The sequence below is a fragment of the Ixodes scapularis genome, unplaced genomic scaffold, assembly GCF_016920785.2.
Source record: "Ixodes scapularis isolate PalLabHiFi unplaced genomic scaffold, ASM1692078v2 PGA_scaffold6__148_contigs__length_123643588, whole genome shotgun sequence".
In the NCBI taxonomy this organism is placed as follows: Eukaryota; Metazoa; Arthropoda; class Arachnida; order Ixodida; family Ixodidae; genus Ixodes; species Ixodes scapularis.
The window spans coordinates 91,669,718-91,813,896 of NW_024609881.1; the positions used below are offsets into that span (position 1 = coordinate 91,669,718).

At 43.2% G+C, this 144,179-nt stretch overlaps 1 protein-coding gene across 1 annotated transcript; it reads left to right on the forward strand.

The window, feature by feature from the left end:
- Positions 1-20,516: 20,516 nt before the first annotated feature.
- LOC8041902 (arylsulfatase B-like) lies at positions 20,517-66,676 on the forward strand. Its single transcript, XM_029970610.2, has 10 exons — positions 20,517-20,545; positions 23,626-23,716; positions 34,227-34,386; positions 45,137-45,249; positions 47,708-47,818; positions 52,633-52,770; positions 57,260-57,386; positions 59,707-60,000; positions 63,818-64,260; positions 66,551-66,676. Exons 1-10 carry the CDS (start codon positions 20,517-20,519, stop codon positions 66,674-66,676), a joined length of 1,632 nt encoding a protein of 543 aa, XP_029826470.2.
- Positions 66,677-144,179: the final 77,503 nt, after the last annotated feature.

Genomic DNA, 144,179 nt, shown 5'->3' on the forward strand with positions numbered 1-144,179 from the left:
CGTTAGGTTTTCGGACGATATGAACTAAAAGAAGTGTTCAGCCAGCTGTGGGGAATAAAAAGATAACAACATGAAAGAATTCGGTTAACTGTGTCGATTCACTGGCGTAAGGGCTTTTATTTATTAACTTCGAAGTTGAATGTAGAATCTCTAGCCAGGGTCTAGCAAAGGTCTTGCACATGCTCCAGAGGGAAAGGTGGGGATGACTATTTTCTCAGTCGTGTTTAAATAGGTTACATAAAATCCGCGGGCGAGTAGCTCTGTCCGTTCATACAACAACGTGATACATAAGCATCACGTTGTTCATGCGCACCTTTGTGTGTTGGGACACACACTGTCCTTCGGAAGGGCTTGCAAGCACTGCTGCCTTCGTGGTTTATCCATCGGGAAAGCAAAAACCGGTATTGCGCTAGGAGACATATGCCCAATTGCTTTGCAGCCCTTTGCACGGCAGTAGGGCCTTTTCACTCATACATTCGAAGCTCCACTTGAGCGTCTAACTTCGTCGTCTGCTATAGTAATCTGTTTCATTATCTGATACAAAAACTGCTGAAGCAGGCTATGTCACAAACGATGTAACAGGCGATGTAGCAGACGGTGTAGCAGACGATGGTGCTCATCCTGGCTATCAAGGGGGCGCTGAGGAGATCCACTAGTGATGACGTTTAGAGGAGGAAACGCGCAGGCCTTGTCTTCTGGGTGGTATTGTCTTAGCAGCATAATAATATGAGCTCGTTTTGGGAATGACCACTGGAGCAGGCCATGGAGCAGATGATGGCGAAAATGATGTAGCAGAAGATGGTGCTCATCCGTTCTACCAAAGGGGCGCTGAAGGGATCTACTAGTGATGACGTTTAGAGGAGAAAACGCTCAAGCCTTGTCTTCTAGGTGGTATTGATTTTAAAACATCAAGATTGGCGGCCTTAGCAGGCTATTAATGTGAGCTCGTTCTGAGCATTACCACTCAAGCAGGAGGTGGAGCAGATGATGTAGCAGAGCATGTAGCTCATTCGGGCTATCTAGGGGGTGCTAACGGGATCTGCTAGTCATGACGTTTAGAGGAAAAAATGCATAGGCCTTGTGTTCTAGGTAATATTGGTTCAATCACCACCCCTGTACGTTTCGATCTGGATGAGCATCCTAGCGGCGTTAGGTCGTGCATCACTACTGCGTGGTGCACGTTAAAGACCCCAGGCTAGCGATTGTCCTACAGTGGCTAAATTGCTCATCAACAGCTGAGAGACAAGTCGCCCGTTGAGGCAGACTAAATTTAGGCTCTATAAATATGCACGCACCAATTTTGTTTTCTTGTTGTTCAACATAAAATTTTATTTACATATGTGCACATTTACACATTGGTGTTGTGACACGCAGGCCACCTCAAGAGGCTCTTTATACTTCCATTATCTAAATACGTTGTGGGACGCAAGAATAAGCTATTGTCAATCACAATAATAGATCGGGAGTGCCACCTTCGGAGGAACTCCCGTTCGCCCAGTGTCCGAACTTCATTTGCAAGGTGGTCTGCAGCTCGCTCTCACACTTCGGGAGCAGCACGCTCCCGAAGTGACCCAAGAGGGTCACTTCGGGGCAGCGTGCAGTGCAGCGCGCTTGCACGAAGAGCTGTCGCCCTTGGCGCCGGGGCCGAAGACGACACCACGGTTGCATCGTAGCGTACGGCATTCCGCCCCGAAGTGACCCTCTTGGCCGCAGCGAGAACGCACTCACATTATCCCTCCGTACTCGCACATTACGCGGTGGCCCGCGACATAGAAAAGTTGGGTAGCGCCTTCTACATATCCATGCAAACGACTCTTGTGCCGGTGAACAGGTGGGGACGGTCCTTGTAGGTCGGGTGAGAAATGCTGAGGATCTTTCCGCATACTGTCGGAGTACCGCCTGGAGGGCGTCGTCCGGGACATACGGTCGAAGTCGGAATACAGACACACAGATGATACTCGGTCCGACCTGTTCCAGCGGGACCGCGACGTTGCTTAGTAGCAGGCTGCCCTGCGCTACGAGCTCAGCCACTGAGTAAGTAGAACTTGCGGCGGCCAGGAAGTTGTTGACTCCATGGTGCTGGAAATGAGACAGACCTTTTCGCCGACAACAGCGTACAGTGCGGTGATGATCTAGGATGCAGGTACCTCGGACAGAAACGAGAACGTAAAGGACTGGGAATTCATCGGAGTGGGTGCCATCCTGACGGACGGTGGGGTTGTGGGCCCTGTTGACATGCGCGACCGTTGAAGACGCGGGCCACAGGGAGAGAGTGCTCATTATGCAGACGGGAACCACTAAGAAAGCCGCGGCCACGACGGAGTGGACCATAAAAACTACAGATTCGGCTCCGAGGGAGTTTTGACCCAAACCCCGAACGCGCACCCTACATTAGCAATTGCGCCTCATGTTTCTGGAAAATTTTCTCGTCAGTGTCACATATCTTGGCTCAGTAAACACACTACGCATCTTGAAAGTCTCCTTTTCAACGAATTTTTCGGAATTAATTCGTCTACATACTTTCAGACTCATCCAAAAACAAAAACAACAAAAAAAAAAAATACCTGCGCCGCGCTACACGAATCCATCAAGAACATCCCAGCTCATTCTTAATTCGCAAGTTCACCACGGGAGGAATATGCGGCGCTTGCGGCGGCGACGCTTTTGCCGCTCCACCCCGGCTTTCGCCGGCTGCTCCCATTCATCAAATTCTCTTAACATACGGCGCTGCGGTCGCACTCCTCGTACATCATGCAAATGACACAGCTGTTTGCAGAAGACATGACAACAGAATCATTTGCGATCACGGGTCACGCATGTTGAAATCATAGGTTTGCTTTATACACATGTATGCTTTGAACATTTTTGCAGACCGTTTTTTGTGTAAGCGACGTGAGATAACGTCGTACAAAAGAGAAACACTTCCGAGTCAGTATCTGCCGACTGTTTTTTGTATGATGCATTAATGTGCGTGACCGAGTCTAAGGTCATTTCGAGAGCGCGCAAGGCTGAGAAAACATCGTAGTAGTACAATAAGAGGTCATTCGCACTTTCGTCGTTGTCGCCGCAGGATATACAGCACTTGTTTTGTTTGCTCCTGGAACAAGTTCGCCAGTTCATACACGTGATTCCGGTTTCTACGTCCGCCTACTTAATTTTGTTTGTGAGAGTATGAATACACGTGCCATCTTCATTAATGGCTTCTTCGTCCGCCTTTGATGGTTTGACAAAGATAATTTGTGTGAGTATTTTTATACAGCCTTAGATTAGTCCGCATAAAGTGCCTCAATGTCCTTCTGTTTATGGTGATGCCGCCCCTTGTAGTACCCGATGAGGACAGCACGCGCTCACGGGGACAATACAAAACAAAAAAAGATTAAAAGAAAAATGACACCATAGCAAGTCAGCGCCACAAATGCGTGCAGGGACGCGCTCTTTCACGCGCTTCTGGACAAAAAAGAAAAATAAACGTGTGGAACAAAATGGCCAGATGCCACTACCCTACGCAAAGCGCAAATGAAGGCACCCTAAGTCTGCCTAAGCGGGCGAATTGTCTCTCTGCTGTAGATGAGCAATCTAGCCGGTGCAGTACAACCGCTAGCCTGCAGACTTTAACGTTCAACCCTCAGTAGCGATACACGATCGCACGGCGGTACGATGCTCATACAGATCGAAACGGTCAAGGGTATACGCACAAAATACTTCCAGAAATGCCTGCACGCAACACTTCCAGCGTTGCATCATGGGATCTTTCACCGACAATGCAAAAAATCTGTGGCGTATCGAATCTCTACAATCTAGTTATTGCCCTTTGACCAGTGGGAGAGCAGTATTAGCCGATAAGGACGTCTGAGAAACAATCACGGAGCAAGGAGCATGAACGCTGTGAGCCACGGAGTAATCTCAACCCGTCTGCTTTATTAGGACTTTCAGATTTATATTCTTTAACATTTTAGCGTTAAACATAACAAGGTTTAAATACATCTTTTAAAAAAAATATATTGGCAGTTTGTGTGCCAATATATTAAACTCAAGCAGACTTAACGCAACATCGCCTCCTTGAGTTTCCGTAATATACCATTACGGGCTGAATTTATTGCAGTTTTTAATATAAAACTTGTGGCAGCGATATACCAGTTCTTTGTTTCGTACAATAGGCACTTTTCAAAAGTCCGCGCGATATGGTAGCTGCTGCGCCAATTATTAGAGTCCTCTAAATGTTTGACCATGTACTCTGCGCGTGTACTTGACACGAGGCCCGAGTCAGTGTTTGGCCATAACTCGGTTGAGCTCGTTGCGAGAACAAGCTTGCATCAGCGTTCGGATCGGACTCAGATCTTATAAGCTTGTTTTAATGCTATCGCATTTACAAATATATGCCGTAGGCTAGTTCGCATTAACTGTGTTTTTTTATCTGCAGTCGGTATTAACAGTTGCGACAAAAAATTAACGTATTATTTCATTGAATTCGTTACAGTTCGTTTCTTAGGAACGATCCTCAACGAACCTAACCGATCCGGCTAAACACGCATTAAAAATCAGCGTTGTAGAATCTTTTTTTTAAAACTTATGATAGTTATAATAACTTGATATGACGTTGTGGAGGCGTCATTTATTCATGGTGTTGCGAAAAAAGAGGAAAAAAGGGAACAGAAATGTAAATGAAAGGGCCACTTTATTAAGAAAAATGCCCATTCACACTAAATCACAGTGAAGGGTTTTCTTGCGTTTTTTACGTTACGTATAAATCACCGGAACATCAATGTCTCGAATGTTGCCTACAAGTCTATTCCTTGCTAAGCACTGTGTCTCTCCAAGTAAGCCAGCGTAGGCTTTCGAAATATAACACAACGTAAAGAAACCATGCTGTGAGAACCGGCGTTAACCTTAGTTTTAAATTGTCTTCTATGAAGGTTTCCACCTTTATTCTGATTTAAGGCTGGCCGTTGAGCTGGTTCACACCTTTGCGTTTGAGGGTTGGCGAATTTGTTGCAACCATTTGTGAGAGCGTATGTCAGAAACGTTAAAAACAATGGTGTGTATATATGGCATTTCCCAGAGGCGCTCCAAATGCACAGTATTAAGACGCCTTTCTGCGCTCCTCCTTTGGCGGGCGCAATGAGGAAGCCACTGAGGGGACCACTTCGAGGGATTTGCGAATATATACAAAGCCGTCAGTGCCACATGATAGTACGACGTCACGTCACGTCATTTTGACGCATGACTTCATGGTCTCATGGGGTGTTACGATGCCACTTATGTTGTCACCAAGCGTCACACTGTCACTTGACGTCACGTAGCCACATCACGTCAGGTCGCGACACTTAATGAGATAACGCAATGTCACATGACACTATGGCTTCACGAAACGTTTTAAAGTCACGTGACCCTGTGACGCACGTGACGTCATATGACGCACGTCACGTGTCGCAATGCGGCCATGGTGTTACTTTAGACCATGGTGTGTTGTACACTACAACGTCACGTAGCACCATGATCTCTCGTGACACTGTGATGCTGTGTGACAGCGTTACGTCACGGGGCTTTACTCTGTGTGACCACATGACAACATTATGTCACGTGACAACACAAATGATGTCCCGAGCCCACTGGAAACGTACATGGGACCCGCGGCGGCAGCTGGTCAATAACGGCTCTCGTCGTAAAAGCGTTCCATGGTATAGAAGATGGCACTTTAGGTGCTGCCTACGAAATGGACCAATCCATCGCAATGGGGATGGAGTCGCTTCACAAAAGAGGAATGCTTGAGAATAGCATCGTCTTGTTTAGCACCGACAACAAAGCACGTTCCTTGGGTTCAGCAGCTAACGCTGGTTTCAACTGGCCGCTGCGAGGGGGCAATTCTACCCTGTGGGAAGGAGGTGCGAGGGGCGCGGCGTTTATATGGAGCCCACTGCAGTCGAGAGTAGGTCGCCTCCTAGACGAAATGGTGCGCATCAGCGACTGGTTGCCAACTCTCTACTCTGCGGCCGGTAAGTTTGTTAAATTGTTTTTAAACCCTATATGGGCCCGAGGTAGGCAAGTAGCGTGACAAATGGTGGATATTCAACGGCGGTCCTATAGCTGTGTGTGCGACTGCTCAGAGCGTGCTAATTGCGAGCTTCCACAGTTCTTTTTGAACGTGCATTCCACGCCATTAAAATTTGCGGTCTTAGCAGCTTATTAATCTGAGCTGATTCTATTAATATGAGCTCGCCATATTTAAGGGCGCTAAACAGTGGCCTCAAATATGGCACCCAGGGATTATCTCTGTCCCCAGCCATCGTTCACAACCACTTTCACAGTAGAGCGCACTGCCAGAGCGATGTTGGTTATGCGCACAGAAACAGAACACAAGGCGATCATCGGTCGAAATACTCAGTAAAAATGTAGTACGGTAAACCCACGGACTGCCAACAGGCAGAGTCGCTGCAACGGTGGATTTCGCGGTCACCATAGTCACGGGCTCACCGCCGTGACGCTCAAATTGGCTCAAGCGGACTCGGGAGACCCTTGCACATCCATCACGACTGGTGTACGTAGCATAATTTTGGAACTTCGCGGTTCATGACGGCTTCGTTTACTTATTTGACGAAATTAAGGGTAGAAACTAGCATTTTGGGCTGCGTTTTTGGGAGAATATACTATAGACGCCTTGTGGTTGACATAAAATGTGTACGATTATGGGTAACTTATAGTGGAGCGCGTGGGCATGCGTGGGCGCACAAATACTGCTTATCAAACTTCGCGTGCAGCATGTCGGAAAGAAAATAATAGACACGTCACAAAACTTAAGCAGTGAAATGGAGGAAACCACACTGCTGCTATTTTTCTCCTTCTTTTCGTCTTAGAGTGTGCAGTCACAACCTGTGACACGGAGGGCTCGACGCTGTTCGCAGTATACGTAGTGGGGCGAAGACCTCGAGGTCTCTAGAAAACAAGTTGGCAGTGGCGAGGCACTTGCCAGTAACATACTGCACCGTGAACTGGTAGCGCAGCAACCGGATGCGGAAACACTGGACGCGACGAGGCATAAGGTCGAGGTCGGAAGAGCCCAGCAACCGGACCAGAGGCTGGTTGTCGGTTTCGGCAAAAAAGCTCAGACTGTGCAGAATCGTTTTAAACCACTGGGTGGCCCATAGTACTCCAAGCGCTTACTTCTCGATGTGTCTGTACCGCTGTTCGACAGTAGTCAGTGACCGCGACGCAAAGGCAACCGCTCGTCGCTTACCAAATGTTGCTCCTGTAGGAGGACGGCGGCGCCCGTACAAGCTGGTGCCTGTAGGAACGATTGCTGGATACTCTGGGTTCTATCGGGCCACGCAGGAGCTGGATGCCACCATCCTGTTTAGGGAGTCGAAGGCTGAAGCTTAACCTGTCCCCCAGGTCTAGACTGCGTCCTTGTGTATGCCGAGTCTGATTGGCGCAGTGGCGGCGGACAAGCTCAGCAAGAAATGTCCGGTGTGGCTCAGCGATTTCCGGAGGCACCGCACGCTTTTCACGTCTGTCGGAAATTGCTTACCCGTGATGGCGAGGGACCTTGTCGGGGTCTGGTGGTAGCCGTTGGTACTCAACCCCACACCAAGGAACTTGAAGGACGACACCCCTAGGCGGCACTTGGAGGAATTCAGCGTGATGCCTGCTTGCCGCAGTCTCTCGAGGGCAACTTAGAGTCTGCTGTCGGGATTAGACCCTTCTCTGCCATACACCAGGATGCCGTCTACCATGTTGAAGAATCCTTTAATTTCCTGTAACACGACTTTTGTTTGGGCTAGTTGGTTCTTACTAGACATGATTAAAATAGCGCGAACTTGACAAGCACAACAAAGAAGGCACACGTACAACAGGACTGGCGCTTAATTTCCTCAAGAATCAGTGACACGGGCTCTGGAACACCTCTGGGCTTTAAGTAATTCCAAAGGGCAGACAGCGATGATAGAATTGCCCGAAGGGTGTAATGAACGTCATGTACTTCTGGCAGCTTTCAGGGAGGCGTACTAGGTGAAACCCAGACATTGCGCCCAGTTTCAAGAAGACGGTAGCGCTTCCCATCAACCCGAACGCCTCGACGACGGTCGGAGGACGACCTGGTTCAGCTTGGTAAAATCGACGCCCAGTCGATAGCCTCTTGCTGCTTCGGGAGCCCCGACAAGGCCGGCGCATCATGCCGCAGGAGTCTCGACCCCCGACCACTAATAAACGCCACTGTTTGATCGAAGATAAAGGCATGGTTTCCTGTCCGCAATATTTCAATGTTGTTCAGCCTTCTTTTGCGAGAGCAGCCAAAGTTTGGCTAGCATGGCACCGCACGGAGGCGATTGCGATATGGGCCATAGTACGATAGAAGTTACGGCCTAGATCAGCGTCACAACATGACTGTCCGCAGGTTGATCGATTGCACAATTGTCGCAAAAACGGTTCCCCAAAACACTGAAATTTGAAATAGAATAGCAACTAGGCAGCATATGAGATCTTGCTGTGAAACAGAGAGAGACCTGAGCAACCAGTCACGTCTTCATTCACAACCACTTCCAGGATAGACAGCACTGTTTTAGTGATACTGGTGATTCACTAAGACACTAACCAAGATGATCGTCACATGATCGTGGGTTGACACTCGGACACATGAAAACATCGGCGACTGTTCGCGTACTCGTTCATGACCACATTCACAACAGACAGCAGTGCCTGACCATGTTGGTTATGTGCGGAGAAACGTAAACATGGCGATCAACGGTTGGCGCACTCGGCAGGAATGTTGTACATAAGGCGTGCAAAGAAATAATTGGCATAGGAGTTCCAGCTACGCAGATTTCGCAGTTTCATTTGTCATGGGCAGGCAGCGGCTTTCGACTCTTGGATGTACTCGTATCATTGAGCCTATAACTGCCCGAGCCACTCGCATGCTATAGCATGCGAGCTAATGACTAATGACTCTGAACAAAAACCGCCTTCGATCTGCCAGGACGAACATGACATTGCGAGATGTGCTAAAGACGGAAACGAGTGCGATGACACCTGATATCGGCCTGACCGCAGCCGAAATGTGCAACACGTCGCTTAGAGTCCCTAAATAAGAGCTTCCTACAAGTAGCAAAATTCTTTGAAGCGCCGACTGCGTGACGGTACAGGTTTTAGGAAGCGAATGGGCGGCGCACAGCAGAGGTTTGAACTGAATGCCACCATTTTGTTTCAGCGGAATATGCTTTGTCATTTATATTGGTTGTCGTTACTTTCAAAATAAGTATCAAGGGGCTTTAGTCGCACTAGGTGCGGCCTGTACAGTTTTAATAAACATATTATTTTTATCCCGCCTAATGTTTTAGCTGTGCAACCCTGGTATCGCACTTCCCAGTAGATAATGGGGTTGGTAGGAGTCGTACCCTCGATGCTAATGTACATTTCCATGAGTTCCCAGAGCGCTGCCAGGTGGCGCAGTGTGTATTGTAAACCCCATATTCCGCTGTTCGCATTTCCTTATTCTTCCGATAGTACCTAGGACTTGGACATGCAATGGGAACAAACTAACATTGAGGGCGAAAAATCTAGAGCAAGAAATGACAGTAATAAGGCGGTTCCTCTTAAATCCTCTGAAGCCTACTAAACAAATTAGTCTTCAACGAGTTGGGAACTTCAAATTGACCTATGACGGAGTGGCCTATTTTACAAGTTGTCTATCGGCAAATTGGCGTTTGACCAACTGGCTTTCAGCAAGTTGGCCGGATACCATGACACACGCCTCAGTGCTCGCAAAAATATTCCCGGAAGAAGGAGAGGAGAAGGAGGAAAAAGAAAACCCTCTTGGTTTTTTTGCGACTTTTCCAGAACTAATACGCTGCAACTTGTTCCCACCCCTCCTTGCACCGACAATTCTGGGCGCCCTTACAAGCATAGGACGTCGGCGACCGTTCGCGCCTTTGTTCACATAGGCAGCACGGCCATCTGCGGCTTCGTAAACATATATTAAAAGGGATGGTCGTTTGGCAAACGGTAAGGGGTGACAACGCCGAACGTTGTACAGAAGACGCACAGATAAACCGCACATCACAGTCGCTGCACAGCGGTCGCGAGAACAAGGGACCTCAAAGAGCGACAACTTGCTCGCAGTCCTTGTAACATAAGAGCGTTGTAGTCTTCGCACCGTTGGCTGCAGTGGCCGCAGCCAGGGTCAGGGCCCGGCAGTCGAGGCAGCCGAGGCACGATATGTGACCGAAGTGGCCAAGGCCCGAAGCCCGTCGCTATCGCAGCTGATCGCAGCCGCCATCTAAGCCCAGTGTGCGTACTAGTGTAGGCATTGTTTTGACGCTTAGCTGTTTATGACGGATGTGTTTATTTTTTTTTTCTTTATAAATGTCGAAAACGCTACGGCAGAAGAAACGACTGAAGGACCGACCTCATCATCTTGGTTCCTGCGTAAACGTATAGGTCTAACCTGGGTTCCCAAATTCTGTCTATTAAACAGCGTGCTGATGAGGTTTGTAGAAATGATATTTTTATAGTTTTCCTTGTCGTCAGAAGATAATAGGGAATTTAATTTTCCGTTCACCGGTTTGGGCTCTGTTTATTTTTGTTTTATTAAATAAAAACAAAATTTAATAAAAAAAACACATCGTTCCTCCCAGGGATCAAGCCTTCGACCACTTCGTCAGCAGTGTGATGTTCTGCATCTGCGCCAACTGAACAAGGAAAAACATCCCTTCCTTCTCTGGGGAGCGCGTCCACGGGTGGTCACGTTGCGGGCTGGGTGCTTTCCTGTGAAGGTAGACACGTTCGGCGATGCCAGGAGTCGAACCCACCCGTCTGGTCGCCGCTGTATGACTGGCTGCGCTGCGGTCTGGGTAGCGCCGATCATAAAAGCGGCAAAAAGAAGCTTCATAGTACCGAGACCCGAGATGCATGAAGTACCCAGCCATCGACGCTGCGTCTCGTCTCATCTAAGACCTCCTGTTTCATTGCGCCCCATCGACCGAATCAAAATCAACATGGCGGTCGACGTGTCGGTGGCGAACAAAATAAAAATGATGCGGAAATCGCTGTTGTCGCTACGCTGAATCTCGACGAAATGCATTGACATTTAGCGCAGGGGTTTCGACTCGGCAAATGATGGGAATTCCAGCCTCGCACACGGTTGTGTTGAGACCCCCAGTCTTCTCTCACGGTCGTCGGCGGTTTCCAATGCAGCCACCACAGCTTCCTCCCTCTCACGCTCTCGGGGCGCGTCATTGAAATCCTGCCGAAAGACTCTTTTCTTTTAAAGTAAGAGGGAGAGTAGACTTAACGAAGCGAACGGACGAAGCGAAATAGAACGGGGAACAGCGCACCGCGTGGCGGCTTTACGGAACCACACATACTCCACTGCACTCCAGTTCAAACCAACCCATACTAAACCACGACCGTCCGAACGAAAGACGGCTGTATGCACCAGGGCAATATATCTTAATGCATCTAAAATGGAAGGAAAAAATAAAACCCAGAAACCGAAGCAACGGAGAGAGAAAACCTAATTAGCGAAAGAGACCTTTCCTTGCCGTAATACGGTCCCTAATGTGAACTCAATGCAGCTGGATTCCTGCTGAATGCACTCGGCCGTGATTACAAGCTTATTGTTTCTCAGACGACCTTCCTTGTCCGCCTTTTCTTGCTCCCAAGCCCATCCCTTCGTACAAAAGGCATACTTCCGGTAGTGACCTTCGACGCCAAACAATAGGCTCCACTGCAAGGACGGAAAAACACAATGCCCCAAAACATGTGTTGCTTTTTTTTTTTTGTTAGGCTTAATGCTTACAAACTGGACACGACGTTTTCTGGCTGGGACTCACTCCATTCCTTCCATCCGCCGAAAGCGGTCTAAATAAACGTTTTCTACTACAACTTCTGGCAGGGCCTATTCCTTCAAAGTTCAAAAGATTGCTTCATATGCAATGGCGGAAAGGACATTGAGGGTACGTACACATGCATTCATACATGCATATGCATGCACACATACCCACATGCATACATACATTAATACACACATAAACGTACATTCATAAATATACATACATGCAACCACGCGCATACCCACATATATTCACATACACATACGCATACATACATACACGCAGTTTCACACATACATGCATGCATACATACGTATGCATACATGCTACGTGCGTGCGTGCGTGCGTGCTTGCATACATACGTGACTACGTACGTACATACATAGATACATACATACATGCGTACATACATACGTACGTACGTACATACATACATACATACGTACGTACATACATACATACATACATACGTACATGCATGCATGTATGCATGATAAATAAATAAATAAATAAATAAATAAATAAATACATATATATATAGGCAACACGCGGGAAAAGCACTGCGGCTAAAGGGCAACATCCTCTTGTGGCTGGACCAACTTTGCTTTTGTAGGGGACCGGAGAGTTTAAAAGAGAGGTTGCGCAATGACTTTGCTGTGCAGCACGCCACCATATACGAGAGGCGATTGGTGTTATTTTTTTTGTATGCTTCTGCTTACTCCGTCGGTAACATGCTCGATTATCGTCTGAAACGAGTCAGGTCGTCTGCAACGCAATTTTCGAGTCGCCTGCCGATCAATGTGTAGTCGTCTGCTAGACAGCATTTCGACGTTTGCAGTCGTCTCCTTTGCCCTTGTACAAATATTGAGCGACCTGAAGGAAAACGCTTACGGGCATCGTCCTCTAAATATATCTGTTTATTTTGATTTTTTTTGTTTTTTTTTTGCGATGGCTCAAAAAATCTTAGAATGTTTTAAAATAAAAAAAAAAAACATAACTACGCTCGGTTCAAAACAACTATCGGAAAACACGTTGCACGCCTAATTTTCTTAGTCAAATAAAAGGAACGAAAAACTCATAGTGAAAAGCTTTACAAAGACTGGTTTCGCGAAAACAAATACACGAATCAAGGTAAGGCAGGCGCGAGTCACGCATCTTAGATCGTCAGAACGTGTCACACGGAAGAAACGCCGCCAGCCGTTGTCCCGAACTGCAGGCTTAAGATACTTCGTCGAAACAAACTAGATCCCTTGAAGGCGGCAGTGGAAGCTTTTGTATCTGCTTATTTTAATCTTTTTCTTTTCACCATTTTTAAAAGTCTCAGGTCGATTTTTTTGAGCTGCGTTGCACTCAGACTAGAATAAAAAAAAAAAGTATCACTATGTAAACCTCCAATGCCTTGGGTCCCCACGAGCAGTTAGGATGCGACGCACTGCGCAAGTGCAGACCTGGTGCGCACGCGCAGTGCAACACCCCAAGGTGCTCGGAGGACCCTAATCCTTGGCGTCCCTTATCCTACAACTAGCCAATTTTTATTCTTGTAAGTCCAAGGGTATCGTGCAATTAAAAAGATAAACAACCACAGCAACAAAAAAATGCAGAGAAAATTGCCCTGATTGTGTCGCCACGGGAAACGTTTCTTGGTTTAGCGCTGGTAATCTCCAGGCATTTCTTTTTGAAAAGTTCCTTCAGGCGTCTCTACTCCTATCCACCCCAATGACTCCTCTCCACCCCATTGACTTTTCCCGTCGGTTTCCCCGCTACATTTAGTGGGCAAACTGAATTGCTGCATAAGTCACGTGACATGAAGTCATGTGACATCATTTTCACCGCTAAATTTAGCGGGGAAGCTGAATTGGCGCTGAGGTCATATGACATCGATTTTTGTGCTAAATCTAGCAGGAAAACTGAATTTCTGTATACGTCACGTAGCCCGAAGTCATGTGACGTCATTTTATCAGCTAGATTTAGCGGGAAAACTGAATTGGTGTTGCTCTCACGCGACATTAATTATGCCGCTAAATTTAGTGGGGAAACTGTTTTGGTGCTGAGGTCACGCGACGCCAATTTTCCCGCTAAATCTAGCGGAGGAACTGAATTTGTTCATAGGCGGCGTGACACCAAGTCAAGCGACGTCATTTTCCCTGCTAAATGTAGCGGGGAAACTGAATTGGTCTTCAGGTCACGCGAAGTCAACTTTCCCGCTAAATCTAGCGGAGAAACTGAAGTCATGCGACGTCACAGGCCACGGCTGCACGAAATACAGCTTCATCAAATCCGGAGCAACTAGCCAAAGCAAGTTTCACGTTAAAACAAATATTTGTCCACGAGTGTCGACTGAAATAAAACTGTGGACGACAGTGGCGTTTGCACTGAAAACATTGCAGACACCACCTTGGATAACGCCCACAACCGTGGCTGTTACTTACCATGGTTATACTTACTGACAACTTAAGAATGCGCGCGGCGTGTCCAGTCTCAACCGTTCTATCGCTCCGCATTCAATTTGGTTGCAAAGTGTCCCGATATGAACACTCAAGAGCCAATCACACAGCAAGAAACGCGAACATACTATGCAATGCCCTGTGTTTCTTCAGCTCTCACTAAATATAGTAAGGCAATTACAAACCCTATCACACATTAATGAGGTTAAACAAAACATAAGCTAGAAACTTTTATTGCCTTTCAATGAGTGGTTGGTCAAAACAAGACCACGTCAGCAGTGCCGATAATTAATGTCCCCAGCAACCTAGAGGTGGCGCTAGTTTCAGCCAAAATGGCGGACGAAAAAGGTCGGCTTCATATATGGTGTGCTTGGAAAAGGATTTGTTCCGATCGCTCACTTTACAGTGGATAAGAATTTTCTCACGCCTTATGCCTCATGTGTAACTGTCGCAATGGTACCCTCAGTAAGCTGGAGGCGGCGCCAGAAAGGCAAATACGGTTTAACCCGCTTGAAGGATATTCACTTGCTGGGTTGAAAACCCCGATATCCTAGACGCCCTAATTGAGCAAGGGTAGCAACATTTAATAAAATGAGATGGCGTAGTATAGGGCATCGGTACCCAATCCTGCCCACAGCGTCGTCAGTTGGGTACGAAGTGAAAGCTCAATTTGAATTAACATGTTAAAAAAAAACTCTTAGTTTAATAAAGACGAGATACGTGTAAATCCATTATTTTGTTTTTTTCCTTTTTGAGTTAATCGTTTTGTTTGTTGTCTTTTTGGCAAAGATTTAGATTTAGCATTTTGGCGAAATTTGAGCACTCGGCGCTAACGCCTCTTCGTTAATGATTTTGCATGGCTCGTGAGTTATGCCGTGAAGTACCGTCGTCTGCTATTGTGTGATTAGCAGCTCATTAAGACGGACTAATCAAGGAATAGGATTTCGCTACGTTGAACAACTATTAACACTGCGCGTGAGAAAAACAAAGGTAACTACAAAATTAGGTTTAAAAAATTGTCAAAAGCTGGATTCAAAACCAACAAGGAAGCGACAAAAGGGTGGACGACATGCGCGTTGTCTGCTCGGCGGAAAAACAAAAACGAGATTCCAAACAAACTGAAAAGCAAATCATCGTCTAGAAAGCAAAATACGAGAACTGCAGTAGACTGTAGTGTTACAAAATCTTACGCCGCCCTTTCACTACAGCGAAGGGGCGGGCGTCTGAGCTCTGCAAACGACCGGAGTTCATTGGAAATCGAAACTTAGGAAGAGACGGACTGCGTAAATGACGGCTGCTGCCTCGCAGAATGCCGTATCTTCCGATAGACCGATCTCACCACGAGTTGCGGGACGCCAACGCTGCCACTGTGCATATTGTATGCCCGACTTTAGGAAGTTTCGGGGTAAGCATCAGACTTCTAATCGGTTGTTTACCCACGCTGTTCAATGGGTGACTTTACCATTTGTTAAGGCAGGGTGCTACAACAATAAAAACACCAGGCAAAAGAACATCGGATTTTGTATCTCCCCGAAAGAAAGCAGCCTCCGACAAGAGTGGCTAAGAAAGGTAAACAGAGTCGGACGAAACGGCCGGTAAGAGCGTTTTTTTTCGGTTTCTTTCGCGATTTGCTTTATGACTAATATCTACCTCATTGCATGTTAGGGAAGGGGACAGAGTAGGGAGTGCCGAAGTGTTTCGTGCGTCGGAACGTCCCTAAGCACCCGCCCCATAACGGTCCATCTCAATCTGGACCTTCGCGCTGTTTTTCGACGTCCGTTTTTAATACACATATATCTCAATGTATCTTGGTATCGATAAATGTTATTAGAGTGACCTGTTTTATGCACAAATGTGCTCCAAAAGATCAAAACAATCACTAAAAAAGCATTGATTCCAGATATGCATCGCATGAAATGAAGCAAATTTTTTCAAGAACAATATATATACATATATATATATATATATAACGTTAACACACCGCATAATGCAACTGAGAAGTGCAACACTTACTTTCAAGGAAGAAGAGAACATAACCAGCCGTGTGGTGGTCTCCTATGCCGCAACTTTATTTTTTATTTTTTTTTGTGGCGTCAATGATTCGTTCTGCGTTAACAACCCTAAATAAACGCACAAAAAGAAAAAAGGTTATCCTTTTGGGCGACTGTTACCAGCTTGTCAAAACAAAATATTATTGCATTGAAGTTGCACACGCGATGTAATGTCCATCCAATGTTTTTAGGTATTTGGCATGTGTTGACCGTTTGTTTTATTTTTTTTTTGTACTGGCTTAGGCCGTCACATAGGCTGGCCGCCAGAATGAAACAACTTTTAGGAAATTATCACTCCAAGAGAAACAATATTTAGCTCTTAATACTTCATTATCAATAAAGCGCTATGCACAAGCCCGAGCACTCTCCGTGTCCCATAGGCCCACTGGATGCTGTTCCGCTTTGCTACTCCGATCCAATGGTCCCTCAAATTTTCTTCTTCTTTGCCATTGAACTAAATGTTCACTTGTTTTCAAGCTCATTGCGACGTTCGAGCAGCCGGAGTAGCTCGAATAATGGCGTCGTTGTCTTTGCCACAGGCACAGTGGGACCACCGCGTGAACGACTTCAACATGGGAGCACACGACTAAGCGATTGAAAAAGCGATATGACGACGGCAACTGCTTTCCCCCCTGCGCTTGCTGACATACTTATTCATCAAAAACAACACAATCTAATGACGTACACGTATGCCAAGAGAATGAGGGCCAATACCGGAGCTTCTCAAACGATGATGTGGTATAATGTGCACGCATCGGTGCCCAATGCAGCCGGGAAAGCCGGAAAGCGAAGCCTACAAGGCGCCACTATTTCCGGAATGCGCCCTGCCGGTCGTAAAGGGTATTTTCCACACCTGACGCGTCCTGGAGGTTGACTTCTTGTGACACGTATATTGACCAGTTCCTACGCAAACAATGAGCGCGTGGACGGCTTAGTGACCGCGGAGTTTGTCTAATTACTCTAATACAAAGACGTTTCTTTTTGTTCACATGACGAGCTTGGTTTTGCTGGCTCTGTCAAGATATATACGCGACTAGTGGGCCGTTTTATTTCGAACGACGTTGTTTGTCCTTCTTTTTGTTAACCCACATAGGTTGCAGTGCCCGTACACCATGTTGGACTGTTGCAAAGAAAAAAGTTGTTGATTATAAGTGGCGCTTTAACATTTTGGAACCTACATATAAACCCTAACGGAAAACATGCAACGACCTGTGCCGGCGCCGAAAGGAGTTGGTGTAGAACCGGCAGCAGTAGACGATATGCCTCAATCGAGGAGCTGAGGAAATATGCTATCATTTGTTTTTCGTTTTTTTTTCAGTATCACGTGGCACATTCTGACAGAGAGGAGGGGACAATATCATAATTAATTTGCGCGCTTCACACTGCGGCATTTGGAATTTTAGCAAACAGTTCAGTGACGAGGGCACGCGAGGTTTGGAGTTTACCCGCATTAAGTTAATCGTTTCGTTCTGTACGAAACCCTATTTAATGCCACGATGAGAGTACCTGAAATGACACCAAATAAAATGTAATATTTCACAGTTGAGTGGAAGCAATTTGTCGATGTATAAAAAAAAGATGCTGAAAGAAAAACTTAGCATCAGTAGTTGCACTAACGCAAGTTCTTCTTTCGGCGGTTTTTGTTCTATGCGTAAACCAGGAGCTGCTGCAGCTATATTTAAGAGATTTTACGTGTGCGCTTTATACCCCTGAAATATTTTATTTTGCTCCCGAGCAGTTGAAAAACCACAATTATAAAATATAAATGGGTTTCTCTATTTTCGCTCACGTAAGCAGCAAGAATTGTTGGTAATAACACTGCTCTTCAAAGCAATCGATTTTTGCGGGCCTATCTTGTCTAATACAAAAGTTCTACGGCCATTTCTTGCCATCCTCTGCACCTACACCTGAAATAAGGGTAAATAAAATGAACGAATTCCGAGTGATTCGCGGCGCTCAAACTGTTTATTTCAAAAATTTGAACGCTGCATTTTCTCCTGAGTTGCACCTGCAAAGTTGTTATCACCGAATTGTGTGAGCCATAAGAAACTAACAAAGCAATTTACGTCGCATTGTCTTGTTGGCGGTCCCTTGAGCTAACGCTGGGGTTCGGTAGAATTTATGGGGCCTCAAAATGTAGCCCGAAGTTCGTGTATGCGACACGTTTCATGTTTTCCTCCTTGAAGTTGTGTGATGCACAGAGATGGCAGCGGCTGGTACAAAACAAAGAAACCAATTCAGAATATTTACGAGCTTTACAAGGTCGCTTATAACGACTTGAAGTTGAGTCGAAACTTGTACACTGGTCGTCACGAGCCTGAACTCTTTTCGAGCGACTGGGGCTCCAATCCATCAGGAGCATCGACCAACACAATGTTTATACACAAGCCCGCGTTTACCCACACCGGCTTCGGGCACTGTACCTGCGCAGAAACCAGAATCGCTTGAGGAGAAGGATCCGCGCATGCGCAGTGCCGACAACAGCGCCACCGCAGCGCCGTGACGTCAGAGAGTTTAGTTGGTCTATATCAGGGGTGGCCAGGCTGACCCGGCCTTAGCGCCGCAAACAAAACCACGAAACTGCTAAGAGCCGCGGGGGGGGGGGGGGGGGGGGGGGGAGCCACGAGCCGTACTTTAACACGTGAAGAGCCGCAGCTTGGCCACCCCTGATATATATATATATATATATATATACATTTTGTGTGCAGCCATAGTAATATTGTGACCGAAGAGGGGAGAAGGTGAGTATTGGGCATTTACTGCGTTAAAGTTAGGGAAACTGCACTTGTCAGTCTTCGCTCATTCCCATTATATACACGGTGCAGCCTGTCCCTACGGGGAGGAGTGGCTCCCTAGATATCTTGGAAGACGGGCCCTTTCCGACATTTGCAAGCTGAAATGACGTGCCACGTCACTGCCGCAACTCGGAACTAGCATGGGCCTTCAATCAGAAACGGCTGTCGTCTACCCTGTTAAGCGAATTCGAAACTAACAGTACACAGAGAGCTGGTCGAAAACTGAGTCCACCAAAACCAGTGGCCGGGATGGTCTAATCCAGAAGTGGACAAGCTGCGGCTCGCGAGCCGCAGCTTGGCCACTTCTTCGCGCGTTAACGTGCGGCTCGCGGCTCCCTCCCCTATCCCCCCCCCCCCTTCCCCCTTTCCGCCTCCCTCCCGGTTACACGAGCACTTTCCCAAAAAAGAGAAGTGGAACATCGTTTTAAATCGAAAGATAGGTTGCGGTTTGCTAGTTAGTATTGTGTAACTGCTACCTTGCATACAGTTGGACTGCTTCTGACCAGGGTAGCCTAGCCTCCCTCGAAGAAAGAACGTGCTTTGGGCGTCTCGGCTACCAGGAAGCGGGACTGCCGGCGCTGAGATAAGGTTACATAAGAAACTGAAACCAAGAAACGTGTCCAAATGTAACGTTTTTTTCTTTTTTTGAACTCCGTAAAATATTTCCGCTACTCGCGGTCTTTCTAAAATGAGTTGATTTAGTGGTTTTCGATGATGCTTAGCAAGTTTCTCATTAGAACCATATGTTTATGTTCAAGAATGAGTAAGATAATTGTAAACTTTTGTACATTATTTTGCTAATTGGTGTGTTTATTTTTCTACACTTCTTGACGTCCGACGTCGCTGACAGTTTGTTCGGAAAGAAATGCTTCGTTCTCAACAGCACTACATTTGGGGATTCTTGAAAGCCTTCGGTGAAGCTGTTGGTACATCTAAACCCTCGCAAAATGATCAAGGTTATTAGGCGGACATGATGAAGGGGTTGATACTCTTTCCTGCATTGCATTTTTACCTTGTGCTGTGCTACGAGGCCACGCTGATTAATGAATCTGTCCATAAATCGTTAATGCCCCTAATGCACGATGCAATAAAGAATAGGCCGTAAAACGTAGCACAGTTAAATAGGAAATACTTAGAAAACGACCTTTTATTTACTCTAACCCAAACTAACGGTGAAAACATGGAGAGGCATAAAGCGAATAGCATAAACGCATCCTACGTAGCCCTTGTGCAGCTACATGGACGCACAGCTGAAACTAAACTCCGAAACCGAACACATGATCGACGATGCAAATTTATACCGCATCCTGTACACCGAAGCAGCTTATGTTACGTGCTAGAAACGTTTCAGTTCTTCTTAAAGAGTGACCTGGTTGAGTAGCCCACGGAATTGACACGGAACCCGACATGAGGGACTCGAAGGGTTGTTTCTGGTGGTAAGCTTCATGTTTCTGTTTCTTGCGGCATGACTTGATTCATTGTAATACACAGGGTGTTTGATTCCAATTCAAACAGATTTTGAACATATCAACAAACAGATCCTCGTGATAAGTTGAATCATTAACTCAAATGACCAGACGGGTTAATTAACTATTTTAACTAGGGAACATAAACACGAGGGCCCTACTAGAACCTTCACGAGCGTAATCGAAAACCATAAGTTCAGTAAAATTTAGAAATATTTGAAGCGCGGGGGAGCGCTAAAGTGTAACTCGTGTAACAGGCACAACGTTAGCGGGACGTAAAGGCCGATGAGACGATTATCATCCACTTCTTTGGACCTCCCTGAATGTAAATTTCAGGACGACCCGTAACTTACCACGTGCTTCGTATTTTTCTAAAATTGATTGAGTAGGCGGTTTTCAATTAAGCTCTGCACGTTTCTAATGGAAACCATATATTTATTTTCCTTAATTAGAAAGTAAATTAACATACGTTAGTTAATCATGCGAGTTATAGTGAGGAGTAGCACCTTATATTATGTCCCCCTCGCCATATAACTCACCTGCACACACAACATGTAAACCTTTCAAGGTTGTTTTTTTTTTTTTTTTTTTAAGAATTTTGTTTAAAATCAAAATTATCCACCCCGTATATATGCACGGGTGTGTGTTGCATGATTTATACGAAATTGTTTCAAGAATATATTTGGAACGTATTCTCACCATCTTCCTATGTTTGATTTGAGCTCGAACAAATTAAAAGCAATAAAAGAAGGCAAAAGACGGGTGTCGTCTTCACCAATGTATTTATCAGGCTTGGTGGAAATTAAATGAGGGAATAATCGTCATAATAATAAATAATTAAATAAAATGTGCCAATTAACTTTTTATTGATTTGCTTTAGGAACCATGTTGAAACACAGTATTAACGGAAACCATAATAAGAGGCCCGACCAGATGAAAAAAATTGAAAAATAAATGTAACTTTTTTAGGTATTTATTGATTAATTTTTTCGTATTTTAGCCCGATATTCCAATTGCGCTAAGAAAGCGTTCCGGAAGTCCTACCCACAGTGACGCTTAGAAGAGTTACGTAGTCGTTTCTGTTCCCTCGTCACTTGAGTCGTTTGCTTACCCACCGAGAGACACGCTGCCACGATAGTGACATAATTGGAACCGCTACGTCACTCTTTTAAGCGTGATTGTAATCGGAGCTTGCGGCGTCATTTTTGTGAGGAATTTTGAAATCGCGTTAAAAAACATCAACATTTATCAATAAGTATCTAAAAATCAATTTCCTCTTTATTTATCAATACGAGTCGAAGAAACAATTACCTCTTTGCGAACTCTTTTGAGCGGTCTGGCCTCTAATTGTAATTGCCATCAGTGACTCAAGTGCGACATGACCCCCTGAAACCAATATTTAAAAAAAAAGTTTATTAACGAATTTGAGTTAATAAGCCTATTACGAAGATGATTATAGCCTCATCTAATGACCCAGATAAATGCATGGTGAAAACGGCACTCGTGTACTGCATGGTAGGATATTTATTTCGGCTCAAGAGAGCCGCGAAGCCACAGAAAGGCAAGTCGATGATTAAAAGTGTAACTCTCAACCCCCTTTCTGTTCATAACAAAAATCTGTTCGAATTAAAATTAAACACTAACATCGTCGTTTAATTAAACATTAAACGACTTCCGGACACTTCGTCTTTGCAAGCCTATTGAGCTTGCTTATGTCACCAGAGCTAGAAAGCAATATTTACCGAGGGCCTTGGGCAGGAGGATCTATCGTTTTGGAGGAGACAAGTTGGTTTAAAAGAATATTCGAAATATTTGAACATATATATCGCGCGTCTTGGTTCTTTTGGCATTCGCCGGGAGAATTGGTGGTTACATGTTCCATCGTCGTTTCAGGCAGCGGTGTAAAGGTGGTTCCTTATTTTGATAAAGACTTGAACACCGCCTGGTGGCGTTTCCGAAGAAAAGAGTCTATACTACAAAAAGCAAACGTAGCTGTGTTATTTTGTATTTAAATTTTGTTTCTAAATATCTAAGTTATACCAACATTTTATAGATCATATTTTATTCAGTATAGTTTACAAGTAATAGGTTTTACAATTTGATACCAAAATACTCTCACCGTATTAGGAAGTTAATTTTAGAAGGACATCGACAGTATTCCGGTTTACTTTAAAGGACCACTCAAGTCAAAACTGAGATTACCTATGTATGGCGATAACTCAATCTACTGGCTTTAAGCCAGCTAATAAACTCGAAATTGCAGTCACGGGTGGCCGATTTCCCTATTAACCAATATACTCAAAGATCATGACACGCCCCTCCTTCTGCGTCTTACAATGTACACCTCGGGGCGCCGTCGGGCGGAGGTTTCGAAAAAAAATAACGTCTGTGTTACCCCTCCTAAACTTAAATATATGACTTTTTGTATTGTAAACATATTACGCACAACGCGTCTGAGAAGAGCAATAAAAGTAACGTTCAAAATCTACACGCCATTAAGTATTTTATTTGATCCAATTTCGTGGATGTAAAGGGAAACCTATGTTGCCGACAGTGTCCCTTCCGCGAGATGCGCCAGTAACGCGAGTACAATTTTGCCCCCCCCCCCCTTCTATTCTCTTTCGGACACCTCTATTTGGTCTTACCATAGCCTATGCAGAGCATAACTTTGTCTGGTTCTTTTGCAGTGGTTGTGGGGACGTCAAAAAGCCGAGCCCTGATTGGCTCAGAGTTCTGACGTCACCAGAACCCCCGAAAAAAAAAAAAAGCAGACGAACGTGCGCTTTAAATACTAACCAACAACTTAAAAAAAGAAAAAGATATTCAGCGTCCTTATTGAAAACTGCCACTTTTTGATTGGTAGTGGAGCAATAATAGGATGCCAAGGATTCTGCTGGCCCTGAGTTCCTTTAGCCTCTCAGTGACGGCATAGAAAGATTTCAATTGCCCTTTGTTCTATTGAGTGCGTTTTCGAGTTGGATAGGCGAGCACATTTTAGGGCAACATTCACTTCTTGTCAATGATAACGCCGTCGGGTGCGTCTCTTGCAGGCTGCTCACCGCCATTTCTTTGCAAGCATCTATGGTCGTGGTGCGCGCCCCTAAACCGCCAAACATCATCTTCTTTCTGGCCGATGACCTGGTTCGTGCTGCTCGTAGATTCTCCCCGCACTTTGGGTGTAGTTTTGGTTGTAACGTAACATATGATCCAGACATTTTGAGGTTTAATTGGTAAACTAATTATGAATCGCAAGGCTTCAGCATGCTGTACCATCCGCCCTTAACGAACTCATTAAACAAAATAGTCACTTAGAAAATATTTAAAAAATCTAATAAAACAAATATATTCTCCAGAACTAGAGTGAAAAGTCTTGATTCTATAAAAGCTGCATATTTAGGGTATGTATCTATCTAATATTTTTGAGTTCTTTATCTTTTACGTTGCATAATGTTGGCTTGTGAACGTGCTGACAATTTTGTCAAAGTATGTGTGGGATGCAGGAACGTTCCAAGCTACGTTGAGTAGCTCTTTGTCCTGTCTCCCTTTCTATGAATTGGAGTAAATCAAAATTCATTTGAAACGAATTGATTACGACTAACCGGGTTACGACCGCTTGAGATTGATTACAACTCAGGCGGCGCTTCGCGTCGAAATGTAAGCCAGGGCTACGCAGTGCGTCTAAGCGAAACGCAACGCAGTCAACGCAAATGCTTTGAATGAGCCATAACGTTCAAGTTTCGAATTTCACATCTTGTGTTGTAGAGCTGGAACGATGTCATCAAGGAACCCATTTTGGGAAGGCATTTTTTTTCGTACATTTTGTCCCTAACTTGCGCGAAGGATGAATATAATTTGGGAAGCTTCTGTTTAGTTTAAAATTCATATTCACAAAACCTTTTTTTTTTTGGCAAAAAATAAAAAATAAAAGCGGGGGGGGGGGGGGGGGTGGGTTGGAGACTTGGAGGGTTGCATGCTAACTTTATTTCTCGGTATGTTGACTAGTACCATATGCTAAGATCAATATATTATTCGGCAAAGAGGAGGGGACAATCGAGGATTTCTTGAATAATTGAACAACTCGGACTCTTTTCATCATGCAGTAAAATAAACATTGGCTTGGTTTCCCAACCAAATTTTAGTTAAATAGCCACATGCATGACCTGTCCTTAGTGTACACATCTTTATTTGCGCTTACAAGTTCAGCACTTGTGTGAATGCAATTAGAAAGTATATCACTGTGACCGAAGGGATGAAAATCACAGGAAGGAGGTTTTTCGGGCCTCGTCTTTTTGTTTAAAATTCGGCTCACAACCTTTTGTTCCTTTATCCGCACGTGACACTGCTTTGTCTGATATACAGGTTCTATGAAACTTACCACAAATAAAAATCATAAAATCAAGTAAAGGCAAAATGATAAAAATTATGAAATGCATGAATCCGATTAATCTGCAAGCGTACTATATCGTACACACGTGGCGTTATTTTAATGAAAGGGCGCGCGAGCGTCCACCTGGGGTCCGTGAAAAAACGGGGGGGGGGGGGGGGGGGGGGGGACTTTGCGGCACATGGCTTGCGTTGCGGGAGTGACCCTCTTTTATTGATTTAACCAAGTGTATAAATAAAAGCTAATAACAAGGAGAAGAAACAAAAGAAATAGTTGAATCGTTTTTGTCAACTCTGTAATAGCTTTCGTATCGGAAGTGGTGGCTGTTGCCTCGGGAGTGCTTTCGCATGTGCGCTATGCGAGAGTCTGTTTGATTGTCTAAATGACGTTAGCGCTCGCTCATGTTTTATGTGTTCCTTCTATGTCTGCTTTTTTCGCTTCTGATACTTTCGAACGAACATAAACTGACTAGCTCACACCAAAGTATTAATTAAGTGAACAAGTAGCCAGTTATTTCGGCTGGAAAGGCATCTGAAGAGCAAAATGTGGCGAAATATTTTTTCTGTAATTTTCCCGTTCTTTGTGACTTTTATATTTCACAAAAATCAAACAAATACTCTATTTTATCCTGTGCTATTTTCGCAAAATTGTAGCGGTTTAACGTCTCCACAGTGCTCAATAGGCGATTTTAAAAGACAACAACATAAGGCCCGATTCTCCCGGCAAATTGCTGATGAAATCCAAACGGGTGGGGCTAAGCTCACTTGAGAGCAAGGGGAGCATCTCGTTTTGTTTCGACTGTTTCTGCAGCAGCTTACTAGCTTCTATTAGTTTTGGGTGAGAAAGTTTAGCTCGGCAGCCAGCGTTTCTGCGTATATCGGGTTACGCCATGTTGTTCTCACTCTGTCCCTCACCATACATAGCTCGCGCTGTCGTCCCACCTGCCGCCCTTGTGGTGATCTCGCTGCTGAGCACGAACCTTCTGAAGCGTACATTTAATACCACTAAATTTATTTCTCTCGGCTATAACAAATGTTGAATACAATCATGGTGTGATTACGTCAAGTAAAAGCTATGTCTCGTAGTATGGTTTTTCAGCATAGGCGTGGAGTTTTAAATTTTCCGGGGGAAAAGGGGGGGGGGGGGGGGGGCGAGGGATATGCTGCCACTTTCTTTCTTCGCACTCCCCTCCTTCTCAAATTTCCCTCTTTCACCTCTATATCTCCAGTTTTACCTCCTTCTCCCCCTCTCCCATCCCGTGTTGTAGCGCTCCTTGCAAGCAGTTTCACAAACGTGCTCTTGCAAGCAGTTTCACATTATAACTGGTAAACATGTCATCATTGCTTCCAATTTCCATCTGACATTTTTGTCCAGATACTATTTAATTTCTATTTATTTACCAATGGAAACATACTATTTAGTATGTTTCCATTGGTAAATATTCATCTGATATCAAACCAGTTAAGTCTGGCGTCCCACAGGGGAGTATACTTGGACCATTTCTTTTTAACATCTATATAAATGATATTGTCAATATAAATCCATCGGCAAAATTTGTAATATATGCTGACGACAGCCGCATATTTTTTTCCGGCACAAGCAGCGATGAACTTATCGATGTCGCCAATTTAACATTGTCTAAATTGTACGCCTGGTCACGAGATAATGGTCTGAACATTAATACCAAGAAAACAAAAGCCATAATTTTTCGGCCAAAAAACAAGAGTGTAATAATAATGCGAGACATCGTATTGAACTCCGTCCCCATAGAAATCGTCAGCACTTTTAAAACTCTCGGAGTATTTTTTTCAGAATGAATGTCATGGGATAACCACATTTAAAACTTAGCCACAAAACTGTCACGTGTTATAGGACTAATATACCGTCACGGTTCTTTCTACCCGTTAACGTGAAACTATTAATATACAATGCCCTGTTTCAGTCCCATTTAAATTACTGTAGCCTCATTTGGAGTAACACGACGTTCACAAACTTGCAGAAACTACATTTATTGCAAAAACGAATATTGAGAATTATTTGTAATGTGCCTTATGATTACCATAGTGAGGGTTTGTTTCAAAAGTTCAGAATGCTAAAAATATTTAACCTCTATGACTATAGATTATGCATCAGCTTAAAACTCGAGAACAAAAAAAATACGCGTTTCTTGTCAGACTTATCCGAGTTAGTGCCGAACGATCACGTCTATTTAACCCGACACATGGAATATTGGAAGGTTACCGGCTGTAAGACAAACTATGGTACACGAACTCTACGTTACACTATACCTAAATTGCTCAACTACCTCGCCAGCAACGAAATTTGTTTAGACTCCATATCAACTGAAGATTTGCGTTCATTCTATTTGCGCTTGTGATTCTTCATCGATGCCTACTATGTTACCTATTATCTACTGGTTTGTTTGAACTGTATAATATTATTTTTAGGGCTACAACAGTGTCTACTCTGTAGTGTTTATAATAATTCTGATGAAGTTTTTTTTTTTTGTCTTTCTTATGTATATGCGTGTGTGCGCTTATTTTTTTATTTTTTCTTCTTCTTGTGCTGCTGCCTGTCACCGTATGGGGCTTCGGGCTCGTCAAGCCTCCTTTGGAGGCTTTTTCCCTTCTGCCCCTCCTATTCATTTGGAAAATAAAGTTATTATTATTATTATTATAAGTACAGCAAATGAGCCCAAAATGCTATATTTATAAAATGCAAGAGAAAACAAAACGTCACTGCAGGTCACCTTTGTGGAGATAATAACTTGACGAATTAGCCTAACGCAAGCATGACACAATTAATTAAACACTATTTGATATTATCGACAAAATCAAGAGAAAATGTGGAAGTATACACAATTTAAGAAACAACCAACATATTTTCAAAAGTTATATAATATAAAAAAAACGAACTCAGCGGGAGACAAACAACTGCAGACACTCTTATATGAAAGGCCACATTAATAGATGGACAAGCGACTCACGGAGCAATGGAACAAAACTAAAAGACGAGCGTGTAAGCCTCCATGTTATATAAACAAAAAAAAAAAAAACGAAACGGACAGAAAGGAAGACACAGACACAGCACTGTTTCTTCCATTCTGTCCGTTGTTCTGTTGCGGTTTTTAACCATTATAAATCACCAACTCGCCCAACACTCCACCCTCGTAAAAAAATACGGACACTAATTTTTCACAAAGCTCAGCCCTCAACGAAAAAAGTGTTCTGTGGTACAGCTGATCGCTTAACATGCCATCTGCAATGCCATTAAGCTTTATTCTGCGGGTGAGATTTTTGTGGCAATGCAGAAGTACAACATAATTTAAGCGGGATTGTCCCACGGTTGACCTCATATACGTTTCTATGCGACGGAGACAGGAAAGCGATCTTACTAACGTGCATGATGTAACAGGAATGATAATTGCAATTTTAACCAGCGTAGCCATTTCTGACAAGAGCGCCCTTAACTCTTTGCAGTTTGCGCCCGATAATACCCTTAGAACATCTTGAAATCCGCTGATTGTTATATTCCGTTGCTTCGCAATTTTTAATGAGCATATCGCGGCACAGCTCAAGGCGTCCAGGTTCAAGATATGTTCCGCAAAACTCGCATAGGTTTCTGCCGTCTTCTTTACCTGTTACAAACCGGTCAATGTGAGCCATGTGCTGTCACGTCGAAGGCGGATACCTTTCGTCTAGCGAGGCGTGTACCGCGTCAACTATCTCATGGAAGCGCTGTTGATACATGCCGTCAAAGGACGGGTGTACATGACCTACAGATCCATTATCATATCGGCGCGTCATATTTCTTTATTTTCTGCATTGGAGCAGATGGTTCGTCAACATCAACCTGAGCTGCCCCTGCAGATGTCTCGTTTCAAAGCGGAGAAAATCTTTTTTTTTTTAATTTTTGTTTTGTTAAACTCTTCCTAACGGCTGTTATTATTTTCTCTGGTCGGTTAAATCTCAGGTTCACCTTCTGCTATACGGTATTTACAGTTTACAAAGAAGAACATATTAAGAAGAGCAGTTTTAGCGTGAAATATGTGCCAAATTTCGACAGTACAATCAGGAATCCGCTCGCCTTGACCCCAGCGTCATACCTCTCGTCAGATGCTAAGTAGTTGAAAAATACCATAAGCCCTCTCTAATTAAGAAGGACTAACAAGAAAGAAGCAGCCCTGAGGGTCCACTTTGTGGGACAAAATGTTATCAAATTTATATTTTCGTCTTCCTATACAGCGCTTGAAACAGACCGACACGATTTGTGGAGGACGTTACAAAGCTTATGAGATCAGTTATCATGCTCAAGAAGTCACGACACATGTTCACATTGTGGCTCAAGTCCTGTAACACGAGATTAAGAACATGCGCCATACAGTGCAAGTACAGCGCTCGTGGTTCTTCGTCTTTCATGAGCGCTTGAAACCCATTGTGCTGGCCCCTCATGTTTGCGGCACCATCGTAACACTGCCCACGGCACATGTCAATCGGCAAACTAAAACAGCAGAGTGTGTCCTTGAGAATGGCAAAGAGTGAGGTCGCTTTCGTGTCTGCTGCGTTATAAATACCATAAAATAACTCCTGCAACTTGAAGTTATTTGTAACGATTCTAAAGCAAATAGATACCTGCTCTTTGACCGACACATCGTTTGTCTCATCCCCTATCACGGAAAAATGTCCTGCTTCGTGAACCTCGTTTGTCAATGAGCAAGGAACACCGTGAACCATCATTTCTAACAGTTTGCTAAACATTTCAGGAGAAAGGCATTTGTACCCAGATCGGCATAGCCAAGATTGCAGGTCTGGTATGTCATTTCCGCGTAGTTTCAGAAGCTACCTTACGTTGCTTTCTGCATCATTATGACCACGTACTGCTAGGCTTTGACATATCAAGTAGTGCAACGAAGATACTATGGCTAAAAGTGCCTTTTAGAGGCCTTTATTTTCTCTTGCTGTGCTTTAAAGCAACAAGGAGCAACAATTACACCCTTACTTACAGCAAATTTAAAGGCTAAGGCTGCCTAATGAAAACTGGAGACCTCGTGGCTTTGAAATCTCTGCAAAACGTTCTTCCAGTTCGAAAAGCCATTTTGTACCAAAAGAAAGGTAAGAGTCCTTGTCCCTCGATGTGTTTGGTAAAGGTACCCGCCTCTCGTAAGCAGCACGACAGGTTTCACTCAACGCTTTGTTCAATGAAGCATCATAATGAAGACATTTGTAGGTGAGCATCCAGGTTGGTTTGTATCGTCGTCCCTGCACTCCTTGAGGGCTAGAAACCGAGGCGCTGCTAATCATTTGCAAGGTTGCGGATGCAGTAGTTACGGCGGCTGCCGAGATGCTTGAAGTACTCGCGATTTTTTCAATGGACGAGGTTTCGCAAGTGATGGATCCACAGGGTGATGACCTCGCGCCCGATGAAGAGCAGCTCGGCCACGCATCGTTTTCGTTTGGAGCCTTCAGCTTCCTCACGAGGCATTTCTCTATAATTTTTTTGTACACCCTAAAAGTGAAAAAAAAAACACAGGGCAAGACTGGCATTGATGGTTTACATAATAAGTATCAATCATTAAACAAAAAAAAAAACAAAAAAAAATCTAAGCGTGACCTTTGTTTTGATGCCGCAACGATCGCATTGTGCAGCGTGGACTCAGAAAAATTCAAAGTAGAATAGGAAATGAAAACAAAATTGCTCTAGGCGTGGTATGGATGTCTAGGCGAGGTACGGATATTTTTACAACAAAGCATGTGCTAAACTCGGAACGTATCCTAAATCAAGGGCCAAAACAAAGTGAGATAGCAATTCTTAAAGAGACGATGTTTTAACTTCTAGCTACAACAGTACGTAAACAATGTCAAACGTTCAACGGGCATCCGAACAATCCGTTGACTATGGGCGCAGTCCTCAACACCTGCAAAGAAACGTTATTCCGGTTGTAAAGACCGAGGAGTTCTCTTTCTCCATCAAGGCAGCACCAATCAGAGCCAAACAATGGTATTGCACCCCTGTAGCGCGGAGGGATGAACCATGGTCTCGCCCCTCCACAAGAACCCGCCAGAACACGGTGTAGCCAGCGTGCACGCAGCCGTCGACTCCATGTCAAAAGTCCACGCCGGGAGCCAGACGCCAGACAGCAAGTTGATTCTTGTTCAGTGGGACGGCATTACGCACTCAACTCAAACGGGCAACTGACCAACACCACGCCAAGAGAGAGAGAGAGAGAGAAAGAGCTTAAGGAAGAAAATCAATTAAGTCAACAAGGGAGAGGGAAAGAGTTTGAAAAAAGGAAGAAGCGTCATTGCGACTCTTTCGTTTGAAAAGGCGAAAAACAGATGAACAAAACTACACCTTCCTCTCCTCTCTAGCAATCCGTCTGCTTTCTCCTCTCCTACCTTCGTTTTCCGTGCCTTTCGCAAGTCGTTTTTGAACTGTTGTGTTTCCTCGAGAAAGCATGTAGAGAAAGTTTCATGCGAGCAGGGAGTCCTTGTCACAACGCTTGCTAGGGCGGTGCTTGCAGGAATGAAAAATAAAAACGGCGCCATGGAAAGACTCGCTCGATGTCCGAGTATAGGCGGAATTTCGAGAAGGGAGATAGACAACCTGCCCCCCCCCCCTTCTCTCCCCTTTTTCCGGAAACTTCGGAGAGCCCCCAGTCCCCCCGCAGTCGACGCCTACGCTTTGGAAAGGGGGGGGGGGGGGGGGGTCATATCCCCACCCCCGGGAAACTTCAAGAGAGACATTCTGCTCCTCCTCCTCCTCCCCCCTTCCCCCCCCCCCCCCCCCCCCACTCCCCGAAGCATAGGCGTCGACTGCGGGGGGGGGGGGGGGGGGGGCGCTGGGTACTCTCCGAAGTTTCCGGGAAGGAAGGTCAGGTTGGGGCCTATCTCCCTCTCAAAAATCAAGCGTATTTAGCCGATATGCGCGTGGGATCGGAAAACTTGTGCGAGGACCATTCTAATACGCCGATATTGTCGTCGTATAGGGAACATTGTGCCGGCACCATTTTGATACTCTCGATTTCGGCAGAACATGTGGAAGGTCGAGCCGGCGCTTAACAAAGGCGATGGTCTAAGGATGCAGAATGCAGCTAAGCTCCCTCTGTTTGGTGGTTGCACAAACCGTTTTGCTGTGAATACCATTTCTGAACCGGCAATGACTGCGCGGTATTGAGCATTTACGGCCGATGTGAAAATGACGTTGAAGAAAAGTGGCCTTAATTTTCGGCTCTAATTTTAGTGATCTGTTTGATTTCAGCGATCGGCGATTGATTTACGGCGGATGTTATAAAATCAAATAACCGGCCTTTTGTAGAAAAATAACTATAATTCATTGATTTTTTTTTTTTTTTAGTTTGTAGCTATACAGGTCACGTTGAAGGTGCAATTTTGTAAAGTACCACCGTGGAAGGCTAAATCAATTTACGTAAGGTAAACAGAAGCCACCGGATCGGAGATACTCGCCGACAAACTTTGCACTGTATCGGCTGTGAAATAAAACAAAACAAAATATCACTGCACACAACTATCAAATCGTAGCCGAATAGGGTGAAATGATTGTTAGCGAATATCTCCAAGCCGATAACCTTTTTTTACCTTCCGTAAATTGACTTAGCCTTCCACAGTGGTAGCCTTCAAAACTGAAATATGAGCATGACCAGGAAGGCGACTAATTAAAAAAGTTCATTAACAAATTTAAGTTCGCTACCCTACAAAACGCAACGATTTTCTGCTCGTATACTACCTGCCGCCCCTGAAAAATTCAGGATGAAGTCCGCATTCACGTAGCAATGAGCTCTTTGTTTTAATAAATATGTTAAAAATACACACCCATAAAGCAGTAAAAGAACATCCGCCAGCTTGGAGACAGGTGAAAAGTGGTGGGCGCGTAAGACAATAATGTGACCAATTCGCTGCTTAAGATTAAAAAAAAAAATCGCTACACACCTTCGTGATTACGATAACAAATGGGGGACATTAGAAGACAAACATCCATATATCTGTTTAACTTCAGCGTGCTGTTTTAGTTTTGATTAGTTGGACCTTTCAAATCTTTACGCCGCCCCAGCAAAAAAAATCTGGTTAATCTCAGATCAAGTTAAATCAAATCAGATCATATAGTTTCATAGCACCAACGGCCGAAATAGAAAAAGAAAGAAACTGGAGCGAGACGATGCTCCTGACGCCTCCTGGGAGATCGGCAAACAGGGAAATTTGTCAATTACAAACAGGATCATCCACTATCCGTTTTGAAAGCATGTTTTTGCCTAAATACAAATTAAAAAAGCTATTATCGTAGGCATTTTTATTGGAGATTAGTATAGAATGTCAGACGCGTGATGTTTTTATCAAATTTGAGTTTACAAGGTATTGTGGAAAAATTAATATTGTTTTTATAAAACCATGTCTCACCCGTGAATTCATATAGCACGTCCCGACTTGGTCGTGTTCAATTCCTTGATAACAGTGTAGGCTAATTCATAGAGAAATATAGTACTACGTAACGAGAGGCCACTCAAACCGTTTCGCGGCCCAGGAGTTAGGGGCTCTACTGGCCGTTTGTAGGCGCAACAGCGCCTACTAACGGCCAGTAGAGCCATTTCCCTTCAAAGGACTGCGTGGTTCTCGAAATCATCCTGTGGAGTCGTGCGCCGCAAGCTCGGAGTGCTGTAAAAGATACAGTAACTTTGCCAGCGTAGTACAAGCTTGTTAGCTCAGTTTGTAGAGCTCCACTGGAAATGGATAGGTCTCGGGTTCGATACCCGGACCAGGCGGATTTTTTCGGTCGCGCACCAGTCATTTATAACTGTGTTTGGAGATTTGTGTTTGTCCTTTGTCTCCTTTGTTCCTCTTCTCCAGGGATTATTATTGCCAGTAGAATAACGTGTAACGCTGAATGAGAAAGCATAAAACGCGAAAACTGGCATTTCGCCGATACTGGACAGACATACGCAATGCCCGGCAGATGCTCAGCCGTAGCTATCACTACTCGATCGATATACGCGATGTCCGGCGGGTACTGAGCCGACGCTGCCACTAGTCGACGGATATTGTGCCAGTACTGCCCGAGTTTTTAAACGATATTCGCGAGATAGTGGGACGATGGAAAGGACGGGATGCTCGGCATATATTGCGAACAATATTGTGCCGACATAAGCGAATATTGTTGTGCGGCTCGAGGTAGGTCGCTTCACACGGGTGAGGAACTTATACATTCACTATATACGGATGACCCTAATTGAATAACGCCTAATACTTAACCTCGCAGGGTTGGGCGGACACAAGCTTCCGCGGAAATCCCCAAATACCGACCCCAAACCTGGACGTTTTGGCGGCTTCTGGAATCATTCTCAACAACTACTACATCCAGTATCTGTGCTCGCCATCCAGGGGAGCGCTCTTGACTGGCCTATACCCTATCCACACAGGTAGGACAAAGACGTCCGAACTACGAAAAAATGGCTACTCTCGGAGGCGCTTCTAAACCTGGAATACGTAGGAAGACTTGACATTTTATAGCAGTGTTGTAGGAGTCACCGAAGAAAGAGTAACGAAATCCGTTAGTGGTCACGTGCACATAAAATGAACGCTTTACCGAATTTGTTACCTCAACACAAATGGAATGCGTTACCATTACCGGTAAAAATAACGCGTGTTACTTTTGCGCTAATCTTAAATGGCGACTGTCTATCCTGCCGGCCATTGACGGTTAGATCGTTTTTGCACAGCGAGACAAAGGTTGTGCAAGAATTCATAACTTCGCCCTCAAACAAGACGAAAAAGTTTGAAGTGTACTTTTCTTTAAAAGTCTTGACTAAAAGAAGTAACAATAAGAAAGATTCCATAACCTGTCATTCCAAATAGTTAACCTAAGTACGTATATCCGTTACTGTTTAAAAAAGGAAGTAACGTGTAATGCGTTACGGAAAAAGTGACGCGTAACCAGTAACGCCGTTACATGCACTGCGTTACCGCCAACACTGCACTATAGCGTTACCAGAGAAGGGTTACAAAAAAGAAAAAAGTGCGGCTATAGTCGATGTACCCAGCAAGTATCCTTTAAGCGCAATTTGCTAGCGGTATGTACACAAGTATGGGCTCGTGGTTTGACCGTCTCGTGACCACATGACGTGGCCTGAGGTCACGTCACATCCCTATGTCACGTTGGAGAGTGGACCTTGGTGTAAAAAGACCATCGCAAGGTTCTCCCCCTCTCTCCGTGAGCAAAATAAACTGAACGGAACTGAATTGACGAAACCGCGGCCGTTGCGTAGCCGTACTGGCCGTATACCGTGTCGACGACAGCGAAGCTAAAGTGAAGTCAACAGGCTCAGCGAGATGACACCATAGGTTATGCCGTCACGTGGTTAGACCCGCTATGGCCAATGTTACCAAATTACCTCAGTCAGTTGTAAAACTCTCGAAAAACAAAGGGACCCCCTCCCCTTCTCCCTTCTCCCCTCAGTCCGCCTCCCGTCGTTTGAAGCGCCATCTAGATTTTCGGTTCAAAACTATGTGTTCCACAAAGTTCATTAGAACTCCGCCTAGACGCTGTGCTTTGAAATATACGTGTTCTATAAAATACGCTGAAGTTACCATATTAGCCGTCCCCCCAAAACGGTAGCGCGTCGATCGACGAGAGTCAAGCCGTGAAGTCAGAGGGGGGCGGGGGTTGTATTGCTCGAGCAGTCAGCGTCTATGGGCAGCTCAGTAACTGAGCTAAATCTAGCAACGTTGACTACGGCCGACGCGGTAACCTAGCTCGTGTGACTACGTTTGACGTGGAAACGTGACGCGCGTCAGGCCACGTCAGGTCCCGTGACGTCAAAGCGCTACGTGACTGACGGTGCGAATTCGTTTCGTCACGTGGCTTTACAATGTCAACAACGCTTTTAAACAGAGTAATGTTGGGTGCACGAATCCGAACCTCGCCTCCGTTAAGGCCCGTTCAGCATTCAGAATTACGAGAAAGCGTTGCGCAAATAAACAACAATTAGGCGGAGCTCCCGCCAAATTTAGCGGATATCGTTGACGTTTACATCTCGAACCCTGGTGGCCATTATAGTGTCACCACCGCAGCAGGGCCCTCTCGCGCGTGATGTCTCAATACCACTGGCTGTCATAAATAATCTCGTCACCATGGCGACGACAACCAATGGCGTTTCCCTTGGAAGTCGATGTATCGAATCTCGGTGCATAAACGAGGGCACCAAGATTTACCTAATATGAAAACGTGTTCTCATGTTGCGATTTTCTCAGCTATACACTAAAAAAAATGCCGAGGCTCCAATCCACGCTGTGAAGATGGTGGGTCAGCGAGCTCTGGTATCACCTGCAATGATCGCCAACTGCACTATGCCAAATTATTGACGAAGGAACAGTAAATGCAATGTACCAAAACTTTTTATATATAGAAGACTAGTGATGTCAATCCTCACGTCGCAAGCTGCCGTCGCCGCGGCAGCTTGCGCAACAGCAATCTTTACGGTAAAACGTATGCGGTTAGCGCTACGTGCTTCACATCGTTATCAGGAGCACGTTATCATCAATTATGTTGTTCGGATGCTTTTTTTTGTGCTTGTTTTTAAGGGTCATTTCATATCAAACGTCACAGATGTTGCGCTCGACCACCTTCAATTTCTAAAAAAAAAAAAAATTCATGGTTTTTCGCCGCAACGTCCATAGCCATACCCTGAAATATTTTTGACGAAAATTTTTTTGATAACGTGAGCGCGGTTTTAAGATTTAAAAAGAGCGTGAAACTAGGCCTCACTCAATAATTGATGCAAAATTAGCTTTTTTATGAAACACCCGACAACAATGTTTTCTTAAATTTGCACGGCTTTCGACTTACAATGTGGTTGCACTTGTGCAGTTTTGTTTAATTTAAATACTTTTTAGAAAACACAATTTTACTGAAATTTTTAGCATTTTTGTTATTTTATTAAAAGTATCTTATTTCTTCCGGGACTTAATAGGACTTTTTACCGGCTGCCTTGCAGCTATATAATCTATAAAAAAATGTTTAACCCCGCTCAAATAAATATCTTGCAGTAAAAAGTAAAAAAAAATATATCCTTAAATTGGAAAAAAAGTGCTTTTGACGCATAAACAACCGTTTATTTCATTCTAAAGTGGTCTCAGTAAAAATACAAAATATAGTTGGTTTCGAAGAAAATTCGATTGTCTTTTGATTCTGAAAGTTTAATAAAAATTTTTTTGTTTAAAGCGAGCAAACAATTCTTGAAGTTGAACTCTAGCTCGCATCACAACCCGGCGTCGCTTCTTAACGCCTCTTCGCCGCACAGCGCGCCACCTGTGACGATAGCTGACACGATTAGACCCAAAGAAAGGGCGGAGTTTGCTGGCCATTCCCCTTGTCCGTCTTTCCGGCTGCAAGGGAAGAAACGGTGGGTATCGTGCAATAATCGGAGGCGCCGCCAGTCCGTAGCCATTGCAGGCCAGTCGTGCCCTTTCTACCCGAGGGCGGCTCCTCACACTCCGAAACGCGATGCCTAATCGACGGGCGGCATCAGCCGACATGGACTTCTCCTAAAAGGGAAACGCGATAATATCGCCGCGAAATATAGCCGTCACGCATACTGCAATGAAAAGCGGAACTATTCAGCGACGCAAGAATTTGCTGTTTCAAGGCTGATTTAAACACAAACGAGGCGTGAGCCTCCAACGGCGCCGCACATTCGTTAACACCACATCACCTCGTCGTTTGAGATTTCCCGTTCACGGGGCTTTTGTGTTCACGTTTACATCTGTCCTGACCTTGACAAGGGAGAGTGATTTCGATGTGTATGTAAGAAACAGCTAGCTTACTAGTGGATGCTCTGACCCGGCAGCGCTAAGCATCCGCTGATATCAAGACGGTGGAAGACCACAGGAGGACACCGCCACGCAAAACGGTCGAAATAGGAAAAACCATAATGCAACAAAAGTGAAAAAAGCCTCTTCTCACCAAGATGTACCCTACAACTCGAGGTCCTGCTGTCTACCTGCTGCGTGCGCACATCGTGACACCATCGCACGCTTTGCCGGGCTCGACAGTGGCGTGCTGTGAAGAGAAGAGGCGCAAGAAACGACGCCAGCTTGCGGCGCGACAGCTCAACTTTAAAATGTCTTTTTTTTCCTCTTTAGAACAAAATTATTTTAATTAAACTTTCGAGGACAAAAGTAAATAAACTGTTCTGTAAAAGTCACGATGATTCGTATTTTTCTTTTGGCCACCACAAGGCAGAATTGACGGCTCTTTAAAAGGCAATACGCAATTTCGCAATAATTTAGTTTCTTTTTCTGCAAAATATTTAGTTGTACGGACGGAAACGATTTTTGTGTATAGTATACCTACAGGTCTGTCAATAAGAATTTTTACAGTCGCTTGCAGGAAAGAGAGAGTTTGTAGCAAAACTAAAATAGGCTAAAATGCTCATATATTCCTTTTTTTTTTATTGCTTCGAGCTTACCAAATTTTATGATCCTTATCACATAGCAATTCAAATACCGTATGGTTTTTAGGTAAAATATTCCAGTGTCCCATAAAAAAATCTTACTTCTCATCAATTATTAAATGACTCCTAGTTTCGCTCCCTTTTTACGAGTTCAAACCGCCATTGTTTAGGAATCAGGCCGTAGACGTGGCAGCTGGAACGAGACTGATCTCTTTTTTTAATGCCCGCGAGCCTAGCTCGGCTCGGGCCAACAGTGTTGCCAGCCTTAATACCGATACATCTTTCCTTCTCTCGTAAAATAAAACAACAAAAGTCACACAAAACAAACACTCAAACAAGTTGTCCGCAATCTTAGTCATAGGCTCATAGCCTAACCGGGCCGGTTTACTCTTGATCCTCGTGCTTCGGCGAAGCCAGGGACTCGGGACGTCAGCTCTATGTCGACGTTCGTCACACGAGGTATCCAATTCCGTTGGCGAGACGTTCTGGTTGGTACGCTGCGGTACCTTTGGAATGACCTGAGCGGACGTCTGGGTTGAAAGTTGCATACTGTACTGCTCACTTCTGCTGTCTATCTCACCGTTCCTTCGTCCGGGCTGTAATCCTTCTGAGGTCTTTAGAAGATGCTGTTGGTTTCTCCGAAGTGACCTTCCGTCGTCCGTGCTAACTCGATAGGAATGACGAGCATCACATCCTTCGACCTGTGCCTTCATGCTCCAGCATTGGTCGTCGAGGATCCTCACAGCGTTGCCCTTTTGTAGGGCCTCTAGATGACTCGCGGTCCTAAAGTTCTGACTCTGCTTACGTACTTGAGGAGCCGGAAGTACCCCGAAATCTGGAAGTCGTCCATGGAGTCTCTTTCCCGTCAGCAGTTCGCAGGGAGCCCGACCGTCCTCCAACGGTGCACACCGGTAGTTTAGTAGGCCCACCCAGAAGTCCTCGTTCATATACCTCGTCTTTTTCATAAGCCTTTTCATTACCTGGAGTCCCTTTTTCGGAAGGCCGTTGGACCTTGGAAACCTCGGGCTGGAAATAATGGGAAGAAAATCACATTTAGCTGCAAAAATTTTGAAGTCACTCGATACAAACTGGCTCGCAGAGCCCTACTCCGATACGTGCCCATGGTTGACGTGGGACGTTTTTTTGTAGAAGTGGTTCGGCAGGTTGTCGGTATGTGAAACGCTGACACGATGCACATTTGCTGATTTTATCGAAAATGTCTGCGCTCATGCCAGGCCAATACATCAAAAGTCGCGCTCGTGCTTTGCATTTGTTCACGCCCAGGTGTCCCTCGTGCAACCGTTGAAGCATTTCCTTTCTCATTGAACTCGAAATAACTACTTTGGATCCCCGCATTAGTATTCCATTAACGCAAAAGAGTTCTGGCGCAAATGGATCCAGCGCTCCAGCGACGCTGCGGTTGTTTTCAATAGCGTCAAGTACTTGCCGTAAGTCGAAGTTTTGTGCCGTCGCTTCCGCTATCGTGGACACCATTGCGTCACAGACAAGTCTGGTGAGGACGCTTGTCGCATGAATAGCAGCATCCTCTGGTTCGCTTGTGCGGCAGTTGTCCCTGGAGGCCCATATCCGAAAGAGTGCGTCGTCCAGGGGCAGCTCTTTCCCGGGAAGAAACTGCAGAACGATATCAAACTCCATGAGCGTTAGAAAAAAATTTTGTATTCTGGGAGGCATATCCCTCAGGTTCTTTTGGGATATGCCGGTAATGTTTGCTGATCTGCCTCTACGACCACTTGTTAGCCCGTGATAAAGTCTCGGAAAAGTTCGCAGCCGGAAGTTATACCCAGAGCCTCTTTTTCTATTTGAGCATACCGCGTTTCACTGTCTGCCAGTACGCGCGATGCATAAGCAACGAGGCGCCAGTCTTTGCCGTGAAGCTACAACAGCGCTGCACCAACTGCAAAACTTGATGCGTCTGTCGATATCTTTGTTTTCTCTGAGGGGTCAAAGATAGCTAGTACAGGGGCTGTCGCGAGCAGTTTGCACAGGTTCCTCCATTTTTGTCGTAGACGCTGGTTCACTCAAAAACGCTTTCACGCTTGACTAGACTACGCAAAGCTTGTGTTTTCTCTGACACATTAGGCAAATGCTTTCCGAAGTAATTTACGGCTCCCAACATTCGTTGTAATTCTTGCTAGCATGCCGGGGCCGGCAATCTGTAATGCACTTGATCAAGTTTTCGTCTGATTTTATGCCTTCATTGCTGAGTAAATCTCCAAAAAATCGTATACTTTCAACCCCAAAAAGACATTTTCCAAGGTTCAGTGTAAGACCTGCGGTTTGTGCTGCCTGTAGTGCTGCACGTAGGCGCTTGTCGTGCTCTTTCTGTGAAGCACCAAAAATCAGCACATCATCAATGTAGACACGCGTCCCCTCAAGCTCATTGAATATACGGCTCATAGTTTTCTGAAACACTTCCGGGGCGGAAGAAATTCCAAATGGTAGTCTTAAGAAGCCATATCTGCCAAACGGCGTGCTGAAGGTGGAAATTTCGGAAGTTGCATCATCCAATGGAATTTGGTGAAATCCGCGCAGTTAGCATCTAATTTGCTAAAGACCTTGCCACCCAAAAGTTCGGCTTCCATTTCTTCTCGACGGGCAGTTCATAGTGCTCGCGCCTTAAGCTCTGATTCACGTGCCGTGGGTCCATGCATACGCGGAGGCGTCCGCTTTTTTTTTTTTTTTTGAGAATATTAAGAGGACTCACCAATCTCACCCAATTTGGTGATGATGCCCTCGGCCTCCATGCGGTCGTACTTAGTGCGTAGAAGGGCCCGAAGAGTGTGTGGCACCCTTCTCGGCGGCAGAGCCACTGGTCGCGATCCCTCTTTGAGAGATAAAGCGTAATCTTCTTTAGTATACCCAAGTCGTTTAAAAAGTGAAGGAAATTCGCTCACGACGTTCTGCTTGAGTTAATCGGATGCAGATAGTGAAAGAACGCGTGACACCAGTCCAAAGTGCTCACATGCCTGTAGGCCTGATAAGGCAATCTTTCTTTTCTTCACGACGAAAAACGTGACAGGCTCTTTCTTTTCACCAACCTGCAGGGGAATGTGATTGTTCCGAAATCTTGGATCGCTCCTCTACCGTAGTTCGCAAGGAGTGTCTTTCAAGGGCTTGGCGCCGTTTTGTTACTAACCTTGCGGAAGGAAGAATAGGGCAACAAATTCGCCTGGGCTTCGGTGTCAACTTTCACATGCACCGCAGGGCCTGCGAGATGCGCCGTGATTCTCCAGTCGTCTCGACCAGTTCACACACCGCCGATGTTGACAGACAAGATTTGAAAGTCGTCGTCGGATGCATCGGATGATTGCTGCTGGTTGTGTTCTTCGAATGGTCGGAGCTGACACTTTACTTCTTGAATCGCTGGCTCTCGCCTGCAGCATGCAGCAAAGTAGTTCGTTTTCTTGCATAATCCGCATGTCTGTCCCCAGGCTGAGCACTTTCCCGGCTCATGGCTTATATTGCAGTAACTGCAGTGAGCTTGTCTGGTCCCAGTATTACGCTGCTCCCTTGAATGCTTCTGCACAGCGGTGAGCTTCACGTCCTTCTTCTCCCATGTTCGGTTTTGGTGTGCTGCCAACTCTGCCGCTTTGCAGAATTCAATCGCTTTGTCACGCGTGAGGTCTTCCTCCTGCAGGAGCCTCGTTCTTAATTTCGTAACTGCTGTACCGCACACCAGCTGATCTCGCACCAAGGAATCTTTGAGCTCACCAAAATTGCAGGTTTGCGCCTTCAGCTGTACGTCTCGCAGAAATTGCTCGAAAGGTTCGTCCTCTTGCTGTTGCCTTGAGCGGAACACATAGCGTTTGAACGTTTCATTCCGCCTTGAAGTGCAGTAGTCTTCGAACTTCAGCACGATGGCGTCGTAGTCTTCCTGCTCCCGCCAGGTGTAGAAGCAGCGCTGCCTCTTGCGCCTTGGTTCGTGGCTTTCCGGTAGGCATGGCCTTGAAATACAGCTCGATGCGTTGCCAAAATTTCTTCCAGTTTTCGGCGGCATTCTCCGACAGCACGAGGTGTTCTGGTGGCGGTAGTATGCTTTCCATTCTGCAGGAAGGTTCAAGCTAGCAGGGGCGAATTAATGTTCACCTGAAGGCAGAGTAGGAAATATCGGCTTAGCAGGACCGAACGTTCCACCACACTTCTGACACCATGTTTAGGAATCAGGCCGTAGACGTGGCAGCTCGAACGAGACTTATCTGTTTTTTTAATGCCCGCGAGCCCACCTCAGCTCGGGCCATCAGTGTTACCAGCCTTAATACCGATACAGCCATCACCCCATAAACTTTGTTTATTGTCAAAAATATTTGAGAGAGGCACCACAAACATTACGGTGAAGAGCCGTTAATTTTATTTTAGGAATCGGAGGTGGCCGTGGGACCTTTGTCATGACATGGAGAAGTCCACGTCGCTTGATGTCACCGGTCGTTTAGGCATCGCGTTTCGCGCCGCCCTCGGGTACAAAGGGCACAACGGGCCTGCTATGGCTACTCACTAGCGGCACCTCCGATTATAGACAACCTGCAGTGCTGTTTGGTTTGGCGCCATCTAGCGACTGAAACAAGAAATATTGGGTACCCTGGGAGTGGCGGCTACATTGTTCAAACGTGAGCTTTTACTCTGGTGGCGCCGCTTAGCATAGTGTCTGAAGCAAGAAATACTGGGTATCCCAGGAAGCCGTGTCGCGTAACGCGCCAGTAGAGCGGAAGCTACGGCCCTGGTGGGCCAATCGGAACGTGACTGCCTATCACGGGAGCGCGCCTGAACTCCGGAGGAGTATCAGGCTTTTCGCTGCCTCATGCTCCAATATGTGTGCGTTGCGCTCGTATATGTCGCGCATTTTAAAGCCTTCGGCACGAAATGTGGGGCTTATCGTTTACCCTTTGCCAAGTTACAACGAGACAGGGTATGACCGTGCGCTCTCACCCTACTGGCGCCGCCTGGCCGTTGCCGGTTGGCTATTGCACGATACCCGCCGTTTCGTCACTTGCACCGGGAAAGACGGACAAGGGGAAGCGGCAGCAAACTCCGTTCTTTCTTTGGACCTAATCGTGTCAGCTATCTTCGCAGGTGGCCTGCTGCGCGGCGTGTTCAACTTCAAAATTTTTTTTCTCGCCTTAAACACAAATTACTCCAATTAAACTTTCAAAATCAAACGACATCGATTGTTCTTTCAAACCCACCATATTTTGCATTTCTTTTTGGACCACCTCAGGGTGAAATAAACGGCTGTTATGCGTCAAAACGCACTTTTATTTCAAATTCAGGATTCTTTTTTACTGCAAGATGTTTATTTGAGCGGTTTTAAATTTATTTTATAGATTATATACCTACAGGACAGACGGTAGAAAGTTATTTTAAGTCCCGGGAGCAGTTATATATTTTTTAATAAAATACCAAAAATGTTAAATTTTTTAAGAATTTATTTTTTAAATATTTTAATTAAACAAAACTGTACAAGCCCAACCACATTGTAGGTCAAGAGCCGTGCAAAGCCATGGATTTCTTTTTTTAGAAATCGGAGGTGGTCGAGTGCAACGTCTGGGACGCTTGACATGGAATGACCCTTATCGAAACGAATGCTGTCCTGCCTACTGTATGCGTGATTCCAAGGAATGTGTGCACTTTTCCCTCCAATCGCTGAAGTTTTTTTTTTAAAAATTGTTTTATGTGGTTGCCGACACGAAGGTATTTGACCAACGAGTCATGTACAGCTTTTCTGTAGAAGACTTAGACACTTAAGGTTGCAAATCCTTTTAGTGTGTATGCAAGTGTATCTGGTGCGTGTTGCTTTTGAACGCGTTGCTCGTAAAAAAATATAAATATATTGCGTTTTACATGAGGTTCGATCGCAGCCAATGCTACGATCCGATCGACCCAATTCAGTTGTTCCAAAAAATGTATTGTCACGATGCTCGTCGTCTCTGTGCGTGTTCTATCACTGGTTGAGCAAAACACGCTCACAAAACAATAACGCCGAATGAGGCCACCATAAACTGTCCGTGATTGGTTTAGCAGGTGAAAATAGGCAGGTGACGAGCGCCATGACGGTACGGTTTCGTACTGACCTGATTAGTTGCATCGGATCATAGCTTTGGCCGCGTTCGCAATATGATTGCTATGATCGCCAGGATGCTACCTTCAGGGTGTGCGCCAGCATTCAGGGTTTGTTCTCTCTTTTTTGTTACTTCAATCTCGGGGTTTCTGGTGGGGATGATTATTTACACCAGCTTGTTTGCGCAGTTACTTTGCGTTCATTGATATAAAGTGTGTTGCGGTAACATCTGTTTTTTGTGTTATGCCCCAGTAGCACCCTGGTTTACACCCTGAAGGGTGTAAAATATATCGTGTGTACGACCAAAAGGCCCTCCTTTACTACGCGCCTCTTTAACTTCGTAACGGAAATTTTTACTTTCGGAAATTCGCGTTTAATACGGTGTCATAGGGTGCATTTGTTTTTCTCGCTGTGGTCGCACTACTGGTGCATTAACGCTGCTCAGATTTAAGAGTTGTCACCAGCGTAAGTGCCTTTTTGCGTGATTCTGGGAAAGCTAACTTTGCTGTGTCTTGTTCTGTTACTCATTCCCAAGCCTAACTTTTGAATAAAAAGGCGGTTGGCGTTGCCGTAATACAAAATTTGACGATGGCCGACTGATGCGCAGCGATAACGGAACATAACCAGTGATCTCGTTGCACACAGGGCTTCAGCATAACATGGTGTATCAAGCGGAACCTTGGGGCTTGTCTCCCAATTTCACGATAATGCCCGAGTACCTGAAGGAACTCGGCTACGCCAGTCACATTATCGGAAAGGTAATTTTATATAGTGTGTGTGCGCGCTTTAAGAACGATTGCAAAAATAGCAACATACAATTCGTTTTTTTTTTGTTTTGTTTTGTTTTGTTTTACAGCTACGCTGTATATGATTTGTAGATCGGGTTTTTTTGTGTCTGTCGACAGAAAATCATCGTACTCGCCTGGTCACCGTTCGCTCAAGCCTTATCATTTGTCATGTGGTTTCCACGTTTGTTTCAATAAGGAAACAAAACAAAACAAAAAAAAAAAACACGTGTAAAAACACGCGATAGATGATAAGGCGCTCTCGAACGATGATAATCACGTAGCGCTCCCTGCTACTCGGTAAAGATTGCAGTTGCATAAGCTGCCGCGGCAACGGCAACTTACGAAGTCTTTTGATTTCGAAGAAAATTTGGTACAGTGCATTCACCTTTCTTTCGTCGATCGTTTGGTACAGACCCTTTTGCTGTTTAGAAATATGAACTGCCGCTTGGGCGTCCCAAACGACTTCCGGTCGCACGGTCTTTGCAAGCCTATCGAGCTTGCTTATATCATCAGTGCTAGAAAGCATAAATGCTACAGGGATACCAAAGTTGAAGATTTAACGAGGGCCTTCGGCTGTACAATATTACATTTTGGAGGAGGAAAGTTGGTTTACAAGAATATTCAATACATTTTAACAGATCTCGCACTCCTTCGTTCTTTTGGCGTTCGCCTGAAGAATTGGTGGTTAAACGTTTAATCTACACTTCAAGTAGAGGTGTTAAGGAGGCTTCTGTTCATTCTTTTTATAAACCGGAAGTTCCCTGGAACGCGAAAGGAGCTGTGCAACGGTTAAATAATTTGGGAGTCGCTGGCTCGACCTTTGTGAAGTAAAGAGCAAAAAACCGCTTTTGTCCGCATGTCCTAGTTTTTATTTTAAAAATGGACAAATATTGAGGTGTTCGTCACCTCTCAACTCCTTTATTATCTTCCGAGTCACGTGCGCAGTGACGTGAAAGGGGGACGCGCGGGGTTCCGGTGAAGCTCTCTCTCCAGAGCCACCAGTGAGCAGCCAGAACTCACCCGCTCGCGACCACGTATACCACGTGCTTGCGCAGCGCGATCAACATGGTGAAAGGTGGAAAGTTTCATCCGGGTCCGGCCTATATCGTCCGGCCCTGTCCCCCTTCCCCTCCGGATTCTGGCGGCTGTTCGCGGTAGCAGGTAGAGACGACGGTTTTGTTGACCTCAGGTAGATGGCGCCACTAAAACACCGTATAATAAACGTTTTGTGGATGATACCAGGTTTTTGGTGCATTTATATTTAGGCTGGAACGACAAGATTTATAGAATAATTTCCTTTTCTGGAGTAGCTATTTGTACAATTTCCTATATTTTTACACGTACCCTACTGATGTCATGCCGCGTGGTTCCCATGGCCGCCGCTCGCGGCTGCACGTCGGGAAATATTCTAACTTTTGCTTTGCGATTACGTGGCGGAATCGAAACATTTTGAAGGGAGCAGATGTGTTTTCTGTCCTTTGTTACATTATAAACAATGTCAAAAGTAGAAGATGCAAGTACTTTCAGCGTTAAAATCGTTGCACAGCTGCTTTAAAGGCTGGAGCACCGACTAGTGGCGTTTAACATCAAAAGAGTCTATACAGGGTGAAACAAGGAGACGCCAGACTCTTTAAATCGACCGGAAAATTCGGTTTCTTAACCTATCGCGCTACGACTTTGTGCAGCGTTGCCCACAGATGGTGCATTTTTTCTCTAAAATTTGCAAAGAGCGAACTTACCTCAGGAAAAAGTAAAGAAAGAAAAAGGCTTAGCTCCTATGGAAACGCAGCGACGCCACCGGTCTGCAAACAACACGGCGCCGTTTCGCACGGGAGACAAGAGATGGCGCAAACGGTCGCGACGCCAACTGCCGCCAACGAACGAGCAGACGACGCCGAGAGGCGGCCCTTTAGCAGACAAGGAACTGCAGTTCCTTGCTGTTACCGCGCCTGTCTTTTTTGTTTCTGCGACTGTCGCCGCCTGCGGAACGCGCGCCGCTTTTGAGTCGAAAAGATCGTCTGCTAAAAAGGCCTGCTTTCGGCGCCGTATATATGCTCGTTCGTTGGCGGCGTTTGTTGCGCCATCTCTTGTCTCCCGTGCGAAACGACGCCGTGTTGTTTGCAGACCGGTGGCGTCGCTGCGTTTCCATAGGAGCTAAGCCTTTTTCTTTCTTTACTTTTTCCCCAGGTAAGTTCGGTGTTTGCAAATTTTAGAGAAACAATGCACCATCTGTGGGCAACGCTGCACAAAGTTGTAGCACGATAGGTTAAGAAACCGAATTTTCTGGTCGATTTAAGGAGCCCGGCGTCTCCTTGTTTCACCCTGTAGTGCAGTGGGGAATCGTTGCAGGTGATACCACAGCTTCGCTGTCTAACCACCTTCACAGCTTGGATTGGAGCCTTAATTTATTTTTCTTCTTGCTTTGCAGTGGGGCATAGGTTATTACAAGGAAAGTTACACGCCGACTTACCGGGGATTTGATTCTTTCTATGGCTACTACAACGGTGGTGAAGACTATTACAGCCACAAATTTTCTATGGTGAGCACACTCACTAGAACTTGATGCAAAACCTGCCTTACAATAAATGTAAAAAAGACAAGAACGAAAAACTGATTGAAAAATATGGGATAAACGTCTCAAAGTCAAAACACAACGTGTGGGACCAGGACTAGCTTTACACCATTTGCTATTCCTATATTAAAGCGACGCTAAACTTAAACGAAAACGTTATTTTCAAAGTGCCTCAATAGAGCCCGTATGTCACAAAATACAATTTTGCAAGAAATGATATATTGTATGTAATATACTTTGGTCGCGAAACTTATTTTTAGTATCGCGATGTGTTTTTATTTGCTGCGTCTATTTGAGGAGTATGTGGAAATATAAAATCGCGTTTCAGAACCACTTCTTACTTCAATCGAGTTCTACGGCCTAAATATTGCGAGATTCTTTTTATCGGGGAAAGAATATATTTTACGTACGTCTGCGATTCAGGCGCTTCAAAGATACACTTTGGGAGCTTCTGTGTCGGTAGAAGCAATCCCGAAACATATTGTTATTAATGGTTGACGCGCCACAATATTAAAATTGTTTGTAACTCGAAATGTGTCAAGCGACGAAAATATTGCACTAAACAGCTTGTTTAAAAAAAAAAAAAAGACGACGATTTTATTACTTTACACATGTCTCCTGTCCAAACCTAAAAAAAAAGAAAATGTTTTGGGACGTTGCCCTTTTAAAATTTGTTGTACCTTGGCACTGTCAAAAAAAAATATTAATAGCGCAACAGCGTCAGGGTGAGAACAATATAATTTCAATCCGACATATTGAACAATAAATTATGCAGAATTTGTTTTTCACGCAGTCCTTACATAAAAACCTTTGCGAGCATAAATACACGGTCAGTGACCCTTCAAGGACATGCACACATACACACAGACATATATAATTTATTACGACGTTTTGAGCGGGGACCGCTCATTACGATATATATATATATATATATATATATATATATATAGAGAGAGAGAGAGAGGGAGAGAGAGTTCAAAGATGCGTACTGGCGGAGTTACTAATACGAAGTTTATTACGACATTTCGAGCGGTACCCGTTCGAAATGTCTGCGGTTTGTGCAGGTGAGTTATTCGGCCAGGGGGCCATAGTATAGGGAGATAGTTGCCACTATCAGTAGGCTAATTAAGTAAAATATGTCAATTAACTTTTTAATTATTGCAACCAGACATATCGTTCCAATTAGAAACTTGTTGAGCATCATCGCAAACCACTAAATTAACTCTTTCTAGAAAGACATACTGCCGGGGCAGCATTTTACGGCGTTCTGTAAAAACGCTAGATTTGGACGCGTTTCTAGATTTCGGTTTCTTATCGGAGCGCATCACCGCGCCCGCGGTCCTGCTCCCAAGTGGCTGAGACGCGCTTGTCACACCTGCGACCATTTTCCCTGCATTCTTCGAGGGAGGCGAGGGGTGGCTTCACGCCGCGACCACCGGGGAGCAGGACCGCGGGCGCGAAGGTGCGCTCCGATAAGAAACCGAAATCTAGAAACTTGTCCAAGTGAAGCGTTTTTACCGAACGCCGTAAAATGCTGACTCGTCATCATATTCTTCTAATAATATTCGATTTAGTGGTTTTCGATGATGCTCAGCAAGTTTCTAATTGGAACTAGTATATGTCTATTTACACTAATTAAATATTTTACATAATTAGCCGACTAATTGTGGCGACTATCGCCCTATACTAGGTCCTGTAGGCCGTATAACTCACCTGCTATTATCGCATTAGTGTAGCTTTCATGGCTTTCTTGAAAAAAATCTGAAAGGTTTAAAATATTAAGAAAAGACTGTATATATATACCTATGTGCAGGTTCTTAAGAGGTCACTGACAGGGAATTATTTTTGCTCGCAAACGTTTTTATTTGTATATGACACATGAGAGCAGAACTACCCAGAACACACGGCTCAAAGTTCGTTTTTTTTTTTTTTTTTTTTTTTTTTCGCCTAAATATCGGTCGATCGAGAACTGGCCGGTTTAACTCGCGCTCACTCTCTTCTCCGTGGTTCCGTGCCGTTCTCACCAAATATACACACTAAATATAATCAAAGTCGAAGGTCATCGAAGTCGCAGACTCAATTAAAAAGAAAATAAAAAAAATAGGAAATGATTTTGTTTTGGCTTCTAAAAAAAATGCAAATGAGTAAACTAAAAAAAAAAAAAACAAAAAAAAAAAACGTAACTTGGAGAACGGGCAGCTCTGTGTGCATTCTCTGCGTAATTCTCAACATGGCGTCGTATCGCGGGAGCTGCGGGCTGGGCGGCTGCACAAATCCCACTAGGCGATAGCGGAGGACTAAGGGCGTGGAACCTCTAGTTCAGAACTGCTGTTCGCGGTCCCGGCAAATTTGTCTAGCTTCGAAAGAGAAATATTTCACCAATCAAAACAATTAGGATTTATTCCGTACGACAAGCTCGACCACCCAGCCGATTAGCACGAAGACATCGCCGAGTCGTCGCCCCTTCTCCTGGCTGAAGACATCGCTCGTTTTACGAACACGAATTGGTAGGAGTTCGAAAAAAGCGCAAACGTCAAGCACTAAGTGCTTGCGTTTTGCGTTTTTCGTACAACGTGCGCGTGTTGCGTTTGCTTCGCCCTTCCGAAAAAAACGAAGGAAAAAAAAGAAAGTTAAGGCGGTGGGGTGTAGCCACCTGACTTCTAGCAACTCTCTCCTCCTCTTTATTTCTTTTTACTCCCCAGTCCAGTTTCGGCTTTGGTTTGGAGCGGTTGCGTTTTCTTTTTTCTTCTTTTACCTCACTTGTAATATACGTTATGCTGTAGCGAAATTTTCATTGGGTAGTCTTCTGACAACCATACCAAACCACCCGGCAAAGGAAAAAAAAATTGGGGTGTAGTCAGTGTCTTTTTGAAGTTTGTTTCGGAATGTTCGTGCATACACTCGCACATATATGATACAACTCCACGGGCAACGGACAAGGGCAGTTTCCGAACGGCGCTCTTCTTGGTCGATCATTTGCGCAAACGTTGTTAATCGTAAAAGCCAGGATAAAATCACTTCCCACCGCAGGCAATGTGCACCCAACGCTCTACCGGATCCGGTGCTTCTGTCCGTAAAGCGGGCCGATGTCATTGGAGGCTCACCGATCGAGCGGATGCGCCACGTTAATGCACCAGGCCTTTTTGGAAGCTGCAGGCAACTGATTTACTTCTTGTAACGTTAGGTGTGACCAACTTTGAGCTTAGGTAAACACATTCTGCATAATGCTGCGTCCTCGGGCTAGTGTCAACGTGCAACATCGCTGTGCTTTATCGGTGGCGGCAGTCTGATAAACCGTTACAAATATAAAAAAAAGGTGCCAGAGTAAATGTTCCGCAACATCTGTTTGAAAAGATACATTATTTCCTGAGCACGCCTGTGCACTCTTAAGAGAAGAGTTCGTCAGTACATTTTCTTGTAAGACACGGAGGCAGCCAGTTCCGACGAACGATAGGATCCCTGTGAACGACGACGTTAAAGGCCGACGACCAGATTCGAGATTCTGCAAGGCAGAAGATCCTCCTTACCGTGGGGGAGGAGGAAACAGGCAATGGTGGACAGGGTAGAAGGGGGAGAGGAGGAACCCAGGGAAAAGCGGAAAGCGCGAACTGGTCGTCGGTCTTTAAGAGTACGATTTGACACGGCAGGACTGGGTACCCGCTCGGTGTATTGTGGCCTGTCCGGTGAGGTACGACACCATCTATGGTTACGATGTGGCACTGGCAGATAGTTGGCTGGAAGCTCCACTGAGTGGCCGGGAGCTGCGCCACAGCGCGGCCGTAGGAGGTGTCACTACCATACCCGAGGACTACTTTGTGTGGCAATGCAGTGAAAGGTACGGGAGCGCTGCTCGAGAGCTGTTCACTTTCTTGTGAGTGCGGAGTGAATATAGTTTTCACGTTTAAATATTCTAAGCTTAAATGGTAAAACAAAATGGCTAGGTGGTGCGAGCTACCGCCCGATCCAAAGGGCTCAGCCGGACTCATTCATCCATCCATTTATCGATCGATATTTCTCGGTCTGCTCACAATCCTCATGGGGAGCCAACACATTTACATTTCGCTTTCTGCTCGTCGGCGCAGATGCACTGGTTCTCTTCTGGCCTTCTTGAATGCAGGCATTAGGTCTTTCGAAGAACCATTGAACACCGTGAGCACGTCTTTAGGGACTAGCTTCTTTATGCGGTATATCCCGGTACCTTATCCTCCTGTTCAGAGTGCCTGCTTCACAGAATCGTAGATGGTGATTTATCGTCACAAGGATCTCCCTTGGTATCATCTTCTCTCCCGCGGTTCTTAGCGATTCATCACTGGGCAGCTGGCGGACAGGCACGCAAGAAGCCTTACACAATGTCGAATTTGCAATACGGGAACAGAACGGGAAACCCTTGAGCCACGCGGTACATAACCCATTGGGCAGCAGGATGAAACAGCGAAAATAGCTAAATCCAAACCCAACCCCCCCTCCCCCCCCCTCATGCTACAAATCAGACTGTATAAAAGAAGAATGCGCGAATCTAGTTTTGTCGTGGATTAAACCTGCAAACGCCAATATGCACAGGGAAAATGAGAACGTTTAATGTAATGTTCATTGGTCCTGCGTGCTTCGCATAACTTTGCTTTAGTCTTATTTTTTGCTTCGCCATTCGCTAGGACACCTGCAGTGTTCGTAGCAATTAGCTGCCTCCATGTTCAGCAGAAAAGCGAACTCCCAAACCCCTTTTTACAATGCAGATTGGTTTGGCACTTTGGTTTGGCTTTGGTTAACTGTTTTTATTTCAGGTGGTTGATAATGATACCGAGCTGGGACTGGACTTTTGGAATGACACAACGCCTGTTCGAGACCAAGGGGGCCACTACTCTACGAGGTTATTCACAGAAAGAGCTCTTTCTCTTATCAAGGATCACGATGTAAACAAGGTGATCAATCTACATTTTTTATGAGAACTTTTTAGAAGGAGAGGGACCAAATCGCGAAGCAAACGTTGCGCCTTCGTTTTTATTTTCAGTGCGAGCTCCTCATTGGCGGAGAATGGCTCAGGAAGTACTAACGCGCTTAGGGGAAGCAGCAGTGTAGAGCGCCAAATACGGGGGCGGAACATATGTTTCGCTTTGTACGTCCGCGAAATCAACAAGGTCCGACTGAAATAGTGATGCCCTTTTGTGCCCTCTCATCTACAAAAAAAAAAAATGTGCAACGAAAAGCTCGAACTTTGATCGAATTCGACGCTAATGGTTAGGATACACACCAAATGTTTGAGAACATGACATTCCCATGATCAAGAGATGAAACAGACAAATGACGTGTTTCCATTCGCCGACGTCCCTCCTCAGCCTAAAATTTGTCAAACGAGATATTGCATCTTGGCCGTCTGAAAATCTACATCTGTTAAAAAAAAAAAAAAAGACAAAAATCTTGGCGCGAGAAAGACAATTTTGTATTTCTTGTGCCACAGCCGTCCACGATGCCATTAACTGGTTTGACAGATATTCATCCCAGGTGGGCGTCGGCACATGCAAAAAAATCGGTTTACTGTTTTATCGTTTGATCAAGATGACGGTATGTCTTCAAACTTCCGCATTCTGTATTCGCCGCGGACGTTGCATCCACAGCTTTCTGCGATTCGAAGTTTTCTTAAGCGGGTAAAACAAATAAATTAGGTATTACTTTCTTTATCGTACCCGGTAGATCTTAAAGTGATGTATGATAAACACGAGGTATCGCGCTGATTAACAAGCAGGGGAAGACTACTCAGTGCACGTGCGCATTACTGAAGGAGAAGGGCGCTATGCGGTTGTGACGGTAAGAATTTAAAAAAAAAAAGGAACTCGGGATTCCGGATTGATTGATGTAGGTGAAACGTCGTATTTATAAAACGACTTAATAAATAAGCGTTGAAAAGCGCACGTTATATGAATTCAAATGTCAGGTTTAGTCATGAGAGACCTTCTCACGAGTTGCTGCACTGGTGATGCTACCGACCGCAGCCTTGAGGATGGTGGGCGCGAAGATGCTCGAACAAAGGGCTCGGTGTGTGTTGTGTCTCTGCGGCAGCTTAGTTGTTGCCTTCACGGGCCTTCAGACGTTCGCCCGGGCCATTAATTGGCTGGTGGGGACGCAGGTATCGAATTGTTCTTTTTCACCGAGTCGTGTTTGGTCCCATGCCAAGGGTTCCCAGCAGGGCTGGGCAGAGACACTCTAAAAAGTATTCGGTAGTGCAAATACTGAAATACGTGTATTTTAACGCCCAAAATACAAATACTGAGATAGATTTGTGTTTTGTGTAACGGGAAATCTCTGAGATACTTCTGCGAAACCAGCGAAAAAGTATTCCGGAATACAGATACAGATACTTATAGAAATACATTTGTTTCCGAACGGTCCTAGGTGGGAACGGTGTAGTTCGTGGCGAATATGAATGGTAATTTATGCTTGTGCTCCTTTTTTGTATAATTTTATGCTGTTCCCCTTACCTCGAACTCTCTATTTATCGTTAATGCCGCTAAAAAAAAGAACAAAAAAACATGTGATATCCGTTGAACTGAATACTATAAACAACTTAATTTTCGCCAATCGCCTACAATTCGCGATAAATAGGTCCCGCTAACAATTCCGGTAACATCTAAACACATTGGAATCTATATTGAGATCCCACAGCGTCGCGAAAATTAGAGCCCTCGAATAATTCTAGAACTTCAGGCTTGACCTAAATCGCGAAATATTGAGCCCGTGAAAAATAACTCTTTTACAGAAAGGTAAAGACTGCGTACCATGCTTGAAAAAGGCGTCTGTCCGAAATGACCCCGGTTTTGTTGTGAGGGCGCAACACAAACTGTCGTATTATACGCTTCTGAGTCGCCCATTGTGCAGGAAGATTGTACAACAGGACCGTGATTTTTCTTCACTCAACTCTTTTAGGGAGTTATTTGTAAAACTGGAAAGACTGGAGGGCTTTGTGAGTGGAGCTTTTTTTGTTATTCTTGCCCGTAATTTTTTAAACCACAGTTTTTTTATGTTGGTGATTGAGATGGATTATGTTATAAGGCGGGTTTATATTATAAATTAAGAAACAACTTGCATCCAATTAATGTTTTTATACTTTGAATTTATCTTAAAAAGGACAGCAAATGTAACGAGATACCTAAGTATGGCAGGGTATCGCAATACAAGCGATACACCTTAAATGTAATTTAATACTCAGATGCAAATACATTTTTCGAATGTATCTTGATATAGAGATAGAGATATTTGAAAGTATCTCTAAGATACTATCGCGATACATTTGTATCGCGATACTGCCCAGCCCTGGTGCGTGCATGTGCCCTCGCGTCGGCTGCTGTGGCTTCTTTTTTTTTTTTCTTCTTTTTTTTTCTCGAACAATCTACACCTTCATGGCGGTGCTCAATTCAGCCATTACAAGTAGCGAATTACTGGTCAATAATTACTTCTTTAAAAAATGGCGTAGTTGTCAATTTGCAATTTGGCGAGAATAATTTGTAACATGTAAATATTTTGCCATGAATTACTTTCTAACTACTCCCTACTTTTATGAATCTGTAAACAAGTTGCGGAAACTAAGACCGTATGTTCAGTCCGTTCAACCGTGTAAGACCCAACTCCCTGATACGACATACAGGACTGCCACATATACAATGAGGAGCGCAATAAAAAGGTAATCAGATAAAAGAAAGAGAAACGCGCTCCATTCGGTCCCAATTTAGATTTTTTTTTTATTTAAAATTTATTTGCACATTTGGAAGGACCAGTCAGAATCACGTACGAAGCAGCCGAACAACATACCGTCGTCATTGAATACGTGCGCCAGCTGAATCCATCTCAATTCCTGAAGTAGTCGGATCTCAATTGTTTCGTCGAAACACGCTTCATGCGAACACGTTTTTTGGACAACGTTTCGTCGACACACGTTTTATGGACACACGTTTTGTCGACACTTCGATTTTTAGTTTAAACTCGTTCGTTGGACACATGCTTCTACAACGTTGCGCTGACAAGCTACCTTTTTTTTTACTAAGGGGATTGTATTGGTTACTGAATTAATTTCGTTCGCTGGAAGCATACCGGAAATAAATCGAGTTCACCCAGACGGCTCCTTTAGGGCACAAACAAATTTACCGGCCCTAATCCTCAACTCAAGTTTATAATATATTATGTTATCCCTCGCTCTGCTCAGGTGCCATTAATATAATGTCATGGCCGAGCTAGCACCAGGCATCGTCGGAACCGCCGAGGCCTCGGCAAGCTCGGGTACCACCCAGATATCGTCGACCGAGGCGACGCGCGCGGAAAGACATTTTCGACAAAGCGTCGCAAGGCGTGTCTACGAAACCGACGCGGAAACCTTTCCGTGAAACGAATTGTCGATGAAACGTCGCAGTGACAAAAAAACGATCTGTTACGGGAACGTCGTTTGAGAAACTCACTGTCACCGGTAGTAATTGGCATTGGAATGCGTCACACGTTGGATAACTACGCGGGACTTGGCATACATGAAGAGAGCCAAGCTTGGAAACTGATGCATCCTATGAATGTGGTTTGCGTCCCAAATATACCATAATAAACCTCGCCCATCGCTTTTTAAACTGCCAGTGACAAAAGCCAACACCACCGCGTGCGTCGAAATAGAGAAACCTATCTTTCCGTTCTATTAGATCTTATTCAACTCAGGCCTGTAAAATCTTGCTCTGCAAGTTGTTGTTTCTGTGAAATTTTGTAGATATTCCGCCAGAGAAGGACTGATCATATCGGGGACCGGTATAAACGCAAACCTATAATTTTCAAGAAACAAAAAAGAATGAAAGTGCATTAGCGCTATATCAGTTAAATATCTGCCTGTTACCATACATGTTTTTACAACGATCGCTGTAATGTGAATATGCATGATATTGAAGAAAATATTGCGATACAATTTGTGCATGCATAATGTTTAGTCGTGTTTCGGAAATACAACATCAAATTAGTCTGAAACACAGCAAGAGAAGGCAATAATATACATATTTACAGAAGTTATTATTAATAATATTTAATTACACTTAGATAAGAGTAACTTTAAACGCAATTGACTACATTTACGAAGTAAGAATCACAAGTATGGTGTTTACTAAGTCGTACGCCGTCCAACACAGCGTCTGCTGCAATAGCGACGGTCGCTTCTTGCAATACCCGGACCAAAAACGAGGGGCAGATGTGGTGCTCTGCTACGAAAGCAAAAGGTATCCAGACCCCAAAATATACTCGGCACCTTAACTAACCTTTATGCTTCTTAACGTCTCAAATAAAAAGCAGAACGCAGCAGTGTCACGCAACGTATAAAAAATGGGACTGTGAATAACCTCTCGGAGATATTGTCCTGGAGGGCAGATCATGAGATTTGTTTTCTTCATTTCACAGCCTCTATTCTTGTTCATGGCACATCAGGCTGTCCACTGCGGTGACTGCTTGGTAGGAATGAAAGCTCCGGCTTCCTCGGCTGCGCATTTCCCCTACATACACGACTCGAACAGGTCGATACATGCCGGTAAGAGTTCTGTTTAAATATAGAACGAGTAAAATCAGATTCATGACTGTGCTTTTTTTTTTTTGCAGTGGAGTTACTAGCAACAACATTGTTTTGATAATAAAATAACCCGTTTCATTGCTTGGCTTGAGCGGCGTTGGCGTCGCCGTCGCCGTCGGCCTTACCGCGCAGTGCATTAAGGGAAGCGTCCCATAATTCACTGCCGTGACGCTTCGGCAAAGTGACGTTTTGGGCACCGTTCCGAAACGGCGCGTGACGACGTTCGTTTTCGCGCGTGAAAGAAGCAGGAGGGGACGAGGAGAGGGTACTGATGAGGAAGGGGGGCATACCCTCCCCTCAGTGCCCTCACCTCATCCTCCTCAAGAGCTGCGCTCTAAATCGGCGTTACAGGAAGTTGTGAACATTTTTAATTTTTCTGTCTAGTGGTTATGAATGCCTGTAGTGCAGTGTTCAATAAGTGATAATCAACATTTGATTAGAAGACAACAAACGGTCGTTTCGGGGTGTGTACGGAAGAACCTATTGTTTATTAATTTTCCCGCTAAGTTCAGCGAACAAGTTGACGTCAAGAGTGAGGTCATAGTGTCATATGACCTGAGAACACATGACGTGGTCATGTGACGTCAAGTTATGTGGCAATTGTTTCCCAGCGGGAAAATAACGTCTTGGGGTCATGTCGCGGTCCGAAGCGAAGCCATGATGCCACATGGCGTTGCATTATGACGTTATAGTGCCTTTAATCGCAAATTTGATTTCAAACGGTTGTGAGCCCTTTCTGATATAGAGTATATTCCCATATAACGTAATTTTATTTTTAAAGCGCAGCTCTTAGGCGCCCGTTTCCGGCTTGAGCGGCGTCGGCGTAACCGTGAGGTTACGTGAACCCCCCCCCCCCCCAAGGTCTCGTGACCCCCCAAGGTCCCGTGCGCCCCCCCCCCCCCCCCCCATGGCCACGCGGCCCCTTCCCCGGTCACGCGACCCCCCCCAAGGTCACGTGACCCCCCCCCCCCCCCCAAGAACACGTGAGCCTCAGTACCCTTCCCTCCTCCTCCAGAAGAGCTGCGCTCTTATTCGGCGTTACAGGGAGTTGTACACGTCGTTCATTGTTTGGCTATACGTTGATATCAACGTTGAACGAACTTGCCAAATGCACCGAGTGCAGAATGATGCTGTCGCCGTCATTGTTGTGGTAAAAGTACCGACCTAAACCACCTCGACCGAAACTATGGTGCCTTTCTGCTCGAATTGATGATGAATTGATGGGTGAGATTGCGAGTGCAGTCACTGCCAATTTTTATCTATAGGCGTTGGTCGCTGCAACGTGTGATTTATATTTGCGATGACTTCAAGCCTTTCGGCCCCCGCAGAGATATTTACAGACGGAGTAATTTTTCGGAGCCAGCTGACCCCAAAACAGTTGGTTGCGATCTTTCAATTAATATAACCATTTACTCTGGAGAAAACGGATGATATTGAGACGGCGGGTGTATCGCTGGGGTACGTGGTAACCTACCCGGCCCACCCATTCACGCCTCTTCCCAGCGACAGTCTTCGGCGGGTTACAATAAAACTATTAACCCACCTGGCCCACCCGTAAACGATGCTTCGCGGCGGCTCTCAAAGGATACGACTAAAAACTAGTTCGTTGGAATAACCAGCAATACGTTTTGTGGGACTTTTAATTTTGGTCATCGCATACAGGTGGATCAAATTTTAACCCTGATGAGTGAGATCGTTGAGACCCGAGAGCTTTCCCAAACGAATACGACGGGGACGATTTTTTTCAATCCTCTGGTAAAGTCACCATGTTTATCTCTCCCGGATGCTGACTGGACGCTTCAACCTTTCACCCGCACACAGATTATGAAATGGCTGCGAGTGTGTACAAGTGTGAACGAGTCCAGTGACGACTCGTTCCAGTGACTGACGACACGGACGACCCAGTCAAGTGACTGACGACATGCGACACCGCAAAGTCATGTGACACTGTTACACCACACAACAACCCGATGAAACGTGACGAGACGTCATGCAACGTCACAATGAGTACTACACGTGACATTGTAACGTCACGTGACGTCACGGCCCTACACGAAACACATACGGGATCCACTGCGATACCTCGCCAAGAGAGTGTTTTAGTGGACCGTTTCGAGGACTCTAAAAACGATATCCGCGATAAACTGCCGACGCCGTTACGTATGCATCCTATCATTGTCGGGTAATCTTATCGGAAGAATCGGAATTATCTACTAAATCTCTGTTTAACGGCTGTCGCCGTGAAAGCATTCGATGCTGTGAAAGATGGCGGTTATTTTAGGTGCTGTCTACGAGCTGGACCAGTCGGTCGGAATGGTGATGGAGTCGCTTCACAGAAGAGGAATGCTCGAGAACAGCGTCGTCGTCTTCAGCTCCGACAACGGAGCCCGCCCCTTGGGTCCAGGAGCGAACGCTGGTTCCAACTGGCCCCTGCGCGGGGGCAAGTCTACCTTGTGGGAAGGAGGTGTGAGGGGGGCGGCCTTTGTCTGGAGCCCGCTGCTGTCGAGAGTCGGTCGCCTCTCTGACCAAATGATGCACATCAGCGACTGGTTGCCAACTTTCTACACTGCGGCGGGTAAGTTCATCATATACATGGATTTCACCTGACGTCACTCCGTACCTTTTCTGGCGGGCGGAAGTGTCTCGATAACGCGACGGAAGTCCCCCTCTCACACGCCTTTTCCCCCATTATATCTCACCAAATGACGTCAGTACAAGTCATGTATAAATTTGAGTACCTTTTCTCACCATGTGCATGAGATCACCAAGCAACTTCACTAATAGACCCTTCTGGAATATCCCAGGAGATCTCGCGGTGAGGGGAATTGTGGGACTGTTCCGATATATGTCGTGCCTGACTCGAACATTTCGCGTACCCTGGGAGCGGCACGATTGATCCTTTATTATCAATAGGAACTCAAAGCGCACGAAAAAAAAAAAAAAAACACAATAAAACAAGCACAAAAAAAGTCAATACTGTGTTTTCTTTTTCCTCTGCCTTCTCTGCCTTCTCATATCACGGAATGATAAACGGACGTCAACTTCGTCTTCGATTCCTGGATTATCTCATATGCCATACATGGTAATGTTAAAATGCGTCTAGCCGACGATGAATCGCACCAGCTATTTTTCGGAAAAATCTCTCCGGGCAAAATAGCGCAAAAAAAGGGGCAAATATACACCAGCAGCACGACAAATGAACATTTAATGTTGGATCAAAATCGGAAACCGTTTGGGTTTAACTTGGACCTAATAGGGTTTTACTTCAAGGCCAATAGTTAGGGTGAAATTGCTTTGCCTTGGTCTTGTGCTAGATAAAAGAATGCCAGTCTGGCTTTTCTTCTGTTCATCACCGAAGACGCAAAATACACTAAACGTCCAGGCAGTGAAAGCTAAGTCTGGAAAGTGTTTGTCAATTTAGGACCAAGACATCCAGACTGGGGGCAAAAATATACGAAGTTTATTACACATCGTTCTGTATTTGCGGGCTTTGACCGCCCTAATTAATAAGACAAAAATTACTTTTTTTCTCGAAGAATTGTGCTAGTTTGTCTTGCAAGTAGACTGAATTTGCTCCTTTAACCACACTGTCCTTATATGCAAAGTTTTTGTTATATGCACTTCTCCACTTCTATTGAACATTTACTTTATTTATTCTTAGGTGTGAAAACCTCCTCAAAATTCTAATATAATTGTTTTCTTTCATGTAGATAGTTAAGTTACGCTAAGTATCAGCACTCAAAACTCCACTTGATTGTCCCCGCTGAAGCGGGGTTTTGCGCCTTTCTCTTGAGATGTTCTTTTCGCACAGTCACAACATGAGCATCAAATGGAGGTAGGTGTGCAACAAAGGTAATTAAGAACAGAAAATTATAGACTTACACTTATCGCCACCATCAACATATGTATTGAGACACTTTGTCCATTGTATTGTTTATCGCTATGTTTACTGGGAACACAAACAGCCGTGGGCCTTAGTAGTAGGCACACAACATAAAAGTAAAATTCGGAAAGAATAGAACTAAACTTTTATAGATAAAGCTCAAGTACAACGGACTAAACACACGCTATGTTTGAAACAATGTTTGTTGATTCGCGTTTTGTTGCTAACTGCATAACTATTTCTTTTGTAAAGGGCCCTTTGGCGGTCTTGCTTTGCTTACGAAGGGGAAAGATAATAATAAATACACAAATAATTATAATAAAGAATTTATTACGATACAGCATTAAAGACCTAAAGAAGCATTCAGCTCCACAAAAAATAGTTCTCGGACCCCAAAAAAAGGTAAGAAAAAAGAAGTGCTTTAGGTGTTCGAGGAGCGGTTCTACAACGAACAAGTTTGCTTAAAGGCCGACGACCAGTTCGCGCTTTCCACTTTTCCCCCGCTTCCTCCTCTCCCCCTTCTACCCTGTCTACCGTTGGCTCTTTCCTCCTCCCCTATGGTGAGGAGGATCTTCTGCCTTGCAGAGTATCGAGTCTGGTGTCGGCCTTTAAGTTCGCTTTTCATACAACTTGTGTTTAACGCGACATCGTGAAGAAGCTCGTGTCGCAGAAAAGCCAATGTCGGTGGCCTGACGGGAAAATTCTGATTGGTCGGTCGGCTCATGACGTCACAATCATATGACCTTGCGCGGGAATTTCAAACAACCCTGAACGCTCGCGTGAAACGTAGCGTCACGCGTGGAATGAAAGTGATTAAACCACATAACATGTAATGCGAATTGAAGGTCGCCGCACGTCTCAAAGGATTTCACTTCGTCAAATAATTCACTAGCCTTAAAAAAAAAAAAAAAATCGTATCGTAGGCGGGATTTGAACCTACGACCCTTCAGTTATGCGTTTGCACTTCCTCCTCACTGTCAGGAAGAGCATGAGAAGCGAATGAGAAGGCGATGCGAATGGGACCCTATGATGCTATCGCGCTATCGGGTCCCGTTCGCTTAAGCATAACCGTCCTGCAGAATTAAAAAAAAAAAAAAAGATTATATCATAGTTTCTACGCTTGGATTGCATTTTGTTAGCACGAAACCGAAACTTAATTTTCTCGGATGCGCCTTTTTTTGTTCGTGAAAATTAAAGGGACAAATGATATATATATATATACATATAGTCCTGCAAAAAAAAATGTTTATGTGCTCGGGCACCCCGGAAGCAGCTTGTGGACTAAGTGAGCAGTACAACTTCGACACTTTGACTGGCACCCTTCCATGAACAGCACATTCCCTGGTTTACCATGGGAGGGGAAGGCTTAGGGAAACACGCTTGAGTGATTCACGCGGTAACAGCTTTTCCATTCTCGACGTTTCTTACGTTTATCGCTTAAGAAAATCTATGGGCCGCCAAAAGGCTAGCTTGTGACTTACTGAAATGTGGGACCCGAACCTCTCCACCCCCCCCCCCCCCCCCCCCTCCCTGCCATCTCTCGCTTCGTAAACCAGGCGAGGGGACGTCCATGAAAACGCTCCAATCAGGGTACCGAAATAGGCCTGTTGGCATAATTACTCCACCAATATTTTCTAAAACGTCCCCCCCCCCCCAAAAAAAAAAAGAAAATCATCTTTTATACAGGGTGTTTCACGTAAACTTCGCCAAGGTTTAAAAGTATTTTGGGTAATTTCAGGAAGACACAACGAAAGAAATTAATTTATTCATTCTTTGGAGCAAGTCAAGATATTTTTTGTAGTTTTCACATTTAAGTTATTAATTAAGATCAATTTATAAACTTTCGATATATTGAATTTAGAGCAAAAGTTTCAACGACAAAGTTGTAAGGCGTCCTCAGAAACATCCAATTCAGTGAATTTTATCAAGAAACCTCTAACACGGTTCGTTTTTCACGGCTTTAAAAAAAGCGAGCAAATTATGAAGGAAAAAAAAAAAAAAAACGAAAAAACGCGGCTTTGTCATTAGCGCCCTGTGAACAGTGTTCTATTCAGCACGCGGGCCTAGTTAATTCAAGCCACGGCTGAGAGCGCTGCAATACAAGACGCGCAAGCGCAAAGTCACGTGTTTTTTTTTTTTTTTTTGTCATTCGCGTGCTTTTTTTGAAGCCCAGAAAAACGAACTGTGTTAGAGGTTTTTCGATAGAAACCACTGAATCGGATGTTTCTGAGGACGCTCTAAAGTCTTGCATTTTGTCATTGGAACTTTTGGTCGAAACTAAATATTTCAAAAGTTAATTAAATAATCTAAATTATTAGCTTATTGGAACAAATACAAAAAATAACCTGACTTCCTCCAAACAATGAATATACTTTTTCCTTTGGTTTTGTGTTCTTAAAACACACCAAAATATTTTTAAAGCTTGGCTAAAATTACGTAGAACACCCTCGTTATAAGTCATGCGTGCGTCCCAGAAATCGTGACATTGCTTGATCTTTCCCTGGTACAGGAGGAAACCTTTCAAGACTCGGTGACATTGACGGCAAGGACATGTGGGATGCCCTCTCCAAAAACCTTGCCTCTCCGCGGCATGAAATACTTCTGAACATCGATCCAATTTATAATTATTCGGCGTTGATTTTTGAGAATCGCAAGGTCATCCTTGGAGACACTGCTGGCGGATTGTACAGTCTGCGCACGCCTGTCCCAGGAGGCACGCGACCCGTTGACGGTCTGGACCAAATGATGCTCAACTCTCGGACCGCAGCAGTTCTGAAGGACTTTTACAAGGTTCAGCAAGTTCCGGTTAGGCCCAACTGGCGTCAAGAGGTGGCCGTGAACTGCTCTTATTACAACCCCAGGAACAATTTTGCGGACAATGTTTCTCTCTACTACTTCGACGTCAAACAGGATCCCTGTGAGCTAGACAACTTGGCACCTACGAACGTGACGGTAAGTATTTAATTATAAATCAAAGGAAAGAAGAAGGTCAAAAGAAGTACCATAGCCCCAAGTACTTTTTTTTTGTGCGCTTTTGTTCAGAGGGTGGGTTTTTAGTGCGCCCCGATGGGCGTGTGGTGTCCTTACTGTGTGCGAGAAATTTAGCCCCTGCAGTGGCCAGTGTTAGCATGGGGTGTAACTTGCGTCAGGCAGTAGTGACACACGACCACGCGCCGGTACGACGCTCATCCAGATCGAAACGGCAAGGGGACGGGATTTGAACCGATGATCCCTGGGTTCTGCCAAAGTCTTTAAGGGGGACACTTGTCAACACAGTGAACGTATGAACCGCTTGTTTGATTTAAATGATATTTACAGGGCTTGTGTTTGTTCATGTTGAGAATGTTTGTGCCTAATTTCGGTGACATGGGTGAAGTACCAAAAACATTGGAAATGTTCAAAAATGGAAGTGGGTGTGACTTCGTTGGAAGCTATATCGTTTCAAAATTCCTCATAAATTAGTCGTTTTCACGAGTTATATTGGTTTAGGACAGTTCAGAGCAGATAGCTATGAAGCTATATTTCTATATTATGCCAGCTTTTACGACAAAAAGCCACATAAACTCAAATACTGTTTTTTTTAAAGATTTCCATCCTTTGTCCAACATTTTAGTTTGTTAGCATAAATGACAAAAATAAAAAAATACAAGCTGATAGCGTGTATTTTTTATTTATCTTCCCTTAAAATTTTAAAATTTTAAGGGGTATCTTCTCCTTAAAATTCCACACCAGAAAAACTCATAAAAATAAATCCAAGTTACGTAATAACAAAACGATAGTTTTCCTAATGAAAAATTAATGCCAAAAAGTGGAATGGAGAAATATGCGTTCAAATTGCTTTAACCTCTGCATTTTTTTTTTAGCATCGGTGGACCGAAAATAATTTATAAAAAAAATTAACTATGCAGTGTAAACTAATGACACTTTCTGGGAATGCTCTCTAGGTGCTGGTGGATGTAAATATGACATTTTCTCAAAATCAAAATTTTTTTGCATAAATTTCTACCTTTGCTGAATACCACTTAGAATCACTCCCTAACGTTAATAACTGAATAAACTTCCCTAGTTTTTATTTTTAAGAAATAGAAGCCGTCATTACAATTCGAGAAATATGAGCATCGTCCATCCCCTCAGCTCGGAACCAGAACAAGCGGTCGCGTGGACTGGTTCCTATTCTATGCCACCAACGTTAGTCATACCCACGCGCCGGGGGTGTGCAAAGTAGGAAACGCGTGCTGAGCTTCAGGCATTGTTAGAGTTCGGCTATTTTCATCACCACAGTGGTTGGGCACGAGCCATTACCCGAGGTGTTAGTGGAGGCATTGAATGTTACGAACCGAAGTCGAGTGCTCACGCTGTTCTTCTGTCCTATCTATCAGTCACGCTCGACTGTCGTCAGGTGAATAGTTTCGATCCCACAATTACGACATCAAGCTTTGCGCAGAGAAGATCGAAAGAAAAAGTCCCCTTTTATCCTCGCAATTACGCCGTGACAAAGAAGCTTCCAAAACAGTTGCGCCCTGTGCGAGTATACTTGGGCCAGACCAGGACCAAAACGTCTCTTCAAAGCCATGATCATTACAGCCCGATATCGTTTCATGGTTATAATTCAAGCCTCACTTATGTGGTTTTCGGTGCCGGAGGTTGAAAGTCGACAATAAAAAAAAGAAGCCTAAAGGCCACCTAATTTCGGATAAGATTGTAGATATATAGAGCGAAAAAAAGAAACGCCGTTCAAACTGCCATTTCCTTTCAGTTGCACCGATGCCAAATGTAACGGTGGCGTTTCTTTGTTCCTCCTAAAAGGAACATGTTCCAGCAACGCCGTTCCTTGGAGCGCCGTTTCGTATAACACTGTTTCTCACCCAGCCCTATTATTCCGAGTATCTTAACTGCCAAATAAATTTTCAGCATCAATGTTGTTTATAATTGTTCATCAGTGATACCGAAAACTTGTGGCTCCGCGAAACGCAGGAGAACGGGACTGGAGACGACTGTGGGACGGGTGCGAGGGCGACGTTACTTTTTGTATTTCTTTACGGGCTACAAAATAGCAGAATTTGGAAAGCACTGCCCTCACAAGACTATAAACCAAAAGGACATAAGATGTTCTTCTTTTCTAGCCACGTAACGAGCAACCCTCTTCCGCGAATTAAGTTAAAGTTAGTACACGCTATCGTGTCGACTTTTCTAGAAATACGGACGATCAGTATATTCATTCGTGCTATTGTTTTTTTTGCAGGGACTTGAAGAGCTAATGAAGAAGCTTAAAGCCTACGAAGCAACAATGCTTCCCCCGGCAAATGAAGGGTTCGACCCCAAAGGTTTTCCCAAGAACAACCAAGGATTGTGGGCACCTTGGCAATGACATCATATATTTTTATTAGTATTATAGTCGCACAGCTGAGCGAACAACGTGGAAGTCTGTACTTTTTTTTAGAAAGTTTTCAGGTCGTTGAGGTTGTGGCGAACCTCATTGAACTATAGACCCTTTTCGAAATACTGCCCCCTGTTGGCAGCTGTCGAATCCCTGCACAATGGCGGACTGAAACCAACGTTACTAGATTACCTCAGTTGTGGAACTCAAGCGGAAGGGGGTACCCCCCTCACTTACTTCAATCCGCCTGCCGTCGTTCGGAGCGCCATCTAGATTTTCGTTTCATAACTGTGCGTTCCAAACAGCAGAGCTGAAGCGCCATCTAGAAACCGTGCTTCGAAACGTGCGTATCCCGATTCCCATAGAATACTTTGCAGTTACCAAAGCCGCCGTCCGGCGGCGGTTCGAGTGACGCCAGGCGAGTCGTGGTGAATGAGGGGGGGGGGGGGGGGGGTGTACTGTTCGTGCTTGCAGCGTCTATGAGCATTTCCGTAACTGAGCTAATCTAATAACGTTGACTTAAACCTCAACGTCACTGCACACTGAAAAAAGAACACCCACAAAAAAAAAAAAAAAGTGGTGAGCGCAGTGCCGTTGCACTTTGGACTCTGTTTGATTGGCTCCTCGGCTCGTAATGTTGGCCGCGCTCCGACGTTAGCTATCTAATGGAGTGACTTGCGCGTTCCTCGATGCAGTTGTTCCGCCAGTCTGCAATGGTTCCGACCTTTTAATAATAGGCACGTGAATTTTGAACGGGGTTTATTGTTCGTTGCATTTTAAAACCGGAGATGAGTGTGTACGCTACGAGCTGATGGGGTATAAATATGTAGCCGCCTCCGTGGCTCCGAGGCGAGAGCGCCGGCCTACGGATCCCCAGGTGGCGGGTTCGAACCCCGACCGAGGTGCCCGCAATATGACGGAGGCTTATTGCGGAGAAGGCGCCGTGTGACCGAGCTTTCGGTTGCACGTCAAAAGATCCCCAGGTGGTCGAAATCAATCCTCAGTCCTCCGCTGCGGCGTGCCAGATGCCCGTCGTAGGTTTGGCACGTAAAACCCCCAAATTTGACTTTTTTTTTTTTGGTATAAATAAACTTGCCCAAAAAGAATAACGTCAGGGCGATTGTCACGTTTCTGTTCGTCGGCTGTCGAACCGATTTTGTTCGCAACAGTCGCTGCATGTGAAGCAGGCTTCAGCCTGTTTCGCATGCAGCGACTGTGCGAAAAAAAGTCGGTGCGACAGTCGACGCAGCGAGTGTGATCGCAATGTTTGGTTTCTCATGCTCCAACAACCACGAGATTTCTGTCGGCACGCACGGCTCTTCGGACACGGACGCGACGCCTTTGACTTTGCCTAAAATGCAACAAAAACGTCTTAATAAACACAAATGTTTTTTGCGAATACAACATGTAACTATATATTGTTAATAATTAAATATAAAAACAAATGTTTTAAGGTGTGTAAATATTTTTTTCGATTACGCAACTGTTCTGGATGAAAGCTGGTTAATGAACGGCTGGTCGACAATGAAGTGACCGCACCGACTCTGCGACAAACTACCAACCTGGTGGAAACCAGTCAGAGAGCCGCTGCGACAGTGCGACTGCGATTTTAATCGCACATGTACTGGAAATCGCACCGATTTCGGACGAGAATCGCCGCATGTTAAACAGCCTATAATCGCAGAAATGCTAGCGAAAAAAAACTCAAAAACTTCGAACGGACGCGAGGGATCGCTATCGTCACGGCGTCGTATCTGGTGTCATGTTTTGGTTTTCGTCGACTGCACGGTTTCGACCTAGAGCGGAACAGGGGTTGGCCGCCATCTACCTTCGCTGCTGCGCTACCACCGGGATCACGGCAGGAAAACGGCATGATATTTTTAGGACGTCATCAAGCGAAAATTTAATAAAAAAAAACTTTTTAAAGACGCGGCACGGAAACCAGTCGGAGACGCATATCAGACGCCATAGCATGTTTGTTCGTGTTTGTATATTGCTGTCATTTTTAAGAAGCACGGGGAAGCGAAGTCTATGCGGGGCGCAAGTTTGTCTGCGTCATGAGCAGGGGTTGCGATGATGTCAGAACGCCGGGCTCTTATTGGCTGATTATAAAAAAAAAAAAAAAAAAAAAACGTGGGTAGACCTCAAAGCATCTAGCATTGAGCTCTACCCACTATCTTTTTAATCAAAGCCAACCAGAGCTCGGTGTCATTCTGACGTCACCGGAACTCCCCCCGAGAAGCAGACGACTAGCTCTCCGCAGAGATCATTGAGGTCCTTTACTTTCTCTGTTGGTTTTGATGCAATTAAAATTGGCTGCATTCAATCACCTTTTTAGTGAATAAAATGGTTTGCTTCCCAGCGCGCACACGGATGATTCTTGTTTCTAACTCCTTGTCACACACACACACACACACAAAAAAAAAAAAAAGAAATTACGTTTGCGCTATATTTATGCACTCTGAGAGGTAGTTCTTTAAAAGATCTAGTTGCCCAAGGAGGAAACAAAGCTTTTGACATTTGAAACATATACACCTTGACGAAACAACGTGGAGCTCGTCTAAGATGAACCTAAATTTACCTGAATTCAACACCCGAAGCGATAATTAGTAACGTTTCTCGAGGAGCCGAACTTCTCCAACAGTGGTCCTTCATGTATATACGGGTATAGATTGATTTACGTACGAGATACTTTCGCGCAAGTAAGACGCCTCTTTCTCCCGCCCTCCGCCTTTTCCCTCTAGCAATGCGAAAACCCGGCGCCCGAGAGCACGAATGCGCGTCGCTCTGTCCACGATGTCGCGCTTCTTTGCTTTGTCGAAGGAGAGGGCAGCCACCATCAAACCGAGGACCTCACAAAGAAAGCATCTATCGTGCTGAAGCGCGTTCACGACGATAGATGGCGGCAGTCACCCCTCCCTATTCAAGGGGAAAAACTCGGAGGCTGCGTGGGTCCAGTTACTGCAACCAGGCAAAAAATGACGGCGCCACTGCATTTTCGTGCACTAATTGCGTTCCTTAGTCAAGTGTTTTTAACGTTCTTAGTTACTTTTTGATTTAGTAACGCAAAACGGTATTTAGTTCATTTCAGTAACGTGTGAAAGTGTGCCATTGTAGCACTCCGTACCTTCCATCTACAGCCAAGGTCTTGGTAATGACTTTCGACCTTCAGGACATCCCTCCTTTGCGAGGCTTCGCGGAGGTCCTCCCTTTAGGTTCTTTTCCTTTACGTCACATAACGTAGAACATACTTTTAAATATCTTTCTTCCGTTCTTTTTGTTTTGTATTAGTGTTTTATTTGTTCGGTTCAAAAGCGTTTCCTTTCTATAGGGCGTCACAAGCGGACTTTCCTCAGTAAAACGAGCTGAAAATATCGGCACCTGCACATAATAAGCTGAAACTTTCACCGAATGTGCACTAAGTGTTTTAACCCGTTAAATTTCAAAACTTAGATCTTTTCCCGCAAAAAAAAAAAAAAAAACAGAACAAAAACAACAACACTTGAGCACCAATCTTGCCAAAGTCAACGTTGGGCGCGTTCACAGACGACCGAGTTAGCGACGCTATTCACTTGTGGCGCCATGTCTAGATAGGCGCAACAAGCAGACGACGCATTCTATTCTGTGATCGCTGCACCTATCGGGAGATGGCACTACAAGGAAATAGCATCGCTAACTCGGTCGTCTGCCAACGCACCCAACGCTGGCCTAGGCAAGTTTGGTGCACTCATTTTTTTTTTTTACAGGAATAAAAATATGCCTTTAAACTTCACGCGGTAATACTCAGCAGTTCAGTGTACACCCGGTAAAAGTTTGAGGTTTCTATGTGCAGACGCAGATTTTTCTGTTTTAGAGCGGAAGGTACGTTTTTGCCATTTTTTATGGTCACTGTCAGATGGAGCTACACAGAGCATGGCTTATTAGCGCCGCAGCGTTAAAGAGCTAGTGTCACAGAAAAGCCGGCGTCGGTGGCGTGCGCTAAAATCCAGGATTGGTCGATAGAATGATGACGTCGCGGCCACATGACCTCGCGCGGTAATTTCGAACAACCCACAGACGGCAGGCTTGCACGGCTTGGGAACGAAAAGTATATTATAATAAAACGTTTCGCTATCACGTTCCACTCTTAAAGGATACGCTTAAGCGCCCCTCAAGTTTTTGTATGTGCTCACATTTCTTTCATTGTGACTCGGTCCTCTGCGTTCTTATTTGTTAATGCCACAAGCTTATTGGTCGATGAACGATAACAACAAGCTCGGAAGTTTAGCAATTGTTTTTGTAAACCAAACAGCTGACGATAATTTCTGTGGGTGCTGCTGCTTCTCACGCAAAATCGTATTAATCTCGTCCCTCCCAATAACACAGGAATTAGGGCTAGACGAAGATTAAAATGTCTAACCGAATCAATCACCACCCTTTAGAAGATTAATTAGTCGATTAATCGGTTTCGTTTATTCTCATGTATGATAGTTGTAAAAAAAAAGTCAAAATTACATTTTGGTTTTGCCTTTGCTAGATTTGTGATAAAAGGACGGCGCAATGTACAATTTCGGATTTTATATCACCCTTGGTTTGTAGTTTCTGGCATGCAGAAGACACCCACACTCACAAAGTATTATTTCAGCCTCAAAGGTAAAGAGGTTGGTTGACATTTTCCGGCAATAGCGAACTCTTTTGATTGTTCACTATAGTCTTTGCCGCGCTAAACGGGCACTGACACGGCGTTCAACTGGCTGGGACACGTATAACCTTTCACACGTGTGTGGAGTTGAATCTCGCACCTACAGTTACTTTTAGGTCAAATTTCACATAAAGTTTGTCTTTGTGTGAACCGGTAACCGGTAAAACAATTAGTCGCTTTAAAGCATTAATCGATCAATCCGTAGATCAATCGATCAAGTACTGAGCCCTAGTAACAATGCAGCGAAGGCTTCGAACTTGTTCATTAAAGTCAAGCGTAGCTGAAGATGCAGAGACGTTAATATAATAAAATCGCGTGGCTATAATTACGCGTGGTAGATTAATAACCCTCTCTCGTGAACTCCACGACATGCGCTGATTGAACGAAACCGAAATAACCTTTCTCCCAATGATTTCTTTTGCGCGCCCTCATAAAAAGATCCAAGGCTTGATGTCGGCTGTTATTTTGCAAATTATATTTCTTCTTAGTTGTTTCCTTTTTGTGATGATTCGCACATATAGTGTGGCCCCAGCAGTAACGTAGAGAATAATTCTTTAGCATCTCCAAGTGGAGTCCTTGACCTCATGGAGTACTATAGCGTGCCACCCGCCATCCTTTATGGGCCCTATCTTGAGAGATGTCTAATACCGGCCCCTGTCAGACTGGCAATTTAGTGTCAGTTCCATCGAATGACGTTTGAGCGATCGGTCAATTTGCGCGCGGCACTCCAAGCGCGGCGCATTCCGCGCGCGACAGATCGCCGATTCGTCGATCACACAAATGTCGTATCGATGAAACTGACATTAATTTTTCTGTGTGACAAACGTATACATCGAGGGTGGGAATTTGGTAAAATCAAACCTGGTTTTGCGGCTCTCAGAAACACAACTACACATCGCTGCAAGCTGAAACTCGGAGTGAATGGGACGCTAGCGCTGGTAACACCACGAAAATGTTGGTGAACAGGACGGTACCTGGATCAAAAAATAAAGCCGGAAGCTGTTGGAAGAGCATGCCACGTGCAGTATATACTGCTAGTGGTGGCCTGAATCCGGTAAGTCACCGCAAATGAATAAGGCTTTCTCTGATAGCAAGCTCACGCGGAATCCTTTGACAAATATGACATCAAAGTAAATAGAGACCCAACCGCGAGTGGAAGAGGTCAAGTGGGAGGTAGTAAATCATCGAAGCAGACACCGCAGACGCCGCGATCAGCTACGAAACTTCCTGCGGGCTGTCTCCTTGAGCTCCGGCCATAATTAATGAATCTGTGCTTTCGCCGAGCACGCATCTCTTTGAGGATAGTAGTTACATGCTAAAGGCTGAAAAAGCTGAGCGGAAAAAAAGAGGCGTTCTTTCGGCCTAATAACTTTCGGAGAATAATTAACGTGAAATAAAAAAAAACGTTACGTGGTAATATGGGGCGAAAGTATGAAGGTGAGCTGGTCAGGAAACCTCATAGTCTAAACACTGAGACAAAAATAAATAAAATGACAAACAAGACGACGCAAAATATTGTGTCGGCTTGTCTGTTGTTTTATTTCTCCTTGTCTCAAAGCTTCGATTATACAGTTTTATTTTTTAAAGCTTTTTAGATGCGTTTAAGAAAAGCCGTGAAAGTTACACTTGAGCGGTTTGTGCAGGTGAGTTATACGGCAAGGGGGACATCATATAGGTTGCTAATCTTTACGATAAGTCAGATAAAATAATTAAAATTCGTAAATTAACTTTATAATGATTGAAAATACTCATATGGTTTCAATTATAAACTTACTGAGCGTCATGTAAAACCCCTAAATCAACTCTTTTTAGAACGTCTTGAAGCTCGTGGGAAACTCGGGGGCGCGCCAAAGTTACCACTAACTGGCAGGGGCGGAACACGATGATAATATTATCATTCGGGTTCTGCCGCTGCCATTAATATTATTATTTTCTCGAGAGTGTGAACCAGACCTCGTAAAATTACCCGTCGCATCGTGAATATATATATATATATATATATATATATATATATATATATATATATATATATATATATATATATATATATATATATATATATATATATATATATATATATATATATATATATATATATATATATATATATATATATATATATTTTTTTTTTTTTTTTTTTTGCGCTCTCAGGTTTTGTTTTTTTCCGCAGAATATCTGAGAACAGATCGTGCCTAGACCTCCTCTCTTTTTTTTTTGCTCTTTCTCTCTATCCATCTCCGCAAGACGCGTAATTTTTCTCTTCGTTCACCACGCACCGATGCAGTAATCAGGTTAGCAGCCTCAGAACGAAAACAACACCCCATAGGTACGCGTGCAAGAGAAAGTAACGCGAAGATCTTGGTAAAAATAAAGAAATTCCAAATCACGCAGTGTTTCCGAGAAAAAATTGCAATACAGTCTAAAAGAAGCGGGAAGAAAGTCCTCCCCGGAGTTCCCTATAGGGACGGCGCTAAGCGGGAGAAACCATTACGTTGAGGGGCGGGTCCGCCCGTCTTGGTTAGCGGACGGCGATGTATTAACAATATAGATGGTATATGCGGCGGACGCATGGTAGAAGTACGTGATGCGAAAATGCGTGAATGGCCATAGTTACCGGGTCAACGCCTTGACAGCTGGTAACCAGCGCCACCTACAACTTGCGTCCGCGTTACGTAACATAGGAAAGCGCTGCCCACTCCGCCCTCTTCTGATACATCCACAGCATCTTGGCCGCATCCGCTTTTACAGGTGTGTGTCTCGCTCCAGAGTGAAGGTTGGGTAGTTTGACAATCGAAAATGTATTCCCGTCCAGCGTTGCTCCGTAAGTGCTTTCACGTGAGTCGACACACAAGAGTGCCTCGGAGCTTGGGTTTAATCGGGTTGACTGCGGTTATAAGCACCGACCACGGCGGCCGGCAGCAATTTTTATTTTTTCGTGTATCCGCCTTGGAATATTCCTGTACGAAGCGTTTGCGTGTTTGACGCTCCGAAAATCCCCGCAGGACAACGTTAACCAGTGTCGGTAATTAAAAAATCTACATGATAAGTGCGTTTCGCTCCTCTGGTTATCATACACTCTAAAAAAACATCGAGGAATAAAGTAGCAACGGCGCGTCCTGCTCCCTTCTACTGACGCGCCCCCAAGCGGACACGAGAAAAAGGGAGGAACGAAACGTTTTTCTCCTTCTCCAGGCAAACAAGAGAAAGCTTTCGCCCTCCCGACTCATCTTCTTTCGGTTTCGTTTTGCGAGCAGGTCGCGCACGTTGTTTATTAAATGGTGTTGAGTCGATTGAGCTTCAGCGGCAGCGAAGGCCACCTGTAATTCCGTCTTCTTGTCCAAACTTGCAGAACGTTTCGGTTGCATTGACGTTTAATCACTAATTTTATCAAACGAGCAAACAAAGCCGCTAGAAACAGCGAAGTTCCAGAGCAGTGCCAGCAGCGCCACGTACACTGGGCAAGATGGCAGTCTCCGGATTGCGGACTCGCGCGGAGCTGTGTCGACGTTTTTGACGTTATGGAAATCGCAGGAACTGCGTCCAAGACAGGCAGGTTTTGCTGCCCTCCGCTCTCGAAGGGGTGTTAATCCCGAACAGATCCTCATTGCTACTTGTGTGTGCGCTCCGGTTGCTCGGGGGTGATTGTCCTTAAGAACTGTGACAAAGACTGTGGCAAATACTGCAAATCAATTTATTCAGTTTGAAGGATTTAAATTTTTATTCTTTATAATTACTAGTTTCAAAGATTTGCGATCTTTTTGTTGCACCTGTTCACGAATATTTTGAATACTTTTCATAGTCACTCTTCCTCGTCCGCACGAACGTCAACAAGAAGAAAAGGAGATTTGACACACCATCCCACCCTGAAGAAAAGCGGTCCCCGCTTGAAACGTTTGTGAAGTAAAGGCCTTTCCTGGAACTCCTCAACTTTCGTGTATATATATATATATATATACATATATATATATATATATATATATATATATATATATATATATATATTTCACAGATCCGTACCTCCGGCGTTGCTATGCTAGAAGCTTATTGTATGTATTACGAGAGTTTCGCCGAAAGGCTCGGCTTCGTCAGGAGATGGCACATCCTGATGTCCTCACATATATGCCATCTCCTGACGACGCCGAGCCTCTCGGCGAAACTGTCATAATACATACAATAAACTCCTGGCATAGCGACTCCGCAAATACGGAGCTCTGACTTTATCTATATATATAATAAAAAATAGGCAGATGAGTGAATCATACTTGATCGAATGAATCAGTTGTACGAAAGCGCCGAAAGTTCAATTAAACGTCGGAAGCAGGATTTAAATTCTGAGCCTCACACTGTAAACGCGAGTGTGCTAACCACTCCATCACTCCCCCTTGACAGCCTGGCGTTTCCTATCTGTCATATTAATGCACAAGAAACGAAATGTATCCAATCAAAGGTGAACATGAAGCGCACACCGTCGCGTGGAACGCAGTACGACGCCTGCTGGCTTGTGGTACGTGCTCGTTGTGCTGCAGTAATCCTCCCACTGTTTATCTGGCCACGTGTACATGTATGATTTCTGTTTATGAGCTTTAGAGACACGGTATCATCATCTGCGAGATTCAAGAGCCGCGTTTGAATACATCATGGGCACTTTTCATTACCGTACGTGGACTCCAAACAGGAAATAATCGAAAATATGAAGATGAAGAAATCGTTCTTGATCGAATGAATCAACGTTTTACGAAACCGCCGAAAGTTAAAATAAACTTCGGAGCCAGGATTTGAACTCTTGTTAATGAGGTACAGTCGTGTTTGTCTATTAAAAAAAAAAGAAGACAAAAAAAAAAAAAGATATCCGTCATGAGAAACAGAAACTGATATTGAAAATAAAGGATGTACAGGATCTTTCTTTTATGGCGGATGAAACCTCACGCTGAAAATTTATGTTTTTCAGAATGCTTCAGCCGTTCCGTCTCCCATAAATCTTCTGGTCTCAGTCACGAATTGAAAAATAAATATGAAAGTCTTCCATCGCACAAATCCCTCTTCTTTTGCAGGTGTTTGTTTTGTGATTTTGTTTTCGCACTTCTTGCAAGACGGCTTGTAAAAAAGACGAATCATACAAGAAAAAAAAAAAGAAAAAGAAGAGGGTGCTTGCTTTGGCCACAAGCATGAACACTCGTCATCCTGGCAGTTCGGGTAGAACAAACGACTACAGAAAAATATTAGATGGCTAGGGATTACGGGATTTATATATACCTACCTATCCCCCCCTCCCCCCCCCCCCCCCGTCCCCCATTCGCTGGGAAGGGCCAGGGACCCGGTAAAGGCATGGAAGAACCAAAGACCTTGACATGCGTGGCGAGTTTTATCGGAACAAAAAGAAACACAAAGTAAAACCATAAACGCACCTTGGTAAGAAAAAAAGAAGAAACCAGGGACCTAAAGCACGAACATCAAGTGTATCGCATTCAGAGTGGACGTTTCCAGAGCAAAGTGATGTTGGAAACGTCGAAGAAATGTTAGCGTTTTCTGAGTTTTGTGAACACGCTTCGCCTAAAACTTAGCGTTGCAATAGTGCAAAAGTAAAAAAAAGAAAATTGCTTTTGGAATCTGTGTTTATGATGCATTTATGTTTCAAGTTGTGAAACTTGGAAGTTTGTAATGTAACTTCTGTACAGTTGATATAGCCTTGTATTCTAAATTGAAATATTGATTACATTAGCCATTTCACCATTCAAGGAAAGGCTTCCTTCCAGCCTATTGTTATTTCTGTGTCTAGTGCAGCTATTATAGTAGCTAGCATATGAAGCTAAAACGTCAGCTTTCTATAAAAAAAAAATAAAACTAAGTACGTAAGACATAAAATTGTGCTCTCTGCAAAATTTAGTACAGGCATAGATGGAAAGCTTTCCATTTTGAGATTCATAGCTGCATCACTGAAACCTTCCAAGACATTTCAACTCGTTTTGAATCACACACGCACAAAAAAAAAAAGAAACTTCCCTTCCGCTTGATATGTCAGATTAACTAACATGTTTAATGAATGCACTCTCGCATTTGGCCGTGATTTGTGTGACAATGTGTGCCTTCTATTTAACGCGCATCCACAATAGTGATTCAAAACATATTTAAGATTTGGCTTAAACAAGATGGAGTTTAGTACATTATAGAATGCTACTGTTTTATTGTTTTAGCATTTTATTCTCCTTGATTAACTGCACTTCAAGGGGGAATGTTTTTTAATGACCCCCCTAGACAGAGCCGGTATGATTATTTCGTTTTCAATGATCAACGGACCGACGCAAGAATAATTAAAAATATTGGTCCCATTAAAAAAACGAATGTCTTGACAGTAAAGAATTGATTTCGGTAAGTTAGTTCAGCCAATTGCGAAAAAAGTTTTTTTGTCTTCACAATATTTATCTTTCTGTGTGTGGCTAACGATGTTGCAGGATTTCCCTTGCTGCTACCCGTCTGGGAGAACGACAAAACGCACTTGTTCGTCAACACTTGGTCATTTATTCGTTGTTATTTTCTAGCGCCGCAACCCAAAAGCCCTCGCGCACGCGCTCACGCCGCTCACGTGATGAAATGTACTTGACCACCTCGCGGTGAATACGACGGCAGGCGACTTAACACGTGGGCGACCTGTTCCAACGCTTTGTATCACCAGGTTGCCCACACATCTCCCCCATTCCGAAAACGAATAGAAGGCATGAATGACGAGACCCGAGGGCATGAATAACGAGAATATAGGTCATGAATAACAAGAACCGAGACGGTTCAGGACGTCTTAGGGTAGCCTTTCTTCTGGGTCAACGACGATCGAGTCACAGCAGATAGACGAGCAGATCCACGGGTCAACGTTAGCTGTTCCGTACCGGACAGATGCGACCGTTATGGGTCCGATGATGAGGGATGCGTCACTGCTGCTACGTCTCTGGCGCGGGGCACTAGAAATTAAAACTAAAAGGAGACCATGGCGAGGCAGTAAACAGTGACCGCATTCAAGAACGACGCCTGCCCTACTGCAATACGGAAGCTAAAGCTACTTTCTTTTCTCCCCATAAAAAATCGTAGACGGCAAAAATATAATACTGTTAGGGCTCGTGCTCCATCTCTGGTTGTCTTCACCAGCGTCGCAGGTTGTACTGTGGTGGTCCGGATTCTTGCCTATCTGGAATCTCCGACACCTCTAATTCGTCGGGTTCATAGAACGCCTTTAGGTCGCGATGCAGCATGCTCATAGAACAGGTTGAAACGCTTCTTGCTGACGCTGTAGGAATCCTTCCATCTAATCGTTAGATAGGCCGTGAAGCCTCTTAGAGCATAACTTAGCGGATGAGTTTGTCTCAGCAGCAGGTCTTTCACCTTGAACTGCAGACTTTGCCTCTCTTTGTATTCGTTGGACGCGCAGTCTAGAGATGTCGAGGGTCTCTCGAGCTTCTCGCAAGTTCTCCTTGAAACGCCACCGGAGGTCTGCGAACTGCGTAGTGGTGCGGTGCATGTTCGTCGACTCTGTGCAAAGGAGACAATTTCCTCGGGGAAACGTAAGCTTTTTCCCAAAGTTAAGCTGAGCAGGGTTAAAATAGGCAGACCGGTTTATTGTGGTGGAGTAACGAATGCCAATTCGGCAAGTTTGTTAGTTTCTTAGTTATTAAATAGATATAATCGTGAGGTATGCATTTCCAAACCGAAGACTTTTTCATTTTTCTTTGAAAACTGAATATTCCGCAACATCTTCCATTCTAGCAATTAACCAAATAAAAAAACATACTTACCCTTTAAAAAGTGAATGTTGTTTTCCAAGTTTGCTCGTTTGCTTTAAGGAGCAGTATCACATCGAACATACCAATGTCTTGTTAAAAAAGTATCGAAAAGGAATTTTAAAACGAATTAAACGATTAGTAAAGAGCACCTGGTGGATGTCGCTAACGCCTCGTTTGTAATGCCCGTCAAGGAACCTTGACAGCTAGTGACGGTGAGTGTCTCGCCTCCGGCCACGACAAGAGAACGGGGGAAGGAGGAACTCCCCTCTTTCCGAGAATCCCTTTTGTGTGTCGCTGAAGTCGCTATTGTCCCCCTACAAGATTATAGAAGATTAACCCGTCACTCTTAATTCGTACAAAAGCAGCCGCTTCGGTGGCTGGAACGACTAGGCCATCCTCTCGACGTCAGCCTCGCCGTAGCTTTGCTCGTCCCGAGACGACCTACGTCATGATTGCGTTGGATGTCACGTGGTCTGTCCCTACGTCATGTCACGTTGGATGTCACGGAGGCATTACATGAGGGGGCGAGAGACAAAAGAATGGATTCGCTGCAAAAACAGGAAAACACTAACATTGAAAACAGCACGCTACAGATCGCTCACACATACACATCATACTATATACACAACAGCTACACACCAGAGAGCGTGTAAAATTAAACTGACTTAAATAATTCTTCAGATACACTCCTAAACTGTGCACAGACTGAGATATCAACCACACTTTCAGGGAGGTCATTCCATTCATGGATAGCCAAGATCAAGGGCGATTCTGAAAAATGCTTAGTGCGACATAAGGGTAGCCTAGCCTTATGACGGTGATCATACTGAGGGAAAATCCTATGGGGCGGAAGTAAAAATTGACTTTTCAGGTCAGCGTTGTAATAATAGACGCGATGAAGAAAAGTCAGTCGTGATACTTTGTGTCTATTGCATGAAGGAACAAGGTCAGCTCTTGTTTTTAGTGCTGTCACACTCGACGTAAAGGAATAATCTCGAAAAATAAAACGTACGGCTTTATTTTGAACAGACTCTATTTTTTAATTAAATAATCTTGCCATGGGTTGAAAATAATGTATACCCGAATGAAATAAGACGCAGACGCAGCCGATTTTATGAAGTGGTGGCGGGACCAATCAGACAGTGTTGGATGGATGGATCGATACTGACGGCTGTACCCTTTATATCGGGCAGTACGTTGCGCCACCTATAGCCTAGTTGTACGTCAAAGGCGCGCCATCATTGATGCTCGTCATACTTCTGTACGTGTTCTGTTGTCGCCGAGCGAATGATAAACAGAAAGCCCCAGTGGCATCCGCTTTCCACGCTGCCAGATCGGTTTCATTACCTTGCAGCATCGGCTGTGTCTGGATGTAAGCTGAAACGAAGTATAGTGGAGAGCGGAGTATTAGCGACGTGCGCGATCAAAAACGTCGTTATGAAGGGCGCTTGTAATTGGCCACACCGTAGCTTCCCCTACAGTGATTGTGCCTGCTCAATCGCCCGGTTCACGGCGAGGCCAATCCTGTCAATGTCGGCGATGAAAATTGTGTTCGTTTCTTCACGAACGGAAACCATAAGAGGGCACCACAAAACTCCTAGGCGCTAAAATACACACAGTGCAGAAGCAGATTAAATGCTATAATCATACTCCATGCAAAAATTCGGTTCATCAGATTTTTCGCATCATCGACGAAGATTTTCTTAATTTAGATTACCGCATGTTTTTTTTGGGGGGTATACAAAGGTAGCTTATCTTTAGGAATATGCATGCGACATATAACAACTCAGGCCACGTACTATGCTCTGCAAGCAGGTGGGGCAACCGAAACATGCAAATACAGAAACAGTTTTTTTTAGGCACGTAAAACAATATTGTGGAGTCAGAAAATTCTTCCCTATTGAAAATAATTCTAAAGGGCCCATCAGCCTTGAAGGATTATGGGACCGCACAGGCCTTCAAAACCCTTCAGATATACCCCTCAGAAAAAACCCTCCAGCCCCACAGCCCTTCAACCCCAACCCCTTAGCCCATCAACCCTTTAGGCGCCCAAATGACTTGACAAAAATTCAGTTCAAAACGTTATTGAAAATTTATTGCGGACATTGAGTTTTACATGCGTATTAACACTCAAAAAGACAATAAAAACCAACGCTTGTTCAAACCCGGGCGCAAGCAGCTGTCGACGAAAGAGATCATATAAAATAGGAACAACTAACTTCTTTATCACAACGAAAAATATTTTTCAAAGGACTCACAATGCCGTTGGGTAAATTCCTGATGTACGGTAGTTCAGCTAATAAAACGGAGCAGGTGCACCTCACGTACACATACACAGTCCCAGTAAGCACGTTTAGCGAAAACCACGAACTCGCAAGCAGATCCCGTCACCGTTGAGAAATTCCGAGCACAGTCACGGTTTCGTCCACGATGTCGTCGGGGCGGCGTCTTCGGCGTATTTTTCGCTCGCTGGATTCTTCTGAGGCCGGTCGGACGAAGAGCCGCAAAGAACAAGGCGGGACAGCGGCCGTCATCCGCCGTCTCAGGACCCACAGTGCCATGATCCCGGTGCGTAGGCACTACATGCGGTAGAACGCTGATCCCGGCTGCCAGGCTTGCTGCGAGTAGGCCGACACCGGCCACCATCTCCTTGAATGCGCTGAACACGATGGTGCTCGAGCGGTGCTGAAGACGGCCAACGCCGAACTGGGGTTCACCTGCGGAACCAAGGAAGAAACGGCACGGATTAAAACAGACCAAGGGGCGAGCCCTCAAAGCAGCGCTTACCTTTCTGGATGTAGGAAACGGTGCGTTCCAGATCTCCATGGCGGTGAGAAACAAACCGCCCACGAGCGGAAAGAAAATGGCTATAGCGGCCTCCTGACTTCTTCGGCTTCCTCACACCACTCTCTCCCGCCGACCATTGGAGAAGCGTGCTGTCCGGAACTGGCGGTATTGCACCCTCTCCCCATTGCCGGGGGGAGAGAAGCGCAGTGTGTGTGTGTAGGCACTGTAAAAGGGGGGGGGGGGATTTGAGTTGCCTGTTCGTGTTTTTGGCGACGGCGAAAAAGAGAGGACTTCCGACTTTGGTGAAAAGCAAAATAGTTTTGTTTATTTACTTTTTTTCCTTTTTGGGGACAGTCCCCCGCGGGGAAACCGGTTCTCGGCACGAGTCGCTGCCGCTTCGCCCTCGGAACCTCCCCAGCCCAGCGTCCCTGAATTTGGGCAACGCGCTGCTCTCGGCTTGCCCTTTTTATTATTATTAGTGCAACAAGTAAAGCTTGTTCTCCTCAAAACGCCGCTCGGCCAACAACACTCGGCCCGCGCCTTGTCAATTCTCCACATGGGGCGATCGAACCCGTAGCCCCCTTGGCGACCGAACACCCGGCTACTGACAGACGGGTCGAGGAGCCCAGTTGTGTTTGATAGAAGAGCAGTAATAAAAAACTGACCGTACAGACATACGATCGACATTCTCCATATAATTATTTGTTTTCCCTTTGTGAACAATACGTAGCTATGTTCTAATTCTGCGACATGTATTTTCTCCACCTAGGCCGTGTCCCCACAGAGATCTCAAGAAGCCTGAAGGTTTTCCCGACCCCATTAGAAAAGTTCTTGACAGGGTTTCAGACATTTCAAGGCATTGTAAAGGGGACTTCAGACATTTCAGGAGAGCCTCTGACGGGGCCAACGAACCCACCAGGAAATATAGGTTCACCTTTCAAACATCACAAGAATTCCTGAAGTCCCTTTCACACCCTTTAAAGAATTCCTGAAGTCCCCTCAGAGCGATTTTCAATAGGGTTAACATGCCCACTTCTAAAGCTGTGCCGCCAGTGTCATTCAACCATGCAGCAATACGTTTTCACAAAGCTAACTGCAGTATCACTTTTAAGTAATATGATTTTTGTGCGACCATCGTATTTTTTTTTAATTAATCGATCCTGAAGTGCTCTGGAATGGTGTTTTTCAACCATTATGCGACAGGTGTTGTTTGTGGTCGCCGCAGCGTAGTAACTTGGCACGAAAGTTGTTTGTTTTTTACGTCTAAATTGGTCTGCAAACATTTGAACAACTGTTTTTCAGACATAAAATAATGTATCAGAAAGGTTTGAGTTTACTTAGCCGCCCAAAGAAAGCTTTGTATTAATATCATAACACGAGCGAAACTATCTTGTGGCAAAATCGGGACAGGGGTAAAGTCTCTGTCTCTAAAGAGCTGCTGCAACAGTGTCAATCAAACGTTCTGCAAACTAATTTCAAAAATTCGCCGCAACATATTTTAACCAGCATACATAGTGCAGTCCTCCAGTTACAGGTCATATTCCGAAACCGGACGCGCTACACTGCGACAATGGAAGAGCAACATAGAAAACACACTCGATGTTTTGAAGAGCACACACGCCACAATGTTGTGAAACGTTGCGGTGAAACAGACCGCTGCCAAACCGCTGTGTGTTTAGGGTGGCTGCCAACGAAATTCGAGCAAACATAATCATGATAGCTTCTTCACCTAATAATTTTCGCTGTAAAGTAATTACATTAATGTTCTATTAATTGCTGTAAAAACCACACCTGGAAACTAACATTGAATAATTACCCAATTGGAAAATCTAGCTGAACGGAACAGCTTTCATGAAGTTTCAGTAGTTATGCAAGAATGTTCTGCCGCGGCAACGTTAAAACCCCCGCTACAAAACATTTCACTTTTAATATTGTAAAAAAAAGGTATCGCAACAATCAGACACTAGAAATATGATTTCCGCAATACTTTTGAATATTTTTTTTTATTATTTGTTTTTTACTAGTATACTGAAAATCAAAACTCGCAAAGGACCATTATAGAAGAATTTGCCAAACCAGCGATTCAATTAAAGTATGCGTACCGCACTTTTATTTCTCGTCTTGAGTTTTGTACATCCCCTCCGGAACGACTAGGAAAAAAAAAAAAAAACTTAAATCGCAGAGACTTCCGGCAGATACATGAAACAATTTATCTCACAGTATAAAACCAATTTTGCTAGAACATGAAATATGTTTATATCGGTGAATCGAAATCAATCGAATGGAAACACGATCGAAATAGGAAACATGAGTTCGGAGTGGAAACACCCGTATTTGCGCAAAAAAGCATATATCTTAGTGGACTTGTATGTGTAACTCATGTCAAGTAAAACTTATACTTCCTACCGACGATTGCTCTAGACACTTAAACATATTAAACAACGCTGTTTGGAAACACGCTCACAAAAAAAGCAAAAAAAACTAAGCGTTCCAGAGGCGTGGAATAGAGCGGTGCATTCTGAAACACTCCATCTACTCATTCTAATATGTACTGCAACATTTTTCTTCAGTCGAAAATTCAATAAAAATAGAAAGAGAGGAATAAATTCTAAAACACACTTAAAAAAAAAAAAACCGGAGACGATGTACGAAAAAGGGGACAAGCACAAAAGGTCGCAAACGCATCTACTAAATGCTACAGTTTGGTAGCTCCATTTTAGATGCTTTGTGTTTATCATTCTGCTCGTCCGTCTTCTCAGGTTTCTCAGGAACGTGTAACAAAAACCAGCTCACCTGTCTACTCATTCTATATTCAAACTTCTAGGAGTCCGAAATGTTGTGCGGCAAGAACATCACGAGTGCGTTCAAGCACTCTGCTTTACATCTTTAACTACCTGCAAACCCTGAATCCGCAGATCTACATAGGAAACAATCATATTTAAATATATATTTTTTCTGACTAGGCATGTCATTTACAAGTTGATGACTTCTTGTAGATTTTCTAACGCTTCTGCTTAGAATAAGCCGAAGACTCGTAGTTGCCACTCATGTTAAAATTTGTTTCTTAGTAGTTACTTTTAAGATACACGATATCACGTTTTAATCTCGAGCGCACGACTAAAGTGAACTGAAGTAATGTCAGTATAAAATAAATAAATAAAGCAGACTGCCGGTTTAATTAACATATACCTTATTTATTACCGTTGTTATTTTGGTTCTCAAGCATATTTTTAGTCTTATGCAAACGACTTCTTTACATTTACAAAAGTACAACGCTAGTTTATAAAAAAATAATGTGGCACCACGATCAGGATTCCTTTCTGTTCATCGTGTTAAAAAAAGGCAAGCAATCAACATAAAAGCGATGTCTATTCCGGAGAAATAACACAATTCAGGAGCGAACGGCTAGAGCAATGTTTACCTAACTTAATTCCGCGCGTTTCCCAGACGGCTATTAGTTTTCTTTGCACGCAAGCACGCACCATGTTTTTACACTTTCGCGGGTTGGTATTAGGGAATACCTATTTCGCAATAATTTGGCCGTCGTGGCGCCCGGTCTCTACGAGTTTGTGTCTTCAACTTAGTCTTTTATAAAGGAACCGTGTCTTCGGCATTTTCGAGGGATTACACCGAACAAGTTATGAATAATAATAATAATAATAATAATAATAATAATAATAATAATAATAATAATAATAATAATAATAATAATAATAATAATAATAATAATAATAATAATAATAATAATAATAATAATCAATCAATCAATCAATCAATCAATGTTTTTATTCGTGCCCGGGAACAACCTTGCGGTCTTGGTACAGGTGCACTGTGTTAACATGTAAGGCAGAACAGGGTATAAAGCAATAGTACGGACAACACAAACAACGGACAAGCCCTAGAAAAATACACTTAAAAATTATAAAAAGTAAACACAAAGTCACAACACACGATAAGCTTAATGGTACTACCGCCAACACCAATTGCTAGAAAGAAAGAAAAAAAAAATGCATTCAAAGTGGGGAATTTCGGCGTGAACGCCACAAGTTAGTGCATACAGTTCAAATTTAAGTGATGGCCTTTAACGTTTTTACAAACTGCAGCGTGTTATTGTTAAATATGTCGAGTGTTTCAGAAAAAGAAGAATTATAAGTATGCCCAAGTCTGGACACAGGATCGTGGAGGTTGAGTAGACGCCTGTTGCAGAAGGACGCATTTTGCCTTGTTGTTTTTAGAGGAATTTTTAAGAGTACTCTTGACGTCAATACCGTGCAATCAGTGACGGCGTGGACAAGTTTGTATAAAAATAAGATATCGGCAAGTTCTCTCCTACGAAGCAGGGTAGGTAGTGCAACGCTACGCTGAACAGGGACAGGGACATCAGTAGTGGTGGGCACAATGCGCGCTGAGCAACGATGTCTATAGATGGAAAGAAACTTGTTCTGAACCCGTTCTATTTTCGAGGAATAATAATAATAATAATAATAATAATAATAATGTTTATTGCACAAATATAGATACAATACATACATATGCGGGTCCGTCAAAAGCCAATAGCGGCTTGTGGGACTGAACCCGGCAGCGGTTTAATAAAACATCAAACGAGTCATTGAAAGATATCACGCAAAACAACAATGAAACAATAATAATAATAATAATAATAATAATAATAATAATAATAATAATAATAATAATCAATCAATCAATCAATCAATCAATGTTTTTATTCGTGCCCGGGAACAACCTTGCGGTCTTGGTACAGGTGCACTGTGTTAACATGTAAGGCAGAACAGGGTATAAAGCAATAGTACGGACAACACAAACAACGGACAAGCCCTAAAAAAATACACTTAAAAATTATAAAAAGTAAACACAAAGTCACAACACACGATAAGCTTAATGGTACTACCGCCAACACCAATTGCTAGAAAGAAAGAAAAAAAAATGCATTCAAAGTGGGGAATTTCGGCGTGAACGCCGCAAGTTAGTGCATACAGTTCAAATTTAAGTGATGGCCTTTAACGTTTTTACAAACTGCAGCGTGTTATTGTGAAATATGTCGAGTGTTTCAGAAAAAGAAGAATTATAAGTATGCCCAAGTCTGGACACAGGATCGTGGAGGTTGAGTAGACGCCTGTTGCAGAAGGACGCATTTTGCCTTGTTGTTTTTAGAGGAATTTTTAAGAGTACTCTTGACGTCAATACCGTGCAATCAGTGACGGCGTGGACAAGTTTGTATAAAAATAAGATATCGGCAAGTTCTCTCCTACGAAGCAGGGTAGGTAGTGCCACGCTACGCTGAACAGGGACAGGGACATCAGTAGTGGTGGGCACAATGCGCGCTGAGCAACGATGTCTATAGATGGAAAGAAACTTGTTCTGAACCCGTTCTATTTTCGAGGAATTTGTGGCACAAATTCCATTCCATACAACAGAAGCGTATTCAAGCTGTGGTCGACACAATGCACTGTAGAGTATAAGAAATGTGCAGGGGTTAATAAACTCTTTAGTGATGCGGCACGCACTCCCGAGCGTGCGTAGAGCTGCGTTCACGATGTGATCCACATGACTGGAGAAGATTAAGGTGCTGTCAAACACTACGCCAAGATCTTTGATTCTGTTCATACGTTCCAAAAGGTCTGTCTGAATAACATATGGGAATACAATGTTATGTGTCTTACGAGTGTACGACACGACTTTCGTTTTAGAGCTATTTATCTTTAGGTCATTCCCCCGGCACCATTCTTCAAAAGCATCAACATCTCTCTGTAGCAAAACACAGTCTCGGTCTTCTCGTACCTCCATAAACATCTTAATATCATCTGCGTACTGAAGAAATGAAGAGTGACGAATCACAGTCGAAACATCATTAACAAAAACTGAAAACAGAAGAGGTCCGAGAACGGAGCCCTGAGGCACACCCGTTGTCGCCTCATAAGTAGCAGAAAAATTATTATTCGAGCTAACAAAGCACTTCCGGTCACGCAAATAACTTTCGAGCAATGAAAGCAATGAGTTGTGAATATCTAGCTTTGACAGTTTAGCCAGTAACATTTCATGATTAACAATGTCAAACGCTTTACTCAAGTCAAAGTAAATCACATCAAGCTGGCCTCTGTTAGCGACGGCGTGAGCAGCGGTTGACATAAAACAGGCGAGATTAGTTGTGGTCGAGCGACCCGCCATAAATCCATGTTGGTTAGGGATAAGATAACGCTTGAGATTGAATGACAATATTTTGTGTAGTGCCACTTCGAGGAGCTTCGAAAATGTGCAAAGAAGAGATATAGGTCTGTAGTTCGACACATTTGTTTTTGGACCGGACTTATGCACAGGTACAACAAGTGCCGTTTTCCACATGGCGGGAAAGACCTCATTCTTTAGGCAGTTGTTAAAAATCTGTACTAGAACAGGAATAAATATGGCACTGTATGCCTTCAAGAGGACTGACGGAATACCATCATGGCCAGAAGACAATGATGGTTTCATTTTTTTTACACACTCATGCAGTAGCTCCTCGTCAAAGAGTGCAATACAGGATGCATTCCCAGAGACAGCTGGCGCGGCAGTAGTTGAAGGGATTGGATGATGCTTAAAAACCGACTGGAAGTGGCGTGCAAAAATTTCACAAACATCTGTCGTCGAGTTTCCCTGTGAGTCCAGCAGGGTGATCTCTCCTCTACCTTTTTTCTGGGACCGAGAGCGAACATACTTCCAGAATTCTTTGGGATTTTTAGTTAGCTGCAACTCGACGGAATCAGTGTACGCCTGACGATCACGTTTAAAAACTTCCTTGCAGAGAGACCTAAAGTGCCCAAATTCTGATTTTAATTCGGGGGTATCGTTCTTTTTAAACTTTCGATGAGCGCGCAATTTCTTATTCATTAAAGTACGTAATTCATGCGAGAACCAGAAGGGAAACTTTGAGCCTGATGTTTTACGAAGCGGGATGAATTGATCCATTCCTTCTCGGACGATTCGAGTGAAATCGCGAACCTGTTGATCAACGTCAGAACACAGGATAATTGAGGACCAGTCGTAATTGGAGAAATGATCGTACAAACTAACATAATCTCCAGCGCAAAAATTGTGTCTATTCCCTTCAGGATGTTTCCGTGAACAACGTCTCATGCCCTGTCGGACAGGTATACTAATCTCCAAAGGGGGGTGATATCCGTCGGGGGGAACCAAGCCTGACGCACCCTCAGTTACATCTATGCAGTCAAGATCCGAGAAGCAAAGATCAAGCATGTTGCCCTGGGTGTTCGGGATACGGTTATATTGTCTTAAGTTCGTAAATGATGCGAAATTAAGCAAAAGATGAGATTTTTGAATAATATAGTAATGTTTTGAGGACGCAGAGGCTGTTTCCCAACATATGTTGGGGACATTAAAATCTCCAAGAACCATAAATTTAAATTTTTCAAGGGCGTTGGTTGTGCGCTCAATGCCTAGTAGACATTGGCTAAAATCATCAGGAGAGGTATCAGGGGGCAAGTAATAAGAGCCGAGAAGGATACGCTCGCCATTAGCGCATTGTAGCTCTACCCACACTGACTCAAATGATGTCTCGAGATCTGGACGCCTAACGCATTGTAACGACGTATCAATTGCTATCAGCACCCCACCCCCTGTCTTTTTCAATGTAGAGAATGTGCGATCTGGTCGAAATACTGTGAAATTTGGTGGGAAGAGATCAGATGAAGAAATATTCGAACAGAGCCAGGTCTCGGTTAGCACAATAATAGATGCATGAGTTAGGGTTACGTTAGAAAAAAAATTCATTAGCTTTTGTGCGGAGACCTCGGACATTTTGATAATAAATGTCTAGTTTAGGTATCTGTTTCGGCATTATTGGAGAAAGGTGTTGGAGATACCGCTTGATAGCGCTTGATAGATAATAATAATAATAATAATAATAATAATTTTATTTGCCCATCAGAAATGCAATGTTATATGTATGGGCACATCAAAGCCAGCTAAAGGCTTGTGTGATGACGCCCTAAAAGAATAAAAAAGAACAATAGGATCGACAAAAATGCAAAAGTAGAAAAAAAAAAAAAAACGACGAAGCAAAGGAAAACATTGTCAGGAGAGAAAACTAAAACTAATGACGAAAGAAGCAATCTTTTTGATTAAAAGAGATTCGTTCCATCCATTAAGAACAATTATGACTGGTAATTTCAATGCTAACGAAGGATTAAATTTTTTTTTTTAGTTCCTTTGTATCGTTTTCGTAAAGTGCAGGCCCAGGTCAGGATATCTTAAAGAGAGTCAAGCGAATGGTGGCACCACTCAAAGTGAATACTTTTGCTTTCAAGTTGCGTAGTGAAACATTTTTAGTTAAAGGTTGGGTAAATGAAAATGTGTCCCCGTAGCTTGGCCGGACAACTGCATACTGTGCAGAAAGCAGGAAATAGTTCATCGCGTTCTCGTAGACTGTTAGGACGCGGTCTTTTTTTGGAACGTCCTGCAAGGAACCCTCAGAAAGGACTTCCCTAACGCCCCATGGCATGTCGTATGCCCTATGGCATGCGACATGTCATGGCATACGACATGATCCTACTGCTAGGCCTGCACAGCAAATGGCGTGCCGCAGGGCGTTGTGCCACGCGGATATCAATTTTCGCCCATTGCGTAAGTAATATGTTGGACACATGTGTCTCTGAAGGAATTTTATAAGGGGCCAGAACCTACACCTGAGTGGCTGCCACTTCTTGAGGTGTTGCCTACATTCAAAGACGTGTAGCATGTTCTACATTAGCGAAAATGGCTGATGTCTTTTGGTGTTTCATCGGGATTGTGTGTCACTGCCTTGAGTCACCGTCCAAATAAAAAAAAAAAAGAAGCCGCGTGCGTGGTGTAGTGGTTATGCGTGCAGTTCTCACGCAGATGATTTGGGCTCCAATTCCGCTCGTTCCGGACATTTATTTATTTAATGCTGTACACTTCTAAAATATAAACTGTAGCATGGTGATAAGCTGGTCGAGTTGGTGCTACCTGAATATGACGAAAAAAAAATAGCGCTTGTCTGTCTTCTATGTTCGGTTATTGTCCCTGTCCTCGTATTTTTGTGCGCTCTTTTTTCATCATGTCCTTCCAAATTCGTGCCCATTGACGGCTGTTACTGGGTTTTCTTGTTCAGAACATTCCTGAACGCGCCGCGTGTATCAAAGTAGCGGTAACCCGCTGCCTCGGGTCTAACACCTTCCATCAACAACGCAAGATGCATGGCACCTTTCTTTTTAAGTTCGTAGGTGCAAGTCCACCTCATTAAACGTTTATTTTTAGTGTTAAATTAATCTGATTTTTTTATTGGTGACAAAATTACACCAGGCGGAAAGTGAATATAAATCAACGTGTAAAACGTTATGTGCTTGGAATACATAAGCTGGCAATCCATCCTTAGGTACGTCTTGTATGGAATGAACCATTAATGATAGCACATGTTTTGTGGTTATACTTTCTGACATTGCATGCATATCTAAAAGTACCTAAGTATTTCGCACTCTAAGTCAACTATAACAACTATAGAAATGCGTGCGATGATTTCTGCGAAATTGTTTAGAAGTTCAGATGTAATTCTTTTGATCGCGCCATTGCAATGGGATGGTAAGGAAGAATGACAAAGTTATCAGTATGCTGAAACCGCCAGATACGATCGTTAACTAATCCGTCTTTTTTAATTTGAAGTTAGTAGTCTTTTTTTACTTGACACACATTCCGCTCTGGCGGGCATTTGCACACGGCGTAAACGGTAAAAGTGAATACGCCAGGTGGAGCCAGATAAGTGAACTAGAAGCACCTGTCACGAATTTCTGACCATGAAAGTTGATTCGATATAAAGCAATTTAAGAAGTACTCCTGTGGAGAATACTACACTGATTATATTTTCTCACGGCTATCATTTAATTGCCATTTTATAAAAAATGTGTGATAATATTTTTTCATGCCACCCATGACGTATATGAGGTATGTTTAAACGAAATGTGTCTGCTACTTAAAAAGAGTCGCTGTGCGCCTCGTTGGCATTCAAGCATAGCTTAGTTGAGTGAAAGCTCGGTTCGCAGATTCGTACATGATCTTTTCTTCGCACCCGTCAAAAGGTAGGTAAGCTTTACTCCGCAGTCGACATTTTAGCGTTAGCTTTTGTTCTAGTGAGCTTTTCGCCTACCGCCCACTTTCCCACATATTATGGGTTAAGCTCTCATAGAGATAAGCATGAGCAAAGACAAAGCATGGCGGTCGTGTCCCTGCATACTCGGAAAAGATATCAATACGCATCGCGGCCTTGATTCCAGGCACGAGATTGGTAATACGAAGTCGTCTTTGCGCATATACTTGGCAGCTGGTGTCTTGTTCACCGAGTGGTGTGGGCGGTGAACATTGCAGCGCTCGACGACGGATCTTAGTCTCGCCACCAGCAAGCCTTTCCTCATTTCCCCTACTTCTGTCCGCCCCGACACGCCACTAGAGGTCGTCTCAGCGCTGTGCAGCTGACATTTCTGATGGCGTATCGAACATCACCTAGCCTCGGGAATCACATCTGGGGTTGATGTTTTTCTTCGCGAGCGTTGGTGGCTACCATTCAGTACCAAAATGAGCTAGCAGTTATTTGTTTATATTTGCTTTCATATTGATCGACTTATGCTTCGCTTTCAAGATCAAGCGCAAGTCGTAAAAATAACAATGAAGCAAGCGGCACAATGCGAAGGCAAATGGTCCGAGGAAGCAGACAACGCAAATGACCTTGCAAGAAAAAAAAAAAATCAGCACAAGATGAAGAAGTTAGGAAGTGGCGCAGTGCGGCGAACTTGTTTTGAAGGTCTAGCGTCTCTCGGGCATACGTTACCTTAAAGGGACACTACAAGGAAATTTCGACGCGTATTTATTGGTCTATTCGTGTTTAATGGAGCATCATCACATCAGACACGCCAATCTCTTATTGAAAAAGGCACACAAAGGAATTTAAAAACGAATTAAACGATTGGCAAAAAGCACTTGATAGATGTCGCTATCGCCTCGTTTCTAATGCCGGCCGTCTAGGGACCTTGACAGGTAGTGACGATCACTGTCCCGCCTCCGGCCACGACAAGAGAAAATCTAAAGGAAGAATTCTCTTCTCCCCGAGACTCTCTTTTGTGTCTTCCAGAAGTCACTATTGTCCCTCTACAAGAAGATTAACCCGTTACTCAAAATTCGTATCAAGGCAGCTTTGGGGTTATTTGCGGTGGCCCGATCGCTGGTGTGCTTTGGCTGCTTTCAGCGGATGGTACGAGCAGGATTCCTAGGTTTTTGTGTTCATTGTGGCTTATATGCTCCCAAGTTCTTTCTTCTTCCTACTGGCGTTTCTTATTTGCACAAATTTCCCACAACCCTCTCTATGACCATTTTCCCGCAGGAGGTACCTCGCCCGAGAAAAAATGACACTAAAATCAACTAAAGATTTCCAGCTCTATTTGATGTCGTCCGGTAACGCGTGCTGTACCGGATATAACAAAAAAGGCTTTTACGCGAATCATGGAAGTTTTACAATAAACCATACCAAAAGACAACAGGTTTAGAACAACGAATAATCCGAGCATGGCCAAGTTCTAAGTTCACGAGCAGTCATGTTTCCGTTTCTATCCCAACTTGCGATCACGCTCATGAGACCACTGATATCTATTGTAGTCCTGACACTGCCCATGGGCCTTGTCGAATGTCTCCGTGGAGAAAGTATTCGGTTGCCTGTCCCTCGCAAAGTCACAACTAAGAAACAGGATGTCCCTTTTAACTATTTAGAACATCCTCTACGTAAGGTTTGCTTTCCTTAGGAAGAATGCGTGCTGGAAGAACTTCAACCCTACTGAAGAATATTTTGCCCATTTTAACCCCGCCGGAAATCATGTATGAGGCAAAAGCCGAGCACGAGCGAGTGTTTAATGACTATGCGACTAAAAACGCGCGTGGAAAATTGGGTTACTTTTGTGTGTTTCGAATACAACATTTTCGATACATTTCAAGATGTCGCAGATCTTGCAAGCTGCTCCTAACCCTTTACATGGAGGCGCAGCGCCTTCGCCTTGAGCTCGTGCATTCGAGCGCACAAGGGTTTGGGCTCTACAGATATCTTAGAAGAGGGTACAACGATTTCCGGACTTCGGTCAAAAATTTGTGGAAGTTGCCCTCTCACACCTGTAAAGTAAAGAACACAAAATCCATTGCAATAATACTTAAAAAACAAGCGAGCTGGTGATGATTCATGGTAATAAAACCCGAGGCTCAGGAACACAGAAGGGGACGAACATTGCGTTTGCGTGTCCTAGTTGTGTAAAAAAAAAAGATAAATATCGGCATCTCTGGCACCCCTCAACTCACTTCCAGTCTTCAATGTCCTGCCTGGTCCGACTCCTAGTGACGCAATTAGGGGTACCGTGTAGGTTCCCGTGTGCTCTCTGGAACGACGCTTCCTCTCCCTCTCCCTGCTGACATTAGCGGGCGTTATGCTGCAGCTTAGAAACGAGCGAGGGCACGTAATCTTCTCGCCGCAGTGCCTTCGGCTGCGACTCGCGGTTGCAGGTGGGGGAAAGAGCTCGTCTTTTGCTTGGCGATTATCCAGCGGAATCGCGACATTTTTTTGATAAAGGAGATGTTTTCTTTATCATCCCGGACACAATGAAAAACGTAGAAATGACGAGATAAAAATTGTTTCATTCTGAAAATTGTTGCACTCCCCTTTAAATAGGGCTACTTTTGGGCTATATAAATCCCTTGCATTTGGCTATTTTTGGGCTACACCGTCTGGCATTTGGCGGTCTGAGCGAGAACCTGCCTGGTAACCCTGGCTAAGAGCCATCGGGGCCTATCCAAAGCTATGCGAATGTCATGTGACCTTGGAGAGGGGGCACAGCGATGCGCGGAAAGCGGATCACGGGCTACGTCCACAGAGCGGGATTAGCTGAGATAGCCCGCAGCGTTCGCTGCGTCCGGACATAACTTCCCGAGACTAACTACGTTAGGATCGGTGGATGTGACGTGCTCGTCTCCGCTGGCTGGTCTCCGAGCGTTTGCCAGAGTGGGCCATTTAGTAAGAAAACTACAGCCCATCAGGCTCAAAATACAAACGTCCGATTGTCAAGTACGAACATTCTAGATTGTATTCAGCTTATTTGTGAACTCGACGGGTATATTTCAAAGTTCCTTGAAGTATCTCTTTAATGCTCACCTTTAAGTCTCGAAGGAAAAAAACGGAAAACGTGAAAATTAATTATACTGACAGTGTACAGTAGAAAAAACATGGCTAACTCCTCCGCTTGCTTGGTGCTCATGTTGCAGATGAAACGGCCGACAATTTTGTCGTCACTTACCTTGCTGATAGTCGCCATACCTATGAGATTTCAGGGATATGTGAGGTCCAAGATTTGGACGCTTGACCGGGTGAGGAAATATGCTCTTTGACGCACGCTGCACTTTTTGTGACTCACGTATTGGCCCAAAGAAAGAACTCCTGCTTTATTATCTCATCTAGATTCACCCAAAGAAGGCTGCAATATTTGAATTACGTCTTTATCTAGCGATTTTGTCACCAGTTAATTTGAAGGAAATTGCGATTTCGGTCTGGGACTATTTAGGAAGTAATCTCATTAATGACACGCTTTGCTTGGAGTATAAATGAAATAACTGTCTCTCCTACGTAAAGCTTTTTTTAGGTTTTCTTGCATGATTTATACGGAAACGGTGCTTAGCATAATTTGTACGGCACTGAGAAAACAAACCTGACCTTCATCGAACACGCAATTGACACCTTCCTGGGGTGATAACAAAATTCGACTAAAGTCACTATTATCTTAACAAACGCGGCGCATCGTTTATTAACTCGATGCTCCTCATTTCGCTATTTGTTCGTTGTCGCTGTTATTTAATAATGCGACGACCTCACTGGCTGTGGAACAGTAATATTGTGCTTGGGACTCTTCACGACCTGCATATGTTAAGCCGCCAATGACCGGAAAAAGAACTTGAGCGGTTAATAAATAAAGGCTAAGCAACAACTTAGAGTCCGGTAAAGTGCTGGGCTGGGCTACTTACTACTCAGAAGGTATACTGAAAATTATTAACATATTTTGTTACATTCGCGGGCTTGATGACGGACTGCTCTTGCGGCGTCCCCCTACACGCTCTAGCGTTATGCCTACAAAGTTGCTTTGACCTATTTATCATATATTTCTTTGCCCTGACACTAATCACTATCCTTTGTGTTTGATGCGTTCATTGCATTTTCAGACAAAACATACCAATTGTCCGATAGCAAGGTTTCCAGGTGGCTGAGTTGGTGCATAATTAGAGAAATTAAGACAGCTAAAAAAGAAACACAAGAACAGGTGGGAGACACAGACAAACACAGCGCCGATAGAAATCATCGGAAGGGTGGTTACCTTTTTCAGGCAGTATATCCAGAATGTCATGCTTTACATGTAACTAGAGCGATGAAATTGGTGTAGATATCCTGATGAGATTGACTTCAGGAACGCGGAGAAGGACCCGATTGAAAAGGAATAAACTTCACACCTTGATACAGATTTTTTGGGGGCCCTTTACTCTCCCCAGGACGTCTTTTGCATAAAATCCATCGACATAGCGACATGTAAAGCACAACACTTCGAATGTGCTGCCAGAAAAGAATAACTATATTTCTGAAGGTCTGGGCAGTCTTGCTCGCGTTACTGAACAAAAGTTACCGATTACAATTACAATTACTTTATTGAAAAATGTAGCTGATAACAGTAATCAGTTACTGCATCGCAAACGTAATTTGAAATTACCAGAAAGTAATTGATTACTTCTCATGTTGCATTTGTTCACATTTTATTCCAAAATCAAAAATGCATACGTATGTTCAAAGTGGTCACATTTGAACAAAGGATTAGGAGGTACCGAAGGATAGTGAAGAGTTTCCATAAGACAATCTACAACCCGAGATGGAGGCTTACAAAGAGGGACAATTACAAACGTCTCAAGACGTTTGTGTTTGTCCCTCTTCGTAAACCTCCGTCTCGGGTGTAGAACGTCTTACAAAAAACAGCTAGACTCCTTAGTCACGTTTCCTTCAAGAGTTTCCATTTTCTAACTCCGAAGAGAACACGTGACTTTCTTCGTGGGCGCATTGCAAAAAACAGCAACAGAAAAACCTAGTGCTGAAACAACTCGTTACGTCGTTCAGTAATAGAGATAGACATAGAAAGATATAAGTATAAATAAACAGCCACATGCCTGACCGATGAAAATTCTTTTCTGCAAAAAAACAAGATTGTAGAAATGATAACCGTCCTTCATAGTACGTTGTATAAACCCTTTTCACAAGGCGCCTATATCTTGAATTGTCGTCACTTCCAATATGGGCGAAAACATTGTTTTGCCGTTGTTTTTTTTTACCTAGAAAGCACAATTTTAGGAATTTTCGTCAGTCTTCGCTGAAACATTCAGTATATTTATAATGTTTTCAGGTAAATGTTTTATTTAAAAATAAAAAAAATAGGTAAGAAATAATGTACATTTCAACTGTAGAGCGAAAATTGCGATTTTTGAAACACGTATAAAGTAGAACGAGTGTTTGATATGAACTTCTGCACTCATTCTGAATTCTAAAACTGTAATCACGTGTGCCCAGAGAGACACAATTATTGGCGTGAATGTCTCTTTGTGCTTTACCTTTCTGCATATACATGCCACAGCGACGTGGACACGCCAGCGGATTCTATAGCATTAGAGTTGTTGCGGCTATAAATACAAACATATTTTTGTTCGTAATAGCAAGATTATCATTATTCATATGAGGCGAAGTAAGGCCGACACCGGTGACCTTTTTTCGTCTTCTTTATAGTGCGCGTTTGTTTTAAGGTTTTAAAGGTTTGCTTTATTGCCGCCAGGTGGCCCCAGCGAGCAGGACAAGCGCGATGGCACATTCACGTTTGATGCGTTCACGGCTGTATAAAAGTATTAAAACATTTATCTTTTAGCTTCAAGAAAAATTTCACTATATTTATTTGACATGCGTAAACGCTGGCTGTACGAAGATTTTTAAAGGCCAGTGGCGGCATTTATCGAGACGAACAGTTCGCAAACTTCCCCTGAGCGGGGACAAAAGAACCTCACGTTCATTCTCGAATGGCTTATATTGCCCCGTTTTTGTTTATGGAGACATCGATGCTCTTTGGTCCAAGTGCACGTGGGGAGGAAGGTCATTTCAGCGGAGTCCCAATTACTTAGAGTACGTCCTTTGTGTAAGTCACACGAAACCCTCGTGGGCTTTGCTTGCAGTAAGCTTTCTTTCCTTCTCAACCTAAGAGCCTGTCTAAAAACCAAGGACTACACTCGTGTTATTTGCTGCATCCGTAGATTTTTTTTGTTTTGTTTTTGCGCGCGAGGTAATAACCGTAATATTTGACCCCTAATGCATGGAGTGTTTTCTTACTAAAGCAGCGGCAGAGTTGGTCAGCCGCCAAGTCGATTTCGCCTCTCTCTCCACCTGCTTCGCCGCAGCGCGCACAATACTTACGTTTTTGCTCGGCTTGGCTGTGATGTCTTCAATGGCTGTGTGGCTCTTAACGAAAGCAGTTCATGGACAAGAGCAAGGCCTACTTACACACTTGCGTTGGACTTTGACCGATTACGCGACAATCGCTTTTTAGGTCGGTTGTTAGAGGATTGCGGACTCTTATTTTTGAAATCAGAATTTGTGTATACACTCTAAGAAAAAAGGGTGTATACGGGTACTCCCCTCAGGGGAGTTAGACCGTGTCCCATATGTGACTCCCCTGGGGTGTTTGTGGTATCCTCTCAAGTTGGGGAATTCAAGTACTCCCCAGATATACGGGATCACTTAGCACCCCCCTCAAAGTCCACGGGCCTCAACCGACACCCCTTACTTTGGGTGCTGTTTGGCGCCCTCTGTTACATTCGGGTACTTACATTACACTGCTAATTAGAGGAATTATATGAAACCATTTTCAACTCTCAGGGAGTCAACGAATCCTTTCTAAATAGGGTGTTTTTTGGGGCCTTTTGTGACACCCAGGTACTCATGTAACACCCGTAAATCCAGGCATTATTTAGTACCGCTTACAACTCTCAGGGAATCACTTGATCGCCCCTAAATTGGGTGCTTTGTGGTGCCCGTTTTTATACCTAGAGACTCGCGTGATCCCCCTAATTGCGAGTGTTGTCAGACACTATACACAACCTTCGAGGTTTTCCGCGACTCCCCACTTTTGGGATCGCTTTTGTACACCATGGGTCTCGCGGAGCTCCAAATAGTGAAGGCACTTTTTCAGACCCCGAGACTCAGCTAACTGGCTTGTTCAGGTGTGCTGGAGGGGCGATGATTCCTAAGGCCAGCTGTCATACGAGAGAGTTCTGAATTCTTTGCGTGTCAAGTTCCTTAAGGAGGCACTTCGAGGAGGTTTCAGGGATAAGAGAATAATACCCACGGGCAACGTGCCGGCATCAAAATTTAACTGAAAACTTCTAGAAACACACAATCCAGACATTTGAAAAAAAGTCCTGCCAGTCATGTCAGCCAACAATATTGTCAAACACGTTTTTATTGTAAAATCAAAAACTTGATACAGGTCAAAAGCTTAAAAAATAATTAGTAAAAGCTTGTAGCCTGCCAAGAAGCTTCAGGGCAACCTTTTCCAGTGGTGTTTCTTTCAGCCCGATCGTACGTTCAAAGAGAGCCAAGGCGGACTTGATCCCCGTTGCATATTGAATATCCAAAGTTCAATAGATTATGAGGCTGAAGCCATGGATGACGTCGCCAACATCCACCGACAGGTCCTCCACCTGGACTTGGACAGCTGCAGAATAGAAGGCGTCCTCTGTAGAGAATAGGACCGTCAGATGAGTTTATCTTTCTCCTGGAACCTGCAATATAATAAAGTACCACACTTAAAAAAAAGTATGCAAACATGGGTCATATGATTATACGTTCTATTATTTTTCATATTTAGATATAATAATCAGAGATTGCCTGCTTCCGTATGCTGTGTGAGTGCATAATGTTTCTTTTAATGTCACGTAATGATTTCGATGTTCGCAGCCATTAACTTTGTATAGACTGTTGAGGCCTTTCACCAAATGCTCACATATCACAAGATGAAGTGAACAGGTAGTGTTTAAATTATTTTAACATACATATGACCTTCATGTGCCTAGTACAAAGCGGGCACATGTTTAGGGGATGCATATAATTCGAATATGAATTTAGCTCAATTTGGACCCAATTAGTGCAACGCCAATTCTCAAAAAAGTCGCACACGATTTGGTCATGTACTAAGCTAGAAAACTGGGCCAGTTTAACTTCGAAATTTGTCAGGACTCGTAAGGAACCCCGCCAGGCACGCAAAGGAAAAGGAAAATATTGTCCTGCGCAGATCACGTTTTCGATTTAAACAGTGTTATGAGCTGCGTCATTCGTTTGAAGAGCTCTGTAGATCAAAGTGATTAACCCACCGCGTATCCTGTGAGGACATCGACACGGGTTTCGCTGCAGTTTTGTGATGGGTAGGTTTTCTTGATCGGTTGCTTTAGCTATGCTCTGCTCCAGCTGCGCATGTCTGAGGAATAGCGAGGCGTCCTTCGTGAGCCCACCTTCTCCATGTCAGTTCTAGGATATGCTAGGACTTTGGCTCGAAAAATACAGTGAGGCTTCCATAAAACATCTTATCACTGCGCTGCTCAAATTTGTTGAGAATCTGTGGAAACAAAAATGATTGTCTGAAATTAATATTGTTTTTAGAAATAATTAGTATAAATCTGAAGAAGCGTAAAAGGTTGAATATAGTAGATGTTAAGCATAGATAAAACAAGGACCCTACTACCTAGTGAATAAAACAACAATCTCTTCGCATTCCCTCAAAGTCCTGAACAGATCACCAACGATAAACACGTCTTCGCCGTAATGCAAGTGGAAGGTATACGTGTACCAGTAACATTCAACGCCTGGCGAGAGTCCGTTTAGCGCATAATCAAAGCAGTTCGCTATTGCCGGAGAATATGAAGGAACTTCTTTGCCTCCGCGGCTGGAGTAATGAATTGGGAGTGTGAATGCCTTTTGGCTGATTTCAACTACACATCAAGGTTGATTTAAAGTCCTGAATTGTATATTGCGCCGTTTATAACAATATTCAGCGAAAGCAAAATATCCCATTTTGACTTTTTAGTCTATTATTCATGGTAATAAACGAAACCGATTAATCAATTAGTTAATTGAGTAAGAGAAGATATTTAATCGTGCTAACATGTTTTTTACCGACGTTTAGCCCTACTAGTAACCAAGCGATTGAGATGCTTTGAAAGTTTAATAGATGAATGGTTTACTGAATTTCCTTGAGAGCTCTTTCATTTTGTAGTCTTTGTATTTAGGCAATAATTTTCTATACAAGCCAATATCTATGTCAATATTTCGGTATTTAACATTTTGGAACGTAAATAAATATTCCGAGAATATTCCCGCTTACAACATGAGCTCGCCAATTTCGGCAAGCCATTGACTATGCGACTTTTGTTTTCTAGCACGAATTATTCGACTATAACACCAGTCGACAGCAGACTATTCCGATGGCCTTAAATATAATTTGACGGAACCAGTGCGCTCTAAGCAATTTGTACTAAGAGAAATATGAAGCGCCACATCTTACCTGAATCATCAGTCTCGTTGACGAACACCTTGAGGGCCGATTCTAAAAACGCTTGGCGCACTCCTTTCTCTGTTTGACTGCCACCAACAACGATAATTTTCGTAGATGTCTTGGAAGTCACGAACAAGTGACACTGGTGCACGCCGTTGAAGGTAGGACGGGAGGAGGAAGCAGACGGATTGCTCTAGCGGAGAGGAAGGAACATCCCTTCTCTGCACCGTTCCGCCTGCTTCCCCCTCTTCAGCGTACTTTTCCCTCGCCCTGAACCTCTAGCTGTTGCTTTCTTTTTTATTTTTTATAACTTTTTTTTTTCTTTTTTTACAACACCCGTAGCCGTACCACGTCGCCGGTGACGCCATAAGGGTACGAGATGACACGGCTGTGAACCGGACTTTAGAGGAAAGTCAATGCCCATCCAAGGGCGGAAGGGAACAACAAACCTGTCGAGTCCGTCCTTCCCCTAGCTTAGCGAAATCGGGTTGGAGGACGTAAGGAATTATAGAGGAGCGGCCGGGTGCTGGCGCTCCTGCCTCCATTGTCAGCGTACGCTGGGAAACCTTGAGCGAACACATTTTAGAGCCTCGGGAGAAATCACCTTGACGTTAGTTTTCATAATTACTTCGTCTTCTTTAGGCCGCGCTCTGTATTCTACATCGTGATTTTATGGGAGAGCAGAACAATTAATAAAACAGTGTCCAGACTTGCTCTGACGTCCTGTATCCACGTCTTGTGTATAAAAAAAAAAAAAAAAAACAAAAAAAAAACTCCCGCTTCGAGAAACGAATATTTATGGAAGTTTTTAAAATTATTTTTAGCTTCTCACTTTAAGTCGTAATATTGTTTATATAATGGGAAAAAAGGTTGTGAATTTTTGTAGAATTACTGATTTAGATCCCGGCCACTGCCCCATTGGATTCGGATTATCATCGTACAGGAGTGCGATAAAGGGACAATAAAACTGTTCTCCTACTATCGTCGGATACCTCCAGTTTATAGCCTATCAAACACTTATTAGCACTTCTGGCCGCGCACGAGTAGTCGCAGAAAATGTTTAATAAAAACAACTTGCTCTTGCACTTGGAGCAGAAAAAGCGGCCACGAGTTTGAGGCAATGAGCTGTGTTGTCTATTTTTTTTTTTTCAATTCTCTCCATCCCAGGGTTTACAAATACAGCATGTTCTTTTCCAACCAGCTCGCCTGCCCTATGTATTTCTTGCAGATGATGTGCCGCGAATGATCGTTACAACAATGCGCAGCGGTTGTCAATGAACGGTGCACGCGCCGCACTCCGCACTCCGTACGCACTCCCATCTTTGTACATTTGGCTGTTCCGGCGGTCACTGCTGTGATTGAGCTCGAGCCGAAATTTGAATGTCCCGCAAGGCATCAATTGCGGCTAAGCCTAAGTGCAGTGCCAACGCAGTGCTCGAGTCCAACACATGCATGAACCCCATTCAAATATCAGTCACGACAGTTCAGAAGGTATACCCGTGGTATATCAACGTCGTGGTTTCCCGAAACTGGGTCAGCAAGCTTTGCGTAGGAGCGACTGCAAGAGGAGTTCGCTTGTGCTTTTAAAACTATACAAAAAACAAAACAAAAACACGCACAGTTCAGAGGCATTGCATGAGAGCATGAAGTTCACATACTTCTGTCAGGATTCTTTTTTGAAGTGCTTAATCTTTAAATTCAGTATCGTTTCATGGCAAAATTTATTATTATTGCATGATGAACGTTAAGATCCCACGTTAACTTCCGCACTGCGGTGGCAAAACTATCCGTCTACAGTAGGAACAGTTCCAATCCAGAACAACTTTTGATTGCCTAGACCTCCTCACAGAAAATATGTACATACCTTTGAGTTTGTGACATGTCAAATAGAGTGCATTGCAGCAAACACCCGAAAACATGAACTGAATTTGTTGTGTTTCGAACTTTCGATGAATGCGTGGGATTCCTAGATTGCTGTAAAACAAGCACCTGAATAGCCGGTCATCGCACTAAAGCGAAATGTGGAAGGGCGTTCTGTTAACGCTATAATATTGATCGGGACGCAGAAAAGACGATGGGTGGACATGAACGCCAGAAAAGAGGGGAAAAGTGAACTTGCGGGGCTCGTGACCTTTGTTTCTCTTGGGGAATGTCCGCCTGCAGGCCACCTTCTATCGTTGAGGAGCGCCCTCCCTGTGCTGCCCATGCCGCGCCCCTTCCCGATAACTTGCGTCATGAAACCCTAAAGCTAGTACAGCACGTTGTAAGCCAATTTTCAAACCGTGACACATCGAAAACTTAGAGAGACAATCCCTAACAGACTCCGGAATCGTGAAGCAAAATATAAAAACACAACCCTGCAAAAAAGAAAAAAAAAAAGAAAAAAAAGGTCATGTTTTGCATTTTGTACATTTTATTCCCTAAAAAGGGCCCCAACCACAACTTCAGAGTTGCTGACGAACTTAGCTATTTCAGAGGTCGTTGTATTGGTCTTGGCATTCCTTTTATGCTAATTTAATCTGTCGTTAATGCGTCTTTATGTTTGACCTACATGCGTAGACCCGCAAGCTAGAGATATTTCATACACGACACTGTTCCAACAAACTGATTTTTCAAGATGACCCTTTTGCACTCATTCGTACCCGCGTGGAATGGCGCTATCCTGTTGGACTTGAAAGCGGAAATAGACACACCTATCTATACCAAAGTCATTCGCATAAAAGCAGGAGCACAGGTTTAACCTGTGTGACTGGGTTCTGTAAATAGTCTTTTTAAGGTCGAGCCCCCTTTCATCGTCCCTTTTGTGTCTGAACGTGTGTGTTTTCGCATTCTTTCACCACAGCATCATATATAGAATGGTTTTGTGCGCCTCATGCAGATGGCGTCGCGTAAACTCACCCAGATGTACCCAAATATCCGTCACTCCAGCCGCCGCGCGTGGTTTAAAGACCCGAGATATTACCGTTTTTTGCTTTGCATTTTACGAAACGGAATCGCGATATTTATTAAAAAAAAAATAGACGTGATTTCTATCTTTTTTTTTTTTAAGATAAACGATACAAAAATTTACAAGCTGCGAATTCATATTCTTGTTTTCGATCCACCGCCCAGCCCGTCTCACGTTGTAATGTTACCTCTATTCGGTCGGAACCCTCGTATAACAGGGAGATAATAAACGAAAACGACCTAAAATCCGCTCGCAGTTTACGCCAGGGCCGTAAGCTTGTCGAAACTGGAACACACAAAATGTAATTTACGGAATGGCGTCTCGGCCCACCAGGCAGTGCGCCAGCGCCGTACATGAAGCAGTCAAGAAACTTCTCAAACTGACAAAATAAAAAAAGGATGGCTCCCAGAAGTTTTTACCCTAAAATATCCTAACGCGAACAGAGAGGGTCATCGTACCAAGTGAAAAATTCCGACGATGTCCTGACTCCTCAGCACTAATAACTTCGGTTGGGCGAGGTAGGGCGCTGTGTAACAAAAACTTTGTGAAAAGTTGTGCTCTGAATGAGTATGGTCGCGGGCTTTTTATTTCACAATTTATTTGTACGATATATAAAACGCGGCATAAATTAATATCGGGTAAGCTTCGAGAGTTCGCAAAAACGTCGTGCCCGCGGAACTTCAAATCTAGAATAAATGCTGTCTTCACGCTTTCTCCACGATTTTATCTTTTTGCTATATATTTCCTAAGTTAAAAGTTTTTCGGTCGCCAGCGCGTGCAGCTGACTAAATTGGTTGTCACCGGAATGCACCTTTCAGTGTCTCCCACCGCTAAACAAATTAATGGCGAGATATTTTTATTGTCGTTTTAGCTACCCAGATTGTCCCACATTGGTTTGTGTCCTCTATCTTACCGGATCAGACCAGCGACAAAGACATTTGTATCAGAAGCGTAAACAAGACCAATCTAAACCTCCTTTGAAGGTTACATGCTCAACCGTAAGCTTGTAAAAACTCGATCTCGCAAAATGTAAGCCACGGCATGGTGTGTCGGTCTGTCGATCTAGAGTTCCTGTATAGGCTCCCTACAGGAGCCAGAGTTGCGCGTTTGATTCCACGTGCCGCGTGCCGCCCTCGCCGCTATTCGCCGAGATCCGATCACGTGAGGAGCCGTATCAAGTGTCGTGCAGCAAAGTAGACGTTGCACGCGCCCCGGCGTACGTTCCCTGGCTTTTGAGCGCGCCTCGAACGCGCGGCGCTGCTATTCGCCGAATTCAGTCACGTGAGGAGCTGTATCCACATGCCATGCATGAACGCGCAACTCTGGCTCCCGTAGCTGCCCGCCAGCGCCCTCTATGAAACCGTCAGGTAACTTTTTGAACTTGGAAGTAAATAGGAAAACGTAAAAAAGAAAAACGAACAAAAATGGAACGTCAGCAATTTCAAAGAATCTGTGAAGCAAAAAAGAAGTAAAGTAAAAGCATAAACTCCAGGATCGGAAATAACTTTCTCAAGGCTAGTCGTCCACGTTCCCCCTTCGCAAAGGAAGCCTGGCCCGAGGGCAGGCTTCGCCCTTCCCATAATCCTTTCGAGTCCCCAGGGGACTCTTGTAGCACACCGTTCTCTTTCCCCTTGCTCGCTCCTTCTATTTGAGAGAGGATATTTTTTCCGAAAGGGTGCTATTGCACGCTGTGGGTGTTGTCACGCCGTCTAACTCCCTCGAACTCCCCTCCTTTCTTAGAGTGTAGTATTGGGAAAACCAAGAGCGTGAGTGCGGGATTATTGAAAGAGACTAATTTCACCGATCCGAATTTGGTGAATGTACTTTAACGTCGACATGTCTCTACTTTCCTTGGAACGCACCGTAAATATAACCTTAAATAAAGTACAAGCCTACTGAGCGAATGTACTTCAAATAAAGTACACGTTCTCTAAACCTACCTAAAGTATTTTTTTAAGTTCTATGCATTTAAAGTGCCTCCCAACACTGGTTGTGGTGAAACGCAAACGTTTAAAAAACCAGGGCCCATTTGCTCGAAGCGCTAACCGCGGCTCAAGTTAGCCGCAGTACCTAGGAGAGGGATTTTGAAATCACGTGACAGGCTCGTTGGGGATGCGGGGAAACATGGCGGTGCCCCGGTGAGTGAGCGCCGCTCGCTTTGGAACTAATATGTCGTTATAGCTGCAATATCGGGCGCGTTAGTCAGCAACGAATGGTGGAGGAGGCCTTCGCTTTGCCTTACCTTACTAATATCGCAAAGCATGAGCAATGACATCGCCGCATTTTTTAGATAGACTTTCGATTCTGGCCATTCCTAAGCCTAAATGAACGCGATAATTATCGGGATTGCAGCGTCTTTGGAAAGTGGATTGCCTTGACTCAATCGGCCGGATATTGATACAAAATTATTCCAAAAGCCGGGAATCATAATGATAAAAAAAAACTGCTCCGACTTTACTCAACAAGATAAACAATTTAATCAAACGTTTCGTCTCCCATGCAGGAAACATCGTCAGTGAAACCTACAAGCAGGAATGAGAGAAAAAACTTCAACAGTCCTATTTAAGCAAGTCCGCGTACACACCGGGGAGGGGGCCGCGGTTCGAGTTGCAAGCTGATGAGTCACTTCGGATGAACCATGATTCCACGAACCTGCGTGGACCCCACCTTTGTTCGCGCGCCAGAGTGGACGCATTCTCAAAGTCGAAACAGTGACCCGTATTCCAACAATGGTCTACGAGTTCCGTCTTCGCTCTTGTCGCATGCGTGGCCTTCGCCACGTCCCTTTTGTGTTCGTTTAAGCGAGTGCAGCGCTTCCGGCCTGTCTCCCCAATGTAGGATGCGTCACAGTCTAGACAATTCACTTTATACACAACACCGCACTGGGACTCTGGGGGGGTGTAATCTTTAGGTTTAGAAATGAGGTCACGTAGTTTACTATGGGGTTTGAAAGCAGTACGGATATTCAAAGGGGCGAGGGCCCTGCGAATAGACTCAGAAACACCTCTCAAATAGGGTATTGTTAAATGAATAGGAGGTAAAAGCGCTAAAAAACGACGGACAAGTTGAAGAATGACGAACACCACAGAGCGCACAGACGAACACCACAGAGTGTTCGTCATTCTTCAACTTGTCCGTCGTTTTTTAGCGCTTTTACCTCCTATTCATGAATAACCAACTAGCCCAAGTACACACCCTTCTACAGGGTATTGTTACTTGCCCTGTCCTAAGTCGTCCATTATCCTGACTTCTTCTTTGCCCCATCTGTTTGCGCGTGTTATCAATAAAACGTTTCGGATAATTCCGCTTCATCAACAGGTCAACAATAACAGCATCTTCAGAAGCGCGCAATTGAGGATTAGAAGAAATGCGTTCGGACCGATGTAGTAAGGTGATGGACCGATGTAGTAAGGATATTGATAGCACACAAAAGCAGACATCGTCCCAATAGACCTTTTTCTAAATTTCCCAAGCACCGAGGTGCATGCTACGAGTGTGATTACACGCGTTGCACGTGCTGGCGTCTGCAGTAGTAATTGTTCTAAAGCAAAAAGTCTAAAACAAAATTTGCTCTGCACGCGCATTCGTCAAAGCCTTATTATGATTATTTACTTCGAATCTTTTATAAGAGGAAGGCCAGCGCGCGCGAACCGTAGAATTACACTTCCAGCGTTCTCCTCGATGCATAGGTAATTTAGAAAAAGGTCTATTGGACGATGTCTGCTATTATGTGCTATCAATACCCGGCCGATTGAGTCAAGGCACTCCACTTTCCGAAGACGTTGCCATGCCGGCAATTATCGCGTTCATTTAGGCTTAGGAATGGCCAGAATCGAAAGACAATCTAAAAAATGTGGCGAGGTCATTGCTCATGCTTTGCGATTTAAGTGAGGTAAGGCAAAGCGAAAGCCTCCTCCACCATTCGTTGATAACTAACGCGCCCGATATTGCACCTAGAACCACATATTAGTTGCAAAGCGAGCGGCGCTCACTCACCGGGGCGCGTACCGCCATGTTTCCCCGCATCCCTGCCAAGCCAGTCACGTGATTTCAAAGTCCCTCTCCTAGGTACTGCGGCTAACTTTAGCCGCGGTTAGCGCTTCGAGCAAACAGGCCCAGGTTTTCACGTTTCCAACGGTTGCACTGACAGTAACCAAAATGACAGAAACGGCCAGAACACCGGAAGAACGATGACTCCTGATTATTTCGCGAAGCTACCGCTTTCTTCGTCTGCCATGTTGTGAACGGCAAATTCTTGTACCGGTGACTTCGTTGAAGCTGTCATTTCGGTTGCTGCACACGCAATCGACACAAATGAGTGAGAGAGGCCGAACGCCCTGAAGCACTTGCGCATGAACTGCTTTCATTGAGTGTCACAGTTATTGATGGCATGGAGTTTACTGCCACGAAACGAGAAAGGACAAGGCGCTGCCTTAAGATCGTCCACCTGTGAGACAATAAATACCTTTGCTATTGAATTTTGGAATCCCATTGGCGCAATTAAGACGGTGCCTGATCGGATGTTGGTTAAACTGAGAACCTATATTATCTAGCACAGGGGACCCTCACTCATCCCACTGCTGCAAGGTGCCCTCCTAAATCTCGAAAAATAGAGATGAAAAGCGCTATAACGGTGAGGTGTCGTCTATTCCTTCAATTCTGTTGTTAATGGTAAGTAAATTTATTGATTTGTTACTGTGCCCACTGAGTATGGTGGCGTATTCATCCTTGCTTCTTCTCTGTTTTCTATGTTTATCGCCTCTATGCCAATCCCGCTACGTAAGCATTGGCCAGATTTGTGCGGTACTCATTACAAGTAATCGGATTACTTATAACTGAATCCTTTCATGGTAATTTATTATTAATAATTTGATTGCTTTCAGTAGAATGTGTTCAGGAGTGTCATTTTATTATTCTGAAATTGATCGAATGTTTTGTAACCCTTACGATTTTTTCATCTCCTTCCTTATAGCGTCCTTTGTTTCCAGAACTCTCATACCAAGGTATCTTTGAACCAAGTCTTCCAGAGGGTGGCGGTCTACCAAAAGAGACGGATTAAGAAGATGAGTACAGGGTAATCTGGTGAATCAAATCCAATGATAAACAGTGCAAATAGCCCGTTTTCCAACCTGCAGACTTTGGAAATCTGAAGTAATCAGAAAAGTAATGGTGACTTTTTCAAATGACGGTAAACTACCTTCTCTTTCAAGTAATCAAGTCATTCAATTGAAAACACTTAACCAAGAGTAATGGTAGTTGTGTATTCGATATTTTTTTCTGACGTGTACAAGACTGTCAGAGGCACCTCGGTTACGCAAATTTTCATGTGGCAGGAGCCCCTGCAAAAGCTATGATCTAGAGCCTCAAGCCTGCGCAGCTGCAAGTCTTGAGGTGAAATTATGTGATAATCGGCCAGAAAATCGTACTTAAATATAAGTATCCTTTTGTATTGCAGTTATAAAATTTTCAAAAGAAGTCACTTGAACACATTTTTTGTTGTTTTATTGAAGCTTTTCTAGCTCGAATAAATCCCGATGGCGTCAAGCTGCAGGGCTACGGCAGTGGGACCTGTTGTTACATTAAAAATGCAGCGTATTCTTGGCGCTTCGCCGTCTTAAGTCTTATTACATAAAGCATTGGTTCAAAGAATTAGAACAAAAAATTCAGGGGTAAAAATTTTACTCACAAAACCGCGAATTTACAAAAATAAGAGTGCACAAAGTCCCTCCTCTAGAAAATCTAGCAGGTGGCGGTTAAAATCGTTTGCTATGCAACATGAATAATTACTGTGGTGGCCTTCCTTCTGCCCAACATATCTTCACCCTCATCTTCCCCCTCCCTCTTTAAGTGACCTTTGACCTGGAGGTTGGCTCTGTCCCCATAATTGAAGAAATTTGAGACCTCCGATAATATAGTTACAAGTGTGTGAACCAACCTTAAGGCACACAAATTATTGCAAATGACCGAAGCGTTGGAAAATATGTTGCAATATTATGGTAAAAATAGAGAAAATACGTCTAGGTCATGCCGCGCAGAAAGCATATTATAACGTCGAAAAGGTTTTAACAACTTCGTCTGCTGCGAGGTCAGTTAAACTTTTACGCTTTTGCCTCAAGTTTTATGAGTGAAAGGGGCGTCTGGGGATAAGGACGGCGTATAATGCCGGACGCTTGCGGAGCCAGATAAACCCCACTGTGGGCGCCTTATCTTGTTATGGTGGGGCAGCCTTAATACCTTGCTCTTCTGGTAAGCACGAAATTATATTTTTATTATTTGATGCACTGCTTGCGGGGGGTGAAATGAGCGTCGTCGAATCTCCTACGATGAAGCCGTCAAGTGTTTGCATTTATTTTCGCAACGTCAGGCCTAGAAGAAAGTAGATATGAAACTCAGAATCTTGTTTCAAATATTTCGAGTATTTTGGGGTTTGGCAAAATTTGTATTTGAGTCTTTGTTTTAAGCAATACATATATATTATTAAGTGAAATCATTGCTCTATATCAGATTGGTTGGGCCAGTCATAGCTTTGGTTGAATTTGTTCAACCTTTTGTTGTCTCAATATTTCCCGAATCCTTCGCTTTTGCGTATGCACAAGAATGTATTTTACTGGAAAAAATGAAAGCTAAGGTGCGAGTAGATGATCGCGGCGCCATTTGAATTCAATGCCCCAACCGCTCTCGTCTGGATTGATGTGTGCATCAACATGTAAATGATAACGTTTGGTTCCCTCGCGTTATCTCCCCTCCTCCCGCTGTTTCAGGGCATTTTAGGGGCTTTCCTTTTAAAGGATGATCGTCAAATAATAATTCTTTATCTCCTTTCCAGGGAGCGGAGGGTCAGAGGACAAAAGGACAAAATCTCGGCTGTGCTCGTCACTCGGCGATCGTCGATCGTTGGTTTGCCGAACTTATAATAAGTTCGACATGAATAACTTTGAACTGCCCGTAAATGAGAGATATTAGCTCTAAACAATGCCACTGACGTCGTCCCTCTGACGGTTATTTTCGCATTTGTGGACATCAACAGAACTGACTAAGCAGGCTGCGACATTCCTAGCTATCTCTCATCCGGCAACTCAACGCGAGCTGGGACAAGCGTTGGACGACAAGCACTTTGAATAACGTAATTCAATAAAGATACCGATGTTCTATAAAACATCGTCCCATCGTCCTTGTGATATATAATAAAAATAAAAATCATGCTTGGCGGTTGGTTGCCCTGGCCTTGATTTCTTTTTTTTTTGTAAGGATGTGGATTTATGGGAAGAGGAAAAGTTTGTAATGACTATTGCCTTAAATAACGTTCTTTGTGTTACAAAAAAAGAAGTGTCATTGTTTAGTTTAAGTGAGAAGACGCCAAGTCAGACTAGATGTTTCCATCAACTGTCTACACTTGAGTCTTAAGTTGCCAGAGACAAATCGTGATATGCCAGTACTGTGGACACTCTCGTAACGCGGATTAAGGTTCTCAGGCGTATTTAAGTACATTCAGCGGGGTGCGTAATTCAAGTTATGTCTGTTAGAAAAAACTGCACTATACAATAAACTGCAGGGTGAAACAAGGAGACGCCAGGCTCTTTAAATCGACCGGAAAATTCGGTTTCTTAACTTTTCGCTCTACGACTTTGTGCACCGTTGCCCACGAATGGTGCATTTCTTTTTTTTGTAAAATTTGCGAAGAGCGAACTTACCTGAGAAAAAAGTAAGGAAAGAAAAAGGCTTAGCTCCTATGGAAACGCAGCGACGCCACCGGTCTGCAAATAACACGGCGCCGTTTCGCACGGGAGACAAGAGATGGCGCAAGCGATCGCGATCGCCAACTGCCACCAACGAACGAGCAGACGACGCCGAGAACCGGCCCTTTTGCAGACAAGGAACTGCAGTTCCTTGCTGTTACCGTGCCTGTCTTTTTTGTTTCTGCGACTGTCGCCGCCTGCGGAACGCGCGCCGCTTTTGAGTCGAAAAGATCGTCAGCTAAAAACGCCTGCTCTTGGTGCCGTATGCTCGTTAGTTGGCGGCGTTTGTTGCGGCATCTCTTGTCTCCCGTGCGAAACGGCGCCGTGTTGTTTGCAGACCGCTGGCGTCGCTGCGTTTCCGTAGGAGCTAAGCTTTTTCCTTTCTTTACTTTTTCCTCGGGTAAGTTCGCTCTTCGCAAATTTTACAAAAAAGTTGCACCATCTGTGGGCAGCGCTGCACAAAGTTGTAGCGCGATAGGTTAAGAAACCGAATTTTCCGGTCGATTTAAAGAGCCTGGCGTCTCCTTGTTTCACCCTGTAGAGGTGTCACTTTAAAAATGAGATACTACATAACATAAATACAAGCTGGCGGACGACAAAAGAACACGCGAATTTTCATGACTAAAGTTGCGTGCAAAAAGCCAAGAACAGCGAAGAGGAACACGTGAGGACAGACAAGCGCACTCGTCTGTCGTCTACGTGCACCTCTCTTTTCTTTTAGTCTTTTAGAGCGCAGCTCTTAGGCGCCCGTTTCCGGCTTGAGCGGCGTCGGCGTCGCCGTCGCCGCTCAAGCCGGAAACGTGACGTTACTGATGACGTCATCAGTGACGTCACGTATGACGTCATCAGTGACGATGACGTCATCACGATGACGTCACATGACGTTACTGATGACGTCGCATGTTACGTCACTGATTGTGTTATTACGATGACGATGTCGATGACGTCATCACAATGACCCCGGTGACGTCACGCGACCCTGGTGATGTCACGCGACCCCTGTGAGGTCACGTAACCCCTGTGAGGTCACGTGACCCCGGTGACCTCACGTGAGCCCCGTGTGTTCACGTGACCCCTGAGAGGTCACGTGACCCCGGTGACGTCACGTGACCTCCGTGAGGTCAAGCGACCCCGGTGAGGTTACGTGATCCCGGTGACGTCACGTGACCCCGTGAAGTCACGTGACCCCCACGCCGACGGCGATGCTGACGCCGCTCGGAGCGAGGGCTAGCAGGCAGGATGACAAGGTGAAGAGGAGAGAGGAGGGGTATACCCTCCACTCAGTACCCTTCCCTCCTCCTCCTCAAGAGTTGCGCTCTAACTCGGGGTTACAGGGACTTGTAAACAGCTTTCATTTTTTTCTGCTCAACTTTAACCATGCTTAATCAGTACCAACTGTCCACACTGACCACCTTACTACGTATTTCCTCACACGTAAACAATTCTTGAGGAGTGCCGCCGTTGTGGGACTTGAATACCGAGTCGTCATAATTATTGTAGCCGAATGTCCCTCTGAACACTTCTTTTTCTACCATATATAAAATCCTTATGCGCGCATGATGAGTTCCGTAAACCGAGCTCCATTTTCCGTCTAGCGTGTGATCGACAGGAGATACCTTTAAGATAAAGTGTTAAAAGCGCGCAGGTCTTAATTAACGTGCCTATGTTTAGAGGCATATTTTTGAAGACGCTCTAGGTACAGTATTTAGAAATAAATAAAAAAAAGAAAGAAGGAATGATACAAGAATAATACTTAAGGGAAAGAGAGTAAATCCTTCCGTTCTTTGTTTTGTGTTGTTTGGACCTCCTACTGGCTTTTAAGCAAATCGTCTTTGTTTGGAGCTCATTTCTGACACTCAATAAATCAAAAGTGACACCTGTCTTTTATTTCATTAAATGTACGACTTGACCTCTTTCACGTATGTCTTGTAAAGTTTCGGCAGGTGCATTTACGCTGTTCCAGGGACAAACTAGGGATCATGTTGTATTTAAAAAAAGATATATATTTCTTTTTTGGCTTATTTATTTCTAATGAAATTGTTTCGGCATTGCCTTACAATCCTGTCTGTTTTTTGCTGCATAGAGAAATATACGCAGTTTAATGTGGACTTTATTTCACATTACTGCTACTTGTTGATTATTACTGAAACGAAGTCACAACGTTTGAAGGTTAGTTTATTTGATTAATACTCTATCTGGAATACACTTTTGTTGCAACCATTCAATCTCAACCTTAATTTCTTTAAAATAAGGGCAATTGGCTAAAGCATGCGGTGAAACATATTTTATTAGGTGCCTATAAACGGAACAAGGGTCACAAATTCACCGGAATTACTTCAACATTAATTCCAAGATAATTGGGGAAGTGCAATAGCTTGAAAAATGATCTAAAAGATTAGTATACCGGTAATGTTTCATCTTATTTTTTTAGGTTTTGCAGCCGCGCTCGCATATAGTATACAAAAGAGAATCAACGTTCCTGCTTGGAGTTTCAATATTTTGTTCTGTCGCTACACATATTTTAGCCTTTGAAGGGAACTGTCCGAGTGCCTTATCGCACCGCAGCCCGGAGAGCATGGAGCGAAAGCTCGCGTTGGAGAACACAGAGATCCAGGGATCAATCTTCACCCCTGCCCGTTTCGATCGTGATGAGCATATCGCACCGGCGAGTGGTCGTTTATTACTACTGCGTGATGCACGTTACAGATCCCATAGTAGCGGTTGTACTGCACTGGGTAAATTTTTTATCCACAGTTGTGAGGCAAGTCGCCGTTGAGGTAGGCTACCTGCTGAAAACAGAGCCAATAAAAAGAGTCAAACTAGTATACGATAAAGCAGTCGTCAGCAAAATAGTGTTTATGTGAAATCAATTAAAGGGAGAAAATTTTGAGCAACGGCAACAAAGGAAGGATTGACGTTGTGGCCCTACGCCGGAAGTTCTTGGAGTTCTAGATGGTAACTACCGTAGTGTAGTAAGTAAGGTTTTAGAGCTTGAGCATCTTATTTGTGTGTATCGCCCCAAGATTCTAGTTCTAACAAAAACATGGCTTAATGATAACTTGTGTTTTGTAGTGAATAAATCCCGCTAAATTCTAGCGTTTTGTTTTTTCTTCTAGATATAGAGATTCAAGACAAGGGAGTGTAGCGGTCCTGTAGAGAGGCAATGTTTTGTACATCTTTTTTTTACCAACACTTCGTACTTTCCTGGAGCAGGCTGTAGGCCTCCCGATTCACCCTTTCTGCCCTAAAAGAATTAGAGAGCACTTAACCCAACACCTAGAGTGAAACATAAAAGTAATTATGTGCGGAGTTTTGACCAACCCAACGTTTTCGCTGGTACCATGGACAGCGCGCACAATCATGAACTTTCAGACATCGCTTTTACTTTTGATCTGAGTCAAATTGTAGATGAATTTACTAGACTACCAGGTGAATCTGCATCAATTTTGAATATTGTTTTCTTAAGTGGCCGTGCTGTGAATGATTACGAGTGTGAGGTTGTTGATGGTATCTCCGACCACAAGATGGTGCTCCTCTCTTTATCTAATATACGCGTTTTATCTAACAAAAAAAAAACATCATTCTAGATTTTGCACATGCGGATAACGTTTCTGTACTTGACGAGTTGGAACTTGAGTTTGAGAGGTTTTATAATTTTTGTTGTGCGATTGTTGAAATATAAATTCTGTGTGGTTACGTTTCAAGAACATTGTTCAGCACTGCATTATAAATTTGTTCCTAGAAAAAAAAAAAAAAAAAGCTAACCCTCTCAAACCCTGGATATCACGTGATTCGATACATTTGAAGCGTCAAATCAAACGGGTGAGGAGGGACTTTTTAACGACTGGTTCAATTCAGATTAGGTACAAAATATCAAGGTTAGTCGCCAAATTGAAATAGCAAATGCATTCAGACATGTACAAGTGCGTTAATGTTATCCTGAGCAATTTGTGGGATATCTTCCCGGGAAAAGTTTTGAAGACACTTGTCAGATTCATCTCGTTTCCCTAACGCGTTTTTTAGTGACAACTTCTCCGTCACTGATAGTGCATTTATTGCTAAAACATTCAATGGCCACTTCTTAAGACCGTTTTATTTAAGTCTTTGTCAAATAAAAGATTCGAGCGTTATCTGATTTTTTTTTGCGCAGGATGGTAAATGGTTGAACTGATGCTAATCAACTTTTGAATTCTGTCGATTTTCATGATCCTTGTCGCGTTACCAGAAATGTTACTGTCTTTAATATTCAATTCACGTCTAAACTCTCACCACTGTCCGTATGCAAATTTCATTTAATACAATCGCATCGCCTGGCTTGGAGTTCTTCACAGATCTCCCAGTTTTTCGCCGGAACTTGGCAAGACTAGTTGAAAGTTGGAACTCTATTACATTTTGTGGGAAGTGTGCGACCTATTTGCAGTTATGCTAATTTGTACATTTTAAGCTGTGCGTGTGCTGTTTCTTCTTTTTGTCGTGTGTGCGCCAATGTGAAGAGCCGCGTGGTTGTTTTTGGGCACATTAACTAAACAAATGATTAATTTTAAATTGGTCTTTACAAGTGGTGATGGATGGGTGCCTCCTTATAAAATACATGAACATCTGCCAAGCATTTTATACTTAGTTCTAAGTTAGAGTGGCATTTTTTAAACATGTAGCTCGACATAAACGAAAGGAAGATTATAGGGCTTGATTGTTTGCCCAATGAATTTCTGAGGCGCTACGGTGAGTGGGTCTCCAAGTATTTATTTGTTATATTAAAAAAAATATATATGTTCACTTCCTGAAGACTGGAAAGATGTCAGGATTAACCATTACGTTAGTCTTGAATTGTGCAACTAACTCACAACTTTAGGCCAATTTCGCTGACGAGTGCATCATGCAAGCTTCTCGAACAAGACATTATATATAGTAAATATATTTTTGAGTTCGTTAATGAGAATGCAGTCTTAACAGATAAACAACGCGGTTTTCGGTGGGGTCGTTCTACAAGTATACCGTTGGTGGAATTGACTCAATTTTGCATCATTCATAAACAGAGGTAGTTAAATTATTACAAATTTCTTATATTTCGCAAAAACCTTTGAAAAGGTCTCGCATAAGATAACGAAAACACTATCAACTAAATTGTGTCGGATATTAAAAAAACGAACTGCTCGTCAACTGAATAGTAACATATCTTTCCAACAGACTACAGAACGTAGATATGGTATAGTAATACCACTTCTGCTAAACTTGTGTTAATGCCGGGGTTCCTCAAGTATCTGTTCTTGGACCTCTTGTATATTTGTTATTTATTAATGATATTGTAAATGATATTCATGAAGAACTGAGGTTATATGCTGATGACTGTGCGCTTTATTGTGAATTGCATGATTGGAACGATAAATATCAGTTGGAGCAGGACCTGGGTTTGATTAAGAAGTGGTGTAACTCTTGAAAGATGTGTATTAATTGTAAAAAAGTGTTTTCATGTTTGTAGCTCACAAAAGAAAGCCTCTTCAGTTTAGATATTCTGTTGAAGATAAGAACCCATCTCCGGTTTCAGAACACAAAAAAATGGGACTATGGATAGCCAACCTGCTAAGCTGGAATAATGATATTGACTACGCTACATCTAATGCTCTTCGCAAATTTTTCAATCTCAAAAGAACTTTAAAATATTCTACATCAGACAGCAGATTACCAGCTTACTAGCCTATAAAACACTTAGTCGGCCAATGCTTGAATATGCTAACATTATTTAGGATCTTTTACAAAAAGAATAATACGAAGTTAGACAGTTTCCAAAATTAATACGTTAGACTCATCTTGAACACATACGGGAGTGCAGCAGTTAAAGAACTGGTTCAGACAGCTGGCCTTTCAATACTGGCAGAAAGAAATCAAGTATGCAGGCTAAAATTCCTGCGCCAAGTCATCCATGCCTATTACAAAATTAATCATGATAATTATATGCATTTTTTTAGAGCTATTCCACGAGACAAAATCATAAACTCTCCATAAATCTATTTGAGTATGGCGATATTTGTATTAAATTTTCCTTTTTTCTGTGAACGGGGGGTGAGTTGAACGGGTTTCATAGTAACAGGGTTGAACAGGAGGTTGTAGACATATTTGTCGCGCTTTTTGTTTAATTTTGTTTTGTATTTTTCTCCAGTTTTGTGCAAACAGTGTTCTGTCTGGTATCGTTTTTTTAATTGATACTATTTTTAATGTTTTGTACCCACCTGCTAGATTCTCCTTGTAAGATTGGCAGTGATACTAAATAAAAAAAAAAATATATGTTTTGCTCGGTATGTTGATCTGAAACTATCGGCTCCTAAGTTATATATTTTTTATTTGTCGGGGTTGTGTTCGCGTGGTCCTTTACCACAATCCCCGTAACACGGTCATTCCTTTTTTTCTGTTATCCTCCAGGCATCAACAAGAACACCTACTCCCGTAATAATGTCAGTTCGAGAACGTGACTTGATTGGCTGATTTATTTACCCGTCCCATTGGCGCCGAAACCCCCCCCCCCCCTTTCCAAAAGAAATAAAAAGTAAAAAAAAACACGAAAGCCTGTGTGATATATCTTGACGGGAGAAAACAGCCATTGTCCAAAAAATACGAAACGAATCGAAATGCGTAGAGTTGGGAAATCTTATACACGCACACAGACAGTAGAGACGTTCACAGGTAAAAACAAAAGAACCAAGCGGATCCTAAACAACCGCAGAAAACGAATCTAAGCATCAACATCAGACGTGACCGGAGTGCTATGGTCATCGTTTTACTTTTGCGCGAAATCTGTAGTGCTTATACGATCATACATATCTGAAAGCGGTCGGCGTGATACGGCTGATGTGGCCACAGGACATAGGTAAAGATTTTCAGAGTAGGAAAGTACTATAGGGACGTAGTTGAGTTCATGAGGAAAGCCTTAAAACGGCTGCCATTTGTTTTTTATGGTGCTTGGTAGTTTCGCCTTTTTTACACTGTTCTTTTTTGTTGTTGGTGCCGGATGCTTCCAGCTGTTTTTTTTTTATTTTTTTTTCTGCTATTTTTGTTTTCTTTGCATAGTTTGGACTTGACCACATACAACGTTGAGTAGCGTTTGGTTTCGGGGGTTTCATTTTACGATGCCGCCAGGGACTATCCAGAGAAATTTTATTTGTTTTCTCACTTTCGCAAGTTTCTTTGTTGTCGCCATGATAATAAATAGGTACGTCAGATTTGGTATAACACCGCTGCTCTTACAAAAAAAAAAAAAAAAAAAAACTACATTGCGATTTTTGTTTTCCGTTTTGGCTTCTATTTGCATGTTTTATAGAGTTGGCGGCTTTATTGTATCTGCCTATTTGTTGTTGTCCCGCTGTGCTCCTTACCGATGATTACCTACACATGCCAGTATAATGACGACGTGAGAAGCGATACAGTGAATTTACCAATGTGCAGTTTGGTCGCCGGTTTTTGTCACACGAGTATGAAACACATTTTATACACGGTGCCAACCAACACTGAAGTGCACGTTGTATAAGTGCGATATTTTTCTATTACAATTCAGTGACACTTTATATATGTATATTACACATAGCGTACTTTAAATGGGTGCCTAAAATTTGAGAAAAAATACATCTTAGAAAAAATTAGAGCGCGTAAAAATTTTCACGGTACTGTTTCTAGATTAGTTTGTTTGCAGCTAGATGATATCCTTTTCTAGGAAACTAGAGTGTTCATCCGTGAACGTTTTTCTTTATTATTTTACTTTTCTATTGAAACTAGTGGTCTTTTTGCCATTTTTTTATTTTATCTCGACTAGTTTCACACATCAGCTGCACGATCATAATATTAATATCAGGATTCGCACCAACGGCAAAGATTCAGAACATAACGCTTTCGTTATTTTTTTCTTCGTCTCCATTAAATAATGTATCCATATAATTAGAAAGGAAATTCGCCGAAGTGGAAAGCGCAGATGCAATTATACTTCTAAAAAAAAACGTGAAAACATTTCAGTGGAAAAACATTGGAGTATACAAACTAAATTTGTTCGAAGGGGGGGGGGGGGGGGGGGGGAGGGGGGAGGGGGATGGGGAGACTGCCTTTGTTTGCTTCAACTATTTCCTTTCGCTCATTTCCTCAGTTTCAATACTTTCCACTTTTTTTAAGTTTCAAGTTATTTTCAAGTTGAATTCGGAAGTTTCGCTTTCTGGTGAAAAAACAAATTTTATCTCAGAATAAAAGCAGAGGCCCCATGCTATAAGAAAAATTGATTTGACTTAAAGTAAGGACAACAAATGAGTCGACCTCTGGAACAAAACCAGTAAGCCGTTATAGGAATGTTTTCTGCGATCCACAGAAATATATAATATAATCGAGTTTCTCACCTAAGTTGAGAATATTAATGACCTCGCACAAAAACGCTTACGTAAGACATACGTAAATCTTGGGTTTTACGGAGGAATAATTGCAAGAAGGGATTGGTCGGAAAAAAAGCCAAAACTGCCTCCTGGCCTTTCTTTCAAGACGGAAAGGGATACGCTCAAATGAGCACGTAAACAACCAGCCTTTCTGGGTAGATTCATTGGTATCTATCATGCCGAATCGTAGTGAAATTTTGTACACAATAGTTTCTCAAATTAAACAAAGGTATGAAACTGTGGTCACTGTGAGATATTGCATGACAAAGAAAATAGTATGGCTGCTCCGAAATCACCGGCAGTCAGCTGTCTTTGAAGAAACTTTGGCTCCTCGAGATATGTAACAGATATGTAACGGAAAGTATAAAACAGAGAGAGGACTCGTCTGTGTTTTGTCCTCTCTCTGTTTTATACTTTCTGTTATCTAGTATAGTCTTTCAGCAGGCTCTGTTTGAAATGCGTTCCTAAATAACCTTTCTTCGTATCACGTTCAAAGCAATTTCAAAGTGATTCAGTTGCGTCCAGGCGTGAGTGTAGAATCTGACGAAGAGATTACGAAGTTTTAGTATAACGTACGCAAAAGCTTTGCGCACGCAAAAAATAGCGTGGTCGTCACTGCGCATGCGCCGAACGCTAACCTTGTTTCGCACTCTGCGTGTACTATTTTAGCGTACACCATATTTTTACACAATTGGTGGCCTCCGCAAAGAGTATTTGAGTTACTTCAAGGAGGATTCGTGATGCGCCAGAAGTTGGCGAAAGCCAAGAAACAATAGCCAAGACGGGCACAGTCAGAAAACGGCGGGTCCCACGTCTGCCACTGCTGCCATCTGGGACTGCAGTAGTCGTGAGCGCGACGTCACCGGCATCCTCGAGACTGCGATTTTTAAAACTGGAAGACATTGCACTCCGAAAGGGGAGGTGCCCCCCACAGGCGGTTTGGAAGACAAAGAAAGGTGGGAAACAATTGCCGGCAACTTGTTTCTTGCTACGCAAGGACGTTTCTTTCGAAGGTATGGCGAATTCACCATACCTTCGGAATAAACGTCCGTACAGACCCTACCTTATGGTACGGTCTGTACGGTGTGCGAAGGTCAGCACACGAGAGTGACGAGACCACTCTTACTGAGGCTACGCAAGCGGACACGACCAGGTCGATCGCTGGCGTCGGCTTCTCATATTTGAACAAATCAAAAACGTTCCTCTAGACTAAAAAAAAAACTTTTTTTTTTTCATTTACAGCAGTTTGTGTAAAGTAAAAATTGGTACCATATATTGGTGGCGTTGCAAGCGTGATATCTGCTTGGTGTTTTTGCGTCGCAGAGCAGATACGTTAATTCTAAAGGTGCGCTTACACTTGCGGATTTGTGGGCGGATCCGCGCTATCGGCGTGCGGATTTTGAAGTCGGGTGGTGAAATCTCATCGTCGCTGATGGAAAATCGAGATATGGGTACCTGACCGATCCAGATTTTCCACCAGCGACGAGCGAGAATTTTGCCACGCGGCTCCAAAATCCGCTCGCCACGGGCGGGGATCCGCCCGACAATTCGGACGTGTAAATGCACCATAAATCTTTCTTGCGTTGCGTGCGGTAACAGAAGCGTTAAATTTATCGCTGCCGTGCGTTAAACCTGAGTACGTTATTCTAAAACTCCCGATAACGTTGAGGGTATACTGCTTTGAGTTCGCATTTTCTGAAACGCTACTCTTGATTCAACGACTTGCTCTGGATAAGTGTGAAAATCCAAGATTGCCGTGAAGATGCTTGAGCAGAGAATGGAACGTGCTTGAGCGGCAGCGATGCTTCCAGAGTCTCGGGAAAGTGTTTTGGAGCTAAATTAACCACCGCTGTCTCTGAAGACGCTCCAAACTAATTGGGCGCAAGTTGAAAACGCGAATTCGCCTGCTTGCTTCACGCTTCCTTCCATTCTCGGTTCATAATTAATGAAGGCAAACTAGAACTGGAGTCGTACTCGAGCTAATTGCTTCTTTGCAAGGTCTTCTGAAAAAATGCAGCATTTCTCGAGCCTGCCTGGAATAAAATGGCTCGTTAACAAATTGTGCTGGAGTTAACGTTTTTGTTTGTAATCCAGGGTTTCAGTACTTTGAGGATTCGGTCCCACTAATGCGGTCAAGGCGGGGCCCATTGAGACTTGAGCAGCGCCTTGCACACACCACTAATGCCACCTCCTCCCTCTTTATCCAAGCCCCCGATCTATGGAACGTTTTGCCAATTTGACGCTAGGAGGGCCCGAAGGGTCGTAGAGTTTAAAGACTTAATGCGGTACAGGGATGTGTAAATCGTGTGACCAGCTGCACTTCGTAGATAACCCATCTCACCTGTACATATATGTATCATTCCCATGTATTCTCTACTTGTTAACATACTGCTGAAGAAGCAGCCAACACTTGGATGCAAGGGCTTCTGCCGTTTGGCTGCCTCAGGCTCTCGGCTCTATGAAAGTAAAGCCAATTAACTCCTTCGAACCTTTGGACAAGCACAAATGTCGTTTACACTCTTTACACCAATATTAATTAATTTTAGCAAAGCCAATATACTTTTTCAGTAACCTTTCCACCCAAATAATGAAATTAGTGATAGGGCGCAGGCTAGCTGGTTTACGTTCATGATTTAAGACAACCCTGAGACTGGTGAAGACAAGAAGGACAAACACGACGAAATCTCAAACATTTGAGATTTCGTCGTGTTTGTGTTTGTTTTTCGCACCCGCAGGGTTGTCTTAAATTACCACCAAATATGTTTTTTTGCTTCTTTTTGTAGTCAGTTGAGGAAGCGGACACATAAAGGAAAATAATGGTTAACGAAGAGTTGTCTTTTTTTTTAAGGTGAAAAGCATGCTTGTCTCATAAAGGTGTGAGCGCACACACACATTCTTTATTATTCGGGCATCTGGCATTGCAATATAAAATAAAAATAATTCGATTGCGGAACGATGCTTTTCGCATCCTTGTTCATGGGGTATCGGTGGCCAAGTGGGTTAGTGCAACTCAGCTCGGAGCACGTGTATCGAAAGCTCGCGCTGCAGAACCTAGGTATCCTGGGTTCAATCCCAACCCCTGCCGTTTTCGATTTGAATGAGCACCATACCTGTGTACGCTCGTCTGCGTGGGTCACGTTAGCGACCACAGGCTAGGAGTTGTAGTGTACTTGCTAAATTTATCATCTGCAGCTGGGACATCAGACGCCCATTGCGATTCTCTAATCTCCGGCAGTATAAACACACAAAGAACACAATTCTTATTATTATTACTATTCTTCTTCTTATTATTATTATTAATATTATTAGTATTATCATCAGTATTAATGTTTTGTTTTTTGTTATCTTTTTTAACTCGCCTAAAAAAACCTTGGGAAAACTTTAAAACGTAAATTTTATTGTAGTGGAAACAGTCTGTGGTGTCGAGGGTAGCGCACAGTTTTGATGAAGGCTCGTGATGGTAAAACGCATACTCTGCATGCATGGAATGCGATCATAATGGACTATAACACTGAAACCGGGGAGGAAGCTGACGATGAAGGAGAGAAGGAACAGAAGTCAGTGTTTTGCACACGTACTTTTGCGGAAAGGTTGTTACCTTCTCTGTGTTCTTTATCTCTCTGTTTTCTGTTTGTGAAGGTGCCTGAGTCGTATATAAACCGGATCTTGTGTAAATCAATTTCAACTTGTGACTCCTGTTCTTTCTCTCTTTCATCGTCTTCTTTCTTTCTAGACTCAGTTAATTAGGTTTAATCATCACCAGCTCATTCTCGCCCCAACATTATGTTCGATCTTAATCCTTTTTGTATTTTATAGCCACGTCCAGTGTTACTGGCTTAGTTATAATAAAATCGTTCAGTTCAGTAAAGGTCGGTATCCCGAGAGCTAAATATTTTACGTGGTCAAAGAAACGATGTTTTATGTCTTGCTTACAAAAAAAATCAATCTTCTTAACACGGCTGTCAGCGAAACGTTAGAACACACTTGTTATTAAATAAATTTAGAGTAATTCCGATAAGCCGTACTGGCGTCCAGTATTAAGTTTTGGGCATCGTTATGTGTAAGAACATGTTTATTTTTTGCAGGAGACGATAAGTTTCATTACATATTTGCAATCGTGGCTGGTTTCATTGTTTGTAAATTGTTTTTTAAAAGTCAAATGTTGCTTTTAACTCTTGAAACACTAGATCCCAATGTTCCCGTTATTAATTGATTCTGCTGGCATAATCAAACTGATTGAATCTCTTACACTTTCCTCTTCCGCTGGTGCACATGAAATTCACTCTTAAGTTACAGAAAACCACTAAAATGTAGTCCTCTTGAACATTGGCTAAACAATTTCAGAGATCCTATATGAATTGGGTCGGCCTGATTAATGGAATGTGAGGAACCTGCTTCCTCTGTAGAAGGAAAGAATCAAGCATTTACCTAACAAACTCCGTCCAGGTTTATTACCAAGTATATATAGAGGCTGAACATTTTTAGAACATGGTATTCACTCTCATTTTGCCAGATTTCTCGACTAGAAAGTTTATTAAAATACATAGAAACATTGCTTTCGCTCATAATCCTCCTGTTAAACACAACTTGCGTTTTGCACTCAATCTGCATGGCATTCTGGACCATAGGTCACAGGCGGACTGCTGATTCCTCAATTTTATGAGAACTTTCAATAAAGTTAGTCATCAGCAGTCTTGGGTGGTAACGCGTTACTAATAACGCGTTACTGTAATTTCGTTACTTTTCTGGTAACTTGTAACTGTAACAAGTTACTTTTTGAAAATGTAACTTGTAACTGTAGTTCTATTACTTTTTCTGAGGTAAGAATGAAAGTAACGACGTTACTTTTGTCTTTACTTTCCAGTTTTTTATGAATAATATATCACTGAACGAGTACAGTTTAGCCATTCTTTGCGCTTTCCGAATTGTCTGTTCCGACATTTCGAGTGTCAAGTTATTTTTGACACAAACTTGTGAATACGTTCTTTCTCGCCAGTGACAACCCGAATATAGCCACGTGTAGATTTGGTGAAAAAGAAAAAAAATGTAGTTATTTTTAGCACGCGCTTGTACTTTGTGACTGAACACTTACATCTTTGTATCTTGAAGTTGAAGAACTATCTGTTTTGCGGTTTTTCTTTTATATGCGGAAACGCTTTTTAATTGAGTGAATGAAACATGACTTTCCAATACACGCGGAGGGCACTGCAAATGTTTCGTATTTTGATTAGCGCCACCACTACGCACTGCGCATGTTTCGTGTTTTGATTTGCGCCACTACTCCGGTGTAGTGTTAACAATCGAGGCAAAATTTACTGCTGTTTGCGCGGGGTTTGTTTCTGGCTTGCCGGGTAGGAACTGAAATATGTCCAGGGACTCTATGAACCCAGCGCAGTCGTCAACGAGCCAGCAATGTGCTAGTGCTACCAAGGATATGAATGTTGATAATAACAAAAACGAACTATCATGGCCGGCGTACAGAGAGTATTTGGCTGTGGTAGAGGTGCTTACTAACAACTTGACCGCAGAAAACGGCACTTTGTTGCCTCAACGAATACCGGGCAATCAAAAACCTGTTCCGGCAAAACAACACGGCAATCCCATCCAGCGCGTTAGACGAGCGCCTGTTCAGCAAGGGCAGGGACGTGTTTGTTACCGAACAAAGGAAACTTTCAGACACTAATTTCAAGAAGCAACTGCTGCTAAGTTACAATATGAAGTAAAAAGCACACTTTTTAATTTCATGCAAATAAACTTGGTGAAAAGCGTTTTCTAGTTTTTCCTAATTTTTTTTGTGTTATAGAAAAGTAACTGAAAAGTAACGTCGTTACTTTTTAAAAGTAACTGTAACTGTAACGAGTTACGTTTTTGTTGTGGTAACTGTAACGGTAACTTCGCTACTTTTTTAAAGTAACTGTAACTGTAAGGAATTACTTTTTAAAAGTAATCTTACCCAAGATTGGGTATCAGTAATTCGTCTTCAAGATGAGTAAATTTAAACTTGAACAAAATTTTCTTAAATTAATCCAATTTTTCTTGCTTCATCGCTCACAGTTTGTAACTGAATGACTCCACTTACACTTTAATACCCCTCAACTCCTGTGTTCCGTAACATTTAATTTTAAGTCCTTTAACTTTCCATATTTTCATTATCGTCCTGCTAGCATGCGTTTCATTTAATGCTTGTTAATCGCAGATAACTGCGGAGTCTGGCAAGAGTTATTGACGGAGAGTAAAAAAAGCTTGCAGTTTGACTTAGCTCCATATATAATAACAATGATTCATATCAATGTCCATAAATATATAAATGAATTATCTGTCAAATCTCAACTTTGGAATGTTGTCCGAACCTCTCGTGTCATATTGTTCAATGACCCTTCCTTTCGGCAATGCGCAGAGCTTATATTTGCTGCGCAGGTAAACACGGTGTTTATTTTTATTTGAGGCCATCTGTTATTGGCGGCATGTACAAACTACAGGGGGCGCTTACCTTGGTATCATCATCATCGTTTGTGACGTCACGGGTAAGACTGATTGGGACAGACCGCGCAGATCATGGATCCCTTGGGTAGTCAGCTCGCTTCATTCGCAGTTTAGGTAACGCGCGGAAGATCGTTTCACGCGTCGTGTTTATTTGGTAAAGTGATGTTTGTCGTAGGACATTTTACCAAAGTTTGAAAACGCACGTGGCACGCGTAATCATGCCGACAAACAATTTTGGCTGTGAGGTGTCCAAGCGCTTGGATGATGGAGTGCTCTTCTCTACCCCAGTACAAAAAGCTGATTGTGAAAATAGAATGTTCAGCTCTTTATCCTACTACAACTACCAAACCAAAAGGGTGTATTTTTTCTTATAATTCGGACAAGATAAAATTAAGAATGAAATGTCTTATCAAATTGAAATCAGGAAAGCGAAATTAAGAACCTCTCGCGAGTGTAATAAACATTCCAGTGAAAGCGACTCCGTTTATTCAGTTGGTTCCAATGTGTTCTGTGAGTGCTGGTCTCTTATTAGTTCCGATTTGGTACCTTTTGTTAATTTTTAAACCAGTAAACGACCATTTCCTCAATAATACTAGCAAGAAAGAGCAATAGCTGGCTTCCGGAGTCGCTTCAACTAAATCCCTGCTTTTTGACCCGGTCGACGTGAAACCTGAGACCCCTCCTCGCTGTCGAAGTCTTAAATCTAGTGAGTCGGTGACACTTCAACGTCGCAAAAAATGATGAATACACCTGGCTATAAACTACTACCTCTTGCATGTTGCATGTGCATCTGCACGCCACCAAAACATCTCGTTGCCAGTAGGTGTGGGCACAGGGATAAGTGAGACAGAAGATTTTTACAGCGCGCGGAAAAACGTATGTCAGTACATCCGTAAACCATTCGTTTTGCGAGTTCCTTTGGAGAATACAAAGAAGATATACAAGAATTAGGCTGCGTAGAAACCGCTAGAAAATTTGTTCTTATGTGTGCATATATATTTTTTTTTGGTGGGGGAGAAAACATTTTACACTTTTTTCTATGTGGGTTCTTTAGATAGAGCAGGCGAACAGCGGACTCTTAACGTTGAATTTAATGACAGAGTTTGGAGTCTGTAAATTTTAGAAATTAAAAGCGGGCGAGCGTGTATTAAGACTAAAAATCTCAAGTAAATACATAAAGGGTAGTGGAACGAGGAAATTGAGTGTTTGCGAAAACAGCGCTTCATTAGCTGAAGTCCCAACACGGAAGTAATCTCTATTTTACGGCGCTTTTCTGTTTTAGCCTTCCTTGCTAATTCTGCTCTGAAACAATACATTTGTCTTTAATTTACACACATTGTTTTATATATCATTGTTTTATATATATAGAAGAAAATTTTCCTTATTTGAGCTGCGAAAAAAAACGGAAGTATTCATTAATTTCTTCAAGATTTCTCAAGTTGGTGTAATTGTTTAACACAGTAAGAGCTATAAATTGTTCGTTAAGTAGGAAATCGTATGAGAAGCCCTAAACTAGGCTTTATTTCCATTTGTTCACTAAGTGTAAAGTATAAAACACCTTTAACTTTTGTTCAAAAAAGCGAAATCGACAGTCTAAAAAGCTCGTGCTATTGTTTACAAATGTGTAATTGATGCTTAAATATGTAACATATTTTATAATTTCTAAGTCCAGGTTTATTTCCCTGTGCACGTTTCGTTGGTGCGTCCTATACCATGGTCTGACTTGTATGCGTTTTTATGAGTATGAAAGGCAGCTGTGAAGATTAACCCCGCGGGAATTATATATACTTGTTTTTTGGTTGGCTAGATTTTGAAAGCCAGTTCGAGCTCGTACATATATTGCTCTCCCGATACAAGTATACGGGCGTATTAGTTAATGCAGTTTCACCCGCCAACCCTTATACAAATGTCCGAATTATACTTGGCGTTCCAACGAAAACATTTCAAGGCGCCTAAAAGTAGGGTTATTGAGAAAAAAACATGTTTAGAAACTGTAAGCAGTGAGAGAGTGTAGGCGAGCTGGTAACCAATCGACATCTTGTAAACCCTGAAATGCGGAACGATATCGTTCCCCATCTCAGGGTTTACAAGATGTCGGTAGAAACTGCCAGCCATGGCGGGCGTTAAACTGGTAGCAAACAGAAAAGCTTGCAAGATAGTGAATATTTGTTTCCTTGCTGCTTTTGAGGAAAAACGGAAGTGAAGGAATGTGAATTTGTGTGTTCTTGTTGGATTTGAGGGAAAAGAGGGCGAATTCTTGAAAATCGCACTTTTGGGTACAAGATGTTGCCGTTACAAACTCCCGACACCCTATAAAAATAAAACGTGCAACGACCACACCGAAAAATCCCCTAAGTAATATATATATTGAAGGCGTGCTTGGTGGCCCGTAAAGCGAGTACGCGACAACGAAATTATGCATGAAATCTCTTGAAAGCATTTTGGAGTTTGGCAATTCTTTTCTATTATCTAGATTTATTTCCCTCCTAAAGTTTTTTCTTTACTTTCATGAAACGGCTGCTAAGCCTAAAACGCGGATTTTGAGTTTCGGAACTGGGTTACCAAGCCGGTTAGAAAAATAAGTATTAAAATATAGAGTAGTAAAAGTAAACGGTGTAGACTTTTCTCTCTAAAGATTTATGTCATATGACATCAATTTTCGTACTTTTGTTCGGGAATACCCTCCCCCTGTTTGTTTTTTTGTATCTGTCTCGACAGATATACGTGTATTATTATTTTTCTGTTTTTGTATTGACAAAGTTTGATAGGAGCTCGGTTGAGACAGTTACATAACGTAGCCACTTGCACTAGAAAAGATGACATCTTGTAATAAAAATAAATAATATAATTGACACGTTAACGCCTTATTGCTATCATCATCGTCATCAGTTTATTTAATGTGCTCACGAACAGCGAGATTGCCTTAATTATAATGCAAAGAAACGAAACCACATTTGAGATGTCAATGACCGCTCAATAATGTTGTTTTTCATTATTCTATGTGGGCCATGAAAACTACCTAAGATGCTGTAAAATAACAAAGGCAGTTGGCGTAAAACTAGAACAAGAGGAATGTAAATTAAAAATAGCTAACGCAAAGCCCACTTTAGATATCTTTTTACAGACACAATAAGTAGTCAAATATTAGTCGGAGAAGACCTAAAAGTTAAGTGTTTGAGTTGAAGATATCCCCACTAGTTGTGCTAAATGTGGTGTAGAAATATTGTATCCGGTTCATAAGACTGGTCAGGTTAATTTTTACAACTGAGAAGGTGGGAGTAACCCCAAATATTACTTGCGGCACATAAAGACATACAGCTGAGGTAAGGTTCGAACAATCAATTAAACTCTTCAAGCACTTGTGTAAAAAAAATAAATCACGCTCAAGTCTTCTCGAGCCTAGTGTAGGGCACCCACATTATTGAAAAAAGTCTTACGTAATCACGAAAAAAAAGTTCGGCCAATTTAACAGTCATACACAACTCGAAAAAGAAAAAAGAACACGTCTCTGCACAGTTTCAGGCTTAGCTTGGTTTGTACACCCAATGCAGTTCCAACCGTCTTAATTACACTTAGTTTGGATCGTATCAAAGAACAATATAAATTGAATATGAAAGTTGGCGATGAAAATTCACGTGTTCTCCTGGTAATGACACCTAGCGTCCGGAAGCCCAGCATTGATAATTCAAGGAACATGTTCATTGAAGGACAAACTTGAGTCAATATATACTCCTAGATGTTTTGTGCACTGGACCCTACGAAGGTGTAAATTGTCAAGAGACTATAAAAAAACTTACAATTTGCAATTTGTTTAAAGTCAAAACTGCTGTTTTATTAGGATTTAGTTTTAAGAAATGGCGGTAGCACTAATTGTGCACTGAATTAGCATCATTCATCAGCAGTAGACAGTCATTGCTGGATGAAATCGAAAAATGTTTATATCATTGACATATTGCAAAATTTTTGAATAGCGGGTAAACGAAGTGAGATTATTTAATTAAGTGGTGAATAAGATTGGTCCAAGTATGGACCCATGCGGCACACCGGAGTATGACAAGTAAAGTTTAGAAAGGTGTCCCATTAGCCGAACAACATTCTTTTCTTTCTCTCAAACCATTTTAAAGAAATTAAGTAAAACTGGTTATTCATTTAATATGACCTTCATTTATGTAGAAGAATTGAATGGTTAACTAGGTCAAAAGCCTTCGATAGATCAAAGTATACCGTGTGTACCTACCCGCGTTGACTAATCATCGGCGACACAAAATAAAAAAAAATGATACCAGGTTTACAAGACAGACCTATCAGTGAAAACTTTTTATTGTGTAATGCTAATTTTACATTTAAAAATTATGACATATTATCAAACAAGGGGATTTTATATAATTTTGCAAGCGCACAACGCAGTGAGATTGGATTGTACTTTTGTACATCATCGGTTCTGCAACCTTTGCACAATAACCAATATTGCGCAAAGCTCGGGAAAAATAGGACTGGAGTGGGACAAGGTGAAAATGAGTGTATGTATCGGTAAAAAGTGCAGGAATAGTCTTTTAGAATAAAACTTGTGATGCTGTGGAACGCCAACAATAGCTTGCGGTTTAGTTTTCTGATTGCAAGTTCCGCTTAGGAGTCTGAAAAGGATGCTAGCGAGAGGTTAAAATTGGAATAGTAACTATCATCCGGAGTGCATGACGAAATGTGGGATCGGCAGATACCCACATTTCCTCCTCCTCCCGCTGTTAAGCTGAAGGAGGGGACTCCTCGCTGCTCTGAGAGGGAGTGGCGTCAAGCACCACTCGAGGCTTAGGCCAAGGACGATGGGGAATCGTCTTGGCACCTTGGACTTTGGGTGGGGCCGCTGGGGTCCGAGGACCTACATATACCTCGCTGGTGGTTGGGGGGCTGGGTGAGCACTCCAAGTCGCGAAGACTGTACTGAGTGCCCACCGCTGCCTTTAGTGGCGGCGCTGTCCCCCTGACAGCCGCCTCGGCATGGGTGCCTCCTTGGAGGAAAGAAAATCATTTTTTCGCCTCAGGGTATGTGAGGTTTTTTTTTATCTTTTTATATCCTGGAACTTTGGACAAGCTCTAGTATAGGTGTGGTGGGCACCAGTGTAGTTGACAGACTTGTGAAGTGTACCCTCGCACATGTCAGCTGGATGGTCTGTAGCTCCACACTTTTCACACGTCGTTTTTCCACGACAGGTGACAGAGCTGTGACCAAATCGTTAGCATCTGAAGCATCATCTTTGTTTCGCTATGTGTGGGCGCACCTTGCAGTGAAAATAGCCTGTCTTGATGTTCTTGGAGAGCACAGTGGAAGCAAACGTGATAACTAAGTGCTTCGATTGTCTACACTATCCGCCTCTGCGTATGAAGGCAAGTCGCACAGCGACTACCATCTGCCCGTGAAGGCCCTTCAAGATCTTTTCTTGGCTAGACTTCAGCATGTGGTCCTCTGAGATGACGCTCTGGCAGCTGTTCAAGGTGCGATGTGGGGTGACAGATACTTTATAATCCGAGATCTTGTTTAGGTATAAAAAACAAGATGTTCCAGGGTTGGTGCGGGGGTAAATGGCCGCTCGAGTGCGAAGTGCACTAAGGCCTTCCATATTTTGTGTCATTGTCTTTCATGCGTTAGTGAACCTTCACTGGCGCTGTCAGCAAAAGAGATACCCTTCCCGTGGGAGAAATGGGTCACATAGTGAACGGGTAGTTTATTGAAACGCTTCACAATTGGTGAGAATGGTCCTTTGTTTATGTGCAATTTTTTTTAAGATACTGTGTAAGATTTTTGTGTTTGTTTTGTTTATTAAAATTTTTCAGTTGCGGCTACAGCATTGTCCTGTCGTGTATGTTCCCCTTCGTCGTCCGTGTTTTCTGAGCTGTTCCCCCCCCCCCCCCCCCCCTGTATAACGTCAACCAACTGGCCCAGTTCACCACCTTATTGAAGAACAAAACTTTGCACTCCGTTTTTCACCTCTACGAGCAAGTCACCGGATGCCAGCTTTTTGCTTTAAGATTTTACCAATTAGGTTTTTCTAAAGTCTTTGAAAAAAGAAAGGGTGGAAGCTGGGTAAGTGGTTTTTCATATTTTTCTGAGTGCATTACCAGAAAGCGGCTGAAGCTATTTTGGGATGCAGTTGATGTCTTTTGGTGAATACTTTAAACCGGATCCTTTTCAAGGTCCGATTGGGGTAGGTTTTTTGTTTGGAACCCACATAAGGGGCGTAAACTTCGGCATCCGCAGCGCACCACCCACCGCGGAGTCAAGCAAGGAGATAAGTAACATCTCATAACAGGTCTGCCTTACCATGATGGAACTTAACCCGAGACTGGGGTATAAACAGAAACTTAAAAGTAGAAGGGACAGAGACAAGTGAAGAAGAGAACGTCTCTTTTGAGACGTTCTCTTCTTCACTTGTCTCTGTCCCTGTTACTTTTAAGTTTCTGTTTCTACCCCAGTCTCGGGTTAAGTTCCATCATGGTAAATATCCACCAGCTCGCCTGCACTTTAACCGTTTTTTCATTATGTCTGGCTTGTCTGATTATGTTACTCTACCACTGCGTTGAGGAAGCTATAGCAACGTGTGGATCAAAATAGGAATCTGCCGCCACCCAATGTAAGGCCTTGCCGCCGAAGAAGGTGAAAAGGAATGAGAGAAGAGTAAAGAAAAGAGAAAGATAAAAGGGGACAGTAGCGGGTATGGCGACTGACTGAATCACCCTGATCGGGCCAAGCCAGAACACCAGTCTACGAGAAGTGGGGGCCGAAGGGGCGTATAGCCTCACCCTGGGACCCTAGAAGGGTCCAAACCTACCTCGGGTTCGACTCAATCACGAGAATGTCCTCTTCACCGGACACGGGGAAACCATGCACATCCAGAAGTGGGCGGGCGAACCCGCTTGCCTCGGGGTCCGTGGTGACGCCACTCACCAAATACCTGCTTTCACCAGTGTCCCCAGCGGGGAATAAATAAAAATAAACAAAACTGCACGTGTGAACGTGTTCCCAATGTTTAAAGTGTTAATAATGGATAAGCGTGAATGTAAAACTGGACACACAGCAAACATTTGCGCGTTCACGTTATGGTCGCTGTATTCAAGATAGTATGTTTGATATAGTAGTTGAGGTGCCACTTTTTTATTTAACAAAATCTAAAATATTAGGGCGCCAAGAACACTAAATATTATACAGTTATGCGCATGGATATCGCGCTTAAAGAAATCACGAAAGAGCTTAGGCCGTGATCATGTAGTCATTTAAATGTCCTTGAGATTAAATGATGTGGGTATTCTGCACCACAAAACTTGATTTATAATTTTATTCTTAAATTAATCAATAAGGAGGGGAATCGAATCAAGTGCTCCGTACAAGTTCATTTGAATGTTTTCCATGTGAGCTCTCAACAGTTGATATACCCTTATATTAGAAAATAAGTTATTTGAAACCTTTCAAGGAAAGGTTTGCTTGCTTTTTTCTCAGATTCATGCCCACACAGTTATAAATATAGCTGGCCTATAAAGCGGAAGATCCGACTTACTCCGGAATCGAAAAGAAATTCAATAATTAAAATGCATGATTATTAACTTTCACATGTGCAAAATTAACAAAAACAAAATTTGAACGCATCTCATTTCTGAGATTCGCGACTTCGTCACGAAAACCTGCAAAAACTTTCCTAACCCGTTTTGTACCACCAAATAGAAGACTTGTGTTCCGCTCGAAAAGTCAAAGTAATTAACGCGTTTAATTAATGTTTTCTCGAAATCGGTGGCACTTTCTGTGACAAACCGCGTCTTATATTAAGCGGGCACCCACCATAGTTGTTCAAAACACGTTCAAACTTTTAGCTAACTTGTGTATGTAATGGTATTGTGATATTGTTTTAATGTTCTCGCTCTGCTTTATGAATCACACTCAATAAAAATATATTTTATTATTCATGCTGGCCCTATCAGCTAGTATTAATATATAAATATATATATATATTTTTTTTTAATTAACAACGGGCCGTCGAATAAATGACGAAAATGTTTATACCGTTCTTTTGAAGATAATTGTTCTTGTCAGTCGAGTTGCCCTAGTTGAAGTTAGTCCAGCTAATTACAAAAAAGTTTGTGGTTAATATATTCTCCGGGAAGTTAGCTCAGTTACTTAAGAAAGTGTCTTTGTTTGTTAGCAATAATGTTTTTAATTAAGTGTAGATAATTAAAGTTCACAAAAGCCAGAGCAATGAATATCTTATTTACAACAACAGTCCGCGAGAAACTGCCTTACATTTGGTGCGTTAGAGACGCTGGAGTTGCATCAGTGAAAACGTCTACTTGATTGGTGCATTGAAAACAACAAATATAAGTAAAAAGTACCACAAGATACCGCGCTCTACTCTGGAAGCGCGATTGACACTAAAGACAAAAAAAAAATATAAAAAGACGGAAGGAATTTTTGTTTAACTCAAAGTTTCACCACATGTGACACAGCGATTTGATTGGGCCAATCAAGTAGTGCCAAAAAGTGCATCGTCACAGCACTCGTCGTCTTTGGGTGTTTGGTATCAGCGGCTAAAACAGACACTCCCGGTGAAGGCGCCTTAGTCATGCGTTTTCTTTTTTTTTGTGTGTGATTGTATTATCAAGGAAGAGCAACCGCGCAAAGACGGCGTGAGCCGTGATGCTGCACACATTTGCTAATGCCTAATTGTCTTTATCGAGCCGTAACGTCGGCTGCACCTGTAAAACTTAGAGTAAAAAAAAGACAAAGTAAAAAAGTGTAAAAATGATGAGACCTAGGCCTCTTAACTCCCCAAACCGAAAGTTGGCGCCGAAGTATATGGAGCGCACCGATTAGAGTATTACGACGATGACTTCGCGCTTTCGTCGCTGGCTTCCAATCGGCGCGCTTCGCGAACTTTAGGCCCCAACTTTCTGTCTGACGAGGTTAGGGCCCCTAATCTACTTTTTTGTAGTAAAGGCCTCATATTCAAAATCCATCATTATGTTATCGTTTCTGCCAATTATCGATAAGAGATTGTGTTGAAATAAAATCTGTCCTTAAATATGATTCTCCGAGGGCAAAGTTTAATTCGGACATTCTTCGCAATACACATTTCTTTTTCATTTTGAGATTCTTGATTCGCATCATTTTAAAAGAACCGCGATAAATACGTTAAACTGCTCTTTGTAATTTAGAACGTTGAAAAATATAAGATCTGGTGCAATTAAAACAGACTAAGATGTTTAATTAAAATGTTTATGCTGCCAACTTCTAATGCGTTTGGACAAAGGTTTATGCCAGGCCCGATTATATGCCACTTTGCAAAGCGTATTTTAGTCTCGAAGCTACAAACTATGAAGTCGTAAAATAACTTTAACATTGCCCCTTTGTAAATTGAAGATATTTTTTTTCAAATCCTCATCACTTGATTGTATTAAAGATTTTTTAAAAATATAATTTAAGTTGTTTTATTTTAAAACGCAGAAGGAAACAATAATGCGCACATAAACAACAATGCCCGAGCACACAAGGTTCTTGGAATTATATGAAATTGTCTCAGCCGCAACATTTTCTTATACCTGTTTTATAGTTTTCACTCCTTTTGTCATTTCTAGCACTTTACATGAAGTTAGAGTAGAGTAGACATGACTTATAGTCATTTTTCGACTGGAGAAAATTTGACATAGAAACTACTTAGAACAAGAATGTAATGCGCACAAGTGACACACTCTAGGTCGATAATATTATTCATGACCGAAGAGTGTTCCTCAGATTCGAATCATCCGGTTTACATTAAACTTGCTTAGCTTATGAGCTTATTTATCACCAAAAAGAGCTACGCTACGCACCATATACGTTCAACGTCGAGAAACCGACTGAAGTCGGTATCTTGCATTGATTTTGAAAGCGCGGCATATGCTAGCTAGTTTATCAGACGAAAACCCAAATATCAATCGACCACTGCTCATAAATCTTCCATAAACGAGTGGAAACGTGATTTGGTTCTACTCGCGGAAGTCTAATCTAAGCTCGGGCAAGACAAAGCTGCCTTTTATTATAAGCGCTGTTACAAAATACTCAATAGTTCGAATATGCAAGCCACCTTATTTATACCACAATATGTTTCTTAATCTTAGTTGCTCAAAAAAAAAAGTATTTAAGCCACGCTTAGTGCATGTTGCACTCACTATGCCTTTGAAAATAAAGTTTTGCACACTTTGAATAGTTAAAGATATTAACTATTTAATCAAGAATGAAAAGTTTTTCGAAGGAGATAGTTCCTAAGCAATTTTAGTATTGATTATTTGTCTGTGTTTCTTTCCCATTTATTTGTAGTACCATTAGCCACTAGCGTAGGATGCAAACAAACATAAAAAAGTCAAGTTGTAATTTGGGGAAAATATCAGTCACTGAATGTAGTGCATTCTATTGCTTCGTGGTCTTAACGAAAATAAGCGCTTGCCCACTTACGTTCGCGTACAATGACCACATATTGAATTAATGTGACCTGTACATTGTAAAATAAAAATATTAAGGTAAAATAAATTTCGATTAGTGATTTTATAATATACACTATAAAAACTCAAACTGAACATTTGTTTGTCGGATCGCCAAAGAATGCTTAGCGGTCGAACCGTCAAAGAGTGATGCAAATATCGCAATTTTGCCCTTTTTCTGTATTTTTTCATGTGATTTTCAGAACGGTCAGACACTTCTAAAAACAACAACGCATAACTAAGCATACTTCAGAGAGCCCTTAACTAGATTTGTCTGATACAGTTAAAAAAATAAAACATGAAGACCATGCTACTTTCAGTCTAACCTGAATATTTATAAACGAGCACAAGTAAAGTTTTTCATTCATAAAATACAACAATTTACATCTACCAAAATCAATCAGTCAAAGTACTCTTGTTAGAACTAATGACTTATTATAGACCATAGTAAATTAATGTTTGGCCAGTCTAGATTCTCCGTGGGAAAAAGTAGCATTTGTCAAAAGATCTCTAGGCACTACATCATACTCGTTATTACAAAACTCCCGCTATCTGCTCGTAGTTAGGTAAACCACATACGCCTCGTAATCCTACTTAACAAATAAAATTAATTATATTTCTGTCCACTTACAAAAAAAAAAAACGGAAACTTTCTGACTAACCGGCGTTGCATGCATATATTGCGGCATTTGTCGCAAATCACGTCTCTTTATTTTACCGCTTTGTTATCGTAAAACTCGGGTACCTATATTCTTATCACTCAAACTAAAATCTGAACGCGAAAGAAAACACAAAGCTTAGCAGTTGAGTACCGCAGTTGCAAAATACTACTAAACCGTTTATTTCTTAAACATTCTCCAAAACGTTTATTTAAAAACATTGCTTCGGCAAAAAAAAATATCCTTGTCCAATGATCACTTCACATAAATTGTACTCTCTCTTAACCGCTGTTAGTACACATTCATCGTCAGCGTATACGGTTCCGTGTTTTTTTTTACGTCAGATAAGGTTTCTGCTCTAAATTTGTAAAGACGACTAATGCACCATTTATTACTGTGGAACCAATGGGGTTTATTTTTTCTCTATAGGCCGACACGCTGTTTACAAACAAGCCCGCGTTTTCGCACATCAGGTGTGGGCATTGCGCATGCGCAGAAACCGATGTCGAGTGAACTGAAGCTTCTGCGCATGCGCAGTGCCGTCGACAGCGCCACCGCAGCTGCGTGACATCAGGGACGCGTGTTGGTCTATACAGTGGTTATTATGTTTGACCTAGGTGTATTTTGTTTTGCTCCATACATTAAAATGTACATCTGTCTTTTTTCCTTCAATTCTAGCAGGGCACAATGAGTTCCTATGTGAACTAGTTTTGTTGAGGGTGGTTCACTCAGTACGGGTTTCTTACAAGTGCTTATGTAACGTATAAGCCATCGAACAATTCGTGCCTCCAATGTTGCGTGCCAGGCTATCGCCTCGAACTGGCAGCCACGCTTCATATGAAGCACATATGTCCCGGTGATATCTGGCGCAAGAAGTCCTAAGCTGTCGTAACCTAACGTAAGAAAACGGAGTAGTAGGAACCAGCGTTTACTTTGGATATTGCGCCCGTAGGATCATGAATGTTTTCAAAAAAATTTAGGTTTTAATTCGTTCCTTCTGTTGATACACTGCCAGTTTTTGTTAATTACCACATTGGCGAAACCATATTCTTAAACTTGTATGAATTTTGAACACTCACAATTTTGTGCTAATTTTTATACACACATATATAAAGATATTAATAAAGTTTGGATGTAAAAACGCCCTTAACATTAGACACAAAGATTTCAACCTACATAACGAACCAACATAAAAAGGTGTACTGAATCGGGGAGACACTAGCACCAACACGAAGCAGGTGCTGGGAATGTCAAATCAGCTTGAAAAATCAAATTAAATAGAAACCCCACTTCGCCCGAATTCTTCTCAATAGTCTTAACAAACAAGCATTGGTTCCGCGGGTTTTGTATTGTTATTATATTGTGATAATTGTAAAGTGAATGAAGTTTGTCAGCCTAGCGTTAGTAGCTCCGATATATTTTTTTGTATTGCATTACGAACTACGATTAATACTAATACTTGGAGTCTGTGTTAATATTGTTTTTTTTTTCGAGAGATTGTTCTCATCTTTGAATCTCCAACCTGGATCCCTAAGGACGTGGGGTTGGGGATAAACGCGACATAAAAAGGAAGGCTCAGTCATTCTGGAGTGGCAGCATATATCATGTGGCATATAGGAACAATACATTTCCGTATTCAAGATCATTAAAATTTCTTAAAAGGACTGATAGGCACATTAATGTAATTTTCTTTATACACTTTGCAATTTAAAAGAAGCTGGCTGCCAGATCTGCTGAATATTTAAAAAATAGGTAAAGTTAATTATGGAGGTACAACCACCGGCGTCCCAACGACACAGTATATTTGACGTTTTTCTCGACTACTCTAATTATGAAAGGAATAATAACAATCAATTATATATTGAGAAGACCATATAAAATGGTACGACGCAAATATAACAGTCAAACTGACACAGGCTATAGTACATATTTTAGGTATCAAACATAATTACTGTTGACTGTAAAGATTTCCGAAAATATCTTACATTTTTGTCACATTATTTTCGAAAGGAGCCGGAAAATTGTGCCGATACCCGATCATTAAACTGTAGACGAGCTTAATTAAGAAATACCCATCTATCAGTGCATTTTTAACTAACATAAGATTCTATTCCAGCATGCATTTGTACATCCTTAACCCCTTGATTATAAGAGAGAAGTCCAAGATAAGGAAATGGTAAAACATCTTTTGTGTGTGTTTTACTGTTCAGAGCAGAGATGCTATTCTCCTAATGTTTTTTTTTAATATATATTATTAATTAAAAAAAGGAGCTCATTTAGATACCCGTTTGAAGCCAAGCTCAAAGTATGGAAATTTAATTGAAAGAAAAAAAGAAGCAATCTTTCATATAAACGCATATAAGCGAAGAGAGAAACTATAAGGACAACATGGTGGGTTCAACTCTCGGTCTGAGAAAGGTTATGCTTCCTTAATCCTTTTCCCCGGGAACAAGGGATTGATGTTTCGAGCTCTCACTCACTACCCCAAAATCCTCTCTTAGTTTTGCTTCCTTTCTGTTTGACTACGGGTTTGTGCTTAGACTCTAAAACATTTGCAGCCCTTCCATTGCCAGTACAAATTACAGATTTCTCCGTAGTTTGTATTCTTCCAGCCTCCCCAGCACGCTGACGCTGCTCTTCGACATCGCGACTACTCTAGAACAAGGTCACTACAACCGATATATTCAAACCCCTGGGTTTCTGATATCTCATCTATATTTCTTATTTCGAGTGTATTTTTTTTCACCCCTCCTCATTAGTATTTTATTGTTTAGTAAATACACGTGTCTGAATTTGCGCAGAACGGGATATCCGATTCGCAAACTGTCACGAGACCCACAGGAATATCCGACTGCACGTGGGATTTGAAGATTGATGATGTCATTATGAGGGCGGGTCGCGCACACGGCTTTGTCCAAGGAAATGTAAAACAATCACTACACAAAAAAATAAAAGAACTAGCATACCTCGCCTATGTAAGGCCACTCCTTGATTATGCATGCGCTGTGTGGGACACTTCCCAAGAAAACCGCAGTGATGGCTTGGAAATTATACAAAATCGTGCCGCACGCTTCGTCCTGGGCCAGTACGACCGTTTTTCTAGTGTAACTAACATAAAACAATCACTAGGATGGAAGCCATTTGATCTTCGGCGAAAACATTTACGATTGAAACCTTTATACAAGATTTATCATAAAGCTACTGGTATTATTAGCTCATCATACTTCTTAAAACCAAATTATTTTTCCAAACGTAATGATCATGTGCACAACATACGCGAATACGGCACTAGGACGGAGCTCTGCAAAAATTCGTTTTTTGTGAGGACGGTCAAGGACTGGAACGCTTTACAGAAACGTATAGTTTGTGCTACAAATGCTGATATGTTCTTTTCGTTATTATTCGCCCAACGCAATATTGCCTTATAGGCGCAGCAGGAGTTCCCTGAATAAAGAATAAAGAATAAATAGTACTCAAAAAAGCAACTATATTTCACTTCTTTTTTTTTTTTTTGGCGCCCGTTTTGAATTAAAAAGAAAAGGAAACATGAGCTCCAGACCTATAGATCACGGCTCTTCTCCGATAGATCATGGCAATGAATTCTTCTGATCTTCTCAATGTCACGTTCCACTTGAAAGAGAGGAGTCTATATACCGTAAAATGCCTAAAAAAATTGGAATCCGTTCTTCCCTGAAATCCTACTTCGTTTCCCCTGTTCTACAGAAAGTTGCTCATAGTTTTACTTTTTTCGATGTTTTTTTCTCCCTAAGCCATCGCCCATGACAGTTTCGTTGTTTCCCGGTTATCTCCTACAATTCCCTAGCGCTGAACGGCGAGGAAGGGTATATATATCCCTTAATCCCCATACGTCTATATGTTTTTTTTTCTTTTTGCTATGCTTTTTTCTGTTAGCCATCTGTCAGATGATTATTTTTGTTTTCATTACCATAAAGTAGAACATTATTTTTTCTTGCATTGCCAGGCTCAATTTTTTACTTGTATTGCCAAGCCGGTGCTTCAGAATAAAATATGAAATAAAAAAAAAGAACAAGAAGGGGAAACGTGTGCCACGCAACGACGGATGCAGAATAGGAAACACGCCTGTGCTTCTATATCACGCCTAAAATACGCTAAATCCAACACATTGCTTTTGAAAAACAAAACAAAAACACCCCAATAGCTATAGAATTCTATAATTCGCTCAATATCTGCGCCATTAAAACCAGTAAAGGAAGATATTAAATCTGGAATAGCTGTTTCGCTTTCCTAGCTGTAACATGTTTTTTTTTGTGCTGGATACGCGCTAACCAGAGGCATCCTGGCAACCCATGTTCTCTTTTGACAGGAGACTTTTCTCGGACAACGGTATGCAATACAGTCATGAGATAAATCAGTCAAGGGTGGATTTCTAAAGGCTTGCGAAATTATAAAAAGGAATAGAGTCGTGTTACTGTGAAAAGACACGTCAATGTTCGCACACCTTCGATTACTTCAGTAATTCGTAGAACAATACCGAAAGCATGTTTTTCAAGGTCGGCTGCAAAAAATTATGAATAATAATGAGAATAAATCGACTCCCTAGTGAAAAAAGTCATTTGTATGAGAAATTTCTTGTGTCCAATAACCACATATGAATCATACAAGAAATATAAGAACATATAAGAACCATGTAAGGTCCATATAAGAGTTGTATAAGAACTTCATAAGATATATAGGAACCATATAAGGAACTCATAAGAAACTTCTCACTAGTCTCTTATATGGCAATTGTACGTTCTCATATATCTCATATCATTCTTAGTTCTTATATGATTGTTATATGGTTCTCATATGTTCCTATATATCTTGTATGATTCATATGTGTATATTGGGCACAGAAATTTCTCATAAAAATGAGAATTTTCAATAGGGCTACAATTTTAACAAAGGTTTGTCTACAGAGAAATATATAATACAACAAAAAAGCAAATTCAACGTTTAATCAAACTTTCTAATAATAAAAATAATTATGCTGATTCAACATGCCTTACTTCTGCCATTTCGACGGATCAATAAAACGTATTGCACAAGACTTTGGAATGTTGGACATTTTAAGTGCACAAAATGGGAACAAACTTTACGTTTCCACATAAATTCCGGACGTATAGCCAGCTTGAGCCTGCTACAGACATACGTCACTCCGACGGGCGTGTTTATTTATCATCAAATTATATACTCTGCCTGAAAACTTCCACGCCACGTAAAACGGCCTCCTCAGCATACACGCTGAGTAGAAACTTAGTCATAACTTTTACAAGCCTGAAACGTCTTTTATAACGCTTAAAGTGACTGTCCTTGGTGATTTAATATCAAATTAATCCGATCTCCTATGTTGAATTTCGAGAACGCGCAGTAAATATTTGCTATATCAGCGGAAAGTGGCATTTTCATGGTTGCACAGGTAGTCAAAGTTGGGCATGCCCTTGCTTTGCTCCTTGGAGCCCACATCTTCGTAAACTTCGCCCATACAGAGCCAAGGTGAAACCCATGGCTTTTTTTTTTTTTTTTTTTTTACTAGGGTAGCCTAATTCGGGAACGTCGACGCTTCGCCGCCGTGGAGCCCTCATATCGCATTTGGTCCCCGTAGAGTTGAAGCGGGCCCCGTGGGGGTTTTAGTTGGGTAGCCTACGTCGGGCATATCCGCGCTTTGCTGCCATCCCTACCGAAAAACCCGGTATAACTTTTCGCTATCCGGATTATGGAACCGGAAAGTTATCTGGATTCTGTCCGGATTCTCTCTGGATTTTAGGTTTTTAAAAATTATTCCTTTGTCTGCAATCTGGATTTCGGTTTTCCAGAAACAAATTTCCGGTTCCATAATCCGGATA

Bases quoted from the DNA above. Each gene is read 5' to 3' on its own strand.
- LOC8041902 (XM_029970610.2), top strand. From the start codon at position 20,517: ATGAGGGACTCGAAGGGTTGTTTCTGGTG. The intron at 60,001-63,817 runs GTAAGTTCATCA...TCCCTGGTACAG, and splicing joins AACTTTCTACACTGCGGCGG to GAGGAAACCTTTCAAGACTC. The intron at 64,261-66,550 runs GTAAGTATTTAA...TTTTTTTTGCAG, and splicing joins TGGCACCTACGAACGTGACG to GGACTTGAAGAGCTAATGAA.